The sequence below is a fragment of the Mytilus galloprovincialis genome, chromosome 4 (assembly GCF_965363235.1).
Source record: "Mytilus galloprovincialis chromosome 4, xbMytGall1.hap1.1, whole genome shotgun sequence".
In the NCBI taxonomy this organism is placed as follows: Eukaryota; Metazoa; Mollusca; class Bivalvia; order Mytilida; family Mytilidae; genus Mytilus; species Mytilus galloprovincialis.
The window spans coordinates 94,172,554-94,307,659 of NC_134841.1; the positions used below are offsets into that span (position 1 = coordinate 94,172,554).

At 32.0% G+C, this 135,106-nt stretch overlaps 6 protein-coding genes and 2 long non-coding RNA genes across 11 annotated transcripts; 4 read left to right on the forward strand and 4 right to left on the reverse strand.

The window, feature by feature from the left end:
* Positions 1-1,064: 1,064 nt before the first annotated feature.
* Positions 1,065-6,894, reverse strand: LOC143073434 (uncharacterized). 2 transcript variants are annotated; one of them, XM_076248982.1, is made up of 3 exons: positions 6,566-6,894; positions 1,885-2,570; positions 1,065-1,851 (listed from the first exon to the last, which is right to left on the reverse strand). In XM_076248982.1, the coding sequence occupies exons 1-3, from the start codon at positions 6,847-6,849 to the stop codon at positions 1,238-1,240; spliced, it is 1,584 nt and encodes a 527-aa protein (XP_076105097.1). In that variant the 5' UTR covers positions 6,850-6,894; the 3' UTR covers positions 1,065-1,237. The 2 variants fall into 2 exon arrangements, with proteins under 2 accessions (XP_076105097.1, XP_076105096.1); XM_076248981.1 differs by having other exon boundaries at positions 1,065-2,570.
* Positions 6,895-7,066: 172 nt separating this feature from the next.
* LOC143073435 (uncharacterized) lies at positions 7,067-19,303 on the forward strand. Its single transcript, XM_076248983.1, has 9 exons — positions 7,067-7,197; positions 9,766-9,917; positions 10,505-10,632; positions 11,351-11,449; positions 13,891-14,043; positions 14,747-14,856; positions 15,347-15,632; positions 17,157-17,229; positions 18,695-19,303. Exons 1-9 carry the CDS (start codon positions 7,103-7,105, stop codon positions 19,105-19,107), a joined length of 1,509 nt encoding a protein of 502 aa, XP_076105098.1. The 5' UTR covers positions 7,067-7,102; the 3' UTR covers positions 19,108-19,303.
* Positions 19,304-22,656: 3,353 nt separating this feature from the next.
* LOC143073436 (uncharacterized) lies at positions 22,657-30,893 on the reverse strand. Of its 2 annotated transcripts, none has more exons than XR_012977500.1 (2): positions 30,782-30,893; positions 22,657-24,973 (listed from the first exon to the last, which is right to left on the reverse strand). It is a non-coding gene; the product is annotated as an uncharacterized LOC143073436 (long non-coding RNA). The 2 variants fall into 2 exon arrangements; XR_012977501.1 differs by lacking the exon at positions 22,657-24,973 and adding an exon at positions 27,355-29,158 and having other exon boundaries at positions 30,782-30,887.
* Positions 30,894-44,151: 13,258 nt separating this feature from the next.
* On the reverse strand, positions 44,152-49,883 carry LOC143073437 (uncharacterized). Its single transcript, XR_012977502.1, has 2 exons — positions 49,789-49,883; positions 44,152-46,038 (listed from the first exon to the last, which is right to left on the reverse strand). It is a non-coding gene; the product is annotated as an uncharacterized LOC143073437 (long non-coding RNA).
* Positions 49,884-54,190: 4,307 nt separating this feature from the next.
* Positions 54,191-64,834, forward strand: LOC143070848 (programmed cell death protein 7-like). Its single transcript, XM_076244968.1, has 5 exons — positions 54,191-54,305; positions 54,795-54,907; positions 55,634-55,757; positions 58,331-58,418; positions 64,673-64,834. Exons 3-5 carry the CDS (start codon positions 55,637-55,639, stop codon positions 64,797-64,799), a joined length of 336 nt encoding a protein of 111 aa, XP_076101083.1. The 5' UTR covers positions 54,191-54,305; positions 54,795-54,907; positions 55,634-55,636; the 3' UTR covers positions 64,800-64,834.
* A 7,126-nt stretch (positions 64,835-71,960) lies between these two features.
* On the reverse strand, positions 71,961-91,268 carry LOC143073438 (uncharacterized). 2 transcript variants are annotated; one of them, XM_076248985.1, is made up of 9 exons: positions 89,935-91,267; positions 88,485-88,616; positions 87,957-88,043; positions 85,594-85,725; positions 85,075-85,213; positions 84,391-84,503; positions 83,542-83,665; positions 80,575-80,662; positions 71,961-72,122 (listed from the first exon to the last, which is right to left on the reverse strand). In XM_076248985.1, exons 1-9 carry the CDS (start codon positions 91,177-91,179, stop codon positions 71,996-71,998), a joined length of 2,187 nt encoding a protein of 728 aa, XP_076105100.1. In that variant the 5' UTR covers positions 91,180-91,267; the 3' UTR covers positions 71,961-71,995. The 2 variants fall into 2 exon arrangements, with proteins under 2 accessions (XP_076105100.1, XP_076105101.1); XM_076248986.1 differs by lacking the exons at positions 71,961-72,122; positions 80,575-80,662 and adding an exon at positions 80,701-80,807 and having other exon boundaries at positions 89,935-91,268.
* A 135-nt stretch (positions 91,269-91,403) lies between these two features.
* On the forward strand, positions 91,404-102,748 carry LOC143073439 (protein prenyltransferase alpha subunit repeat-containing protein 1-like). Its single transcript, XM_076248987.1, has 7 exons — positions 91,404-91,505; positions 96,205-96,374; positions 96,529-96,604; positions 98,513-98,617; positions 99,150-99,453; positions 100,082-100,308; positions 101,396-102,748. Exons 1-7 carry the CDS (start codon positions 91,435-91,437, stop codon positions 101,661-101,663), a joined length of 1,221 nt encoding a protein of 406 aa, XP_076105102.1. The 5' UTR covers positions 91,404-91,434; the 3' UTR covers positions 101,664-102,748.
* A 15,029-nt stretch (positions 102,749-117,777) lies between these two features.
* Positions 117,778-134,300, forward strand: LOC143070849 (crystal protein-like). The gene is made up of 5 exons (XM_076244969.1): positions 117,778-117,940; positions 124,746-124,866; positions 125,236-125,425; positions 132,370-132,488; positions 133,088-134,300. The coding sequence occupies exons 1-5, from the start codon at positions 117,798-117,800 to the stop codon at positions 134,075-134,077; spliced, it is 1,563 nt and encodes a 520-aa protein (XP_076101084.1). The 5' UTR covers positions 117,778-117,797; the 3' UTR covers positions 134,078-134,300.
* The last annotated feature ends 806 nt before the right edge of the window (positions 134,301-135,106 follow it).

Here is a 135,106-nt window from a genome sequence, read left to right on the forward strand (position 1 = left end):
ACAATATAAATCAATGCTCTGGGATGTTTACCATATTTACACCATAATCCTATTAATATTAATACATATATATGCTCTGAGGTGTAAATAATCTCTACACCATAATCCTAACAATGATGATCTATGCTCTAAGGTGTTAACCATCTCTTCATCATAATCATCACAATATTAATCTATGCTCTGAGGTGTTAACGATCTCTACATCATAATCTTAACAATAATAATCTTTGCTCTGAAGTATCAACTATCTTTACACCATAATCTTAACAATAATGTGAGGTGTTAACCATTTCTAAACCATAATCTTAACAATATCACTCTATGCTCGAAGGTGTTAACCATCTCTTCACCATAATCTTAATCTATGCCCTGATGTGTTAACCATAATCATAAGAATATCAATTTATGCTCTGCGATGTTAACCATCTTTACACCATCATTCTAACAACAGCAATCTATAATCTGAGGAGTTAACCATCTCTACATCATGATCTAAACAATATCAATCTTAATCTTACCTCCTATACATTTCTAGAAATTTAATTGGTTAAAAGCGTCCGCTTGGAGACAGTGTATATTTGATATTAGGTTAGTAGGGAGGCAGGGCTTGTTTTATACATGGTAAGTAGTGGAGTTACGTCCCTTTATATTCCATATTAGGTAAGAAGGGAGGCGGGACTTATTTCATACAAGGTTAGAAGTGGAGTCACGTCCCTAACATTCTTTTTCTGCCTGCACCAAGTCATTGGTTCATGTCTGTCATATTTGTTTTTCATTAGTTTCTTGTTCAGATTGATTTACATTTTTTCATGTTGGGGCCTTTTATACCCGACTATATGGTATGGAATTTTTTCATTGTTGAAGGCCTTAAAGGTGACCTATAAGGCTATAAACTTTTTAATCTTCATCCTTTGAACTCTGTTGTCTAATTGGCAATCCTACTACATCTCTTTACTTTTATATAAATCATGTTGTATGAATGGTTTCCAGCGGTACAATATGTACTACTTGAAAGAAGCTAAGATGGGAAATTGAGCCACCATGTAAATGAATTAAATAAGTAATACAATATATATATTTATCTCAGTTAATAGACAGCAGTCTACAAGGTCATGGGAAACAGCAGAAACAAGTACATGTTTTCATCATGCTTTTTGTGCCATGGAGAACTGTGAATTAAACAAAATAAAAAAATGAAACTTGTCTAATTCTATAGAATATTCATTCAGATTGTATTTTATGGGACTTTGTACAAAAAGTCTCCTTGTTCATCATAAACAGTTTTTCCTTTCTGGTAAAATGATGTTTGACGTCTCCTTGAAATTCTGCCTGGTAACATTTCCTCATTTGACTCAGTAAAAGCTCTGTTAGTATAAGGAACTTTTTCAGTCACAACTTTCCCAAAGGAATCTTGACTGTATTGTTCTAACTTTGGATTCCATTTTTGAAAACTTTTTTTACCATGGTAATTGTCAGCAAATTTCATATTTTCTTTCTGCAAATTTTTTAACTCTGAATTAACAGGTTCGGATTTATTGCTCTGTTGTAAACGTTCACCTGCAAATTTATTTTTTGGTTTTATATCAAAGTTAAAGTTGAACGACGAGTCATCTTTTGGTTGTTTATTAAATCTGTTCTGACGCTCTTTATATTCTGGCTTTGTATCAAAATTGAAATTTGAAAAACTATCATCAGTTTTTTGTTTTCTATACTTGTTGATCGTGTTAGTTTTCATGTTATTTTTTTCTTGAAATTCCTCAAACGAATCTGCAGCCCTATTCTGCCTTGCTCGACTCAGTTTATTGTTTTTATTGACAAATAAATCATCTTTAGAATTAGATATCAATCTAGGCTTCTGTTCTTTAGAATTAGATATCAATCTAGGCTTCTGTTCTTTCTTATAAGACTTTTTTTGATCTGACAAATTTAATTCAATATTGCCAGTTTGATTGACAACTTTCTCAACTTGTTCATTTTCTTGACCCTTCACTTCCATACTTTGTCTGTCTTCGGCATTGACTGGTTCAGGCAATAACACATATTTGTGATCTTGAATCTGGGTATCACCATCTACCACTCTATCATAATACATTAACATGGATGTGAAGGGTCCAATTTTTTTAGGAGGTTTCAATAGTTTACTCTCTGCAGCTATTGTTCTTCTGGTCACTACTTTTGTCAATGGTAGGTCTTTAATCCCAGCAGCACTTCCAATTTTTAAGATTTTGTCTTCCAATTCCTCTCTTTCTTCACTATCTATTGTTTCAGTGTCCACTGCTAACATTTTCTTAATATCATTAATATTCAAAAGGGCTTTATCATCATGCTTCCTAATCTCCCTTTCATCTGAAGGAATATATGTTGATTTTAAGATGCCAATGACTCCTTCCCTACTCACAGGGAAACTCTCAATGAGTTTGTCAACTGTCCACTCCTCTGGATACTCCTGGTTTAGATATCTCATTTGTTCTTTAGCTTGCCATGTTAGTACATTTTTCTCTGGAGTCTTTTTAAAGTATTTCCTTTCTATGATTTTTTTCTTCAGTTTATTCCTCTCCAATTTTTCTAATCTGTGGAATATAAAAATACTGCCTTGATATCATTTCTCTAAGTCTTACAAAAGATAAGACTGTCATGAAATTTTGTCTCATGAAGGGGAGGTTATCAACATATATCATGTTACATATTGATACCACTTAAGTGTATTATTTGAATGATAAGTATTATACATATACCACGCTTATTTAAACAATGAATCCACTGGATGAGTTTAAATATATTAATGAGTAAGGGGTGCAGGTTGATATGTTTTGTAACATCATTCAAAAGTGGCCAGGTGATTTTTTATCAATAAAAACCCAGTGGGAGAGTCGTTTCAGCCCGCTGCTTAGCTCGTGCACGAGAAAATCGATCCAGTTAGGAATACGGCACACCAGTCATGACAAAAAGTTCTTTTTCTGAATTGAGCGACTCAGGCTCTTCTTGTCAATGTATATTTGTACCTGAGGGAAACAATATTGTAATAATATTTGTTCTGCAGAAATTGTGTCATGGAATACTTTTTCCTTCTGTATTATATTTGTTCCACTGGTATTTGGAACTTATCTTATATGTTGATGAGTATAATAAATGTTCCTATATTATGCTGAAGTTTAGTTTACACCTGATTGATTATTATATAAATCAAAACAGATATTAAATGCTGATTATATTCTAAATCAAAACAGGGTTACTTTTTTTGTTTACAAGTCTAAAAGAATATAATAATATTTTTGGGTCGGAAAAAAGATATATAATATTTTTTTCAATCAGAATAACTATATATTACATAACATTTTTTCCATTTTTTTCATTTTAATGAGTGATATAAAATTGAGAATGGAAATGGGAAATGTGCCAAAGAGACAACAACCCGACCATAGAGCAGACAACAGCAGAAGGTCACCAACAGGTCTTCAATGTCTAGATGATAAAAGTCAAAATGTTATACCAGTCATAAGATAAAATTTCTACCATAATGTTTATTCCAAAGATAATTATTATGTAATAAAACATCCTATTGGAATTTGTGCTAAGTGATAAAAATTCTGAGGCATCAGTCCTTTTATTATGCTGATGGAATAAATATCCCATAACAATAATTCCAATTGGAACTTTTGTTACATAATAAATTATCTTTGGAACAAATATTATGACGAAACTTATACTCTGTGACACTCTAAGGCACATACAATTTGATTTTTTTGGGGCCTGTGAATTTTTAGAACAAAATATTCCGTTTCTTTTTTGCCATAAAATAAATCTTTAAAAAAAAGATTATCCCAACAAAATTGTATTGCAACAAAATTTTATTGCATTTATTAAATGCATTGGCAAAAATAATCCGGCTCAGGTAAAAACACTCAAGAATATTCATTTTTCTCTAAATCTATGGAAATTTATCCCTTCCCGAACCCATTGTATAAAAAAATATAATCAATGTGTGGTTGCCGGTGATCTCGAAAGATCATTGGATGATTTTAAGGGTCATAACCTTTTAAGCTAACTGAATCAATCAAAATATGCTAAGAGGTGTTAATGAAATGGACAATTCATGGAATGTGACAGGCACTCGAAGGGATTTTTGTTTAACAAAAAAGAAAATTTAGATTTTTTAATCATCAGAGAAACAGATTCTTACATAGTTACTCGTGCATTATTGGATTTATTCAATCTCGATTGTTAAATTATGAATTTTATAAAGTCCTCGCCGAGGCTCGGATTTTAAAATTGATAATTTAACTATCTTGATTGGATAAATCCGATAATCCACTTGTATCAATGTAAGACTCTATATTTCACATGGGCTTTGCTTGAGGGAAATATGATTTTTACGAGGGTCAGCAAATCTTCATATCTCCCATCAAGCAATAGGAAATGAATGTTTTATTCAACTCACGTCTATGCTTTGCTTACATAAAACATATGAACATAAAATATTACTTTGCTTTTTTTTCTTATCCACTTGTTTTTATAACTTATAATACACGACATTCGCTTTGATAAACAGGACAGATCAAAAGTTAATTTACTGTCAGTCTTTTTGTTCAACATCAAAATAAGTTTGAACACGATCATGATTTTTGCTATCACTATTTATACAAGCATTCTGTGAGTATTGCATAGCAATTTAAAGTCCCCTATCGGTTAAAAATTTATTGTAATGGAATGAAATTCTAACTTGATCTCTAACTTGTCATGGTGTTAACTACATGACATAACAAACAAACCTACAACTAAATTCTTCAAACAATTTTCTAAAGAAAAGGAAAAAATCCACAATGCCATTTATCTTAATAAAATGTCTTCTACAAATCTTTTAAAAAATAAGTTATTTTTCTTTGAACAGAAATCTAGTAATTAATAAGTACATGCATCAAAAATTTAATTTAAAGGAAAGGGCTTTGACTGAACAAGGAGAATAGCTAAACTCGTGAAAATCGAATTTGACCTATAACTTGTCATGGTGAAACAATACACCAAATATCAAATCAATATCTTCATGCATGAAAAAAAAAAAGTCTGGAAAACTGATTTGCCGGATAGACAGACAGATGGACAGAGTGCAAACTTAAGTCCCCTTCGACTTTGTAGGTAGGAGACAAAAAAAAAGAAGTTTGAAATGTTATATATACATAAACCACTCAACGTCGCATGATGCAGTCCTGACATTTTAGAAGGGAATATGATACTCAGAGGAGAATATGAAGATTTGTTCAATGACCTTGATGACACTTGGAATAGTCTCAACTAATCAAATATTTATTAAACTAGACAAAATTCTTCTGTCCCAATAATGCATATATTTCCTAATATATACATTTGCTTTTTATTGCTTTTCCTATTTTTGTCTTTAAAAAAAAATACTGTTTTGCAATAAGGAGACAGAAAGGTCGTTGATCAAAATAAAATTAGGAAATATATTCTCTTGTGTAGAGTTCTCTCATTGGCAATCATATTTTTTATATTATAGGGACAGAAGAATCTGGTCTATGATCAAACTATCAATATGTATAAACAGTGGAATAATATTCTAGGTTACACATGTAAACTATAAAATATTGTCTCCCATGAAATATTGTTAGAGCAACCTGAGACTACTATCATGACTATAACATGGTATCAGGTCCATTCGCCCTGATTGCATTGACCCTGTGGCTGTTCTCCCGGAGTTTGTTCGCCCTAAGAGTCTGTACACCCTAGGTTGGTTCGAAAATTCTCCCTTCTTTTATCAAAAAATATTCATATTAAGGGAATTAAAGTCAAATGAAAGTTATAAACTTATTCAAATAGTTATCATGGTTATATAGCGTAAACTCTATCAATTCATGAAAAAAACATGGAATAATTAAAAGTTAATGGCATGTTTTGGAGCATTTAAAATAGATCAATGACATAATATTAATTCTCACCAATAGTTGTCATCATGTTGTAATACTTGTCTTTGGTGGATTAATAATATAAACGTTTTGTTTTGATAAACTAGTCTTGCAATTTGAGTAAAAACAATGATGTACATATACATGATATACGAATTGTAAAACATAAAAATTAAAAGGAACCAACCCTTTTTAAAATGGCTGAATCTGCCCCTGGGCTTTGCTCATAATGACATTGTTAAAGGCCATATAATAACCTAAAGGTGTTAATTTCTGTGTAATTCTGGTATCATTGGCAATCATACCACATCTTTTTTTATATTTATAGGCTGGGTATTGATCTTTTTTTTTATGATGTTGTTCTGCAATTTTATTGTAGATCAATAGAATGGACCCTGGGCGAACAGGTATCAGGGCGAATGGACAATGATGGACCCTGGGCGAACGGGTATCAGTGCGAATGGACCCTGGGTGAACGGGTATCAGGGCGAATGGACCCTGGGCGAACAAGTATCAGTGCGAACAGGTACTAGGGAGAAAGTGTAAATGACCTCAAACGAACCTGGATTCTTATAACAGGAGCAACATAAAAATGTAATGGACTTTTCCTCTTCATGTAAATTTAATTTTTGGCACCCTATCTATACCTTTCTAAATCTCTCCTTATATCTGGATCCCTGAAATCTACATTGGTGATAAATTCTTCAAAATGTCTTCTGTCTGATCCTCCAACAAGATCATCAAGTGAGACATCCTCTGAAGGGTCTTCATCATCAACATCCAAAAACTCTTTGAACTCTGTGGCTGAAAGACTTGGTCTTTTTGAGTTTCCTCTGTTTCTAAGATGTCTCACACTAAATGACAAAAAGGATGGTCTATAAATAGCTGTCACTGCAGACTTTGTTGCTTTGCAGAGTGTTTGTAAAGTCATACTGAAATGACAGCATGTCAATGTTTATAATTTACAATAAAGTGCTAATTTAATGTATATGAATTTGTTTATATAATTATTATAAGTTGTGAACAGAAAAATATAAAAAAAGAACATATTTAAATCATTAAGAGATAATCATACTCATTTTAAAGAAATACATATCACAAAAATTATTATGAACTGATTAAATATGGAGATGATAATATGAAATCTGCACTTTACTACAACAATTGTTCACTTCCGGAATTTGATGCAGACTGAGATGGAAAATCAAACAGCTCTTAGTAACACTCCAATAATAAGTTCTTGTCCGATTCCAGAATATGTTCTTGACGACCTATGTAGGTCAGTCAGCAAGCTAGATTTTTCCAAGAGAAAAAATAGAAATCACATTCTTATTATTCGGTGAACATGGTGAAAAGCTTATGTCCATGTTTGCATTCCAAAAAAAATAATGATTAAATAAACACAGGCACTTGTTTCTATCCATGGGAAGATTAACTATCCATTCATTAGAAGTATATATGGAAAGTCGACCTTCCCATGGAGTGATAAACGTGCCTGTGCTATATATACTTAAATTGGCAGATCCAAATCATTGTTGATATTAAGATTCAGGATGTTATGCAATAGTTCTCAGAAAATATTCATGTACAGTTAACTAAGCATATATACCAAAACAGAGTACAAAATACATTGTATGTAAGGTTGAATTTGACCCTGTCCTGTCTGATTGGTAATGTGGCCATGGGTAATAATTATAAGACACTTTGGCACCTTGTATTTAGTGCGAGATTACTCTGACGTTTAACAGCTGTTTTGCCAGACAAGCTGGGGCTATCCCATATCACAAAGTGGATATTGGCCTGTCCAAAATAGATGGGCTGCTTCGTCGCTTCTGGTGCCAACGGCTGTCCTTGGAATTGTATAAATCAGGTATCAATTTGTTCATTTTTCATTTATCTCTTCATTTATGTACATGTAAGTTTCACCTACATGTACCTGCCACCCTTTATTTTCTCATATTTAGACAGTTTTCACAGTGACCTATATTTATATAATTCCAAGGCCGTCCGTTGGCATCAGAAGGGACGGAGCAGCACATCTATTTTGGAAGGGCCAATATCCACTTTTTGATATGGGACAAGCTCTGACATCCCACGGCCCCAGATTGTCTGGCAAAACAGCCAATGGACGTCAGAGTAATCTCAGACTACTTGTTTTAAGAGAGAACGACACCATTTTGGCATCAGGACAAAAGTTTTGGGACCTAGTCAAATAAGATCCTACATTTGTAGTTTTTGATCTTTATATTTGTCTGCCATAATATTTACTTGACATCAAGTAAGTTCTTATAACTAGCTAGCAAGCTGTTAAATTAAGAGAAAACATGGAAAATGTTTAACGTTACAAAAAGAAAAGTGATTGTTGCATGACATAAATTATTCAAGTTGCAATTTCATGGGTCAAGTGTATCAGAGCTCTAAAAAGTGACAAGGTCTATTTAATGTGAAGAAGAAAATAATAAGAAAAATTGAGCAAGGATTATTACATTTTGTTAATGGTTAACAAAAATTGCCAGCTGCCTTTTTGTTTTGAGAACCTGGGAGCCAACTTTAGAGCCAGCTAGAGTCTTGATTCTCTGTCAAAATCGAAACCATGTTCAATTTGAATTTCTTATGCACTCCAATCATATAAAATGATACACTAAGGTAGTTATGCACATGTTGCATATATGGTTTATATGCATGGACATCATTGTACATGAACAAAACATGTCATGATGTATACTTTTATTTTTCTTTGTCAGTATTTCATTGTACAGATTAAAACAAAGCATCTGTATTTCCACAAAACAGCATATTGTATGAGTTTATTTAAAAGTTTAAATGTCTCCAAATAGTGTCTAATTAATGAGACTTATACATGTTATATAAAATCTGATTTAACATTATGGAAAGAAAAAAAAAAAATAGATAGCAATATTGAAATCCTTACTCAAAATATGGCACTCTGTGGTTAACATGGTTAAAGTTTCAAAAAGCTATAATAAATTTCTTAAACTATTCTGGATTTGTACCAAACTTGGACAGATTCGAAGCTTGTTTATGATCAAAAGCTGGTACAAAAAATATATCTAATAGGAAATTTTGTAAAAATTTATTTCCTGTTTTCCATTTATCATGTTTATATAATACTTATAAATGGACTTAGTTTTCTTCCAGTTAAACATTATATAGTCTACAATTGAAGTTTTTAAAACATTTATTAAATTCATTAATTACAATTCATAATCTATAGATTTGTTTGCATATTGTATTCATTTTTTTCAAGCACAACTTTTTTCATACATTTCAAACGTTTTATTTCATTAATTGAAAATCTTTAATGCACATTCCCCTATCACACTGATAATATAGACAACAGCAAAAGTAGGTGAGACACAGGGGTCCACGGAACCCTACACATTTTTATTGTTAATCATGCCTACTGGTCAGAATCACTAGAATAGATACTGATGTAGTATCTTCATACATAGATTTATTTATGTACACCTTAGGCCAAATAAAAATATATGTGTGGTTCCAGTAACCCTACCGTCCCTACTTTTTCGGCTTAAAAATAGCCTACCCTAAAGATTTTATTGTCATTTTTCATTAAGCACTGTTAAAGTCAGAATGTTGCTTCCATAGACTCAATGTAAAAAAAAAATCCCTACCTACCTACCCTAACTTTTTTTCAGATGTAACTGGAACCACACATACTTTTTTATTTGGCTTTATGTACGTATAGAGAGTGAATACAATCAATCAATAACTGATGATTTAGACAAAGATGTTTACAAAAATAATCATTATATACATGATATATATTTCTTGTTATAAAATAATCATAATTTTTCTTTTTTTTCAGTCGTTTCATCATCAACATACCAGAAGAAGAAAGACAGGATTTGATTCGTATTTTCTTCCAGATTGAGTTAGCTCATTGGTTTTACTTAGACTTCTACTGTGCTGAGAATTCTGAACTTAAAACTTGTGGAATCAAAGATTTCTCATCTCAAGATATCCTTATACTAAGTTTCAGAAAATAACATCTTAAACTAGAAACAAGTCCGATTATAGTGTACATGTATATTGTATATGTAATAGTATATGAAATATTCATTTAAAAAAAAAAGAACAGTGAAAAACAAATACCTTGAAGATTTGTTAGGAGAATTTTTTGAAAACCACAAAATCTTATAAACACAACAATACAATTTTTCCTGAATCCATTAAAATTGGTTTATTGAAAATAAAAGAATCAGAAGTAGTTGGCTAATTGCTAATTTAGTGAATTAGCAAGAGCAAAGGTACAACTGTTACAAATATGACATTGAGGTCTGTCAAAAAGTCTGCTGTAAAAATATATACATAATACATGTAATAAGGCCTGCATATCCGTGATATTTGTACAATGGTATCTTTACAAGGAAAAAAGTTAATCTTACAAAAACTTTATACTTGATAATTTTAAACATTCAAACACACTAATTAATACAGAACAACTCAGTTACACAATTTAGATATGAAATTTTTATTAACTTTCTATAAACATTTATATTAAAGTGTAAATTGTGATGCTTTATATCTTCTTTAACTACCTGCACTATTTAATCACTGTCCTTTTTTGAGTGGACATGCTGGAGAAGTGGATAAGATTTTGGAGAACTGGAAATCCTACAAAATGAGTGTGCCAACCTATGGAGCCATTATCTTAGATCCAGAAATAAAGCATGTAAGTATCACATAGTCACATAGTATACAAATTATTATCCTAGAAGATGAGTGTGTTAACTTATGGAGCCATGATCTTGGCAAGAGTTACTGAGTTTAGAGCTTTCAAGTACTTTGTAGGAAGCTACTCAGTGGTTGAGGTGTCAGCTGTTGGTCATAGAATGTGCTCGTAATGTTTGTCAGAACTTTTCAGACAGTTACTTGGAGATAGAGTTGTTGGTTGCTCATAGAACTTATTCGATAATTGAGTTTGTCAGAACTTTGCAGAAAGTTACTCAGAGATAAAGTTGTCAGTCATATATAGAACTCACTCATTACATATAATAGAGTTTGTCAAGATCTTTTCAAAAATTTACTCAGAGATGAACTTGTCAACTATTCATCATGCTCATAAAACTTAATCAGTAATAGAGTTTGTCAAAAACTTTTCAGAAAATTACTCAACAATAAAGGGGTCAGTCATTCATTAAAACTTATTCAGTAATACAATTGGTCAGTTACTCACTAAAATGTAGCCATGATGATAACTTCGCTTTGTGTTTGCATTAGAAATATATAAATACAGTCCACAAGCAAATACTTGTTCAACTTCATTATTTGTTCATTCAAATCTCTGTGCATCTATACACTACATCTTTACAAAGTTGACAACTAATCAGTATTAAGAACTAGTATTTAATATGTGTATTATCTCTCAGAAACAATTTTACTTTTTTTAGGTTTTATTAGTACAAGGATTTTGGACCAAATCAAGTTGGGGATTTCCTAAAGGGAAAGTAAATGAGAATGAACCACCATATGATTGTGCTTGTAGAGAGGTATGTATCAATACCTAAAGCCAAGGTAATCAAGAATGACCACCATACGATTGGGCTTGTAGGGAGGTATGTATAACTCCCTAAAGCCAAGGTAAACAAGAATGAACCACCATATGATTGTGCTTGTAGAGAGGTATGTATCAATACCTAAAGACCAGGTAAACAAGAATGAACCACCATATGATTGTGCTTGTAGAGAGGTATGTATCAATACCTAAAGACCAGGTAAACAAGAATGAACCACCATATGATTGTGCTTGTAGAGAGGTATGTAAAAATACCTGAAGCCAAGGTAATCAAGAAGGACAACCATATGATTGGGCTTGTAGGGAGGTATGTAAAACTCCCTAAAGGTTGCACTTCTGTGCCACTTTAACTATGAAATTTAATTAAAAAAAAACAGAAAGTTGATCTGTACTACTATTTTATTCAAAGGTCAAAACAGAGGGCTGTGCATTACATTTTCAACATTTTTGAAATTCTAAATTAAAATTCTGTACTACCCCTATCTACATTTTGGGCCTTCCTCAGAATTCAATTGTCACCGCTACCATGTGTTTTCATACTAATAACATTTCCAAGTGATGTGTCTGTGAGATAAACATAAAGATCAAATTTGGGAACCAGTATGTAAACAAAAGAAAATATCTATGAATATTATATATACCCTTAAAAGAGGCATGGCCTGTGAAACAGCTGTATTTACATAATGCAACCTATAGACAATTGCAAGGTAAACAAGAATGAACCACCATATGATAGGAGCGTTCCAAATTATTTGTTTCAATCTGGAGAATCATCTGAAAATCAGATATAAGAAACATTGGTAAAACAAATTATATGTGAACACATAAATTACAAAAGACATTTAAATATATATACCAGGTTAAATATAGATACTATTGTAGCAAATTTACCTTACGATATCGGGATATGGGTATTTAGTCGGATCTTAACACGTACTTGTGAATTGTTTAAAACCGGTTTTAACGAAGAAATGTCGAAATGTTCAGAACTTAATTAAATCTGTTTTGGGGTAAGATGGTGCAAGCATACGATTTTTATTGCGTCTTACACTTTGAGAAGCCAATAATCTTTAGCTACTTTATTTAGATATTGTGTAAAAACGTTAATTATGAGCTATGAAAGTCAAGTGGCTCAAGCATTTTACTGAGGAAGTTTTAAAAAAATGCAAAAAAATATTTTAACAGTGGGTTAGATTTCATTAGTCTTTACTATCTATAGATTAACAACTTTTGGTTATATTTATAATTTAGAATCATCATTGAAGGTGGAGCGCGATTGCACAGTTAATTAATTATATTGATGTGCCATTTGTATGCAAGACATTCCGTTGTATTATGTGCCAATTCGAAAAAGTTATGCGAGTATTGTCTCCCTTTAACAGGTTCATTATTTTATAATTAAGTTTAGGTTTCTGATATAAATTTGAATAGTTACAAAATGTATCAATTCAATATATTTCAGTTTTTGTTATTGGTGTATCAAAAACATTGTTGTACGAATATAATTTCATAAATTTGAAACGTTTAAAATGATTACATACCAATATAAAGAACCGTCCATCATTTTTTAAAAAGACTAGGATTGAAATTTGTATTATTTATCTTCCCTTCATGATAGATTGATTGGGAAATGAACCAGAGTTATCTAAAGGTAATCACAGAGAGGGACTAGCAAGCAATTTTTAATTGTAGCTTATTTAACGTTAAAACAACTTCCCACTATAAACAAATGTTACTTTATACAAATATAAGGACCTTGTTAGCTAAATCTACAAATTTTATTAGATATTATGAATTTTTATTACAATAGATTAATATGCTAACTATTGTAGTCTGGGGTAGTCTACAGCAAATGTAATTTATTATAACAAACAATGATTTGGACAAAATACAAAAACATACAATAAAATAAAATAAAATAGAGTTGTCCAGTTTTTGTGATGATATGAATGAAACTTTTCAAAACTTTAAACTAAGCATGTAATAGCTATATCCATTCTGGTACACATGTACATATGGCATGCAGCTGTGAAATACTTTCTACATATAATCAACTGTGGTTCTGTAATATTCAGGGGATTGTTGATACAAATCAGTCATCAATAGATATAAAAAGGTGTGGTATGAGTGCCAATGAGACAACTCTCCATCCATGTCACAATTTATAAAAGTTAACCATTATAGGTCAAAGTACAATCTTGAAAATTCTTCAACACAGAGCCGTGTCTCATACTGAACAGCAAGCTATAAAGGGACTTAAAAAATACTATTGTAAAACCATTAAAACAGGAAACACAATAGTCTAATCTATATAAAAATTACGATCAACAAGAAACACTTATGAACCACATCAACAAATGACTGAACATCAGGTTCCAAAGCCTGAAGATTTATTTATTTATTTTTGATTTTCAGGTGTTAGAGGAAACAGGGTTTGACATCACCAAATTGATAGACAGAAATGAATATTTAGAAAATCATTTCAACGATCAGCTGACCAGACTATATATAGTACCAGGAGTTCCCCTTGATACCAAATTTAAACCAAAGACCAGGAAGGAAATAAAGGTGAGTGTAGTTTACTCTAGAACCTATTTTTGTGATTAAGTTTCGTAATTGTCTTACGCCAGTTAGTCACAAGCTTTTACCTTTTGCCCTTTTCTTGTCCATGTTTTAAATCTTCCATTTATAGAAAATTAACATGAGGGGATATTTTCTCAATTTTATCTGAATTCCAAAATTTTCAAAAAAGCCTCTTGTGGAAATTTCCTATTTTACAGTTAAAGTAGAGTTTGCAGTGGTTCTCTTTAGAAGTTGTAAACAAAGGCAACAGTAGTATGCCCCTGTTCAATAGTCATAAATCAATTTAACTGGGTCACAAAACTTGGTCACAAACCAAACCTAGAGAAACACATCAACTATACAAGGAAAACAACAGAACACTGAAGTGCTACAAAAACAAATGCCAACATACATAAAAACGAACTATTTGATTACAACTGCAATATTCCTGATTTGGTACAGGACATTTTAAGAAACTCCCACTTATATGGCAATATTAAAAATACTGCAAATATGAAGTCATTGTAAACAATGTAAACATTGAACATATTAGTATTTAAGGCTTTACAGTGAATTTGTAGACATTGAATGGGTTGACATTTCAGACTTTCAGTGGTTCTTAAAAGAATTCGTTAACATTGAACATGTTTATTTTTCAGAGTTTCCACTGTTTCCCTATATACTAACATTGAACATGTTTATATTTCAGAGTTTACAGTGGTTCCCTATGGATGCATTACCTGCACATAAAAGAGATATGACACCAAAGATGTTAAACATGACACCAAATAATTTCTTTATGGTTATTCCTTTTGTAAAGTAAGTTTTGGTAGCTTTATAGTTGGATATTCTTGTGGTCTTTTATTAACATACAATTGAATATAAGAGACCAAAAATATTGAAGACTGTGTCTTATGAACATGATAAAAAGATATAAATTTTGAATTAATAAAATCAAAAAAACTTTATAAAAACTGAATATTTCAGCCACTTTCATGCTTGAAGAAATTTTTTAAGACATATATATATTTATAGTGGTTGAATTACGATGTATATGAAATAAATGACGAATGTATAATCTCTTGCATTTCATTTATAATGTAATTAATCATTTGGATCTGACATTTAGTTGTACTTGAACTTGTTATTTTTGTAAAGCTAGATCTGATTGAAAGGAAAATGAACAGCATTTTGTAAAACCCTAAGAAAGAGAGAACACATTTTTGATGTGATACTTTATATAAAGTCCTAATTGTTTGCATAACTTATTTCAATGATTTTTGTATTTTGTTTAATTTCCCTCCCTCAGAAATATAAGAAAATGGATCAGAAATAAAGTGTACCCACAAGAAACAGATTCAGATCCACAAGGCCATATCAATCTACAAAAACAGATGAAAAACAAAGAAAGAGAGAATAAAAAACTTAAACTACAGCAGTATTTTGCTCAGCAGTGCCAACAGGAATACCAAGAATTATATCCTCTGAAAGAGGGTCCACAGAACAGTACAAGATCAGTATCTCCTAGGAAAGACACATTTTATAAATCTAGACAACAACTGTCACCTGTTCAACAAAAAACACCTAAACTATTGGTTAGTATATAGCGTAACATCTATAAACACTATATTACTTAAGATTGTTAACAGGAAGGACAGAATAAGCCACCTATTCAACAGAAAACAACTGAATTATAAGTAAGAATATGGAGATATATCTTCTCAAAAATAGTATGAGGAAAGATAAATTTGATTAATCTAGACAGTAAGGGTCACCTGGTCAACTAAAACACCATAAATTAATGGGAAGTATATACTAGAGTTATATTGCTAAAAGATGGTGAACAGGTGAAGATAAATTTTATAAATCCAGAGAGCAAGGGTCGCCTTTTCAACTGAAAACACCTTAACAATTGGTTAGTATATTAAATTATATTTGGGAAGTATATAATAGAGTTATATCCCCTAAAAGATTGTCAGCATAAAAGATAAATTCTTTAAATTTAGAGAGATAACCTTTTTACAGATAACCTTTTCAACAGAAAAATTATAAATTATTGGTTTTAATAGTATATGGTGTTATATCCACAAAAAGTGGATTTTTGAGACTCATTTCAGTCATTGTAGCAATGAATAGAACAGTTGTTTTGGACACCTTTTAGTGCCTATAGTGTAAATTCTATTCTATGGAACCATGAATAAATAGAAAACCACTGAATGATGTTTGGGACCTATGTTAGTCCCTGTAGTGTGGTTCTTGACTAAAAAACCATCAATAAATAGAGCATTGTTGATTCATGGGAAACCTTTTATCCCTGTTGTGTAGTTGTATGAAATAGAACCCTTAATCATGTTAATGTAAAAAACATCATTTTAATTTTAATTTTAAAGGAGATGGTTATACTGTTTTGCCCCCTTCTCCATTTGTCCCATGTAATTTTGTCCCATTTTTCTCAAGAACCATAGATCAGAGATTCCTGAAATTGTAAACAAGCTATACAGTATGATAATTTTCAGATTCATCTTGTATCATCTTCATATTCAATAAATACTTATTTATTTCGAAAATATTATGGCCTTGTATGAGATTTTCAATGCAATTTTTTAGGTAAAAAAAATTCAGAATTCTGTTATCATGCTTATATTTGAAGCAATTTTTCCATTGTTAACTGAGGTCATAATAATTCAGTGGTATTATTTGTAAACAGTAGCTCACAATTCTTCTTGTTAAGTCCATCTAGTGTACCGTAGTTCTATACTACGAAATCCTTATTGAATTGAACATTATTGATTCATGGGACACCTTTTAGTCTATATATTGTAAATTGTATACTATGGATCCTCAAGAGAAGACCATTGCTTTTGGGGTGTCATTTAAGCCCCTGTACTTGTGTAAATTAAATCTGTGGAACCCTCAATAAATACAACAGCCCTATGACTGCAGATCGTTGAAAATACCTGTTACACAAGTTACTTAAAATTATGTAGAATGCTAATATATTGGTAAGGATTTTAAAGACCAAAGTTACAGCACAAACATTTGTTTGCATCAAGTGTTTACAGAAACAAGGTCATGGAATCCACTTCATGAGAGATTATAAAATAAAACATTTTTTCCAGAACCGAGATGGTACAATATCAGGAGGAGGAGGTACACCAAGAAGAAGTTTAGCAAGTCAGTTTGATAATCAGGGTAACTATTATCTTTATTTCTATAATGCTTGAAAAGAAATGTGAATAAAAAACAGCATTGACTTTTGAGTGTATGAAAGAAAATTTGGCTATATATACACAAGGCACTATATTACATAAAGTTTAATTGCTTGTCTGTTCGTGAATATTGTAACGATTTCACCCCTTAAACTGAGTGGTTAAGTTTGATTGAATGAGGAGGCTCGATCGAACATAATTTGCATGGATCCTTTGAGTTGATTTGCCATAATAGTCTATAATGATTTCATCTCTGCTAAAATGAAAGTAGATTTCCAGAAAACCTCTCTCATATCGTATTTATAGAAAGTTGAATTAGTGGAAAGAAAGCTGACGGGATTTTCCTATAAGTTGAAGGTCGTCTTCTTCTTCTTCAAAACAAACAATTACCATGTGTAAGAAGGTTTAGTTTTCTTAAAAACATTCAAAACCTTCACACTAAATTATAAGGACATCAAGACAGCTGAATTCCGACTGCTCTTGCAGGCAGTGAGAATAAATCTAAAGTTCGTTTCGTCAGCCTTCTATTTATAATTTTCCGGTCAATGGATCGACCAATCAAAAGGTTTGTTATGTTCACAGGCAATCTCATGTCACAGACCGCCAATACACAAATAAATATGCTTCTCTTGTAAATAAACTATGGCACTGCTGGGATTTAGATGATTACGGCTAAAACACTAGTTATTACATAAAGAAAACAAATAAGCAAATAAGGTAAACACATTACCACTTCATGTATCATAAAAATACATGCCAACCAACCATGAATATTCTGTACAAGGTGACATTCCATCGTAAAAATAGCGATGCGAAAACGTAAACAAAAACAGCTGATTCGTAAAATTACTACTATAGACTATGTATGGACAGCACGAGTTCCATTAATTTAATAATACAATCACTAAATCGTAAAAATATTTATGACATGTGACCATTTTCTTGCACTTTAAACCTGTGCTGTCAACTTTCTGACCATAAAGTCTTGCTATATAAGATGAGACACTCTTATTCACTAATAATTTAATATCTATTTGTATTTGTTTATATATACTACCTTTATCTATAAGGGTTGTATTTGGTACATGGATATAATTTAAGGTTAAAGGGAGTAACACCTACATAAGATCTTAGTTCTTTGTAAAGACCAGTAGATAATTACTTTATATTCGGACGAACTGAATGAGGGAGAAGATGAACAAATACAGATTATCCCAGATTGTTTAATACTATTGAAGCAACTAAGAATGTTTGTTACATTTTCTACACCTGCTTTTAAAATAATTTAAAAACAAATATCTGTTATTCTGGTTCATGCAAAATAAAGATGAACAAATATATGACGGCACAATATTCCTGAAAATGGGTGAATTTACTGGATTAAACAATAATAAAAAAAAGTATTTACCAGGTTTGTTTTGAAGTGTAATTTTGAGTTATATTTACAGGTTCAACTTCCAAAGAAAGACCAGACTATAGACAGCCACAAGAAAAATCTGACTTTTTTAACAGAATGTCAGGGAATCCCGAAACTCCTTTAGAAGCTCAGGACAGAACAGAATTCTCAAATCGTCCTACAAAAGATAATCAAAAACGTTACGACAGAGCTAACCAGAATAGACCAACATATAACAAACAATTATATGAAAAGACGGGGAATCCGTTACAGGATAGACAGAGACAAGCCCACAATAGTCCCAGGGTGAAACCTCATCATACAGATAAAAATAGATCTACTTTTACAAAACCTTATGTTCAAGATAAGAAATTTGTCCCTATAACTGACCCAGATGGGCTTGGTTCAGAATCATGGCTGAACTTTAAACTTGATATTGATGCCGTTATGTCTTGTTTAGCATGATGTGAAGTAATATTTGAGTTAGCCATTCTATGTGGATGAATTCTTGTGGTAAACTTCATATTGATGGAGTTAATGTGTCAAGCTAAGTAGTATTTGTAGTTTTTGTAACTCATAATGTGATGAAATGTAAAGTGCTCGTTATTATACTGTTACTGTAGTAAAAATATAAAATACACACAATTGTTAATATCATTGATGAACTGTTGCTATTCATTTTTTGAGAATTTTAACGCATCTTAAGTAATATTTGGAAAAGGTTACACAAAACAATTGACAAGTGTTTACAATACTTGCTAAGCACCAAAACCGTAGACTCATATGGAAGACATTCAGTTTGCCTCAACCAATGTTATGAAACTTATACACATTGGTTTTTTTTACCACAAACATAGACATAGTTTGAATTTGGGTACTAAGCATCACTTGACCACTTGTGTTATGTGACTTATGTCCCTTTATAATGTATCCAGTTTAATGCTGTAGTCCTTTAAAGTAAATAAAATGTTCAGCATACTCATGGATGATCCTGTCTATACGATTTTTTGACCCACTGAAATCTGTTTTTATGTCAATAACAGTTTTTTCGTTTAGTTTAATATTCCAAGAGCTGAAAATAAGGTTTATTTATTGAATGCAATATTAATTTCCCTTGGAAAGTAATTCAAAATACATTTGTGTTATGATGTGGTCACTACATGCATGGTTAGATTTGTTTTTAGAATCGCACACAGTGTTCTCCCCAGAAATTTTGGATAGCATCACATTTGATGTAAAAAAATTAACTGGATTTTTTTCAATGTCATTTGTAGCGTCGCAGTGAAAAATCGTTTCCATCTTTGAAATTCCGTTATGCAAAACATAGATTTTGAATTGTTTTATAATTTTGTGATTGCATTTTTTTCCATGTCAAAATTGACAAGTGCAGACCACGTGGTATTAGTCATGGCACAAGTGTCAGCTTGGGGTATTCACTCCAAACAGTTATCCCCCAAAGGGCAATTAACACCTATTTAATCACTTTTAATTGCCTCTATTGTCCGACTTGAAGGGACTACAATTAAAGGTGATAATTTTTATAATGATAAGAGGTAATTAGATGAAAGTTCAAAATTATGGACATGGATTTACGATATTGAAACAAGAAAAATAGCATCTTCAAAATAATTATAGCATCACGGGGAAAAATATAGCGTCACGCAACGCTAAAACGTCCTGGGGAGAACACTGACATATTATGGCATGAACAAATTGAGCATGCCTAATGAATTTATATATTAATTTTAGATGACTGTGTAAAATGATCTTACAAATTACTGCTATTTCCCTTTTATAATTCTCTAGAAAGCAACTGTGGGTTATAATATTTGAAGACATCTAGTTTACTATATGTACATTTCATGCTTTTGCAAATATTTGATATTGGAGATGTAACATAAGAAACAAGTGCTGGTTATATCATATTTTTTAAATGAATAAAGATCAAAATAAATAAAACCTGAAAAATAACCTTAAAAAAAAAAAGTTTATTTTATCATGTCTACATGTACTTCTTTCACATTCCAGTTGAGCTATATTGGTTTGTACATTTAATCCTTGAACTTAGTTTAAAGTTCATTTTAACTATTGTAGCATACATTTTACCTGTATTGACTGAGGCACTTAAAAAAAAACTCTAATCATCGCTGATTATTTACTTAAAATGTGTTGTCTTTAATTGCTTACATTCACATCATATGAACCTTGGTGCCAAGTTGGTGGATAGTTGTCTCATTGGCAATCATACCACATCTCCTTATTTTGATAACACAACAAAAGTCAAAAGAAGAACATGATAAGCTAAGATTATCAGAGCACCTATTGAACTGCTTCTGCTTCGTAGTGTCCAAATTTTTGGTGTAGTTTTTTTAAACTGTTGGTTGTGTTTGTAATTTTTAACATGGTTTTTAAAAGTACCAATTTTACCTATTTCATTCTTTTTTTTTTTGGTTTTCCTTGTATTCAAGGTGACTGTAATTGGACAATTACTTTAGTTTAAGTGAATCCATCTCTATGCAATTTTACCTGAAGGTTCAATACAAAAAAAAGGAAGGTAAGGATTGATTTTGGGGTTATGGTACCAACTGTTTAAAAAGTAGTAAAAATAAGAAAAAAATGGGGGGGGGGGGTAAAAAAGTTTGGGAGGGATATTTTTTTTTATATATTTTTTTTGTTTTTTTTGGGGGGGGGGGGGTGTTGAGTCATACATTTTTTCTTCAATATTAATATTTTTCAAAATACAAATTCAAAGAAAAAATAGTTCACTGCACATTGCTAGTAAACAAAAATGTTTTGTGCCATTGTTAAAAATTTATTACAAATAAAATTGAAATGATTAAACAAATATATATCCTCCAACTAAGTACATGAGCAGAATCAGACATTTTCAAAAGTGGTTCCAATCATAATGTCCCCATTAAAAAGCATTGTTCATAACACAAAAAAAACAGGAGGGGTTCAAACTCCCTCCCACAATTCCTGTCAAATATATTGTCAGTTAATCAATTTTCAAGATGACTCTATTATTTTCTATTAGGTTAACATATGAATGTCTCTTGGTAACCAATATAAATACGGTTTTATCAACATTTAGTGAATTTGTCATATTATTTCCACTTAAAGATGTCGTCAGTTGGGGATGTATGTGGTGTTAGGGGCGAATACTTTTGAACATGAATGACCATCACAGACCATTTGTTTCTATCCTCGGGTAGGTCTATCCAAATAAATAGATTTATATGGATAGTCGACTTCCTATAGATAGACCCAAGTGCCTGTGATGATGGTAGAATAACAAATAACATGGCAACCAAATTTGTATGAAAATTGGTCAGAATAGTAGACATAAATCTGTGCCATAAAAAAAAGATGGCGATCGCTCAAGGTCTGGAAGGAGGTGCTTAAATGGACAGATATGAATACTACAAGCTGAAAATGAAAAATCTGTGTTTTTTTACGTTGTGTTGCTTTCTAACTCCTAATTATTGGCGATATATCTGATCGCCCGTAATTTATATTAACTTCACGAACAAAAAACAAAACCCTTCTCGCCAAGAGATTGTCCGAAATTTCAATACTTATTTCATGTGTGCAATTTTTACCATGTTTGAGTTCGATTTTCTTATACACAATATTTTAGTGATCATACAGAACCCATTGCAAATAAATGCATGACAAGCAACCAATCAAAAATTCTCAATCCGAATCCATGCAACAGTTTCGGCAATTTTAGATATATATAGTGATAGTATATCTAATATTTTAAATTTTTATCAAATTGTACTGCTTTTGTACGAAAACAAACTCATCACAGATACCAGGATAAAAATTTTGTATATACGCCAGGCGCGCTTTTCGTCTACAAAAGACTCATCAGTGACGCTCAAATCCCCAAAAAGAGTTAAAAAAAAAACAAATAAAGTACGCAGTTGAAGAGCACTGAGGACCAACATTCCTGAAAGTTTTACCAAATACAACTATGGTAATCTATTCCTGAGGTATTTAAAAAAATCATTAGTTTTGTAAACATTTAATTTATAAATATGACCATATCAATGATAATTTATGTCAGCATAGAAGTGCCGACTACTGTGCTGGTGATACCCTCGGGAAATTAAAACTCCACCAGCAGCGGCATCGACCTAGTGGTTGTAAACAAACTCATTACAGATACCAGGACAAAAATTTTGTATATTCGCCAGACACGCGTTTCGTCTACAAAAGACTCCTCAGTAACGCTCGAATCCAAAAAAAAAGTAAAAAAGGCCAATAAAGTACGAAGTTGAAGAGCACTGAGGACCAAAATTCCTGAAAGTTTTGCCAAATACAGCTAAGATAATCTATTCCCGAGGTAGAAAAGCCTTAGTATTTAAAAAAATCAAAAGTTTTGTAAACAGTTAATTTATAAATATGACCATATCAATGATAATTCATGTCAGCACAAAAGTGCGGACTACTGTGCTGGTGATACCCTCGGAGAATTAAAACTCCACCAGCATTGACATAGACCCAGTGGTTGAAAACAAACTCATCACAGATACCAGGATGAAAAAAAATGTATTTACGCCAGACGCAATACTTTACTATGTTATGTTGTTTGTACAGTTCTGCTATCTAGTATGTAAATTGAATAGTTGCTTAACCTATCGATTTACAAAATATCATAAAGCAAAACTGTTCCATGAGAACCTACAACTGTTAATGAGTTCGTAATCGCATTGAAGTGAAGCCCCCACGGTGATATAGTATCCTTGATTTGCAACTCTCTACAACGTTGTCCATCTGGAGAAAGCAAAGCAATAGAGTTTGCATAATATAGTGCAACAAATACTATGCCGTTATTATCAACAGCGATGCCACGTGCCCTGCCGAGTTTTGGATCAAGTTTGTGTTCCCATAACTTCTCTCCTTTAATTGTAAAACACCTGACAAAATAATTGGATGTTTGATAAATTTTCTCATTGTTTATTGCTAGATATGACCAATGACCAAGCTCCTTCTGTATAACAAGATCAGTTACTTTTCCGTTCGATAAAAGTACCTCCTGAATTCCTTTAAATAAAACATTACAAAGCAATTTTCCATTGCTGTATCGTATTCCGTAACAATTTCTTATATCGACTTTTCTCTCGATCACCGTATAATTGATGTTAAAGATTTCTATCGCGTTTTCTGTAGATACAGCGACTGTACTGTCGTCAACAAAGGTTATATCGTTATAACAATTCGAACCTTTCTTAATCACATCAAATGTTCCGTTGGTGTTCAACATACCAAGTCTACAACTAGAAGTGTCTGACGACACCATTAATCCATTCGGTGAGACCGCAAAGCCTCGAAAGCGCAACTGTTGTTTGTTGGGAAAGGGAAATTTGGATTTTAAAGAAAATCTTATAATTTCTATCACCTTTGGGGGATTTGATACAGTAGATAAACTATGAGCTTGTTTCTCCAAGGCTGTTTTTAAAATGATTGGTGATCGAAATGTCTCTATAGACACATTTCCAACGACTTTAACCGTGGTCAATATATCTGATATATTTTCACTTATGCTACATTTTACGGATTTTTTGTTCAGACTTCCGTCTTCAAACAACGACTTTAAATATTTTCTTTCAGTCTCTGCTTCCGTCTTAAGTTGTTTACTGCCAAAAAAGATCTGGAGGTCAGACGCATATTCTTTTATAGCTGACATGTTAGTTTGCAAACTTTCTACGAGCTCTCTTTTTTCTGTAAGTTGCGACATTAATGTTTCCACCTTTGTCTTGATTACTTTTTCAGCTGCATTGAATTCTAGCAAAATATGTTCTTCTAATAAATCTAAGTGGGAATTAATTCGTTCACGTATTTGTTTAATTTCAGCATGAAACAGTTTTCTTTCAAATTCAATGGCGGTCAGATTTTGTTCTCGATCTTTCATTATTCTGTCAAAATTAGACATCATAACCTTAAGACTTTGGTCTATGCTTTCCAGCAGAGCTGATGCTTTGGATTTTTTTACGTACTCTTGTAAAGACTTAAGTCCACAACAATTCTTATGGTATGCGGAAATACAAACCGAGCAACAAATTTTGTCATGATGTGGACAGTAGTTCTGATATTTTAATTTATGTTCCTTGCAATATGATGTTATTTTCAAGATTGCTGACGGTAACTTAAGATAATTTTCAATAGATATAATCTTGTGGTTTCGAGTTCCTTTTGACAAACTATGGTGTTTTTGACATTCTGAACACAAACCGTCTTCACATTCGGGACACCAATTGATGGCAGATTTTGTAATATGTTGAGCTTCACATATTTCACAGACCACTCCACTAGAAGTTGCCATCTGAAATATTTCAAAATTAAAACTTTATGAGACAAAAACTACATATTTTATTACCCGATATTTCAGTGCTTGTCGTTAGTTGGTTTCTTTACGTTTATTGTTTAGTTATAAATCCGGCTTATTGGTTTGTTTGTTTGAATTGCTACTTATTTGCCATGACGATGCCTTTAGCCGACTTTGGTATGGTAGCCCTTACGATGAAACATATTTGCGTACCTTCTCTTTATGTGAAAATATATTGACCCTCCATTTTATTTTATACTATATAAAAAAATTAAAAATGCATTTACGTTTGATAACTATATAATGATTTAGGGTATGTATGATTTTCATATCATATATAAATAAGCTATTCTGGATCTTAAATTATTAATGGTCAATATTACTAAACTACACCACTTAATTTGAAAGTTCACCTTTCAAATAAGTTCCTAAATGAACCCCGGAATTTTGTCTCCTGATTTGTATATAAGTATAATATGGGTAATTTTTTCTTAAATAATTATATAAATATAGGTACTGAACTTCATTCAATGTTATATTAAAATGGGAACAGTTTTGATGCAAGAAAGGCACACCCTAGTATAAAAATATCGAAGTATCATTTAGAATCAATGGGGGTCTATCCCCTACATGAGGACAGACCTAATTGTTCTTTTGTATTTGTTTTCCTTTTTTTCTTCTAAACATATTTTGACAATCTATCACTAGATAAGGAATCTGATGTTCAGTAGTTGTCGTTTGTTGATGTGGTTCATAAGTGTTTCTCGTTTCTTGTTTTTTATATAGTGCTAAAACCGTAATGGTTTTCCCGTTTGAAAGGTTTTACACTAGTCATATTTGGGGCCCTTTATAGCTTGCTGTTCGGTGTGAGCCAATGCTCAGTGAAGACCCGTACCTTGACCTATAACGGTTTACTTTTAAGAATTGTGACTTGGATGGAGAGTTGTCTCATTGGCACGCATACCACATCTTCTAATATCTATATTCAAGAAGAGGGTTGAGCTCTCATAGTATTTTAGTAACACCAACTCAATTTATCTGTAATGATCTTAATTAAGTTTGTACATCAGTTTCGCAATTTGTTTACAATTCACAATGGGTCTTTAAAATCTAACAAGTGATACAGATATGTGAAATGTCCATAGTCCAATTACAGGTTGCGACAACTAAAGTTGACAAAATTTATTTACTTTTTGAATATCTAATCTAGCAGTATCGTATTTCTATTATATAATTTAATCTCAACTTTAAGATATACATTTTAGAGGAAAACATATTATTTCAAATTGATTAAACAGTGAGATTCATACTGCAGGAGGGAAGTTTACTAATTTATTTTATGTAGTCTTTTACCCTAATTGCCTGGAAGTATAGTTCAACAATAAAAGCTACAAACAAAAAAACCAAACCCAATCACCAAAAAAAGAAAAGAAAAGCTGAACAACCCCAACAATTATTGTGTCCGTCCCCAGGCAAGAAAATTATCGGTGGTCGTCTTAACAATGTGGATGCAAATATCAAATATTGTTATCTACGTTAAATTACTTTACAACATGTGAAGACTTGGTGCTATTTAAAGTAACACTCATGTTACAAACACTTGATATTATAAAAGACCTCATATTTGCTTCCTTATGCGTTTAAACGTTCTTCTGGTAAATTAAGTCCCTCTTTTATGTCTTTGACCATTTTAAGATGTCGAGCTGTTTTTAATTGTCTCTATGGCGATCATTTGAAGATTTTTTACTTTGTATTAGCAACTGCATACAACAATTTATGTTTTTAATATAGTCTTCCTATGAAACTAGAAGCGCACTTCCTTACAGGATATTGCAGTTTAGGAAAGAAAGGATTATCTTTCAGTCATTTATATTCGAGGTATAGAATTAAAACAAAATAACCATATTGTCATACTAGTATAGGGTTTCCCGACCTTGACCATATTTCATGGACCCGTGAAAGTGTTATCTCTAGTACATTAAGCATAATCGTTATGTGATACTATATTGCTTTTTTTTCTGTAAACAAATTACACTTGTCAACGGCTTTGTACTTACCCGAAAAACATGACGAGTGTCATATTCAGAACATGATCTACATACCTTTCCGGTGCACATGAGATAACCCCGCTTTCTAGTGGGGTTTGTGTTGCTCACTCTGATGTTGTCTTTGATGTGTTTTGCTAACTGTTGTATGTCTTTTGGTCTTTTTCTATTTATTTTGCCAAGGCATTGTCAGTTTATTTCCACTTGTGTGTTTGAGCATTCTTTTTGGTATCTTTCGCCTCTATTCTTAACAACGTGGGAGTTAAATTCCCCGGAGAGCATGAGTTTCTAACTAAGCAAATTATTCAAAGTCAAAATTCTATGAAAGGTAGAAACAATAACATATATTTATTTTAATGTACAGTGAAAAACAAGCCTCACGTATATGAACACAAATAATTATATGAACTTTGAATAAGTGGAAATAAAGTTGTCCATTTAATTGACGTACAAGATATAATAAAATACAATTATTCCGTCCATACTGACAACTGCTAGTGAATTCGTAATAGGGTTGAAATGAAGGCTCCACGGTTCATTAATATACTTAATTCTCAACTGTCTACAGTGTTGTCCATCTGGAGAAAGCAATGTAATGTAGTTTGTATTATAACAAATTATATACACATTACCGCGTTTGTCAACTGATATGCCATGCGCTAGTTTGCCTGATGATTTAAAGCTGAATTCCCATAACTTATCTCCTTTCATTGAATAACACCTGACAAAATTACTATCATCCGCTTGATAAATTTTTTCATCGTGTATTGTTATATTTGACCGATGGGCAAGACTGTTATGTTTAACCACATCAGTAATAACTCCGTTTGATAGATGTAACTCACGAATTCCGACATGTAAAACATTACAAAGCAACTTTCCATTGTAGTACTGTAATCCCTCACATCGTCCGTAAATATTGTGCACTCTTACAACCACTTTCTGGTCAATGTTAATGATGTGTACCTTGGTATCTGTAGATGCAGCAATTGTAGTGTTATCAATAAAAGTTACATCGCAGTACGACAACGAGGATTTCTTTATTTTTAGTAAACCAAAGTTTCGATTTCCGTTTGAGATATGGAGTTTACCAGTAAAATCCGAGCACACTATTGTACCACTTGCTGAGATCGAGAAGTAACGAATATAAAATGGTTGTTTTGGCGATACAAACGATTTAGTTTTCAGAGATAATGTATTATAATCTTTTAACGTTGACCGATGTTGGGCAGGAAATAAAGTCTGAGCTTCTTTTTCCTTTTCAGTCTTCATAACGATTGATGGTTGAGATGTCTCTATGTATACTGATCCAAAGGTAGCTATACCAGTTAACTCGGCGATTATTTTATTATTGATTCTGCATTCAAGGCTGTGTTGCTGAAGACTATTGTCATCAAATAACGAATGTAATTTTTTTTTCTCTTTCTCTATCTTTCCCTGAAGTGATTTAGTAAACAGGAAGATTTGAAGGTCGGACGCATATTCTTTAATTGCTGTAGTGTCCAAATGCCAGGTTTGTACTTTCTTTATTTTTTTAGGAAGTTCTAAAGTTAAAGTTTCCAACTTTGATTTTACTTCTTGTTCAGATGTATCTAGTTCTAGTATAATCTGTTGCTCTAGTGAGTCTAAATGGGAACTAACCTTTTTACGGATTAGTTTTATTTTGGCGTGAATCTGTTTTCTTTGGATTTTAATGGTAGCCAGATTTTGCTTTCTATCTTCTAATATGTTATCATAATCAAACCTCAAATTCTTCACACTTTGTTCAATGTTTTCGAGCCATGCTGATGCTTTTGAAGTTTTTGCGACCTCTTGCAAAGACATAAGTCCACAGCAACTCTCGTGGTGTGTAGAAATACAAACTGGACAACATACAGTGTCATGATGTGGACAGTAGTTTTGATATTCTAAATTATGTTCATTGCAATATGTAGTTATTTTCGAGATAGCTGACGGCAATTTTAAATAATTTTCCATAGAGATAATCTTATGTTTTCTAGTTCCCTTTGAGAGACTGTGGTGCTTTTGACAGTCGGAACACAGACCTTCTTTACATTCTGGACACCAATAGTTGGCAGATTTAGTAATAAGTTGAGCATCACATATTTCACAAACCGCCCCAATGAAAGTCGCCATACTGAAATAATTTATATAGAATTTTACCAAACAAGCTTTTATTGTTAGATGAGAAAAGCTCACTTAGCCCTCTAGTCCAGGTGAGCTAAAAAAGCAAAACGGACGAAAAGCAAAAGTGTCAGACAAAAATCAAAATTATCGGACAAAAAGCAAAGGCGGACAAACAGCAAAAGCGGACAAACATCAAAAGCGGACAAATAGCAAATTGCGAAAAAAAAGCACTGTAACAATCGTGTGCCGTATGTTCAACTGCGTTCATTTGCGTACTCTGTATTTTTTTTGCAATTAACCCCGTCCGTGACTACTTATTAGTGGTTGAAATTATTTATACTAACTCATCAACTTTTACTTTTGGGCCTTTTCAATTTCAATGGTCATAGCATGTGTATATGTTTAAAATCAAGGGCCAGTGGAGTCTTGCATATTTGTTTTTTCTCGACTTTTTTTTTACCTTACTTAAATTTAACACGACTATTTCTTTATTGTTATAACTGCTATAACAAAAGACAGTTTCGCTGTTACATTTGTGTAGAATATATCTGTTACTTGCACTGCCATTTCATTTCCGTTTATTCCTTAATATGTAAGAAAATTGATGATACTTATTTTGTAAGGGCGTCATATATGTTCCGAAAATAACTTTGATCAGGTACACTCGTGACCAAAAAATCTTTTAAAGATCAAGAACATTTCGTTTAACTGTCACAACCTATTATCGGTTATAACATTTTGCAAGCTTATATGTACATCAAAGTACATCATATTTTGATTTGTGTTACGTATTGCATCAGCAGACAAAAGATAGTCTGTACGGTAACAAAAACAATCACGATAGGGAACACATATCCTGCTGTATCTGCCGTATTGATAACCAGTAACAGAAAATGAAAATTAAATATGATGAATTTTGTGCGTTCGGATCGCTTTTCTGGATTTACTTAACTTTCACCAGGAACGTTGGAACTAAAACATTTGAAAATCAGGAATGTGGAAGAATATAGAAACATTAGTTGCTATATGAAGTCACATTTTATTATTGTGTGTCTGAAAAAAGAATGAAAAACAGTATCTGGTTAGCGGAGCAAAGGAGGGCTGGCGACCTTTAAATTTTCTGTTGCCAAGTGCAGAGTTTTGGAGTTTAATACAACATCTTGTATTTGTTTGCCGCTTGTTGGAATAAAACATTTCAGCCCTATATATCAGAAAAGGGTTTCATAAAGTTACCGATAAAATCATCAACACGGTAGAGATCGTGTAAATAAAAGGAATCTTACTATGTTTTTTTTAATTTTTATCTTTCTCTCCGATTCGTGACGTTCGTACAAAATTTTCGATGGCGATGATAAATAGTTATATCAACAAAAAAAATGTGGAACGAAACGAAACAAATAAACAGCAAACTAAAGAAATTTGTTTTGATTTCATTGTTTTAAAGTTGAAAACAGGATTGCTATTTATTCCGCTATGTGTGTTATTCTCGGTTATGGTCAATTGATAATTTTTATCTGAAAAACGTCTTATCTGTTATGCATATTCATAAGATCTTAAACTATCTCCTTCCATATCCTCCAAGATTCGTTATATAATTTAAGATTAATCGTGATTTTTGCGATTTTATACATACCTTTGAGAGCAATTTTCATGTTCAATTGGTTAAATCTTGATTGTCTCTTACAAGAGATAAAGGAGGTGAAAATACAAGGTCCAAAGGAAACTAGCGACACCTAGTTGTAAAATTCTAACATGTTATCAAATACGTAATCTAGCACTGATATCTTTTGTTTTAAAAACAAAAAGTGAAGGTTAAAAAACTGTATGTATGGATATTATAAGAATGCACTGGTTCAGTAATATAAAAACGGGAGTTGAAGACAAAAATGATAATGCATAAATGTTACAATAAAATATAACGTTCAGGGAGGTTGCACAATGACATTTTTATGGTAGTCTATTCAACAACTTTAAGAAAATGTATGTATCAACTTTACTAAATACTATTTCTAGGCATATCAATAAATACTAAAATACTATATATAGCCGATAGCCCAGCAATACTGGTGGACCCCATATTTTATTAATATAAATATAATAGATATATATATATACACAATATACATGAAGCATAAGTATCAATGCACTATAAATAAACTTTCATAAGGAATTCTTTAGAAAAAACGAGTAAATTGTGTTCAAAAATATGGGCTCTGTCATAAACGATCCCGCCGGCCAGGAAAAACCAACAAAAACGAGTTACCTCGGTTCAAACTCCATTTAAACTGCAGTCAAAAGACTACATTTTAAATAAAGTGGAAAATTTTGGAAACCTGTGTCCAAACCCAAATGCTCGGAAGACCGTCTCGAGAGGTACACTTGGACTGTGTATAACTGAATAAATATACTATATGGAATAAATAATAAATCAAGTTACTATATAAATCCCTACTAAATACAAATTAGAATAACAATTCAATAGAAAATGAAATTTATTTCACTGTTGTCCAGTCTGATGCTTGGCTAGAAGTGACCAACAAGGGAAAATATTCCCGCTAAATATCAGTATCACGTGATACATGTATGTATATACGTGTACATAAGAAGTACCCGTATCAATAGTATTCACTAGTACCGTTATTACAATAATTTCCCACTATACTATCGAACCGTTGGAAATTATAAGTATCAACTTTACTAAATACTATTTCTAGGCATATCAATAAATACTAAAATACTATATATAGCCGATAGCCCAGCAATACTAGAACCACAAAGAAAGGGCGGGCAAAGTTCAGTTCACAACCCAAGTGTTTTTGAAACTGACATTCTCTTATCAAATGTATCATCTATGTACCCGTCCTTACTTGTGTCGGACTTCAACCTCCCGTGTCTCTTAATGCACCTTTCGTTCACATCAGACTGGGCAGCAGCGGTAGCACCGCCTGAACGAAGAGAATGTAAACCTAAATTAAGATTAGGGGCGACAATTCTAATTCTTTTTACAATATTCTCTTTAGCTGATGTGTAACTCATCTTCTTATTCTTATGTATCAATTTTGCTATACCCTTAGATCTAAATATAGGTCTAAAAACAAATAAATCAGATTTCTCATCTAGACTAGCTAACTTAATATATCTATTGTACATATTGAATGGACAAGCTAAAGTGCTACCTTTTGAAATCAAAATTTTATTACCCTGTCGGTATTGATCAGTTTTACTACGTGAAATGTGTATCTCTAAATAATCATCGAAAACTGTGATATCTTTACATTTTAAAGAGCTAAGCTCATCGTAACGCAAAAAACCTGAATAACCTATCAAAATCATGGTCAAATCACGAACTATCAATAAATCTTCTGAACTTTCGTACAATGAACATAAATCAATAAGAATAGTATTGTTAATCGGATCCTTTTTGACTACTGGTCTACCGTTCAAACGTTTTACAGATTCAGTCAGTGATTTAACATACGAATTGTTAGTAGGATCATTGAAACCATTAAGCTCATGGGCCCATTTGATAGAATATACAGCGGAGTCTATTACACTGGGAGAACAATGTTTGTCAATAAGATATGTCAAATAAAGTGCAACATGAACTGGGTTAGCAGGTAATTCTGACATGTTGTGTTCATTAATAAAGGTTTTCCATCGTTTGAAACCATAAAAGTACTTTTTACTGGTATTTTCGGCTTTGGATTCCACAATAAAGCTGGACATCTTGTTGGCTAAATTCCTAAGTTTGTTGTCCGGGGATATACCACTGTTGTCTATGGCAGCCTGGACGTTTTCTTCCAATCTTAAGCCTGCAAATAATATTGATTACATTAAAATTCTAGTTTGATTGCTAACATATGAAATCTCAGAATACGTTCACCAAATACGCCATTTTTACCACAACCTTTAACGATTGAGTGCTCTTTTGGTAAAAACTTTGTACCTTTAATAAATTTGGTGAGGTTGTTAGATGCGAAAAGCAACGGCCAGAATGGAGCTGATTTCCATTCCGGTATAACAAGCGTGCTGTTGGCTTTGTCGTTTTCTACTTTACGTACGACCATGGAAATGAGTGATGGTGGTGGAACTAACCAATTTGTTTCTGTGTTCCAGTTTTGACTAAATGCGTCAACTGCTTCAGTACCGGGATACCATATTTTAGAGTTAAATCGTTCACACTGTGTATTATAGTGTGTGGCGAATCTGTCTATTGTATATGGACCCCATAAGCTATTGATTTCATCAAATATATCAGAATGAATAGCCCAATCATCGTGATCAGTGTGTCTACTGAGCTTGTCTGCGTGTGTGTTGTTCTCTCTCGGAACCCATTGTGTAATAATGTTTATATTGCTATCAACACAAGTTTGTTTAATGTCGATAGCTATATCTTGTAATTTCTGTTTCTTACTTCCTACTTTCAATATGTGAGGTACGTTCTGATTGTCTGTATAAATTTTGACGGTTTTGTCACTAAATGTATTATCAAAAGTTTGTACAAACCTATTGACGCATTCTAATTCGCGCCATGTGGAACTTTCGTTCCTTTCTCGTAATGTCCAGTTACCGGACATTTCCTTGCAAAAAAGTTTTGCATTCAAATCTGAGGTTAAATAACCACCAAAGCCTACATCTGAGGCGTCACAAAACATTTCTATATCAACAATATCAAGCTGATCGACTTTACAAATGTCGACTCCAGCATCATTGAGGTTTTGCAATGAAATAGACCAAAAATGTATTTCATTAATTGCCTTTTTGCAAATTTTGACTGGTGCATCCCAACTTGCTCTACCCATGATACAATCATAAAGGTATCTAGTGTTCAATCTAACTAAGTCACCAATGACTATCTGCATAGATATCAACTGACCTACAATGCTAGCTAAAAATCTAGATCCAAAAAATTCTACCCCTTCGTTTGTTTCTTCTATTAAAAATCTAATCTTTTTCTCAGTTTTCATAATTCTATCTTCATTAACAAATATTTTACCTATATTTGTATCCCAAGTATACCCTAGCCATTTTAATCTCTGGCTTGGTAACCAAAAACACTTCTCATGTGCTATCAAAAATCCTAAATTTTCTAGTTTAAATTTAACTATTTGACTGCTCTCAATGCATCTTTCAAAATTGCTATCTCCACCCAACCCATCGTCTAGAAACATTATTATCCTTTTGCCTTCTGATCGCAAATGCTTAACTACTTCTCTAAGTACTTTTGTAAATATATACCCTGCAGTTGATATACCGAAAGGAAGAACATTGAAAACGAAATATCTCGTATTCCCATCAAAATTCCAAGCAAAGCCTAAGAAAGTTCTGTGTATATCTGAGATTTCCAAATGATGATAAGCAGATCGAATATCGAAACTAAATAAATAATCTCCTTTTTGAAAGAGATCTCTTGCTATCTTAGTATCCTCGTACTTGTACCTAAATTTAAACAGATGTGGATTCAAATGCCTACAATCTAGTACTAATCTTGGTTTATTTTTATTAAATGCTACTGTTAGTGGATTTACTACAGTTGGTTTAGAATAAACCTCAGAAATGCACCTTTTTTGAAGAAGTTTGTAAATCTCTTCAACAACAAATTCTGCATTGTTTAAAGATGATCTATTATTTTTCATATGTTTAACCTCTGGTTCCGTTTTTAACGGTAACTTATACCCGTTTTCAATAACATCAATAATATGTGTGCTAGTAGTAATAGCTTTCCATTCATGTAATTTTGACCTCAATTTACCTACAGGTGAGACAGGTATATCAACTTCTAGTAAAAAGTGACCACCAATAACACTTGGTTTCGATTGAGTAATTTCTATCGTATGTTTATCTTCTGCTTTGTTTACATTTGAACTGAATGAATTTTCAGCTTGACCAATATAACATTTGTTCATATTATTATACAAATTAATACATTCAAAATTTGTAAATATACTTATCTTATCTTTCTTTTCAGGACAATCATTTGCCCAATGGCCCCTGTTGCCACAATTGAAACATCTCCCTGTTCTCCAAGTAGGGGTTGGATCTCTCTCTTTGGTGGAATAGGGCACTTTCCTGACCGTCTTCGTTGACTTCTTTATCTTATCTGACTTGTTCCTACGTTCAGCTCTATTTTGCGCTCTTATCATCTTCTTTTCATCTTCGGAGTCGTCGGCAATTGGATTAGTTGTGTACTCCTTCACGACTCTCCAACCCAATTCGGATGAATCAGCGAGTTTAATGAGTTTCTGTCTGTCTCTTACAATTGTCATACCTTCAACAATCTTGTCTCTAGCTTGATGAATAGAATCTACGGATAAATCTGGTCCGTCTAACTGTGCTTTTGCTTCCGTTAACTTCGTCAGGACTTTAACCTCATGCTTGTACTGGTTTTCGTTCCCTTTCCGTTGGAAAGTATAGTTCTCCGACAAAGTCTCTTCAATCTTGGACATCTGGGATTGACTGATATCTCGCTGAGATTGCTGGATATTTCCCTGGAATGTGGATAGTCTGTTATCTATCAAAGCTGTGATTTGGTTAAGGGTATCTTGTTGTGAAGCAGATACTGCGTTTTGTACTTCTTGGACAATTACTTGCTTTACGGAATTATCTAAACCGGGGTCCGTCATATTTCACTGTTGTCCAGTCTGATGCTTGGCTAGAAGTGACCAACAAGGGAAAATATTCCCGCTAAATATCAGTATCACGTGATACATGTATGTATATACGTGTACATAAGAAGTACCCGTATCAATAGTATTCACTAGTACCGTTATTACAATAATTTCCCACTATACTATCGAACCGTTGGAAATTATAAGTCTTTTTACCTAGGATTTGCCCCCCCCCCCCACCCCCCGAAAAAAACAGCAACAAACCAAACCAAATTCATAACCTTCTAAACATACATGAAAAAAGCAAAAATAGCAAAACAATACAAATAAACGAACAAATAAAACAACAAATGTAGAAAAAACAAACAAACAAAAAACAACAACAGATACTGATATACCAATCTGAGATACCGGACTAAATAATGATTTTTGAAAGACCGCGCTGACCCTTCCCGAGTACCTGATCTCCGTGTTTTGGTTAGGTTCGTGTTGGCGGTGGTTTGTATTAGTTGTTTGTCTTTTTGTTGTTTTTCATTTTGGTCATTATGCCGTCTTTGGTCCGAGACCACAATTATTTCGTAGTGCATTTCTTTTAGAACATAAATGAAACTTTTACAGTGTGTTCTACTACTTTTGGGACAAATTATATCGAAATTATAGAAAACTTCATCGGCTCTAACTCAAAATATGGACAATTTTATGTTAAGGACGCGTCTTGAAATCTTTTGACAGCTTCCGAAGTGCTAATTTTAAACCTTTTTCAGCTGGACCAAATCACTACTTATATAATAGTTCTTGAAAAACTGGTCATCATCGTGATATATTGACTGCCCACAGGATAGTGGTATTGACTAAGATAGTGATAATGACTGAGCCGAAGAACTATTATGTTTATTTCATTGAGAAACCATGTTTTGGAAAATTCTTATAAATTCAAAATGCCTACAGCGAACTCGAGTAGTTGTACGATTTCTATGGCAAAGAGTGAAGACCAGTCGTAGTAATACTGCCATATATTTTAGTGCAATTTTTCAGTATATAAATACTTAATCAAATTATCTTTAATTTTATAATTAACGAAAACATATAATAAACAATTCAACAACTTAAATATAATATTAAAAACAGGAACATGCTTTATAAAAGGTACATCTCTCTAAACAGAGAACCACGCCCCACCGGTCATTAACAGAAAAATCACGCCCTGGCGGTCATTATCAGACGAAAACCACGCCCCAACGGTCATTATCAGACGGAAACCACGCCCCAACGGTCATTATCAGACGACACCACACCCCACCGATCCTTATCATGTAAAAGTTCGTTAACGACCGGTTTTCTGGTCCGTTTTTTTCTGTTAATGACTGATGGAATTTATTACTGAAGAATAATGAATGTCATGTGACCCCTTTTCTTATTCTCAACCGATATGAAATAATTTCCTTAAAAATTCTGGACCCAAGTTTCTTTACAGTGTAATTTCACCCCTCTTCTTGCAATCTGAGGCATTAAACATGGAGAAATAAATTTGGAAGGGGTATAAAAATTAATGGCAAGTAACCCACTGTCAACACTAGGGACTATATTTGTGAACAACGAAAAACGAAAATCAAGGGACGACAATTGTGGTCTCGGACCCTTTATATGACGCATGTCTTTGGTATTTTCCCCTTGAATGGTATCTTCTCTCTCTATTTGTTTAATTGTGGTGGCTTCTTGACTTCTTGTCATTGTTATGTTATGTAAGCCTCAGTGGACGTGATTTTTCTAACTATAACTAATGCAAGAGCATTCGAATCTTATTTTACTTAATGAGAACTACCATTATATAAAGTAGAAATATGTCGTGTCCCTTCGTTGTAATTTTTAATGCACTTTTCAAACCAAGGACTGACTCTTTATTGAAAACACACAGTCTAGAAGACATTATATGTCTAATATAACTTAAATAATATCTAACTATGGAATCAACGAAATTAATAAATAAATATATAAATATATATATATGTTTCAAATGAAAAATTATCCAAAAGACAAACCCTAATTCTGAAAAAAACATCTGAAACGATTGAGTATGTATATAAACGAAGCTCTTAAATTTCGGGAGGGTAATGTTGACCGAGTACTTGTACATCCAAACAACAAATAGACACTAAGTACATATCTGAGAGTACTCGCAGTTACTGGCACATATTCAAAGATAATAATAACTAATATATAAATTGCATTTTCTTATGTAGAAAATGGTGGATTGAACCTGGTTTTATGGCTTTCTAAACCTCAAAGACTATTCCTGTCACATTAATTTTAAATTAATTAAATCATTTTTAAAGTTGATTTTTTTGTTTTTTGTCGAGCCAAATATATATAAGCGAGCCTACATTCCATCGTCGTCTTCGGTGGCGTCCACAAATATTTACAGAAGCTTGATTACGATCATAAGATAGTATCCAAAAAGGAAATGTGTAGAAAAATATAAAATATTACTTATAAATGAACTTGTTTCTTCCAGTTAACACTACATACACTATACCGTTAAAGTTTTTAAAACATTTATAAGATTCATAAACCATCCTGGATTTTTACCAAACTTGGACAGAAGCTTCTAACAATCAAAAGATAGTATCTGGAGGAAATGTTTGACCTTTATAATTTTATAATTACATGCATGCATTTTTATTATTTAATTGATGGATGAATCATCAATCAATGCAAACATTATCTTGTTTATCATTTGTTCATTCAATTAATTTATGTTTCAACTCTTTTATGAATCTATAAAATTGCATACTGTATTCAGTTTTAACAAGCATAACTTTTTTTCACATATTCAAACGTTTTATTTCTTTAACTGCAAATTTATTATGTGCATTCCCCTATCACACTGAAAACAGAAACAACAGCAAAAGTAGGCGAGACACCGGGTTCCGTGGAACCCTAACGAAAGAGGGGCGAAAGATAACAGAGGGACAGTCAAACTCATAGATCGAAAATAAACCGACAACGACATCTCTTAAAAAGAAAAAGACAAACAGACAAACGAAATTACACAAGACACAACAAAGAAAACTAAAGACTAAGCAACACGAACCCCACCAAAACTGGGGGTGATCTCAGTGTTCTCCGGAAGGGGTAATCAGATCCTGCTCCACATTTGGCACCCGTCGTGTTGCTTATGTTATTACAAACCCAGCAAATAGTGTAATTGGGTAGGTCACATTCGTGAAAAGGGAAGGGGATTGTATTTACGACATAATAAACATACCCAATATCATCTGTGAAACGGTTATTCCATAACGGTCAACCAACTGGTGATGGCGTCCGTAAAATTTACGAAGGGATGATTTCAACTGAACCATTTGGAACTCTTGGTTTAATAGCTTGCTTGTGAGCAGCAACCCTCTATCAAGTAAAATCATGATAGGAAATGCAAGCCCGGGAATATCGTATCAATTGAAAGATATATACTCTGTATACAGGCGCTGCTGGAATGTTGCTACATAGAAATAAAAAGTTCACAATTGGGAAGCTGAAATCATACATCTCTTTTGTCGTAAAGTTTTGTTTTCGGTCGATCCTTATTGTCAATTTACAGATTTAAGTCAAGATATGAGGCAGATTAGCTTATCTGTTGCATCCTTTATTTCTAGTTCGATGCGTTCAACATAGTCATCCAATTTTGAATTATTTAGTGAGAGAACATCATCTATATAGCAGAAAGTAAAGTTAAAGGATATTGCTTACTTCCTATCTTTCTTCCTAAGAATTTCCAGTACGAAGTCAGCCTCTTAATAATATAGGAACAAATCGACAAGAAGAGGGGCACAATTGGTTCTAAATAGAAAGCCGACAGTCTGTTGAAAAACACGTCCTCCAAACGTAACAAATACGTTGTCAATCAAGAAATCAAGCATCTTGAACATGTCAGTTTCAGAGAAATTTTTGTTTGAATCAAAGTGTTCTTTACAAAGTAGGATTTATCCCTCCCTAAGACAAGATACATGTATCTTCATTGGCCATTTTTTTATGAAACAAAGCAATAAAGGCAACAGTAGTATACCGCTGCTCGATATTCATAAATCGATTGAGAAGAAAACAAATCCTGTTTACAAGCTAAAACTGAGGGAAACACATCAAATATAAGAGGAGAACTACGACACAACAGAAACACAAAATTTAAATGTAACACATAACCAACTCTTTCAATTTGTCTTTTAGTTAGTAATTGGAAATACTTGTTAAAAGTCAAATGTTTTAATACTATTGCAAGACGAACGAATCTTAGATTGTATGTTTTTGAGTATCCACATCTGCTACTAAAGAACGAATTGTTTTGTAAGATTGAGTGATATCGCTTAAACTTTCAAATATGAATCGCACAACTAAAACAATGTCAAAAACAAGAGGTAAAAACACTAGACAAAAAACTATCCAATGCAGGTTAATCGCAAAGATTCTGGAAAAATATGTTTATGAATTGAATTAAACAGTTATGGATTATCAAGACTTGAAAAGGCCTGATACATGACATGTTTTTTTTATTATGTTAGATTGTTGCTAGTCGATGTAAAGATAGTATCTCCTTGACGTCATACTGATAACTGTTCAAGATACTTTTAGAAAGTCATATCTTTGTTGTTATTAATAAACGCATCAGTAGTATACCGGTGTCAAAATGTCATAAATCGATTGAGAAAATGTCTTCAACATTAACCACTTTGAAGTATTTTTCTCAATAAGCTGTTCCGAGGACATATATTTTCGACAAACATAGTCCATTGTGTGAACAGTGTTTAACTTTTTTTCCTGTACTGTCTTAAACTATTTCTTTATATTATATGCATAAAATATGATGGAGGATGATGAATTTTTAGGTAAAGAAGTTATTTGGTAGTAGTAGGTACACTACAATGTGAAAATAATTTTGAGATAGAGTATGTGCGATTATTTTTAAAATATTTATCAACTGACTGTTAAATATAAATTCGAGGTTAATTGTTTTAGCCAATGCAGCGGAACGAGGATATATAACAGGACTAATACAGAAACAGTCAGTTCATAATACTTTTATTAAATTTTAAGATCTTCGATTAAAAAAAACGTGAAAAAGATACAGGAATTCCTAATTGAAATTGTCTTTTCGCAGTCACAATACACATTTGTCAACTTTGATGTTATTTCTGATTTCTCGTCCAAGTACTAAATCTTAAAGAATAAATCAGACAGTCATCACTGTTGCACATGATGATTTATCCGTATCGTGGCTGATTTATTCATTTCATTTAATAATTGAATGTATTGACTAAATGAAATGCACTAAGAAATAACTGTGTTCTTAGACCAGCTTGATTGGTTTAATATAAAGGAATTTTGGAGAAAAGACAACATACAATGCATCAATGAAAACGATTTAACCAAGTCTGAGCATTATAAAAAGCTCTATCCTACTTTAAGGTAATATGTGTGCATGTGGTTATTGATTTAGTATTGGAAATGTGGTATTTTTAGATATTGATTGATATAAAATTGATATCTAAAACTTTGAATATCAATTTTTCACTTGATTTGTTGAAACATTTATAATAGACACGACTCCGTATGTGTGCCTACCCGGAGGTGAGATTAGATTGGTAAAAGTTATACAATTCAGAAAATGCATCGGGTTTGTGTTGCTTAGTCTTTATTTTTCGATGTTGTGTCTTGTGTACTATTATTTGTCTGTTTGTCTTTTTTTCTTTTTTAGCCATGTCTTAGCTTTGACAGTTTATTGTCGATCTATGAGTTTCACTGTCCCTTTGCTATCTTAAATTCGCCCCTCCACTCTGTGTTTTTGTTAGATGTATTTCTATGTGTATCCATCTGATGAGTTAAGCATTTTTCAACTGATTTTTATAGTTCGTTCTTAATTTGAATTGTTAGAACACTGCCCCAGGTTGGAGGAGGGTTAGGATCCCGATAACATGTTTAACCCCGCCACATTATGTATGTATGTGCCTTTCCCAAGCCAGGAGCCTGTAATTCAGTGGTTGTCGTTTTTTGATGTGTAACATAATTGTTTTTCGATCATGTTTTTGTACATAAATTAGGCCGTTAAGTTTATCGTTTCAATTGTTTTACATTTGAAATTTCGGGGCCTTTTAAAGCTAACTGTGCGGAATGGGCTGTTCTCATTGGAAGGCCGTGCGGTGACCTATAGTTGTTAATTTCCTTGTCAAATAGTCAATATATGTCAGGAATATGACAGTTCTTGTCCATTTGTTTTTGATGAGTATTGTCATTTGATTTTGCCATGTGATTATGGACTTTCCGATTGGATTTTCCTCTGAGTTCAGTATTTTTGTGATTTTACTTTTTGGACATGCTTTGATACTATATCTACCCTTGAATTTTTACTAGATAACATTTTTGTTCGCTTTGGAGATTCCGTATATCGTCAGGTTATCGGAATTCCAATGGGAACTAATTGTGCACCACTTATTGTGGACCGGTTTTTGTATTGATATGAGTTACAATTTATGACACAAATCAGCAAAGACACATCGAAACAACATCTGATACAAAAAATCAATAATACTTTTAGATATTTGGATGATATATATTGGCTCTCAATGATGACGACTTCAGTATGTATACTAAAGAAATTTATCCTGTTGAACTTACTTTAAATAAAGCTAATACTAACAATGACCACTGCCCTTTTCTCGATCTTGATTTCTATATCATTAACGGAAAGCTTAATACTAAAATTTATGATAAAAGAGATGAATTTTCATTTCCTATCGTTAATTATTCATTTTTAGACGGTGACATTCCCTTGTTACCATCTTACGGTGTTTATATATCTCAACTTGTACGATTCGCTCGTGTATGTAACAACATTTTAGATTTTAACGAGAGAAATTTATGTATTACTGAAAAATTATTACACCAGGGTTTTCGATATCACAAACTAGTCAAAACATTTACTAAATTTTTTCATCGGTACAAGGACATCATTCGTAAATATAACTCAAAAGTCAGACTTTTTATACGTTCAGGTATTTCACATCCAATCTTTTATGGTGAAAATTTTGTATAAAGCACAAAAATTTCAGTATTCACCTCAGAAGCTAACAAAACCTTTAAATAGACTTGTTGGAAGGGATAGTGGCTCTGAACTAGCTTTCAGATAACTGTGAGTACTCTCAGATCTGTTCCTAGTGTCTTTTTGTTGTCGGGATGTTCAAGTACCCGGCCACGTCAACTTTTTGTCCATCTGATGAGTTAAGCCTTTTTCAACTGATTTTTATAGTTCGTTCCTATGTTGTACTGTTATACCACTGTCCCAGGTTAGGGGGAGGGTTGGGATCCAGCTAACATGTTTAACCCCGCCACATGATTTATGTATGTGCCTGTCCCAAGTCAGGAGCCTGTAATTCAGAGGTTGTCGTTAGTTTATATGTTACATATTTGTTTTTCGTAAAAAAATTTATACAAAGAAGGCCGTTAGTTTTTCTCGTTTGAATTGTTTTACATTGTCATACCGGTGCCTTTTATAGCTGACTATGCGGTATGGGCTTTGCTCATTGTCGAAGGCCATACGGTGACCTATAGTTGTTAATGTCTGTGTCATTTTGGTCTCTTGTGGATAGTTGTCTCATTGGCAATCGTACCACATCTTCTTTTTTATATATAGTTACGATACTGTTGACAGGTCATTAAAGATTGCATATTTTGGCTTTAATATTGATTCACTTATAGGGTCTTTGCATCGGAACTAAACACATTTATTTGAAAGCCAGTTGTTGGCATGGCACGGGTTGTGTTCTTTTAATATATGTTATGATGGTATGATACTAAACACCTTACCGGAGGGATTGTGCCTGATATTCATATGATGAAGACATAACTTTTCAAACAGTTTAATTGAAGTCTGGAGCTGGCATGTCAGTTAACTGTTAGTAGTCTGTTGTTATTTTATGTATTATTGTCATTTTGTTTATTTTCTTTTATTACATCTTTTGACATCACATTCGGACTTCTCTTGAACTGAATTTTAATGTGCGTCTTGTTATTCATTTACTTTTCTATATTGGCTAGAGGTATAGGGGGAGGGTTGAGATCTCATAAACATGTTTAACCCCGCCGCATTTTTGCGCCTGTCTCTGGCCTTTGTTAGTCTTGTAACATTTTTAATTTTAGTTTCTTGTGTATAATTTGGAGTTTAGTATAGCGTTCATTATCTCTCTACTAGTATATATATTTATTTAGGGGCCAGCTGAAAGACGCCTCCGGGTGCGGGAATTTCTCCCTGCATTGAATATCTATTGGTGACGTTCTGCTGTTGTTTGTTCTATGGTCTGGTTGTTGTCTCTTTGACACATTCCCCATTTCCATTCTCAATTTTATTAGTCTCTTGTGGATAAAATGACATATTGGCAATCATACCACATCTTCTTTTTTTATATTTATAAGACTTTTGGTATGCAGGCCTTATTGCATTTTAAACGTGTAACTGCTCAACATTTTACTGCGATGTATTTCAGACATGATAATCAACCGTCTATTAAATAACCAAAAAAAGAAGATGTAGTATGACTACTAATTGTTGTCCATTTAATTGGTGTACAGAATATCATAAAACAAAACGGTTCCGTTCAACCCGGCAACTGTAAGTGAATTTGTCAGCCCATTGATATGAAGCCTCCGTGTTTCCGCCATTTCCTTGATTTTTAATTCACGGCTACGTTGTCCATCTGGTGAAAGTAGTAAAATGCAGTTTGCATTGAATAAAACATACACATTGCCGCTATTGTCAACAGTTATGTCACGTACAATTCCTCCGATAGTTTCAGAATTGAATTCCCATAACTTCTCTCCTTTCATTGTGTAACACATGAAAAACACATCAGACGATGTTTGATAGATTTTATCTTTGTGTATTGTTATATATGACAACAAGGCTGGATCCCTCTGTCTAACGAGATGAGTAATATTTCCGTTAGATAACTGTATCTGCTGAATTCCTTTAGATAAAACATGGCAAATCAATGTTCCATTGTAGGTACAAATTCCCTTACATGTTCCACTTGTACGAAAAACTCTCTCTGTCACCTTCGAATCGATTTTAATTATTTCTATCCTTTCTTCGATAGACGCAGCTACTGTTCTGTCATCAATAAAGGCGACATCGTTGCAGGAAGTTGGATATGTCTTGATTAAATCAAAAGTTGCATTGGTGTAGAAGATAACGAGTTTTCCATAATAGGTCGACAACCCCATTAATCCACTCGATGAAACAGTAAACCCACGAAGGCCATACAGATCAGCAGAAAAGGGAAATTTGGATTTAAGAGAAATACTTATATTATCTATTGACTTCAATGGATGTGGTATAGCAGATGCATTTTGAGCGTATTTAGCTTTGTCTGTTTTCAAAACGATACATGACTTTGATGTCTCTGTATCGACTGATCCATACCCTGTAATGGTGGTGAATATATCTGAAATCTTTTTACTCATGCTACATTTAAGGTTGGTTTGGTGGAAACTCCCATCATCAATTAACGACTGGAAGACTTTTTCCTCTCTCTGAACATCCTCCTCTAGTGATTTAATTCCAATGAAGGTTTGTAGGTCGGACGCATATTTTTTAACGGATGATATGCTAGTTTGTAAAGTTTCCACTGTGTTTATTTTTTCCGACAGTTTGGACATTACATTTTCTATCTTTGATTTTATTTTGTGCTCAGTTGCGTTTAAATCTACGATAATCTGCTCTTCTAGAGAATCTAAATAAGAAGTAATCTTTTCTCGTAGTTGTTTTATTTCAGTGTAAAAACACTTTCTCTGATTTTCTACTTTAGCCAGATTTCGTTTTCTGTCTTTCATTATATTATCATAGTTAGACCTCATATCACTCAGAATCTGTTCAATGTTTTCAATCGAAGCCGATGCTTTGAATTTTTTAACAATCTCTTGTAAAGACTTTAGTCCACAGCAATTTTTGTGGTATTCTGAAATACAAACCGAGCAACAGATTGTATCGTGTTGTGGACAGTAGTTCTGATATTTAAAATTGTGTTCATTGCAATATGTGGCTATTTTCGAGATTGATGACGGCAACCTTAGATAATTTTCAATAGAGATGATTTCGTGGTTTCGAGTGCCTTTTGACAAACTATGGTGTTTTTGACATTCTGAACATAGACCTTCTTCACATTCGGGACACCAATAGATGGCAGATTTTGTAATATGTTGAGCTTCACATATTTCACAAACCACTCCAGTTGAAGTAGCCATTCTGAAATATTCCAACATTAAAACTATCAAATAAACATTTGTTATTAGTTTAGTTCATTTTGCCCTTTGTACATTTAGTATTTGTATATATGTCTGTATTATTTGCAATTGTGCAGTACTCAAAGAATATTATTTCTGATCTGTACCATATATTACATGGTCTCGTTTTATTTGTTGTATATATTTCTATTTTTACTCAATCATCATAATCATTTTACTATGGTGAGGTTATAGATTTTAATGAAATATGCCTGTTAATATGTGGAGTGGAAAAATAAGGCCACAGTAGTAACCAGAAAAGAGCTTCGGACGCAAGAAATTATTAAACTTGTTGTTTTCAATTTTATACTGGTATTCAAATCAGGTATTTCGATTAGAGAGGAACAAATCAAGGTACCAACAAACAAAACTGAAGGAATCGCATGGACTTCAAAGGTGCCGAGTGAGTCGACTAGGTCAGCGTCTATACAAAATATGTATCTACCACATACAGTCAATCCTGCTTAAGAGACCACAACTTCCCGTCTAATCAAGTTGCTTGAATTTGTCTTCTAATTCTCATAGAAAATGCATTTTACATGCATGTATTAAGTAACTATGAATAAATGACCACAGTGGTAGGGTGTCATTGTGTCGTAATTGAGATATAAATACAAAAATTGTCATTGGTTTGTTTGAAATAAAATTCTGTGTTTCAAATCAAATGAAATAGTTTGTTTTTAGTTTTTAGTTTTTAGTTTTCACATTGAATTTTTAAAATCCTGTTATAAAAATCTTTTGATCTAAAAAATGAGTTTGACAAATGCAAGGTTTTTGTCATTTAAATAAAGAGTAACAAGTATGGTTCTTGGTACGATATATTGTAATCATTTATCATCCATGCAACTACTTTGTACCCAAAAAAGTAAGTTCTATGAAACCGCGTGCACATGGTGGTAAATTTGGTGATGATATTTAAAACTCCTTCTTCTTAAATTGATCTATTTCGTCATGAGTGATTGATTGATCGATTTTTGGTTGCTTTATGTCCAGAGGCAAATATTTCATGCATGTTCAGGACGATGTAAACCGTGATATTGTCTGAAGAGAATGTGCCATCTATATATATATACAATGTATGATCAAAAATGGATTACTCGATTTTCTGTACCAAGTCAGAACGATTGCAGTTGTTTTCTAATAGTTCGTTTCTATGTATGTTGCATTGTCGTTTGTTTTCTGTTGTTTCGTTGTTTTCCTCTTATATTTGATGTGTTTCCCTCGGTTTTAGTTTGTTTTTCTCTCAATCGATTTATCACTTTTGAACAGCGGCATATATAGTAAAATCAAAAGAATATTAAAGCCCCATTAAACTCCGAGGAAAATTCAAAAATACTACTGTTGAACCTGTACTTAAAAAAACATGTGTTAACTTAGATATAGTCTATGGAAAGGTGTATACTAATATGAAATAAAGCGTTCTAGGCAACCCCTCGCTCTAATTATACCTTTTAATAGACGAACCTAGACATGTATATATATATATATACAGAATTAGGGGAAAATGATTGGTCTAGCGCGCACATTGCAAGGTGATTTGTGACGATATCTCAGTAACATGAGTGCGAATCCCGACCAGGGAAAGACACAAATTTCCTTCCACAAATTGATAGATCTAACAACGTTAGCCTTTTCTTTAGACGAATTACATATAGAAAATGTGTTTTCAGTCTTGGGATCCGATGGATAACATGTGTCGTATAGTTGCTAATGAACTAAACGTACTTATATATGTAGGACTCTAAAGTGCGATGGGGACGCTAAAAAACGCGATGGTCACGTTAAAGTGTGATGGTTTGATACGCTAAAGTGCGATGGCATGCGCTATTTAATGAAACATGCTAAAGTGCGGTGCCGCAATACTCTAAAGTGCGTTTTTCCGCGAAAGTATGGATATGTGCAACGTTAAGGGCATACGATACAGTTACAGGAGAGGTAATGACGTTGCTAACGTAAAATGTTATTTTCGCGACGTCAAACTGTGACATATCGGGAAAAGATGCATTTTCGACTGATTTTTATCTTTCAAACTGATTTAATCTAAAAACGAGTGCATGGACCCCTATTTTTTAAAACGACATTTTGTTTCATTTTGCAGGGAGATTATGTCGACCAAATTTTATAAAACTGTAAATAGCGCAAAATCCACACAAATTTAAACAAATTAAAAATTGCATAAAAGTATGGCCAACGCGGCTTAAATGAAAAATTGAAAGCACTTTGAATGCATAACGCAACGTGCTATAGCCCCTCCCACAGTACACAAAAGAAGCGACGTCACTGAAACCTATTGTTCGACGTCAAGAAAAAAAAAAATCGGCCGAAAATCGGCCCGTGGCAGTCAACGTAGTATATACAAATCGGCCTAAAATCGGCCCATGGCACAGAAAACGTTAAATAGCACTATGACGCTGCAAGCCATTTGTACAAACAAAAATGAACATGCCGGCAAACGAGAATGTGTGTGCAGATGAAGGTTTTTTACTAGACAAGAAAAGAGAAACAAATGATCCCAAATCGGAACATTATTGGTCTGTGCTAGCAGAGTTTGTATGCGGAGGAGTCATTTCCCCAAAAAATCATCCTCTGTAAAAGAAATGCAAACCTTTGACCCAGCTGTGTCGGCGGGAAAAACCGAATTTCTGTCAGGATACTGGGGGAAAATTAATTCTCATAAACATACTCCAAATGTCCAAATTTATGTTTTTAATCCCATGTCATTTACTTGCATGAAATAAAAGCTAACTTTCTAGTTATAATTGCACTATTTAATAAAACATTTTTTTCAATATGGTTCATCATGTCTGTGAAAGAGACAGATAATCGTCAACAACTTTGAGACAGTAACCTAACGACCAGAGGTGTAGTATCATAATATGATTACCAATGAGACAAGTCTCTATCTAGGGCTAAATGTCATTAATGTAATTAACTATAGGTTATCGTATGAATAACCCCGCTGAAAGTACTCTATAACGACCAAAGGATATCTAAACGACCAGTGTAAAACAATTCAAACGAGAAAAATAACGGACTGATTTATATACAATATACTGAAAAAATAAACAAATAAGAAGATGTGGTGTAATTGTCAATGAAACAACTATCCACCAAAGACCAAATGTCATTGATGTATGCACCTAATAACACTATGACTTCAACGTGGATCCTTGGCTTACGTCGAATAGCAAGCTATATATGATCACTAAATGACTAGTGTAAAACAAGTCAAAAGAGAAAGACAAGACAACGGCATGATTTATAAACAAAACCATTGCCTGAACTTCATTCCCGTTACACAATCGCAGGTTTAGCGTGTTCAACCAACACACTTTAGCGTGTCATATATCATCACACTTCAGCGTGTCATACCATCGTACTTAAAAAAAAAAAACAAAACCATCGCACTTTAGCGTCTGACACCATCGCACTTTAGCATGACCATCGCACTTTAGAGTACCATCGCGCTTTAGAGTCCTACATATATATAAAAAATTGTAACTTGCATTAACGGATTTCTGTTTTAGCTTGGTATTTTATTCTTCGTAATGTTTCATAGATTATCCGATAAGTGTCTAGTAGTTGATGAACATTAACATGATACTGGAAGATCTTCGTAACGGATATTGGTTAATCAATATAAATAAACTCCTATATTTATTCTTAATAATTTATAAATGTGTCGTCGTAGTTTGTGTGAGTGTATCCTTACCTATATCGAGTTTTTTTTTTAATTCACAACTGGTTTGTTATAATACACTCTAACATCTTACAAGTGACACAGGGAAGTGAAAAGTCCAAAGTCACATCACATATAGCGACACCTGGTTGAAAAATGTGTTTACATATTGAATATTTAATCTAGCATTTTAACTTTTTTTTATTATTATTTATAAGATTAAGAAACATACATATATTTGATGCAGAATGAGCCTACTTTATTCGGTTTAAATTGAAAGTATTCTAGTATAATTCAATGATAAAGAAAAAATTAGAGGGAAAATGAATGAACCTTTCTAAAAGTGTACACGTTCTTATTTTTTTTTATTTGGTCTTCAATTTTATTACGAACCCGGGATAACATGTCACAAACTGCGACCTTACAGGGATCAGCTCACGAAGAAAGAATGGTCGTCATCCGTCTTCAAATGATGGAATAAAAAAAGAAAATAAAACATATAAGATAGTTTAGAACAAGCAATTATACATTTGACCTAAAAAAATTCTACTCAGGTCTTCAAGCTTCGACTAGGATGAATAAAGACAATAGAAGTATACAGGTGTCAAAAAGTCATAAATCGATTGAGAGAAAATAAATCCGGGTAACAAAGTAAAACAGAGGCAAACACATAAACTATTAGAGGAAAACACAGGAACAACAGAAACACTAGTACTGAAGTGCAACAAAAACAAACAACAACAAACATACAAACGAACTATTTAATAACGACTGCCATATTCCTGACTTGGTACAGTACACTTTAAGAATAAATGGTGGGTTGAACCTGAATGAACCGCAGAATAACAACGAACATCTTCCATGAACAACAGACACAACAGGGCATCAGAAACCGACTTATTTTTGTAACTAATAGATAATCTTAAAACGCATACAATTATTTTCACAATTCTAGTGTAAACAGTTATCAAATAATGATTGTATTGAAAGGCTATTTTTAATAAACGCTGTGACAACGTCAAATTCATTTGGATTGACAAATTCTATATCCATGATTTTGATTTGATTTTTGATCTTTTAACGCCACTTTCAAGTACCGCTTTTGTGGTACTTCGTGGAGGCTAGTTTTTATTGGTGGAGGAAGCCTGAGTGCCTACGGGGCACCGAACGGGACTTACACTTTTTGTAATCAAAATCAATTTTTTGTACATAAAATTCAATTCTGTCATAACAAAATCATTTTTGTCTTACAAAACTATGTGATACAGACTTGTTTTATGAGAACTTCAATTTTGAAGTGACAAATAAAATTGAGAATGGAAATGGGGAATGTGCCAAGAAGACAACAACCCGACCATAGAAAAAAAAAACAACAGCAGAAGGTAACCAACAGGTCTTCAATGTAGCGAGAAATTCCCGCACCCGGAGGCGTCCTTTAGCTGGCCCCTAAACAAATATATACTAGTTCAGTGATAATGAACGCCATACTAATTTCCAAAATGTACACAAGAAACTAAAATTAAAATAATACAAGACTAACAAAGGCCAGAGGCTCCTGACTTGGGACAGGCGCAAAAATGCGGCGGGGTTAAACATGTTTGTGAGATCTCAACCCTTCCCCTATACCTCTAGCCAATGTAGAAAAGTAAACGTATAACAATACGCACATTAAAATTCAGTTCAAGAGAAGTCCGAGTCAGATGTCAGAAGATGTAACCAAAGAAAATAAACAAAATGACAATAATACATAAATTACAACAGACTACTAGCAGTTAACTGACATGCCAGCTCCAGACTTCAATTAAGCTGACTGAAAGATTATGATTTCATCATATGAACATCAGGCACAATCCTTCCCGTTAGGGGTTTAGTATCATACCATCATAACATATATGAGAAGAACATAACCCGTGCCATGCCAACAACTGGTTTTTGAATAAATGTGTTTAGTTCCGATGCAAAGACCCTATAAGTGAATCAATATTAACGCCAAAATATGCAATCTTTAATGACCTGACAATAGTATCGTAACTATATCCCTTCTTAATAAGTCTATTCAAAGGTTTTGTTAGTTTTTGAGGTGAATACTGACACCTTTGTGCTTTATAAAGAATATTTCCATAAAAAATTGGATGTGAAATACCTGAACGTATAAGAAGTCTGCATGTTGAGCTATATTTACGAATGATGTCCTTATACCGATGATAAAATTTAGTAAATGTTTTGACTAGTTTGTGATATCGAAAACCCTGGTGTAATAATTTTTCAGTAATACATAAATTTCTCTCGTTAAAATCTAAAACATTGTTACATACACGAGCGAATCGTACAAGTTGAGATATATAAACACCGTAAGATGGTGACAAGGGAACGTCGCCATCTAAAAATGGATAATTAACGATAGGAAATGAAAAATCATCTCTTTTATCATAAATTTTAGTATTCAACTTTCCGTTAGTGATATAGATATCAAGATCGAGGAAAGGGCAGTGGTCATTGTTAGTACTAGCTTTATTCAAAGTAAGTTCAACAGGATAAATTTCTTTAATATACATACTGAAGTCGTCATTATTGAGAGCCAAAATATCATCTAAATAGCTAAAAGTATTATTAAATTTGTTTATCAGATGTTGTTTCGATGGGTCTTTGCTTATTTTTGTCATAAATTGTAACTCATAGCAATACAAAAACAGATCCGCAATAAGTGGTGCACATTTAGTCCCCATTGGAATTCCGATAATCTGACTATATACGGAATCCCCAAAGCAAACAAAAATGTTATCTAGTAAAAATTCAAGGGCATATATAGTATCAAAGCATGTCCAATTGACATAGTTTTTTTTTGTTTATTGCTTCTAAAAAATGACCTAAAAGAGTTTGAACATATATATTCACATTCTGACTTTTTAAATGCCCATTTGGTTAGGTGTGTGAATTTTTTCTTAATGAGAATGTGAAGAAATGTGGTATACAGGGTAGAAAAATCAAAACTTTGAATAGATTCAAAATCACCAATATATGCATGCAATTTATCAAGTACTTCCAACGAGTTCTTGACACTCCAAAAGTAATTAATTTCACTATTTTCGAAGGCCTTATTTGAACAATTTATTATCAGGTTTTTAACTGTACCAAGTAGACAATTTAGTAGTGGAACAATGGCTTGAAGACGAAATAAATCTATATTTGTAAGGTGTTTTGTGTAGCTTCGGAAGCCAATACATAGTTGGGACTTTCATTGTATTTGGCTCTGCTTGTAAAGCGGTAGCTAAAAGTTTATGTTTGTTACAGATGTCGTTTTCTGAAAATGGAGTCAGTTTGAATGTTGGTGAATTGGTGATTTCTTTTTTCAGAACCTCAATGTAAAATTTACGTCAAATAATAATAATATTATTAGCAGATTTATCGGCCGGGACAAAAACAAATTTCTTGGCTAGTTCTTTTAGTTTATGTTTGATACGAGAAATAGGTTTTTTGTGGTTATTGTTAACAGTAAAATGTTCTTTAAAATGTTGAATACGTATATCAACTATCTTCATTACTGAATTAAAAAAAGAGTCCAAAGATTTTTTGTCAGCTTTTTCCCGTTTTATCCATTTTATACAGTAAGTATGGAGTGAGTCGTGGATGATATAACGACACTCATTCCAATTAATAATTGACGGGGACGATTTTTAGGTCCTTTACTGAGGAATGATTTTAACTCTCGGTCTTGAAGTTAAGATGATGTTAAGATCTCCTGTTATAACATGGGAAATGGGTCCATAAATATATTCGGAGGTACTACAATTACATGAAGTAGGTGTATTTTCACTGATATTAACATCTTTACACAATTGACTATAATTAAATACAAATTTTCGGGTAGATTTCTTGTAAATATAACAAATAAGAGGTAGCTCAGTATTGTCAAAATATCCAGGAATTTGTTCTTTAACAGAATGGTCGTTAAATATACCGGCAATATTTACAAAATCAAAATCTTTATTGGCATACTTTATTTTAATAAAATGTTTTTTATGATCTTCAGGGCGATCAATTTTGGGAAATAGTTTAGAATAACAATATGCCATAATAATTTGAACAATTTCATACTTAGGACTGCTATATGAAATTGTGTTGCAATCCTCCAAAATTTTATTTAACTTATTAACCGGTAATGAACAGAGTTTTGTTAACAGATAATGTCTGCCGTTGTTTTTTGAAATAGAAATTAGGTCCGTAAAATTCATTTTTGTCATGACAAAATTCATTTTTGTAGACAAAATTCATTTTTGTAGACAAAATTCATTTTTGTAGACAGAATTCATTTTTGTAGACAAAATTCATTTTTTTCATGACAAAATCAAATAGTTATATTTGCATACAAAATTGACTTTTGTTTCCTGATATGGAAATTAAAACACAAAAGTCAATTTTGTGAGACAAAATTGCAGACAAAGTTCTGGGTGAAATAAGAAAGAAAACACAAGATATTACAAGAGCCACAGATTTACTGAAAAATCTGACTAAACTCAGAAAATTGAGGAAAGATAGATTATTACAGCAAGGTTTGTTACAAAAATGCTTCTCTTTACTCCTTACTTAGTAGAAATAATACCTGTATGATCTTATATAAAATAAAAATAAAACAGTTTTTGTTTTAAACAGGTTATTTATGAGTGTCATTCACCAAATTCTGTGAATAATTGATCTTATTTTGATACAAATATTCTCTTCAAGACCTTATCAGGTGAAAAAAGGGAGCTACAGTGACTCATAGTTTTAACACTCATTAAAAATATACACTATTGGAAATACCAGAGACCTACTAAAAGAATTTTTTTTTTTAATTTCTGTAATAATGACTGCATGATTTTGAAAGTTGAATTACACCAGAATTTTTCCACACTCATAATGGGGAGGGTATATTTTCTCTGATAAGATTTTGTTCATAGCAGGATGGGAACGTTTTCTTAGATTAGATTTTTTCCCAGTCTGTTATAATTAAGTGTAAGTTTCTTTTCTTTTGATTTAAACTAAATATTTTACTATTTAAGGAGTAAACACCAAACCTGAGAGTGATGCAGATTTTGAGGATAAAGTTCAAGATTGTCTGGATGTTGTGAAAACACAAAAGAAAGTTTACACTGCTGAAAATAAAGCACTACAGGTTAGTAATGTCCCTATCAGTTAAATCATCTCATGGAGTTGACATTAATCTTACTGCCTTTAATTCATCCAAAACTATTTTTGGAAGCAACAAAAACAATTGATAAAATCATATATGTATAAATATGGGGATACTTAAATAAGGGTTATCTTTCCACTTGGTATGTATGATATATATGAGAATGTACTTACTTGGTGGCAAATCCATTAAATACTTGAGAATAGTGTATAATAGGGAGAAAGTTTATAATAAGATATTTCATCTTGAAATTTCATTCATCCATCTTGTGGCAATATAGAAGAAACATTATTGCACTAAGATTTATTCTCGATCAAGTATAAATTGTTACATATTCCTTAATTATCTCCAACTTCAATTCCCAAAATATCTCTATAAAAAACTAATGTAAAATTTGGGTATGTGGTATGATTGGTAATTAGACGTCTGTCCACCAGAGTCCTAATGTTTTGGATTTAAAGAAGTTCTCTATTGATAGTTCTCATGTATATAAAGCCAAGGAAATGCCTTTCTTAAAATAATTATTAAAGTTCAACCATCAATTCTGAAGTAGTAGATATATGCTGGACTTTCAATTGGTATTTTAATTAAAGTCATCCATATAGTTCACAATTACCTTCAACATAAAAGTCCAGAGCTTCAAGTTAAAAACGCAGTAGTTGTCATGTAGCTTAATCAGAGTCACCATGTCAAATTTATTGTTAATAGGTGATGTTGGATATAGAACAGGAAGAAAACAAGGAGAAAGAAAGAGAGAAATTACAACAGATTTTACGTAGTCTTGAAATAAAAAGACAAAAGAAAGATGATCAATTATTATTTGGTGAATCAGGTAAATAAAATTTATATTTGTAATAACTTATATGTTTTCATTTAAACAGACAAGAAAAATCCCAAGAACTTCATGTAGGTTTATATATTTATTACCAGAGATATAAAGAGTTTATATAGTTATTACCAGAGATATAAAGAGTTTATATAGTTATTACCAGAGATATAAAGAGTTTATATAGTTATTACCAGAGATATAAAGGGTTTATATATTTATTACCAGAGATATAAAGAGTTTATATATTTATTACCAGAGATATAAAGAGTTTATATATTTATTACCAGAGATATAAAGAGTTTATATATTTATTACCAGCGATATAAAGAGTTTATTACCAGAGATATAAAGAGTTTATATATTTATTACCAGAGATATAAAAGGTTTATATATTTATTACCAGAGATATAGAGTTTATATATTTATTACCAGAGATATAAAGAGTTTATATATTTATTACCAGAGATATAAAGAGTTTATTACCAGAGATATAAAGAGTTTATATATTTATTACCAGAGATATAAAGAGTTTATATATTTATTACCAGAGATATAAAGGGTTTATATATTTATTACCAGAGATATAAAAGGTTTATATATTTATTACCAGAGATATAAAGAGTTTATATATTTATTACCAGAGATATAAAGAGTTTATATATTTATTACCAGAGATATAAAGGGTTTATATATTTATTACCAGAGATTTAAAGGGTTTATATATTTATTACCAGAGATTTAAAGAGTTTATATATTTATTACCAGAGATATAAAGAGTTTATATATTTATTACCAGAGATATAAAGGGTTTATATATTTATTACCAGAGATATAAAGAGTTTATATATTTATTACCAGAGATGTAAAGGGTTTATATATTTATTACCAGAGATATAACAGGTTTATATATTTATTACCAGAGATATAAAGAGTTTATATATTTATTACCAGAGATATAAAAGGTTTATATATAAGAGTTTATATATTTATTACCAGAGATATAAAAAGTTTATATATTTATTACCAGAGATATAAAGAGTTTATATAGTTATTACCAGAGATATAAAGAGTTTATATAGTTATTACCAGAGATATAAAGGGTTTATATATTTATTACCAGAGATATAAAGGGTTTATATATTTATTACCAGAGATATAAAGGGTTTATATATTTATTACCAGAGATATAAAGAGTTTATATATTTATTACCAGAGATATAAAGAGTTTATATATTTATTACCAGAGATATAAAGAGTTTATATATTTATTACCAGAGATATAAAGGGTTTATATATTTATTACCAGAGATATAAAGGGTTTATATATTTATTACCAGAGATATAAAGAGTTTATATATTTATTACCAGAGATATAAAGAGTTTATATATTTATTACCAGAGATATAAAGAGTTTATATAGTTTGATATTTCACATTTAATAAAATCTTGTTATTTTGCAAATTGAAGTAAATTTTTTAAAGATGGATCTTAATAAAGTATTGTCAAATCAGGTAAAATTTTAAAATAATATACAGGACATAATTGTTTCCAAATAACAAATTTTACACATTTTTAAAGTCAACTGATAAAATTGTTCAACATAGTTCAGGATTAAATGGGTGTCTTGGCTTGATAGGGTGGGATATTGAAAAACCCATATAATATTCTAAATGTAATTACCTGTGGATAATAATTTTCCAAATAAGCAATGAATTTGAATAACCAATAAAACACATACTATTGTGAGATTCTGCATACAACAAATTACATGTGTTTATGGAAGTTATGGTTTCAATCAATTACCATTAATGAAAACACCCTTGAACATTATTTATTGATTGATTGATTGTTGGTTGCTTAACGTCCAGTGGCAAATATTTCATGCATATTCAGGACGAGAACAAGTTCACAATAAATACAATAGGTAGGTTGATACGATAGAGGCCATCTGGGATTATGGTCGGGGAAATTTGGACTGCCACTGGAAAATGAGGGTATCTTGGATAGGGACAGAAATTTTGCCTTACAACAGGCCACCTACGGACCCCTCAAAAGAGTTGTTGCAAGGGTTCTTACCGTGCAAAGAGCGTGTCGCTCTCTTTACACGAGGCATTGGATTTAACGTCCCCCTTCTGACCGGACGTGACTGCAAACTTGATACATCCCGCACAGCCAAACGGACGCCCCACTTCGGCAAGCGTTTTACTGCCGGTCGGAAGAAGACCAAGTGACCATATTTCTATACCCCAGTCACCCTTGAACAGTATTTAAGATAGAGACATGTTGCTTATAATTTCTATTTCATATTTTTTAAAATGGCTGCTAATATACATGTATTCCTATGATTTGTATTACCAGAGCCAGTAGATTTGAATGATCCAATGTTAATGTTAAGTCAGTATTATAACCAAGCTCTTGATTTTACTTCCAGAGCCAGAAGTTATGAATGATCCAATGTTTATGTTTAGTCAGTATTATGATCAAGCTCTTGATTTTATTTCCAGAGCCAGTAAACATGAATGATCCAATGTTTATGTTTAGTCAGTATTATAACCAAGCTCTTGATTTATTTCCAGAGCCAGTAGATATGAATGATCCAATGTATATGTTTAGTCAGTATTATGACCAAGCTCAAGTATCTGTTGATTCCCTACTCCAAATCAGGTCAGTATTGTGTGTTTAACTGATATGCCAATAAAGGGATTTGGTATGTTTGCTAATAAGAAAGTTTTGAATAAAAGACAAAGATGTGAAGAGTAACTGGTCATTCTGATCCCCTACAAAAACATATTTTTCCTTTGAAGCACGAAAGTTCGGTCTAAACAACATCCTTCAACTTGGCATAATTCGGAGATGCAGCTAATTGTTGTTCATGTCAATCCTAGGTAGTAAAATTTGAGAGGGTCTGGCAACTGAAGTTTTTATGTCAGACCAAAAAGCTGGCAAACATTTTTACCACTTTGACCATAAAAAAAACCATAATAACCAGAAAAGAAATTTTCTGCTTTGATTGTAAACAAAAATTAAAGGAGTAGGGACGGTAAAGGCCGATTTTGGCCTCAAATATCAGGTTCATCCGAAGAAAGATTTTGGACACTTTTTAAACACTTAAGTGTATATTTCAGTTGATTTAATTAGTTGATGTGAAAGATATTAACTGATTTAGTCATTAAAAACGCTCCGATTCAAGCTTAAATATGAGAAATCTATCAAATATGCAAAAAATGTATATTTTCAGATGGTTTTTGTCAAAAATTGCTAAAATTGTGACGATTTCAGTAATTTAGCATGACTTAATGATGTTAGTACCAGATTGAAGACCTGTTGGTGACCTTCTGCTGTTGTTTTTTTCTATGGTCGGGTTGTTGTCTCTTTGGCACATTCCCATTTCCATTCTCAATTTTATTTTTTACAGAGTTTGTCTTTAGTGCCGTGTGGAGGCAGTAGAGTGCCTCCCCGTGCTTCAGGTTTATGCTCTTATAATATACTAGATTATGGAGTGTGTGTCCGAGCGAGAACTGCTCTAGTTCATTACTTTAGGAATATTTATCAAAAAGTAGTATTTCAATATTCAGCCCCATTCTACTATTTAGTCAGCCATCAGTCCTACCCTGATATACCCTATCTTTTTCGGGTAATTAATACTGATAGCGTTTGACATTTTTAGCCGAACAGATTTATCAATTTTACATAACTTAAATTATTGTATGCTGGTTCATATTCTGGACGCCAGTCTTTGCTCCTTTATAACATGTATAATATAATTCACTAACAAAAAACAATTATGAAGCTTAGAAATGGAAAAATATTAAATACTAAACTTGTTCAAAGGGTATCTACACGTCTCAATCTTCAAAATCGGTTATCTAAAAATACTACCATCGCTAACATTTTTAACAATAAAAATCGTGGTTACCCTTCTATCGATAAGTGTCATGCCAAAAAATGACTTACATGTCCCCGTCTTTCCACCAACAATACGGTTAGGTCCACGTTTAATGGTCGCACATTTTCTTTGAATTTTGAAACTGATATAACTTGAAAACAAACAGTATTATTTATTTACTCACATGAAACAAACCGGGATGTGGTATTCAGTATGTAGGAGAAACTGGACGATATTTATCTAAACGCACTCAAGAACATCTGTATTGTTTTAAAAGACCCAATAAATTCAAAAGTATCATTTACCAACACCTTAAGAAGCACAACCATCCTTTTAAATATTTAGCAGTTCAACCTTTAGAAGTAGTAAATAAGCAGCCTGGTGAATCTCATTCAAAGTTTGTACGATCACGGACAATAATTGAATTAAATTGGATTAAAAAATTACAGACAGTCTACCCTCTCGTTCTTAATGATGATATCATGGGAATTGGTAATATATCTAGAACCGATTCCGTTAACATTTTGGATATAGTTTCTAAAACTGTTCATAAAAACCGTTCTCACGGTCGTAGGACAAATCGCAATCTAAGAAAATTTCGGACCAATCATACCAATATTTCGGACCTAATTTCTATTTCAAAAAACAACGGCAGACATTATCTGTTAACAAAACTCTGTTCATTACCGGTTAATAAGTTAAATAAAATTTTGGAGGATTGCAACACAATTTCATATAGCAGTCCTAATAGTTATCAAAAGTACCAGGATTATAATTTTATACGCCAGACGCGCGTTTCGTCTACATAAGACTCATCAGTGACGCTCAGATCAAAATAGTTAAAAAGCCAAACAAATACAAAGTAGAAGAGCATTGAGGACCCAAAATTCCAAAAAGTTGTGCCAAATACGGCTAAGGTAATCTACTCCTGGGGTAAGAAAATCCTTAGTTTTTCGAAAAATTCAAAGTTTTGTAAACAGAAAATTTATAAAAATGACCATATAATTGATATACATGTCAACACCGAAGTGCTGACTACTGGGCTGGTGATACCCTCGGGGACGAAACGTCCACCAGCAGTGGCATCGACCCAGTGGTGTAAATAGTTATCAAAAGTACCAGGATTATAATTTTATACGCCAGACGCGCGTTTCGTCTACATAAGACTCATCAGTGACGCTCAGATCAAAATAGTTAAAAAGCCAAACAAATACAAAGTATGAAATTGTTCAAATTATTATGGCATATTGTTATTCTAAACTATTTCCCAAAATTGATCGTCCTGAAGATCATAAAAAAACATTTTATTAAAATAAAGTATGTCAATAAAGGTTTTGATTTTGTAAATATTGCCGGTATATTTAACGACCATTCTGTTAAAGAACAAATTCCTGGATATTTTGACAATACTGAGCTACCTCTTATTTGTTATATTTACAAGAAATCTACCCGGAAATTTGTGTTTAATTATAGTCAACTGTGTAAAGATGTTAATATCAGTGAAAATACACCTACTTCATGTAATTGTAGTACCTCCGAATATATTTATGGACCCATTTCCCATGTTATAACAGGAGATCTTAACATCGTTCAAGACCGAGAGTTAAAATCATTCCTCAGTAAAGGACCTAAATATCGTCCCCCGTCAATTATTAATTGGAATGAGTGTCGTAATATCATCCAAGACTCACTCCATACTTACTGTATGAAATGGATAAAACGGGAAAAAGCTGACAAAAAATCTTTGGACTCTTTTTTTAATTCAGTAATGAAGATAGTTGATATACGTATTCAACATTTTAAAGAACATTTTACTGTTAACAATAACCACAAAAAACCTATTTCTCGTATCAAACATAAACTAAAAGAACTAGCCAAGAAATTTGTTTTTGTCCCGGCCGATAAAGCTGCTAATAATATTATTATTGTTTGACGTAAATTTTACATTGAGGTTCTGAAAAAAGAAATCACCAATTAACCAACATTCAAACTGACTCCATTTTCAGAAAACGACATCTGTAACAAACATAAACTTTTAGCTACCGCTTTACAAGCATAGCCAAATACAATGAAAGTCCCAACTATGTACTGGCTTCCGAAGCTACACAAAACACCTTACAAATATAGATTTATTTCGTCTTCAAGCCATTGTTCCACTACTAAATTGTCTATTCTTCTTACCAGCACACTTGGTACAATTAAAAACCTGATAATAAATTGTTCAAATAAGGCCTTCGAAAATAGTGGAATTAATTACTTTTGGAGTGTCAAGAACTCGTTGGAAGTACTTGATAAATTGCATGCTTATATTGGTGATTTTAAATCTGTTCAAAGTTTTGATTTTTCTACCCTGTATACCACATTGCCTCACATTCTCATTAAGAAAAAATTCACACACCTAATTAAATGGGCATTTAAAAAGTCAGAATGTGAATATATATGTTCAAACTCTTTTAGGTCATTTTTTAGTAGCAATAAACAAAAAAACTATGTCAATTGGACATGCTTTGATACTATATATGCCCTTGAATTTTTACTAGATAACATTTTTGTTCGCTTTGGGGATTCCGTATATCATCAGATTATCGGAATTCCAATGGGGACTAACTGTGCACCACTTATTGCGGACCTGTTTTTGTATTGCTATGAGTTACAATTTATGACAAAAATAAGCAAAGACCCATCGAAACAACATCTGATAAACAAATTTAATAATACTTTTAGATATTTGGATGATATTTTGGCTCTCAATAATGACGACTTCAGTATGTATATTAAAGAAATTTATCCTGTTGAACTTACTTTGAATAAAGCTAATACTAACAATGACCACTGCCCTTTCCTCGATCTTGATATCTATATCACTAACGGAAAGCTGAATACTAAAATTTATGATAAAAGAGATGATTTTTCATTTCCTATCGTTAATTATCCATTTTTAGATGGTGACGTTCCCTTGTCACCATCTTACGGTGTTTATATATCTCAACTTGTACGATTCGCTCGTGTATGTAACAATGTTTTAGATTTTAACGAGAGAAATTTATGTATTACTGAAAAATTATTACACCAGGGTTTTCGATATCACAAACTAGTCAAAACATTTACTAAATTTTATCATCGGTATAAGGACATCATTCGTAAATATAGCTCAACATGCAGACTTCTTATACGTTCAGGTATTTCACATCCAATTTTTTATGGAAATATTCTTTATAAAGCACAAAGGTGTCAGTATTCACCTCAAAAACTAACAAAACCTTTGAATAGACTTATTAAGAAGGGATATAATTACGATACTGTTGTCAGGTCATTAAAGATTGCATATTTTGGCGTTAATATTGATTCACTTATAGGGTCTTTGCATCGGAACTAAACACATTTATTCAAAAACCAGTTGTTGGCATGACACGGGTTATGTTCTTCTCATATATGTTATGATGGTATGATACTAAACCCCTAACGGGAAGGATTGTGCCTGATGTTCATATGATGAAATCATAATCTTTCAGTCAGTTTAATTGAAGTCTGGAGCTGGCATGTCAGTTAACTGCTAGTAGTCTGTTGTTATTTATGTATTATTGTCATTTTGTTTATTTTCTTTGGTTACATCTTCTGACATCAGACTCGGACTTCTCTTGAACTGAATTTTAATGTGCGTATTGTTATGCGTTTACTTTTCTACATTGGCTAGAGGTATAGGGGGAGGGTTGAGATCTCACAAACATGTTTAACCCAGCCGCATTTTTGCGCCTGTCCCAAGTCAGGAGCCTCTGGCCTTTGTTAGTCTTGTATTATTTTAATTTTAGTTTCTTGTGTACAATTTGGAAATTAGTATGGCGTTCATTATCACTGAACTAGTATATATTTGTTTAGGGGCCAGTTGAAGGACGCCTCTGGGTGCGGGAATTTCTCGCTACATTGAAGACCTGTTGGTTACCTTCTGCTGTTGTTTTTTTCTATGGTCAGGTTGTTGTCTCTTTGGCACATTCCCCATTTCCATTCTCAATTTTATTTTTATATGTGCATTGTATTGTCAAAAACAGCCCATATTTATGTAGCAGAAGCATTCTACTTTCCAATAAATAACTAAAACTTTACATTTTAACAATTTTGTAAAACTGCTATATTTTGGGGCCAAAAAGGGGTCTTACTGGACCTACTCCTTTCTGTTGATTCTATAATGATATTTGATTATCTTTACAAAGTCAAAAGAAATTGACTAATTGTTAAATATTTTTATTTCTATTGGTTATAAGCAAAATTTATGGAACTAATTCCCATTCTGTAGTTTATATTGTATCCTATTGGTAATGGTTGCTATTAGTTGATGGTTTATATAAAGTATCACAGCTTGATTATATGTAAACACAAGAAAGACATGTTGATTATCTTCAGATTTATATAACATGTGTAAATCGTTATAAAGGCAAAATGATTAAATTTATTATATTCATATATAAAAATAAGTAGAAAAGGTATGATTGTTAATCAGTTTCATTTACTTCAACTAGATTTTCATTTCAATAGTAAAATATGTTTAATTGCAATTTTTGTCTATAGTGGGTCTCATTGGGGTCTAAGCGTGACGCGGGATTGCCGATTTTTTGTAAGCGTGACACGTGAAAGTCAAATTATTGTGTCGTGAAAACGGGAAATGAGGTCTTACGGGACCCGGGAAATGACAAAAAAATAAGAATTGCTGACGTACATAATGTAAACAGGATACGGGAATCTGACAAAACAGTATGTGGGATCCGGGATCGGAACCCCCCAATGAGACCCCCCTATATGGCTTTAACAAATATGAAGCAAACACATTATATGTAGTCTTTAGATCAATGAAAGATTTAACCAAGAATTATCAAAAACATCCAGAATGCTAAACAGTTTGTTATGTTTATGGAAATACTTGTATATATAGTCTAATATAATGGATGTTGGTAGATAACTAAGGAAGTGTATATATTGTTGCCAACATTGATGTTACGTAATTCCTCCTATTAAACTGATTTTTTTTTAATATTTATAGATGTGATTGGGACAGATTCAGTGTACCTGAGGGAACACCAGGGGGCAATAGAATTCCTGATGGCTTTATTCTTCCTGAGAAACCATCCAGCGATATATGGACTTCAGCACTAAAGGATGAAACATAAAACCCAGCATTATCAATTAAAATCATTATAAAATTGTTATTGTTTATATTTTCTTGGAGTATTAAGAGACAACTTTTTTTGTGAGCAACATGATGAGTGCCACATGGAGCAGATACATTTTACAATTCCAGAGCACATAGTTTCTCTTAGTTTTTTAGGGGTTTTTTTTGGAGGGGGATTGTGTTGCTCAGTCTTTATAACATTTTTTGTCCATTTAAATTTTTACTTTGGCCTTTATGTTGTCTGTTTGTTTTGAACTCATGATTTGTGAATCACCCCTTAGTATCTTCCTTCTACAGTAAAATTAAGGATTTATTTAACAGATTTGCAAGATCACTTCTGAAATAAACCCATTTAAAAAGCAAACTCTTTCTGAAGACCATTTGTTCAACCATTAGGTTTGGTCATTGCTAGCATCACTAGTTATATTATAGAAAAAATCACAAAAATACTGAACTCCGAGAAGATTTCAAAACAGAAGGAACCTGAAGGCTTATCAAATGGCAAAATCAAATGATAAAGCACATCAAATGAATGGACAACAACTGTCATATTCCTGACTTAGTACAGGCATTTTCTAATGTAGAAAATTTTGGATTGAAACTGGTTTTATAGCACTAAACCTCTCACTTGTATGACAGTTTCGTCAAATTGACTGGTTATACCTAATGACAAATGACAAATTAAAGGTATTTTGATTTTTCCTTACTAGCAATTCCAGGATTTTGTGCATCTGATCATTTGACTTTGTGTATCCATACTATGAACAACCTGAATGTCTTTTTCAACAACTGTATGGATTTCAAACCAACTTCTTTATACAGTGTTAGCGTCATACATTGTTCTGCACTATGTGTTTTGGTCTGGTGTGATGCCTGTGATTTTTTGAGAAAGAAATATTTTGTTTCCTTATTTAGGGTTCCAGAGATCATATCTATTATAAATTAGATAGCAAAGAAATAAAAGATCAAGGATAAAGACAATTTATGGCCCTAAATTCTTGCAATGAAGACTGAAGTTTTGCATCATACTTACTAAAAGATATATTCATGCTCAACAGATGAAAACACGCAACAATATTGATTTTCAACTTTACAAAAATCATGCTGTATTCAAGGTTCAAGTAAGTGCATACAAAACACTTCTCACAGTTTTACATACGGAGTTATTTTAGTAAATAGTTCTAAAAAAAATATAGTATTAAATTGTGACTTGAAAACATGTCGTCTAAGAGGTTTTCATGAAGCAAGACTGAATTTCATTATTAAGTTTGTCAATTTTTGAAATGCACTTTTAAATTGTTAAAAAGGAAAATAACAGAGCAGAAAAATACATTTAAGGCTAAGATTCCCAATTCATCTACCTGGTATAATTACATATTACTTTCTAAGAGAAAACAAGATAAAAAAAAAAATCTAAGAAACGACTTTTTATCAATCTCAAGATTCAAAAGTTTTCACCACATAATTTCAGTAGAAAAATCATTGGAAAAAAGTATAATCACAAAATTACTGAAATCCGATGTCATATTCCTGAGTTTGTACAGGCATGCCTGTACCAAGTCAGGAATATGTCCATTTGATTAGGGACTTTCTGTTTTGAGTTTTCTTGGGAGTTCGGAATTCAGTTATTTAACTTTTAAGTTATAATTAATAAAAAAAAAAATGAATGGGTCATAAATTGACATTCTACATCGATCTTCAAAGACCTGTATGACATATATGTTGTTGTCCTGTTCAACTAAAGACGAAGAACTTGATCTCATTGACCTATATTGGATACCTAAATAACAAATAGCTTACAAAACCTCTGAGTTGTATGACAGTCGCATAAGATTCCATTATATTGACAACAATGCGTGTTCAAAGCAAACAGACACAATAGGCAAAAATGTTAAAAAAAATGTGGTACAGCAGTAATCCCTATCACTATAAAAACAAACATACATGTTAACAAAGAAAACAAAAAGGCATACAAACAAAGCTCACCAGCCAGCAAAAACGAAAGAAAATAATACTAAAAAGTTGAAAACAACACGTTTAATAATTCTATGCGTCCGAAGCGCTTTTCTTGATTTACCTTCATCAGGAACGCTCAAAGCCAAACATTACTATCAGAGACGTAAGATACCAAGGGGATAATCGAAAAATGTAGTGAAAATGACACAGTCATAACAAAAGTGACACAAACCACTTCATTTAAAACTAAAGACTGAGCTACATGAAAATTAAACGAATATAAAACATGACTGACATCAACCAACGATTATGCAAATCAGGCATTTGAAAAACAAATAGGAATGTAGGAGACACATAGTTAACTTGTGAGTGCTCTATCCTGCCCTTGCCAATCAATGACAACAGTAGTTTACAGCCTTCAAACTGTATTGACTTGAGCGCCCCTTATGAGTCTGATGTAGACGAAACTATTCTCTGACGTACAAAATTAGCAATTAATTAATTGTTATTGAAAAAAAACCACTTACTTCGTGATACCAAAGCGCTTTTACCTTTAGTAGGTAAGCACAAAAATTTCGAAAGCCAAGGATTCACAAATACCCGAATTCGTGAGGAGCTACTATATAAAGGATCTAAAAAGGATAGCCAAATTCATCTAAAATAAATGATAGGTTCAGTAAGACCTTTTTTTGGCCCCAAAATATAGCAGTTTTACAAAATTGTTAAAATGTTAACTTTTAGTTATTCATTAGAAAGTAGAATGCTTCTGCTACATAAATATGGGCTGTTTTTGACAATACAATGCACATATATCGGGTACTAACCTCATTAAGTCATGCTAAATTACTGAAATCGTCACAATTTTAGCATTTTAGGTAAATTTTAGACGGTTTTCGTCTTAAATGAAAGTGGCCGCATTTGTGTTCATTCTTAATATTGAAATGTAAGTTGTATTTGATGATAATACATAGCATATATAAAGTTTGAGGATGAACACGGATGCGTCCACTTTCACTTTTAACAAAAACCACATGAAAAGTGACATTTTTTGGCATATTTGATAGATTTGTCATATTTAAGCTATACTCGGAGCGTTTTTAATTGAGTAAATCAGTTAATATCTTTCACATAAGCTTATTGAATCAACTGAAATAGACACTCAAGGGTTTAAAAAGTGTCTAAAATTTTTCGTCAGATGAACTTGAAATTTGCCAAAACTCGGCCCTTACCGGACCTACTTCTTTGTTCGTGGACATTTGGAACCTTGTTTTAAAGCCGTTCTCCCTCATAACTTATTTGTGCACACACCTCTTTATGATTCCGTACATTTGTGATCATAGCGTTTGGAATTTATAGGACATATGGTTTGTTACCGATTCTTTAATTTAAAACGATTTCCAAAGCAAAAAAAGAAGAACTTTCATTCAACCCAAATCAAAGGTAAAGACATGATGAGGATTTTGAAAATAAATAACTCAGCCTTGATAATAACAAAAAGTAATACTTGAGAAAAGCATTTATAGAATTGCTTAAAAGACCTGCAGAGTTATTCATGCTCAATACATTGTAAGTCAGATTATTCATTTTCAAACTTCGACAGAACAAACCATTACTTTTTGTTATTATCAAGGCTGAGTTATTTATTTTCAAAATCCTCATCATGTCTTTACCTCTCATTTCATTGACAGTTGTGTGTATCTACTTTATTAGAAGCAATAGTAGTTTACCGCTGTTCAAATCCCACGTTATTAATTTACCTCTGCTCATAAACAATTAGTCCCTAAAGATATAACCAGCGCAGTAACGTATCCTTGCATATTATGATCTATTATCATGAAAATATCGATTTGGGTTGAATGAAAGTTCTTCTTTTTTTGCTTTGGAAATCGTTTTAAATTAAAGAATCGGTAACAAACCATATGTCCTATAAATTCCAAACGCTATGATCACAAATGTACGGAATCATAAAGAGGTGTGTGCACAAATAAGTTATGAGGGAGAACGGCTTTAAAACAAGGTTCCAAATGTCCACGAACAAAGGAGTAGGTCCGGTAAGGGCCGAGTTTTGGCAAATTTCAAGTTCATCTGACGAAAAATTTTAGACACTTTTTAAACCCTTGAGTGTCTATTTCAGTTGATTCAATAAGCTTATGTGAAAGATATTAACTGATTTACTCAATTAAAAACGCTCCGAGTATAGCTTAAATATGACAAATCTATCAAATATGCCAAAAAATGTCACTTTTCATGTGGTTTTTGTTAAAAGTGAAAGTGGACGCATCCGTGTTCATCCTCAAACTTTATATATGCTATGTATTATCATCAAATACAACTTACATTTCAATATTAAGAATGAACACAAATGCGGCCACTTTCATTTAAGACGAAAACCGTCTAAAATTTACCTAAAATGCTAAAATTGTGACGATTTCAGTAATTTAGCATGACTTAATGAGGTTAGTACCCGATATATGTGCATTGTATTGTCAAAAACAGCCCATATTTATGTAGCAGAAGCATTCTACTTTCTAATGAATAACTAAAAGTTAACATTTTAACAATTTTGTAAAACTGCTATATTTTGGGGCCAAAAAAAGGTCTTACTGAACCTATCATTTATTTTAGATGAATTTGGCTATCCTTTTTAGATCCTTTATATAGTAGCTCCTCACGAATTCGGGTATTTGTGAATCCTTGGCTTTCGAAATTTTTGTGCTTACCTACTAAAGGTAAAAGCGCTTTGGTATCACGAAGTAAGTGGTTTTTTTTCAATAACAATTAATTAATTGCTAATTTTGTACGTCAGAGAATAGTTTCGTCTACATCAGACTCATAAGGGGCGCTCAAGTCAATACAGTTTGAAGGCTGTAAACTACTGTTGTCATTGATTGGCAAGGGCAGGATAGAGCACTCACAAGTTAACTATGTGTCTCCTACATTCCTATTTGTTTTTCAAATGCCTGATTTGCATAATCGTTGGTTGATGTCAGTCATGTTTTATATTCGTTTAATTTTCATGTAGCTCAGTCTTTAGTTTTAAATGAAGTGGTTTGTGTCACTTTTGTTATGACTGTGTCATTTTCACTACATTTTTCGATTATCCCCTTGGTATCTTACGTCTCTGATAGTAATGTTTGGCTTTGAGCGTTCCTGATGAAGGTAAATCAAGAAAAGCGCTTCGGACGCATAGAATTATTAAACGTGTTGTTTTCAACTTTTTAGTATTATTTTCTTTCGTTTTTGCTGGCTGGTGAGCTTTGTTTGTATGCCTTTTTGTTTTCTTTGTTAACATGTATGTTTGTTTTTATAGTGATAGGGATTACTGCTGTACCACATTTTTTTTAACATTTTTGCCTATTGTGTCTGTTTGCTTTGAACACGCATTGTTGTCAATATAATGGAATCTTATGCGACTGTCATACAACTCAGAGGTTTTGTAAGCTATTTGTTATTTAGGTATCCAATATAGGTCAATGAGATCAAGTTCTTCGTCTTTAGTTGAACAGGACAACAACATATATGTCATACAGGTCTTTGAAGATCGATGTAGAATGTCAATTTATGACCCATTCATTTTTTTTTTTTATTAATTATAACTTAAAAGTTAAATAACTGAATTCCGAACTCCCAAGAAAACTCAAAACAGAAAGTCCCTAATCAAATGGACATATTCCTGACTTGGTACAGGCATGCCTGTACAAACTCAGGAATATGACATCGGATTTCAGTAATTTTGTGATTATACTTTTTTCCAATGATTTTTCTACTGAAATTATGTGGTGAAAACTTTTGAATCTTGAGATTGATAAAAAGTCGTTTCTTAGATTTTTTTTTTTATCTTGTTTTCTCTTAGAAAGTAATATGTAATTATACCAGGTAGATGAATTGGGAATCTTAGCCTTAAATGTATTTTTCTGCTCTGTTATTTTCCTTTTTAACAATTTAAAAGTGCATTTCAAAAATTGACAAACTTAATAATGAAATTCAGTCTTGCTTCATGAAAACCTCTTAGACGACATGTTTTCAAGTCACAATTTAATACTATATTTTTTTTAGAACTATTTACTAAAATAACTCCGTATGTAAAACTGTGAGAAGTGTTTTGTATGCACTTACTTGAACCTTGAATACAGCATGATTTTTGTAAAGTTGAAAATCAATATTGTTGCGTGTTTTCATCTGTTGAGCATGAATATATCTTTTAGTAAGTATGATGCAAAACTTCAGTCTTCATTGCAAGAATTTAGGGCCATAAATTGTCTTTATCCTTGATCTTTTATTTCTTTGCTATCTAATTTATAATAGATATGATCTCTGGAACCCTAAATAAGGAAACAAAATATTTCTTTCTCAAAAAATCACAGGCATCACACCAGACCAAAACACATAGTGCAGAACAATGTATGACGCTAACACTGTATAAAGAAGTTGGTTTGAAATCCATACAGTTGTTGAAAAAGACATTCAGGTTGTTCATAGTATGGATACACAAAGTCAAATGATCAGATGCACAAAATCCTGGAATTGCTAGTAAGGAAAAATCAAAATACCTTTAATTTGTCATTTGTCATTAGGTATAACCAGTCAATTTGACGAAACTGTCATACAAGTGAGAGGTTTAGTGCTATAAAACCAGTTTCAATCCAAAATTTTCTACATTAGAAAATGCCTGTACTAAGTCAGGAATATGACAGTTGTTGTCCATTCATTTGATGTGCTTTATCATTTGATTTTGCCATTTGATAAGCCTTCAGGTTCCTTCTGTTTTGAAATCTTCTTGGAGTTCAGTATTTTTGTGATTTTTTCTATAATATAACTAGTGATGCTAGCAATGACCAAACCTAATGGTTGAACAAATGGTCTTCAGAAAGAGTTTGCTTTTTAAATGGGTTTATTTCAGAAGTGATCTTGCAAATCTGTTAAATAAATCCTTAATTTTACTGTAGAAGGAAGATACTAAGGGGTGATTCACAAATCATGAGTTCAAAACAAACAGACAACATAAAGGCCAAAGTAAAAATTTAAATGGACAAAAAATGTTATAAAGACTGAGCAACACAATCCCCCTCCAAAAAAAACCCTAAAAAACTAAGAGAAACTATGTGCTCTGGAATTGTAAAATGTATCTGCTCCATGTGGCACTCATCATGTTGCTCACAAAAAAAGTTGTCTCTTAATACTCCAAGAAAATATAAACAATAACAATTTTATAATGATTTTAATTGATAATGCTGGGTTTTATGTTTCATCCTTTAGTGCTGAAGTCCATATATCGCTGGATGGTTTCTCAGGAAGAATAAAGCCATCAGGAATTCTATTGCCCCCTGGTGTTCCCTCAGGTACACTGAATCTGTCCCAATCACATCTATAAATATTAAAAAAAAAATCAGTTTAATAGGAGGAATTACGTAACATCAATGTTGGCAACAATATATACACTTCCTTAGTTATCTACCAACATCCATTATATTAGACTATATATACAAGTATTTCCATAAACATAACAAACTGTTTAGCATTCTGGATGTTTTTGATAATTCTTGGTTAAATCTTTCATTGATCTAAAGACTACATATAATGTGTTTGCTTCATATTTGTTAAAGCCATATAGGGGGGTCTCATTGGGGGGTTCCGATCCCGGATCCCACATACTGTTTTGTCAGATTCCCATATCCTGTTTACATTATGTACGTCAGCAATTCTTATTTTTTTGTCATTTCCCGGGTCCCGTAAGACCTCATTTCCCGTTTTCACGACACAATAATTTGACTTTCACGTGTCACGCTTACAAAAAATCGGCAATCCCGCGTCACGCTTAGACCCCAATGAGACCCACTATAGACAAAAATTGCAATTAAACATATTTTACTATTGAAATGAAAATCTAGTTGAAGTAAATGAAACTGATTAACAATCATACCTTTTCTACTTATTTTTATATATGAATATAATAAATTTAATCATTTTGCCTTTATAACGATTTACACATGTTATATAAATCTGAAGATAATCAACATGTCTTTCTTGTGTTTACATATAATCAAGCTGTGATACTTTATATAAACCATCAACTAATAGCAACCATTACCAATAGGATACAATATAAACTACAGAATGGGAATTAGTTCCATAAATTTTGCTTATAACCAATAGAAATAAAAATATTTAACAATTAGTCAATTTCTTTTGACTTTGTAAAGATAATCAAATATCATTATAGAATCAACAGAAAGGAGTAGGTCCAGTAAGACCCCTTTTTGGCCCCAAAATATAGCAGTTTTACAAAATTGTTAAAATGTAAAGTTTTAGTTATTTATTGGAAAGTAGAATGCTTCTGCTACATAAATATGGGCTGTTTTTGACAATACAATGCACATATAAAAATAAAATTGAGAATGGAAATGGGGAATGTGCCAAAGAGACAACAACCTGACCATAGAAAAAAACAACAGCAGAAGGTAACCAACAGGTCTTCAATGTAGCGAGAAATTCCCGCACCCAGAGGCGTCCTTCAACTGGCCCCTAAACAAATATATACTAGTTCAGTGATAATGAACGCCATACTAATTTCCAAATTGTACACAAGAAACTAAAATTAAAAATATAAATCAATTGCTTTAAAAAAGCAATTGTAGGGGGTCTTTCCCCCTTTAAAATTAATTGAATTGGGGGTGGGGGGTGTTTGTTTGTTTGTTTGTTTGTTTCTGTATGGGGTCTATATTATTGTTACCGGAGAAGTTTCATGTTTAGTTTGGAAAGTTTTTCTTTTATTTTAGGTACAGCGCGCGCGCCACATCACGTGACACGGGTTTATAATAACGAAAAGATAGTCTTTTTATTCCTTTTTAGGTGGGGACTTTGAACAGACAACATGTATAGAGACGGAATGCACACAATGTAATTTCTTTTGTCATTGTAGGAAATTGACATTTTGATGGCAGTTCACAAACAGTGCATGATTTGGATTTATTTGATCCGGTGTAACTTTAAAACACATTTATTGATTATTTTCTGATAATGTACATTTTTCAGCACCTGTTTGTAACACAGATTAGTATTTCAATCTCGGAGCGGACATTTTATTGTAGGCTTTTACTGAAATTTACGGACCTAGCAAGCAATTTTTACGGCATTGCAATTTTTTTTCTCTAGGAAAAGCTTTGAGAGATATCTGCACCAAATTTTTTTACAAACTTTTAGTACATGTATGCCCTGCTGACTGCAAATTTTGAGGTCGATTGTATTTGTAGTTTCAGAGTAAATGTGGATTTTTTTTTCAGAAGTGACGCAAGAACAATATTAAATTTCAATTTTTCATGAAACATGATTGATTGATCATGAAACATGATTGATTGATCATGATCATGATTGATTGATCATGATCATGATCATGATCGATTGATTGATTTATTGATTAGTTGGTTGGTTGGTAAAACACGTTGGATAGGGCCAATTCAAACAGCGAAAAAGAAACAAAAAAGATCTTGGACCCTATATTAAACACACGAGACGGAAACATGATTGATTGATTGGTTGGTTGGTTGGTTGGTTGGTTGGTTGGTTGGTTAAACACGTTGGATAGGGCCAATTGAAACCGCGAAAAAGAAACAAAAAAGATCTTGGACCCTATATTAAACACACGAGACGAGACGGAAACTTGATTGATTGATCATGATTGATTGATTGATTGATTAATTGATTGATTGATTGGTTGGTTGGTTGGTTGGTTGGTTGGTTGGTTAGTTGGTTGGTTGGTTGGTTGGTTGGTTGGTTTGGTTGGTTGGTTAAACACGTTGGATAGGGCCAATTGAAACAGCGAAAAAGAAACAAAGAAGATCTTGGACCCTATATTAAACACACGAGACGAGACGGAAACATGATTGATTGATCATGATTGATTGATTGATTGATTGATTGATTGATTGATTGATTGATTGATTGATTGATTGATTGATTGATTGATTGATTGGTTGGTTGGTTGGTTGGTTGGTTGGTTAAACACGTTGGATAGGGCCAATTGAAACAGCGAAAAAGAAACAAAGAAGATCTTGGACCCTATATTAAACACACGAGACGAGACGGAAACATGATTGATTGATCATGATTGATTGATTGATTGATTGATTGATTGATTGATTGATTGATTGATTGATTGATTGATTGATTGGTTGGTTGGTTGGTTGGTTGGTTGGTTGGTTGGTTGGTTGGTTAAACACGTTGGAAAGGGTCAATTGAAACAGCGAAAAAGAAACAAAGGAGATCTTGAACCCTATATTAAACACATGAGACGGAAACATGATTGATTGATTGATTAATCATGATCATGATTGGTTGATTAATCATGATCATGATTTGTTGATTGATCATTATTGATTGATCATGATTGGTTGGTTGGTTGGTTGGTTGGTTGGTTGGTTGGTTGGCAAACACACATAAAATTCTTCAAGTCGTGCCCCAAATCACATATGTACATGACCTTGACCTTTGACCTTGTGACCTTTGTCACGGTCATTGCTTCACAATGTCATTGCAAAAGACCCTATGGGTCAAGGACCTTTTGTTTAAGTGTTTTGCCTAATAATGGCTTTTTATAAACCATCAATGGGGGTTATGTCCCTTACATAATGGTAAAACCAATACAGTCATAATGTAACAAAGTTGCCCCTTGAAGTACTGAACATTTTTCACTGCTTAAATTTTCTGTATCTATAACCATTCAAGAATTATAGGGAAATCAAAGACATATGAAAATCTAAAATATGACCTTGACCTTTGACCTTGACCTAATTTTCTAAGTTAGGACCCAGGGGACTCAAATAAAAACATTCCAGGGTTATACGGTTAACGGTTTATGAGTTAAAAAAACATACCGACAAATTTATTCCGTAAAGGTACATAACTCCTATAAAATTTCATCGAATCGCTTCGATCCAAATTAGCCAAAAATTCCTGAGGATGTAACGAACAATTTGTAAAAAGAATTTTGTCGCTTTCTTATTTTGTTACGAAGGAGATGCACACACATGACAAACAGTGAATAGGGAGATAACTCTTACAAAGAAAATGGTTCGGCTTAGCAGGGTGAAATTTAAAAGCGCATAACCTATACGATACAATATGAAAAAAATCTAAGCGACATATTGCGAAACAAACATTTATCGCAAGAACAAAATTTGGCGGAAGAAAAAAAAAAAAAAAATAATAATAATAATAATAATAATCAGAACAAATACAATAGGCTTTCCACAGAAAAGTGGAAAGACCTAATAATACAAGACTAACAAAGGCCAGAGGCTCCTGACTTGGGACAGGCGCAAAAATGCGGCTGGGTTAAACATGTTTGTGAGATCTCAACCCTCCCCCTATACCTCTAGCCAATGTAGAAAAGTAAACGCATAACAATACGCACATTAAAATTCAGTTCAAGAGAAGTCCGAGTCTGATGTCAGAAGATGTAACCAAAGAAAATAAACAAAATGACAATAATACATAAATAACAACAGACTACTAGCAGTTAACTGACATGCCAGCTCCAGACTTCAATTAAACTGACTGAAAGATTATGATTTCATCATATGAACATCAGGCACAATCCTTCCCGTTAGGGGTTTAGTATCATACCATCATAACATATATGAGAAGAACATAACCCGTGTCATGCCAACAACTGGTTTTTGAATAAATGTGTTTAGTTCCGATGCAAAGACCCTATAAGTGAATCAATATTAACGCCAAAATATGCAATCTTTAATGACCTGACAACAGTATCGTAATTATATCCCTTCTTAATAAGTCTATTCAAAGGTTTTGTTAGTTTTTGAGGTGAATACTGACACCTTTGTGCTTTATAAAGAATATTTCCATAAAAAATTGGATGTGAAATACCTGAACGTATAAGAAGTCTGCATGTTGAGCTATATTTACGAATGATGTCCTTATACCGATGATAAAATTTAGTAAATGTTTTGACTAGTTTGTGATATCGAAAACCCTGGTGTAATAATTTTTCAGTAATACATAAATTTCTCTCGTTAAAATCTAAAACATTGTTACATACACGAGCGAATCGTACAAGTTGAGATATATAAACACCGTAAGATGGTGACAAGGGAACGTCACCATCTAAAAATGGATAATTAACGATAGGAAATGAAAAATCATCTCTTTTATCATAAATTTTAGTATTCAGCTTTCCGTTAGTGATATAGATATCAAGATCGAGGAAAGGGCAGTGGTCATTGTTAGTATTAGCTTTATTCAAAGTAAGTTCAACAGGATAAATTTCTTTAATATACATACTGAAGTCGTCATTATTGAGAGCCAAAATATCATCCAAATATCTAAAAGTATTATTAAATTTGTTTATCAGATGTTGTTTCGATGGGTCTTTGCTTATTTTTGTCATAAATTGTAACTCATAGCAATACAAAAACAGGTCCGCAATAAGTGGTGCACAGTTAGTCCCCATTGGAATTCCGATAATCTGATGATATACGGAATCCCCAAAGCGAACAAAAATGTTATCTAGTAAAAATTCAAGGGCATATATAGTATCAAAGCATGTCCAATTGACATAGTTTTTTTGTTTATTGCTACTAAAAAATGACCTAAAAGAGTTTGAACATATATATTCACATTCTGACTTTTTAAATGCCCATTTAATTAGGTGTGTGAATTTTTTCTTAATGAGAATGTGAGGCAATGTGGTATACAGGGTAGAAAAATCAAAACTTTGAACAGATTTAAAATCACCAATATAAGCATGCAATTTATCAAGTACTTCCAACGAGTTCTTGACACTCCAAAAGTAATTAATTCCACTATTTTCGAAGGCCTTATTTGAACAATTTATTATCAGGTTTTTAATTGTACCAAGTGTGCTGGTAAGAAGAATAGACAATTTAGTAGTGGAACAATGGCTTGAAGACGAAATAAATCTATATTTGTAAGGTGTTTTGTGTAGCTTCGGAAGCCAGTACATAGTTGGGACTTTCATTGTATTTGGCTCTGCTTGTAAAGCGGTAGCTAAAAGTTTATGTTTGTTACAGATGTCGTTTTCTGAAAATGGAGTCAGTTTGAATGTTGGTTAATTGGTGATTTCTTTTTTCAGAACCTCAATGTAAAATTTACGTCAAACAATAATAATATTATTAGCAGCTTTATCGGCCGGGACAAAAACAAATTTCTTGGCTAGTTCTTTTAGTTTATGTTTGATACGAGAAATAGGTTTTTTGTGGTTATTGTTAACAGTAAAATGTTCTTTAAAATGTTGAATACGTATATCAACTATCTTCATTACTGAATTAAAAAAAGAGTCCAAAGATTTTTTGTCAGCTTTTTCCCGTTTTATCCATTTCATACAGTAAGTATGGAGTGAGTCTTGGATGATATTACGACACTCATTCCAATTAATAATTGACGGGGGACGATATTTAGGTCCTTTACTGAGGAATGATTTTAACTCTCGGTCTTGAACGATGTTAAGATCTCCTGTTATAACATGGGAAATGGGTCCATAAATATATTCGGAGGTACTACAATTACATGAAGTAGGTGTATTTTCACTGATATTAACATCTTTACACAGTTGACTATAATTAAACACAAATTTCCGGGTAGATTTCTTGTAAATATAACAAATAAGAGGTAGCTCAGTATTGTCAAAATATCCAGGAATTTGTTCTTTAACAGAATGGTCGTTAAATATACCGGCAATATTTACAAAATCAAAACCTTTATTGACATACTTTATTTTAATAAAATGTTTTTTATGATCTTCAGGGCGATCAATTTTGGGAAATAGTTTAGAATAACAATATGCCATAATAATTTGAACAATTTCATACTTAGGACTGCTATATGAAATTGTGTTGCAATCCTCCAAAATTTTATTTAACTTATTAACCGGTAATGAACAGAGTTTTGTTAACAGATAATGTCTGCCGTTGTTTTTTGAAATAGAAATTAGGTCCGAAATATTGGTATGATTGGTCCGAAATTTTCTTAGATTGCGATTTGTCCTACGACCGTGAGAACGGTTTTTATGAACAGTTTTAGAAACTATATCCAAAATGTTAACGGAATCGGTTCTAGATATATTACCAATTCCCATGATATCATCATTAAGAACGAGAGGGTAGACTGTCTGTAATTTTTTAATCCAATTTAATTCAATTATTGTCCGTGATCGTACAAACTTTGAATGAGATTCACCAGGCTGCTTATTTACTACTTCTAAAGGTTGAACTGCTAAATATTTAAAAGGATGGTTGTGCTTCTTAAGGTGTTGGTAAATGATACTTTTGAATTTATTGGGTCTTTTAAAACAATACAGATGTTCTTGAGTGCGTTTAGATAAATATCGTCCAGTTTCTCCTACATACTGAATACCACATCCCGGTTTGTTTCATGTGAGTAAATAAATAATACTGTTTGTTTTCAAGTTATATCAGTTTCAAAATTCAAAGAAAATGTGCGACCATTAAACGTGGACCTAACCGTATTGTTGGTGGAAAGACGGGGACATGTAAGTCATTTTTTGGCATGACACTTATCGATAGAAGGGTAACCACGATTTTTATTGTTAAAAATGTTAGCGATGGTAGTATTTTTAGATAACCGATTTTGAAGATTGAGACGTGTAGATACCCTTTGAACAAGTTTAGTATTTAATATTTTTCCATTTCTAAGCTTCATAATTGTTTTTTGTTAGTGAATTATATTATACATGTTATAAAGGAGCAAAGACTGGCGTCCAGAATATGAACCAGCATACAATAATTTAAGTTATGTAAAATTGATAAATCTGTTCGGCTAAAAATGTCAAACGCTATCAGTATTAATTACCCGAAAAAGATAGGGTATATCAGGGTAGGACTGATGGCTGACTAAATAGTAGAATGGGGCTGAATATTGAAATACTACTTTTTGATAAATATTCCTAAAGTAATGAACTAGAGCAGTTCTCGCTCGGACACACACTCCATAATCTAGTATATTATAAGAGCATAAACCTGAAGCACGGGGAGGCACTCTACTGCCTCCACACGGCACTAAAGACAAACTCTGTAAAAAATAAAATTGAGAATGGAAATGGGAATGTGCCAAAGAGACAACAACCCGACCATAGAAAAAAACAACAGCAGAAGGTCACCAACAGGTCTTCAATCTGGTACTAACATCATTAAGTCATGCTAAATTACTGAAATCGTCACAATTTTAGCAATTTTTGACAAAAACCATCTGAAAATATACATTTTTTTGCATATTTGATAGATTTCTCATATTTAAGCTTGAATCGGAGCGTTTTTAATAACTAAATCAGTTAATATCTTTCACATCAACTAATTAAATCAACTGAAATATACACTTAAGTGTTTAAAAAGTGTCCAAAATCTTTCTTCGGATGAACCTGATATTTGAGGCCAAAATCGGCCTTTACCGTCCCTACTCCTTTAATTTTTGTTTACAGTCAAAGCAGAAAATTTCTTTTCTGGTTATTATGGTTTTTTTTATGGTCAAAGTGGTAAAAATGTTTGCCAGCTTTTTGGTCTGACATAAAAACTTCAGTTGCCAGACCCTCTCAAATTTTACTACCTAGGATTGACATGAACAACAATTAGCTGCATCTCCGAATTATGCCAAGTTGAAGGATGTTGTTTAGACCGAACTTTCGTGCTTCAAAGGAAAAATATGTTTTTGTAGGGGATCAGAATGACCAGTTACTCTTCACATCTTTGTCTTTTATTCAAAACTTTCTTATTAGCAAACATACCAAATCCCTTTATTGGCATATCAGTTAAACACACAATACTGACCTGATTTGGAGTAGGGAATCAACAGATACTTGAGCTTGGTCATAATACTGACTAAACATATACATTGGATCATTCATATCTACTGGCTCTGGAAATAAATCAAGAGCTTGGTTATAATACTGACTAAACATAAACATTGGATCATTCATGTTTACTGGCTCTGGAAATAAAATCAAGAGCTTGATCATAATACTGACTAAACATAAACATTGGATCATTCATAACTTCTGGCTCTGGAAGTAAAATCAAGAGCTTGGTTATAATACTGACTTAACATTAACATTGGATCATTCAAATCTACTGGCTCTGGTAATACAAATCATAGGAATACATGTATATTAGCAGCCATTTTAAAAAATATGAAATAGAAATTATAAGCAACATGTCTCTATCTTAAATACTGTTCAAGGGTGACTGGGGTATAGAAATATGGTCACTTGGTCTTCTTCCGACCGGCAGTAAAACGCTTGCCGAAGTGGGGCGTCCCTTTGGCTGTGCGGGATGTATCAAGTTTGCAGTCACGTCCGGTCAGAAGGGGGACGTTAAATCCAATGCCTCATGTAAAGAGAGCGACACGCTCTTTGCACGGTAAGAACCCTTGCAACAACTCTTTTGAGGGGTCCGTAGGTGGCCTGTTGTAAGGCAAAATTTCTGTCCCTATCCAAGATACCCTCATTTTCCAGTGGCAGTCCAAATTTCCCCGACCATAATCCCAGATGGCCTCTATCGTATCAACCTACCTATTGTATTTATTGTGAACTTGTTCTCGTCCTGAATATGCATGAAATATTTGCCACTGGACGTTAAGCAACCAACAATCAATCAATCAATAAATAATGTTCAAGGGTGTTTTCATTAATGGTAATTGATTGAAACCATAACTTCCATAAACACATGTAATTTGTTGTATGCAGAATCTCACAATAGTATGTGTTTTATTGGTTATTCAAATTCATTGTTTATTTGGAAAATTATTATCCACAGGTAATTACATTTAGAATATTATATGGGTTTTTCAATATCCCACCCTATCAAGCCAAGACACCCATTTAATCCTGAACTATGTTGAACAATTTTATCAGTTGACTTTAAAAATGTGTAAAATTTGTTATTTGGAAACAATTATGTCCTGTATATTATTTTAAAATTTTACCTGATTTGACAATACTTTATTAAGATCCATCTTTAAAAAATTTACTTCAATTTGCAAAATAACAAGATTTTATTAAATGTGAAATATCAAACTATATAAACTCTTTATATCTCTGGTAATAAATATATAAACTCTTTATATCTCTGGTAATAAATATATAAACTCTTTATATCTCTGGTAATAAACATATAAACCCTTTATATCTCTGGTAATAAATATATAAACCCTTTATATCTCTGGTAATAAATATATAAACTCTTTATATCTCTGGTAATAAATATATAAACTCTTTATATCTCTGGTAATAAATATATAAACCCTTTATATCTCTGGTAATAAATATATAAACTCTTTATATCTCTGGTAATAAATATATAAACGCTTTATATCTCTGGTAATAACTATATAAACTCTTTATATCTCTGGTAATAAATATATAAACTCTTTATATCTCTGGTAATAAATATATAAACTTTTTATATCTCTGGTAATAAATATATAAACTCTTATATATAAACCTTTTATATCTCTGGTAATAAATATATAAACTCTTTATATCTCTGGTAATAAATATATAAACCTTTTATATCTCTGGTAATAAATATATAAACCCTTTACATCTCTGGTAATAAATATATAAACTCTTTATATCTCTGGTAATAAATATATAAACCCTTTATATCTCTGGTAATAAATATATAAACTCTTTATATCTCTGGTAATAAATATATAAACTCTTTAAATCTCTGGTAATAAATATATAAACCCTTTATATCTCTGGTAATAAATATATAAACCCTTTATATCTCTGGTAATAAATATATAAACTCTTTATATCTCTGGTAATAAATATATAAACTCTTTATACTCTGGTAATAAATATATAAACTCTTTATATCTCTGGTAATAAATATATAAACCCTTTATATCTCTGGTAATAAATATATAAACTCTTTATATCTCTGGTAATAAATATATAAACTCTTTATATCTCTGGTAATAAATATATAAACCTTTTATATCTCTGGTAATAAATATATAAACCCTTTATATCTCTGGTAATAAATATATAAACTCTTTATATCTCTGGTATATAAACTCTTTATATCTCTGGTAATAAATATATAAACTCTTTATATCTCTGGTAATAAATATATAAACCTTTTATATCTCTGGTAATAAATATATAAACCCTTTATATCTCTGGTAATAAATATATAAACTCTTTATATCTCTGGTAATAAATATATAAACTCTTTATATCTCTGGTAATAAACTCTTTATATCTCTGGTAATAAATATATAAACTCTTTATATCTCTGGTAATAAATATATAAACTCTATATCTCTGGTAATAAATATATAAACCTTTTATATCTCTGGTAATAAATATATAAACTCTTTATATCTCTGGTAATAAACTCTTTATATCTCTGGTAATAAATATATAAACTCTTTATATCTCTGGTAATAAATATATAAACTCTTTATATCTCTGGTAATAAATATATAAACCCTTTATATCTCTGGTAAGTAATAAATATATAAACTCTTTATATCTCTGGTAATAAATATATAAACTCTTTATATCTCTGGTAATAAATATATAAACCCTTTATATCTCTGGTAATAACTATATAAACTCTTTATATCTCTGGTAATAACTATATAAACTCTTTATATCTCTGGTAATAACTATATAAACTCTTTATATCTCTGGTAATAAATATATAAACCTACATGAAGTTCTTGGGATTTTTCTTGTCTGTTTAAATGAAAACATATAAGTTATTACAAATATAAATTTTATTTACCTGATTCACCAAATAATAATTGATCATCTTTCTTTTGTCTTTTTATTTCAAGACTACGTAAAATCTGTTGTAATTTCTCTCTTTCTTTCTCCTTGTTTTCTTCCTGTTCTATATCCAACATCACCTATTAACAATAAATTTGACATGGTGACTCTGATTAAGCTACATGACAACTACTGCGTTTTTAACTTGAAGCTCTGGACTTTTATGTTGAAGGTAATTGTGAACTATATGGATAACTTTAATTAAAATACCAATTGAAAGTCCAGCATATATCTACTACTTCAGAATTGATGGTTGAACTTTTATATTTATTTTAAGAAAGGCATTTCCTTGGATTTATATACATGAGAACTATCAATAGAGAACTTCTTTAAATCCCCAGCATTAGGACTCTGGTAGACAGTTGTCTAATTACCCATCATACCACATACCCTTGTTTTACATTTGTTTTCTATAAAGATATTTTGGGAATTGAAGTTGGAGATAATTAAGGAATATGTTATAATTAATACTTGATCGAGAATAAATACTAGTGCAATAATATTTCTCCTATATTGCCACAAGATGTATGAATGAAATTTCAAGATGAATGATCTCATTAATTATAAACTATTTTCCTTTTAATACACTATTCCCAAATATTTAATGGATTTGTCACCAAGTCCATTCTCATATATCATACATACCAAGTGGAAAGATGAACATTATTTAAGTCACCTCATATTTATACCAATATGACTTTATCAATTGTTTTTGTTGCTTTAAAATATAATGTAAGATGAATTAAAGGCAGTAAGATTAATGTCAACTCCATGAGATGATTCCACTAATAGGGACATCACTAACCTGTAGTGCTTTATTTTCAGCAGTATAAACTTTCTTTTGTGTTTTCACAACATCCAGACAATCTTGAACTTTATCCTCAAAATCTGCATCACTCTCCGGTTTGGTGTTTACTCCTTAAATGGTCAAATATTTAGTTTAAATCAAAAGAAGAGAAACTTACACTTAATTATACCAGACTGGGAATAAATCTAATCTAAGAAAACATTCCCATCCTGCTATGAACAAAATCTTATCAGAGAAAATATACCCACCCCATTATGAGTGTGGAAAAAAATCTGGTGTAATTTAAACTTTCAAAATCATACAGCCATTATTATAGAAATAAAAAAAATGTTCGTTTAGTAGGTCTCTGATATTTCCAATAAGGTATCTTTTTAATGAGTGTTAACACTATGAGTCACTGTAGCTCCCTTTTTTTCACCCGGTAAGATCTTGAAGAGAATCTTTGTATCATTTTCACCTGATAAGATCTTGAAGAGAATCTTTGTATCATTTTCACCTGATAAGATCTTGAAGAGAATCTTTGTATCAATATAAGATCAATTATTTACAGAATTTGGTCAATGACACTCATAAATAACCTGTTTAATTAAAAAAAAACTAATTTATTTTAATTTTATACAAGATCATACAGGTATTATTTCTACTAAGTAAGGAGTAAAGAGAAGCATTTTTGTAACAAACCTTGCTGTAATAATCTATCTTTCCTCAATTTTCTGAGTTTAGTCAGATTTTTCAGTAAATCTGTGGCTCTTGTAATATCTTGCGTTTTCTTTCTTATTTCACCCAGAACTTTGTCTGCAATCTGCTTCAACTCTTTTTGCTGTATAATACACCAAAACGGAAATATATAAATAGGGCTTCTCAATTCATGTAAATAATAACCACATAAAACAGGCATTCTGCTATCAGTATAAAATCAAGGTCATACATAAATTTTAATGTGTTAAAAATTATTTTCTAGATTAAGCTTCAACGGGAATGCACAAAGTTAAAAGTTCTTTCTTAAAAGTTTTCAGTCGATATAAGCATATAAAATGTATTAATTATCTTGGTTATTTAACATGTTTAATACATTTTGTCATCCATAAAAAATGAACAGATCTAATTTTTATGTTGGAAAAATTATCATGAAATTCTTTCTTTGTAAAGCTTTAACGTTTTTTTCACATCACAGCCCATAGATACATTAACAAACACTACCTGTCTTTTGTTACCGTATTTATCATGGACTTTCTTTAACCTCCCATCTATTTCCTTGTGTAATTGTTCTCTCTGTTCTAATTCTCTCTGTCTGGATAAAAATTTCTCTTCTCTTTGTTTCTTAATCCTCTCCTAAAATGAAAGTTCATTCAATTATAAGCAAACAAAAATTCTAGTGAGAAAAATAAAATGTTGGTCATTTTGCTTTTCTTGATGTGTTGTTGTTCATGGAGAATTACCCAAATCATATTTCAATTTTGAGATTAATATTAGCTGTTTGTTAGAATAAATTTGTACATGCATATGGTATTTTACTAAAATCTTTCAAAATAAATTAATGTTTATAACAATTAATATTCTGTTTATCTTTTAGATTGTTTTGTATTTGTTAGCTGTTGTTTTTTTTTTTTTTATTAATTTTGTAATATCTGTCAGAAGATATATGATAGTCCAGTTGTCAATATATATTTGTTCCACGTAACAGAAGTTCCTATCCAACATACTTTTTTGTATAAACAATGCAATAAAATTTGTTCATTTGCTCTTTATACTGTAATATTTGTTCCAGTGGCAATAATATTACAGAATATTTTTTTGACTTTCATTATTACAGAACTTCTATTTCATGTCAAAGGTGCTGGTGGTGAGATTCAGTGTGATTTATAGTGTTATCCTGTCTTAAATTATTTGTAAAAAACAAACTACACCAAACTGAGAAAATTGAACTACAAAATTGAATTTTAACTGGCTTGAAATATCTTTTTTCAATACCCCTGATTATTAGTATCTCCATAATCAGAAATTTTTTGTCATTTACAAATTTAAATTTAATTGATGGAATGCTAATAATTTTAATCTAGCGATATATATATATATTTAGTGTATTGCAACCCATGGACAGACCTAAACTTAAGTGACATAGTTTTAGTGTTAAGGTATTCAAAATCTTTACTCTGTTGTGTAATGTAAAATTATGATATGTTTGTTGTACAACTTCATCTCTGTTCATGATATCACCAGTTTCTAGACTCTTTGAATATAATCATATCTATGTGTTCCTGTACTGTGATAATTTTTTTCTTTCAAAATTTAGACTTTTAGAATGCTGACATCATGTTATCCATAAAAAAAAAAGTTCAAAAAAATACTTTAACTAAACTATGAAAAACATCCAAATAATAACTATGATAAAACAAGGGTCATGGACGTCTGAACTGATATCAATTCAACTGCAAACAAAGTAATTTGCAGTTAAAAGATTTGTTGAATCAGATCATAGAGAGAATGAAATGTCAACAGTAATTGAAGCTGAAAGGATATAATACAGTGATGCAAAAGGATATTTGTATAAACAGGCTAATAGTATTCTTTTTGTCCAGCTAGAATGTTCACATACTGAAAATAATACAAAAAATAAAGTTATTTCCAAATTTCATTTAATTTTTTTATATGATGTTGTGTTCATAGTATTCATCTAATTATTTTACATTCCATAATCATTTTACAAACAATACACAAGGCGTTAAAACTTTTTACCATTCATTATCCTAACATTATCAAATTAACCAATTTTTGGATGAACCAAATTACTGGACCTGACTTCATTTGTTTGTCAACTCTTCTTGTACAAACACCGCTTATTCATACATTTAACTTTAGTTTTTTTATGTACAAATGTATAAAGTAAGTTTTCTTTATACATTTAGTTAATGAAAACTATCTTCATACATGTTATATGTGTCAGTACAGTACAGTTAATACAGCTATTTGAGTCCCCAAAGTAGCTAATAAAGGCTTAAGATAAGGCCAAAATAAAAGAAAAAACATTGGCCTTTTCAGGTTTTCCTAAAATGTTTTGAATAAATTTACCTTGCCGACCCTAAACACACGATCTCATCTACTTATTCAAGTCAAAAAAAGATCAATAACAAATGAATGTGTTTCTACTTATACACGCACTGTACATGTATTATAATTTAAACCTGAAACTAACCTTCTTTTTGATGAACCTTATAATTGATACTTTTGAAATAAATTGAAAATCACAACTTCATAAGGGAACTAAATAAACTGGGATAATTTGATTCCAAAAGGACATGAAAGATCAAAGCTCAAAACCATATCATCTATCAGCTACAAAATTTCTGACAAAGAGAATGATAACATTATATTACATGTATTGTAATACAAAGGGAGGAGGATTCTTATGGTTGAGGAGTCTTTTAATAGAAGGTTGGTGTTAATGGTACATGAATAACTAAAGCCTTTTATTATTTTCATAACCATTTGATATTTCAGGAAAATTCTGAGCTGTTAAAAGTTTGTAACAATTTGACATATCAAAATAATAGCTTTCAACAAACCCTTTTTTGCATCCTCTTCTTAACTTTCATTCTTAAATCCAGAACATCTACTGTGGACAAATATTTCCTTATGGCATCCATTTCATCCTGTACAAATGGAGACATTTCAAAATCATTTTCAAAAATAAAATAAAGATATTATTGGTATTCAAGTGATGAAATTTCAATGAATCATTTCAATCATGTCAATATGTATGTAATGTCTGTACAGATCCATACACATGTACATTGTAGGTACGAGTGTATTGGTAATATATAAATATCATTCACAGTATACATTGTATATATGTAAATTTATCTAAATGAATTCCATCTTTTTCAAGTTTCAATTACTTACACAAAGCATTAAAAAATCAGCAAACAAACAATTCTTTATATGCATGATACAGATGTATGTTTAACATACATGACCACATCCCATACAAAATAAATTTCCATTACAACTAACAACATGGAACATCTGGATTCTACTTATAGTTTAAATATTTCTCTTCCATGATACAATGTATCTTTTTAATTCTTGCATACCTTCAATTTATTTGTTGTTCTCATTTCTTCCTCAATCTGATGTTGATCACATGATTTTAAAATCTTGATCTGTTTTTGAAGGGATGCCATCAGAAACATCATTCTTTTTGTTTTTTCTTGGACATCATATACCTGAAACATATCATGAAAATTGAAGAAGATCTGTATATTTAAAGCAATCTTGCATTAAACCCTACAAAATTTCAACTGAAATATACTTTTTGCATAAAGAATTAAAAGTTTTTCCAACTTTCCTTCCAACATGCACATTTAAATGTTTTGCATACAATGTTTGTACATTGTAAAGACAAAATGTTTGAGACTTTACTTTGTAACTACTACTGCTTCCCTTAGTTGGTATCTCAAGGAAAACAGACTTGCTGTAACCCTAGCCTGGTCCCTTACATACATTTGTATAACCAACATGACCAATCAATAAGTGTACACATGTATATCTTAACACCTGTAGATGGTTCAATCATGTCCAGTTTTATTTACATTAACTTAACAATTTTTTAGGGGAAAAGATCCTTAGCTTTGACTTGTTTGATGGTCTCAACCTGTGTGATATATTCAATAGTCCAACAAAAAGGTAAATTAATGTCTGTTAAGGGTTAAAACTTTACTTGCAACTTTGAAACCTACACGTATAATACGTTGTGGCCTGACCCATAGAGTCTTGTACTTTGAACAAAATTGAGGTTGCTGTCTAATTGATGTGTACCCTACATTATGTAGCTACAAGTACAGAGTCATGAAGTACAATGTCATGAATGAAACTTTTTTTTAACATTTATGACATTATAACAATACAGTTCAATAATTCAATTGATTGAATCTTGTTTGTCTATCATTGGAATGTTGCAATACGTATTTTAGAATTGTACTTCAGCGTATTTTCACTAGATCATTTATGACACTGCTCATCTATATATATTGATATATAGATTGAGTATTGCTAGCCGGTAAACAGACAGAGAGTCACAGGACATAAAGTCACAAATTTGATAGGTCAAAAAGTCACATATAATTCTTCAACAATTGTTTGAATATACATGTATAAGAGAAAGATCCAGAAATATTTTCTTTTTACTACATATATTAATTTGTTAGATAAGGAAATTGGTCACAGGTTTTGATAAATGAAAATTCATCGCATTTTAATCATGCAAAGAATATATTTCTTAGCACCATGAAGACATTTACGTACCAAGCAACTTTGACATTTTGTTTTCATAACAATTATTTGATCATTATTGATATTTATTGAAAACATTTTAATTAGAAAGTTGCTTTTTATATAATAGTTCAAGAAAAAACAAAATATTCGTTTTTAAATTTGTGTTTTCTTGTTCAAAGAAATATAGTCTCAAAACTGAATTGTGACTTTTTGTCCGTGACTTTTTGTCCTGTGACTTTCTGTCCAACATTTTTGCTAGCCAATTCTTACATTAACTGGTGTTTTGACACATTCTTTTTTCTGAACCTTCCAATCATCAGATTTTACTCCTTTTCTATCAAGCCATGAATTTATCCACTCTGTATCTTTTTCTTTCCCTGGCAGTACAGTTGCATGTTCTGTCTGAATTAATTCTTCTTTAAGTTGAAACGGCTGCTGGTGGTGCTGCTGAATTTGCTGATTCATAACTGGCTTGAGTGGAGGAGGATGAGAATTTGGAGGAAACTGATTTGAACCTGAGTAGGGTTCTGGTTGAAAATTAGGTGGTGGAAATGGATTAGGAAATGATCTGTTCATTGGTGGTGGCATTCCAACATGTCCAAGCTGCTGATTATTTCTGAATTGCATATCATTTTGTAAAAATGAATTGGGAGGAGGTGGACAATTTGGGATCATCATTTGAACAGGTTGAACTGATTCAGGAACACTAACATGACTAAGTCCTTGGTACTCCAGCGGTTTTGTAAATTGGTGAATTTGAGGATTTGTATGATCTTGTTGTCTATTGGCAAATGGTTTTCCAGTTTGTGTGAAACTCATAGAACCCAGCAGTTCAGAACTTTGTTGGGGTGATATTATGTTTGGCCTGTGCACCAGTGTATTGCTATCCTCCTGATCAGGAATAACATCAAGACCTGGAATTTGCATATTCTGTGAATTGAAAGTTGGTTTTGACTGTATTCCTTCTTGTGCAACTTTTGCAAAGAAGCTTCCACTACCTTTACTATCAAGAATTTCATTCTTCTGATCAGTCATTGACATGTTGAAAGGTTTTTGATCGTTCATCAACATGTTGAAAGGTGGAGCCTGGTGATACCCATCACTTGATGTTTGAGTTGTAATTCTCGAGTCAGAACTGTATGTGACCATGCCAGACCTATTGAGATTTGGATCTCTCATAGTAGTGTTTTGCTCCCAGCTTGAATGTTGTGACAAGTCTTGTAGGCTGCCTTGGGTTTGTTTTTGGTTGTATATTGGAAATGAAGAAGGCCCTTGTGGTCTACTACTTTGAACATTGCGATTATCAACTCTTTCCTCAAATGAGCGCTGATTTTGCCCGTGTTCATTATTTTGAAAATTGGACCTGATTGTTGTGTTTTGAAACCTTTTGGGTTGGTTATTCGTGTACTGTCCTGGTGTTCGTGGACGAAAATTATGTCTCTGGTTTTGACCCCGTGAAACAAATCGAGGATTTGCAGGTTGAAAGTTCTTTCTGTTGTTATTTCGACCGTACATCTTTCTTATCCGTTTCTAATTCAAATTTTCATATTTTTTTGTGATTTTCATGTGCGCTGACATCTTTAATCTCAAATGTTCGTGACTTGCTTTTTATTGTTAATTGCAGCAATAAATTCTTTTATTGTCCAAAAGAGATTCAGAATAGACAAAAAGATTTTAATTTGGCGGTCAATATATATAATAATAATAAAAAGAATAGTAATATCTTATCATTTTTGTGCGACATCACGTGATCATAACAAAAAATCCAAAATGTCGTCTGACAGCAGAGGTTGTCGCCTACTTTCAGACTTAAACAGCGTATTTCGCAAAGACCCTGAGATGTAATTTAAAACTGTAAATTTAGTCCCCATCTCGAACAGTTTGACATTTCAAAAGGCGATGTAATTTTATGTAGAATGCTTGAATTGAACCGAACTCTTCATAAAAACAAATGTAAACAAAGACCCCATGTCTTGTCTTGTGAGACGTTTCGGCCACATATCCAGTTCTGACTAGGTCGTTTCGGTCACACTGTATCAAAATTGTTCTTAACATATATATACAATTATATTGTACAGTCGTTTTTATTTTCCTTGATTCAATTATTGATATGATTGTATACACCTTATCGCTTATCCCAGCTGACCCACAAGAAAGGACAATATATTAGATCTTATGATCACAAATTTACCAAACCAGGTTCCACAAATTGAAATCATGCCGGGAATCGCAGATCATGACATTGTCTTCATGGAATTCAAAATAACACCATCTAAGCTAAAACAAACACCAAGAAATGTGCCGATTTACAACAAGGCAAACTGGGAAACAATAAAAAAGAAGTTATTAACTTACAACATACTATACAGGAAAAGGTTAATACACATACTATTGATGAACTGTGGCTAGAATTCAAAACAAAACTTAATGAACTAGTCAGTCTGCATATTCCACACAAAAAAACTAACTACAAAAAATAAAACCCCATTTGAAACAAGAAAATTAATGAAAAAGAGAGACAGACTCTATAAAAAGATGAAAAAGTCTGGAAATGACAACATGAGAAACAAGTACATGTATAAGCAAATTCAACATCAGGTACAAAAACAACTCAGACAATCATACTGGCAATACATAGAAAATGTTAATATTGTAACACCAAAACCAGATGAAAATAAATTTTCCAACATGAAAAAATTTTGGTCTTATATAAAAAGCAAAAAAAACTGACTACAGTGGAATAACATCACTTAAGCAGAATGGGAGACTTATAACTGACAGCAAACAAAAATCTGATGCACTCAACAGGCAGTTTCAATCAGGTTTCTCAGAACAAAACAAAATCACTGCTACTGAATTTGAAAACAATCAATACATGCAACAGAAAACAGCTTACCCTACCATGCCCGACATAAATATAACCATCCAAGGTATCTCAAAACCACTTCTAAATTTAAATCCATCCAAGGCAAGTGGACCAGACGAACTTAAGCCACGTCTCCTTAGGGAGTTAGCACATGAAATTTCACCAATACTATGCCTTATATACCAAAAATCATTAGACACTGGCGAAGTCCTTACTGACTGGCGTACTGCACATGTTTCACCCATCTACAAGAAAGGTTCCAAATATAATCCAGAGAATTATAGATCTATTTTTTTGACATGCATATGTTGTAAAATTACGGAACATGTTGTAGTTAGCGCAATCATGACACATGGAGACAAACATAACATCCTGTATCCCCTACAACACAGCTTTCGAAAAAACAGATCTTGTGAAACTCAACTTTTGGATTTTGTTTGGTTCTGGAACTTGTAGATGATGTCACTAAAAATATGGAAAACTCAAAACAAACAGATGTACTTATAATGGACTTCTCCAAAGCTTTTGATAAACATGACAAAGTCAGCCATAACTTGTTAACACACAAATTAAATAACTATGGGATACAGGGGAAAACAAATCCATGGATACAGGGCTTCTTATCATGTCGTACCCAAGCAGTTATCCTAGAGGATGAGACTTCAGGCTATTTCCCAGTAAAGTCTGGAGTGCCTCAAGGATCTGTTCTGGGCCCCAAGTCTGTTTTTATTTTACGTTAACGACATACCAGTTGGGCTAAATTCCACCATACGCCTATTTGCAGACAACACTATTGCATATCTGGTAATAAAATCAAACAGTGATTGTGAAACCCTTCAAAAAGACCTCAACACACTAGGCATTTGGGAAAAAACATAGAAAATGGCTTTCTATCCTGACAAGTGTAATGTCATGTCCATCAGCCGAAATAAAAATCCATTCGTATATAATTACACTTTACATGGCCACGTTGATAAGGCAAAATACCTAGGTGTGACAATTCAATCAGACTTAAAATGTCACATAAACAACATCTGCAATAAAGCCAACAACACACTAGGTTTTCTTCAAAGGAATCTTAACATCAGTTCCACCTCAGTAAAGGAACAGGCATATAAATCTTTAGTCAGACCATCACTAGAAAATGTCTGTTAAGTTTGGGACCCTTACTTTAATGAGGATATTAACAAAATAGAAAAAGTACGAAGAAGGGCTGCTAGATACGACACAGAAACACCTCAAGCGTTAGTGACATGATAGATCATTTAAAATGGAGAGACCGCGCACACAGAAGAACAGATGCACGTCTTGTCATGTTCTATAAAATTTCATATCATCTCATTGCAATCACAAAAACAGACAGACTAATTCAACCGCTCAGACAGTCCAGAAACATGCACACACTCTCATACCAAATTCCATCCTGCAGAACACAAATAAGACAACAATAATTTTTTCCACGCACAATTAAAATCTGGAACAGCCTTCCCCTGAGTATTGTGATGAGCGACTCTATAGAGTCGTTCAAAGTAGCCGTCTCAACCTACACCTACAGTCAGTAAATTCATCATGTGTAAATAGTTTTATCTTAACATTAACTTAAAAATAATAAATTAAAAATATGCACTACCACTATGTAAAAATTTTTGTTTTGTTTATTATCACAAATTTATATTTCACTGTATATATATATGTCTTCTCAAAGCAATGTGCAGTACAAGTGACGTAAACTTCAACATGTTGAAGGCAGTCATTATATAGTATACCGTAAGTAGAAGTAGAAGACCCCAAAATCAGTCCAGCTCCAACTATAAACATATTAACACTTTTGGTATTTAGCTGAATCTTGCCTCCGAATGACCTTAGATCTACTCCGAAACACCTTTTGACGTCAAGCAACAATCACTTTTAAATTGTGACGTCAAATATTTTAAATTATGTTGTCAGAGTTTACGGGAACCTGTGTGATTTTACGTAATGTCGTCTAAGATCATGCAAAAAATTGGATCCAATCATTTTTATCTAACAGAACTTAAACAGTCCTTCTCGAACATCTGAAAAAAATACAGTTACATCAGGGGTTCCTCATAGCACTGTACTAGGACCAATACTCTTTCATATTTAACTAACCTGACTACCTTAAACACAGCAAAATAAAACTCTTTGCAGACGACAGCATTATCTATCGGCCTATTACCTGCCAAAGCGATTGTCTTAAGCTTCAAGAAGACATAGAAGCAGCTATAAAATGGGAGCAAGACTGGCTCATGTCATTCCACCATGACAAATGTAATATCTTAAGAGTCTCAACAAAGAAAAAACAAATACATTTTTATTACAACATGCACGGTCATATCCTAGAACAAGTACAATCAGCTAAATATCTAGGCATTACAATCTCTTCAGATCTCAAATGGAACAAATATATACAACAATCAGCAGCAAAAGCAAATCAATATTTATCATTCGTCAGACGCAATCTAAAAATTAGTTCAAATTAGTAAAGGAAAGAGCATATCAAACAATACATGTAGTAAGACCTAAACTAGAATACTGCTGTACAGTTCAGGATCCACACACTTCAGAAAATACTATACAGACTGGAGCAAATGCAAGGAAGAGCTGCACGATATACTTGCAACAGATTTCACAACACGAGCAGTGTATCTGAAATGCTTCAAAACCTTAACTGGCAAACCCTACAAGAACAAAGGCCAAAAATCAGACTTCAAATGTTCCACAAAGTAATAAATAATGAAATTACAATACCATCTCGGGATATTCTCATAAAAAGCCAGTCCAAAACTAGAACTACCCATCAACAAACATGCAGACAACTCCAATGCAACAAAGACAGTTTTAAATTCTCATTCTTCAGCCAAACAATCAAAGATTGGAATAAATTACCACTTGAATTTTCAAACAAAACTTCTACAGACAATTTTAAGGATGCATGAAGTACTCCTCAAAACATTTCCTCACTTAAACTAAACGTGCCTACTGTTATCTTAATAAATAAAAATTTATATAAAAAAATATAAAAATTAAAAAGTTAAATAAAATTGTAAAGTTCAATAAATAAAAGAAAAATTGAAATAAACTTTAAAAGCAACCTCACTCAGGCAAAATGTTGATGGTTTTATGTACCTAAAGAAGAAGAAGGTTCATCACTACATGACAGAAATGGCTGTATTTACACTAGGAAATTACTCTTGAGTAAAGACGATACTGTGTAACTTGAAAAGTTTTAAATCCTGGCAGCACCTAGATATATACAAGTTGTCTTCATTTGATATTTTAAAAGAATAAAAACTTTTGTGGATTTAGCTATTCATTTTCTTTCCTTGAGATGTTGAACTTCAAAGGGAAAAGCCAAGAAAGTTGCTTCGGATACATATCCAGGATTTTGAAAAAGGGGAGGGGGGCAAACTTTTTTAACTAGACAACTTTAAGACAGATTGATGCTTAAAAGAGTAGAATATTAAAGGAAGACCAAAGCCTGTCACTTCATATATATATACCTTTCCATTAAGTTATTGAAAATTAACACTGAGTGACTCAGTATCATGAATGATTAGGTCTGGATAAACCTTCATTAGAACACCAAATGTGGAAGCCATGCATGTATATTATATAATATATTCCAAACATTTACATTTTGAATTATTTTACAGTGATGAGTATGACTTCTTACCAGTTCTGGAACCCAAACACAACCGAAGTCCACTAATTCTACAAGACCATAAACTTGGACTTGAGATGTGGAGTGTCAAAATTCTTCATCATTATGCCTACAATACACTGATGACATGGAGGATGAAAGAAGTTAATGCCAAATTCTTAGGTAAAACTACTCAGTTTTTGCAAGTAGAAAATCCAACATTATATCAAATCAGAATAAAAGTCAATGCCAAATGCATTCTTTACATGCATGTCTTGATATCACTTTCTTTGGTTTCACGCATAAATGAATGTGTATATTATATTATGTTTTATAGGTCAATTGGATTTAATATGTTTAACTAGAGCTATAGTGTTGGTCAATCCAGATTGTTCTACTGCATGGAACATCAGGTATGGTTTAAAAATAACATTAAATTAATTAAGCAATTAAATATAATCATTTTATATATATTTCTTTAAATTTCAAATTCCTTCATACATTTGTATATATAAATACAGTCAGGATTCTAATTCGTCAAAATTATCTCACCATGACGCCAGTTCATTTTCACAATCGTAGAAACAGAAGCCATTGTAGGGATGAACTGCTGCTAATTTTGCTCTTGAAAACCGATAAAGGAGTAGGTCCGGTAAGGGCCTATTTTGGCCTCAAATTTCAGGTTTATCTAACGAAATATTTTGGACAATTTTTAAACACTTTAGTGTCTATTTCAATTGATTCAATTAGTTTATGTGAAATATTTTAACCTATTAAGTCATTAAAAACGCTCTGATTCAAGCTTACATATGAAAAATCTATCAAATATGCAAAAAATCGTCACTTTTCAGATGGTTTTTGTCAAAAATGAAAGTGGCTGCATCCGTGTTCATCCTCAACCTTTGTTTATGTTATGAATTTTAACTTAAAATGCGAAAATTGTGAAGATTTCAATAATTTAGCATGACTTAATTATAGTAGTACCTGATATATGTGCATTGGATTGTCAAAAAACAGCCCAATGATCTTGTCTGCATTGATTCAACTTGAAACTATTATCTGAACGGTTGTCAGGTGGAATTTACGAAAATTCTTAAACATTTAAAAAAATTCTAATTAAAGATTTTATGAAAGGGCAGACTAAAAATTTTCAGTGGTTGAAAATTATAAACCCTAGTTATCACACACACACAATTAAAATGTTTGAAGATATGCATTTTCATCATCCAACTTAAAAGGATGTCATCAATTACTTTTAGTAAAAAAAAAAAAGTTATTCGAACACACCTTCTCTGTTTTTGCTGATTCATTCATATTAAATCTCAATAACCAGATCAATATGGCCTAAAATAAAATATTGTTTGTTTCTCCAATCCCGACTGACCTTGCAAAAATGGTCCTACTCATAAAATTTTATTGTCAAAACTAAGTCAAATATTATTTTATTCATTTGTGATTTTCAGGGTTGCTGGATCATCCAATAATATTCAAGCTTTTTGGAAAAATAAAATTATTTCCCTACCTACCTACCCACACCTGGCTTGGCAGGGTCGGGATTTGGGAAACAAACAATATATTAATTTAGGCCTTATAGATAGGTATTTCACTTGACCCATATATAACATCTTTTCGTACTGTGATTTTTTTATGTTATAAAGGCAAGCTGTTGCTTTGATATAAAAAAAAATGATAGAATCTGAAGCGAGATGATATATCAAATACTCTTGCTTTGTACGTTTTAAAGACAAAATATACACCTCAAACACGAGTAATAGATAAATTGAAAACTTATGCATATTGTGTTTTTAAAATAAAACACTCTGTAATTAAGAAGAAAATTGTCATTTTATTTGTTTCTATTAACTTATAAAATTTTTGTTACTATAGTAAACATTACAGTAAGCATTTAACGCCTTCTCTAAGAAAGAGCTTCAATTCTTTTGTTCTATTTCAAATGGGTTTCCGCCTGGATAACTAAGACGAGACCTCCATTAATGCACTTTGATTTTGTTGTCTACAAATAATGTCCTCAGAATGGAGTGTATTATCAAATTTTTTCCATACAATTAATATTTTACATGTCAAGGACTTTTACAGCTAACCATACGGTATCGGTTATTCTCGTTGTTGAAGGTGGAAAGATTGCCTATAATTGCTTTTATCCATTTCATATGATTTTTGGTGGATAGATGTCTTATTTGCAATCATATCACACATCTTTTTTTTAATATATTTATTAAAATGAACGAACTCATTATTATCTATCGGGTGAGAAAAGTTATACCAGTATTATGAATGGAAGCTTTACTTTTGTATTACAGAAAAGAATTAATAGAGAGTGGTGACCTATCAGTTGCTGATGATTTGAAACTTGGAGCATTGGTACTAGGAAAACACCCCAAAAGTCCAGAAACTTTCAGTCACAGGTAAAAAAAAACATCCTAAAAACCATTAACCTGTCACAAGTAACGATAACATCCAAAAAGATCAGAAAACTTCAGTCACAGATAACAATATCAATTTAAAAATGTAAATAATATTTTTTAAAGTTTTTCCATTGAGCTGTTTTAAATTAAAAACTTTCATTTAGTGAAAAGTAAAAACATTAATCTGCAGGAAGTATCTTTCCAAATAAATGAATTTTCATGAGTTATCTCCCCTCTCACAATGCAGCTTTTTCAAGAAATTTTTATAAAAGAAGGGCAAAATTTAAATTAACTGATTAAGAAAGGGGGTGCAGATCACACACATTGTATGACTTTGTTATTTGAAAAAATTCTGAAAGAAAACAAAAAATTAAACAGAACGTCAACAGTATCCCAAACTGGTAAAGCCAAAAGAATGTTCATGAAATTAAATTGTAAATAAAAAAAACCTTTGTGGTATAAATAGTTAAAATATAATACAATTTGTTTGTAAATGATTGTGTAGATGACCTTTTGTGATTTCTGTTTACAGGAAATGGTTGTTTACGACCTTAGTAGATTCATGCCTAGCCAACAGCAGTGGGAGTACTGTTAGTAATAGTAGTGTTAATATGTACAATAATTTCGTTAATATGGACGCTATAGATGTCAACTTAGATCCCAATGTACAGAATGGATTTAATGTTGAGCCTTCATCAAAGCAACCAGACTTTCAGGAGCATGCATTTAAAGAACTCAGAAACTGTCAAAAAGCTAGTGACAAATACCCATCAAATTATAATGCTTGGAGTCATAGGATATGGGTTGTTAAACATTGCTTAAATTGTTCACTACAGGTAAGATACTGTTTTCTATTGTGTATATTTTGATAAGAGATTCTAACATGATACATATCACTTTGGATCCTGTGAATCAAAGGAAAACAATTTATAGCATGACATATATAAACATATGTGTAAAAAAAACACCAATTCATTGCACAAAATGCATGAACCGATATCAATGGGTTGAAAGAACACAAGTCATTGAATTTTTAAATACACAAACCTATGTTGTTCTTCATTTAACCAAAATACCAACACCTTACACTTGAAACGTTCTCTTATAATTTGATTTTGGATGTAATGCGTCTTCTGATTGGCTGAGGTCATTTTGTTTATCAGCTCAGACATAATTTTGTCATGTGAAAATGACATATCACCGTTTTTTCATGATTTACTCCGTTCTGGAATTAAGAATTAAATTATAAGAAATAACTGTAACATTTTTTCTGCCAACCGGTATTCAAAATAACACAAAAAATGTGGTGCACACTTAAGAATAACCTTCTATGCAGGTTATTCATTGTGCACCACATTTTTGATGTTATTTCTTCATAGACAGAAAAAATATTACAGTCATTCCTTAAATAGATAAAATGAAAATAATTTGTAATTATCAAATATTTTTTCTTTTATTTTACAGGTTTTATTTGGTGAGCTACATACGACAGAGAACTGGGTATCTAAACATATTTCTGACCATAGTGGCTTTCATTATAGACAATTTTTATTGACAAGTTTACAGAAACAGTCTATAGATCTGAAAGAACAATTTTCTGTCTGTTATAAAAATTTAATACAGAAAGAACTTGCTACAACTATAGATCTGATCAAATGTTACGAGGGACATGAGGCTCTCTGGTATCATAGGTAGGTTTGTTGAAAAAATATAAATATAAATCTAAAATATATAACACCAGCTAACTTTAACATTCAACAACATCTGAATAATTCTTCAAAACAAAATCGAAAAAAAAGTACAATTTATTTGTGTGCAGTGGTTTCAGAATTAATTTATGAATATTTTAATGTTGAATGGTAAGACAAGACAAATCTTGTACTTGCTCATTTAGAGCATGTTAAAAAATAAGAAGTTAAAATGATGACAACAAAATTCACAGAATTGCATGCAAACACTAACTTCTAGAGTGGAAATGTTTGCCTTCTTTTCTATATCCTTGATACTGTGGATTCATTTACTTTGTTGGAACCAATTTTTGTGGAATAAGAAAAAAAAATGTATTTTCATTGCTATTTAATTTCAAAGAAAATACGTACTTTGTTGAAAATTTAAAGGAGTAGGTTCAGTAAGACCCCTTTTTGGCCCCAAAATATAGCAGTTTTACAAAATTGTGAAAACTTAATCTTTTAGCTATTTATTGGAAAGTAGAATGCTTCTGCTACATAAATATGGACTGTTTTTGACAATACAATGCACATATATCGGGTACTAGCATCATGAAGTCATGCTAAATTACTGAAATCTTCACAATTTTAGAATTTTAGTAAGATTTTAGACGGTTTCCATCTTAAATGAAAGTGGCTGCATTTGTGTTCATTCATAATATTGAAATGTAAGTTGTATTTGATGATAATACATAACATATATAAAGGTTGAGGATGAACACGGATGTGGCCACTTTCATTTTTGACAAAAACCATCTGAAAAGTGACGTTTTTTGGCATATTTAATAGATTTTTCCTATTTAAGCTGAAATCGGCGTGTTTTTAATGACTAAATCAGTTAAAATCTGTCACTTAAACTAATCAAATCAATTGAAATAGACACTTAAGTGTTTAAAAAGTGTCTAAAATCTTTCGTTAGATGAACCTGAAATTTGAGTCCAAAATCGGCCCTTACCGGACCTACTCCTTTGTTCACTTTTACCCACAAAAAATTGTATCCAACAAATAATAGTTTCTTGCCTCATTACTGGATTTTGATCCTTTTTTTCAGGAGATACATATTCCAGAATCTTTGTCAGAGTTACTCAGCGGGTACCTTATTGGAATTATTTCATCCACAACATGAATATGAAGATGATATTGTGTTGAACATTAGCCAAAAGAAAACAAAACTGGAAAATGAGAGACAAGTACTTCTTCTTAAAGAAATAGACACGGTTACAAAAAGTGATTTAACCAGTAAAGATAAATTTCATAAAACTTTGGCACAGAAATACATTGACTGGATACAAAAATTTTCAAGGTCATTGGAGAGCTAATACCAGTTGTAAAGATCGTTGGAAAGCTTGTTACAGAACTGAATACAAACTGGATAAAAAGATTACTGTTGATTGATTCATTTTTGTGTTATCAATGATAGATTTTGTAATTTAAATATAAAAACTGTGGGTAACTGACCTTGTTTTTTCGTTTAAATACATTGATATTAAAGAAATCACAGTTATTTCATTTTGCTTATATCATGTATATAGGGGAACTTCAATTTTACATAATAAGGAAAGTTTGAAGGATAGAATCGGTTAATATTCAATGAGAACATTGCACCTCATAGATGCTTTGAAATAACAAGAGAGGGTCACTTGCTTGATATTATTAAAAATTTAATTAATTAATTAATTAAAAAAAACAAAACAAAACAAAACACAAATTGTCCTATCAAATTCAATAAAGTTATCTCCCCTTGAGGCATCATCAATAATTTTGGCTTATGACATCAATCTGTTCTCACCCTTATCAAATGAAAAAATGATCTCAGTCTAGTAGCATTAGACTGGAAATGATCCCATAGAAATATCAATGAACCATAAAAAAAAAAGCAATAAAGATTCCGTACCTATGCCTAAATGTCTTGGTATGGCTTGGATCATTTACACAATGTAAGGATGAACTTTTATGTTGTAGAACTGACTGAAAGTGTTGAACTGTTGTGCTGACTCTGTCTGTCCCACAAAATTTTGTATCAAAATAAAAACATTTGGTGTCCAAATCAAAAAGTAATTGTTACGTGATGTCAGAAGGTTATTCTGAACTAGTTTGATGGTCAGTCAGATCAAGTTCACCTAAATACCCAAAAATTGTAAATACATCCAATGTAGTACATTGTATATGCATAAATGAGTATTGAATGCATAGGCGGATCCAGGGGGGCCCTGGGGGCCACCCCCCCCTTTTCGTTGGAAAAATTTGGGTGATTATATAGGGAATCATTGAAGAATGACTGGAGCGGGCCCCCCTTAGGTCAGTCAGCGGGCCCCCCCTTAGGAAAAGTTCTGGATCCGCCACTGGACTGCTATCCTTAGAGTATACTTATTCACCAGTAATACTGTCTAGCAAATTTGTGTATATTTTTACTGTTCTGGCCTCATTTGGTAGGCAGATACTTTTATAAAATTTCTCAAACAGTTAACTTAAACAATAAAAATGTATTGCTGAACATAAAAGATATCTGGGTATTTTTAGCTGCTAAATTAGTATGTAGACACATGGTTGGATGGAAGCTGTTGTTACTTATTGTAATATTGTGTAAGAATATTTCTGAACATGTATTTATTTTTGTTATCAGTCATTATTATTATCATACATGTATAATATTCAGGGATAACATTGAATTTAGTCATGTGATTTTTGATTTATGCATTATACTTTTCATTTTGTGAAGGAACGGGGAAGTAAATTGAAGAATCTAGTTTTGATTTCAGATTTAGTTATATGAATTCATAGTTTCTTTGATATACAGTTAAGTTTAAAAAATTAATATTTATAATACTTTTCTGTATGGTTGTGATTTTGAATTTTGACCAATTGTGTTATTGAGTTGATAAATTTAATTTTACTTATAAAAGTTGAGAAAAAATATACAAAATATTTATTTAAAACAAAATTGAATTGACTTATAGTCTTGTAATTATTTGTATGCAAATAGATCTATTTATTCAACTGATGTTATGTCTAAATTCACTATACTGCAGAACACATTTATAATATAATATGCATGGATAAATTTCATTTAAAGCAACAAATGTTTATTTCCCTTATGTAAAATTAGGGCATATGTTTTAAAGTGGTACATGAAACATTGTTCATGACACATTTTGTTTTTGCAGAGTAGTATATATTTACATCTTACTAGTAGCAAGAATCTCAGCGTACAATGTGATTTTCCACTTTCATGTTTAGCAATTGCCCCAAGCTTGAGGGTATTTTTTTTTAATACAGAATATATGAACACTTATTCAAAACACAATAATTAGACAGATGCCATCTCATTATTTATATCAAGTTTATTATTGTGTTGTTATATAACTTTTGGTTAATAGAAAATATTGGTTTTCATTGATAATAATTCTTTGCCCTGACATTTCAGAGCATATCCAATAAAAATGCATAACATTTGTAGTTTAATTCCCAAAATGTAGAAAAGTGTGATTAATTCATGTTATACGCCCAAACATGTACTATAGAAACAAGTACACAGTTAAAATCTTCACAATATATAATTATTACCTTCGCTGTATGGGGCAAAACTATTTTTTGTCCTCAATGCTCTTCAACTTGTACTTTATTTGGCCTTTTTAACCTTTTTTTGATTCAAGCGTCACTGATGAATCTTTTGTAGACGAAACACATGTCTGGCGCAAATACAAAATTTCAATTCTGGTATCTATGATGACTTTATTTGCGTATGATTTATTATAAATCATGTAAAATGTCATTTCATAACTAAATATGTTACATTATATAATGTATGTACAAGAAAGCCTGATCTTACTATCATATATGAATGCAACCTCCACAATTTAGTATTCATATTTCATGGATGTATATATATCCTTACTTATAATGGTTTTCTTTTACAAATTGTGACTTGGATAGAGATTTGTCTCAAACCACATCTTCTTACATCTACTTATAAACTTTTTCTCAGGTAAATGGTAATTGTTTTTACATCCTTCATACAGTGATTTGCTTGTAAGATTAGACAAAGCTACACAAAATAGAAGATGATTTTTTTTTCACAATAATCTTTTAAAATAGTATTTAAATTCATTTGCACATGAAAAATCCAATGAAATATATGTTATATGAGGAGACAACCCAATAAAACAATAAAAGCACTGTGTTGCAGCATCATGTCATTGTCACCAAAGTGATTAACCCAAGAATGTTAACTCACATTTAATGACATTTAAATTCTGAAAACTTCAGCCAGACCCTCATATTAAGTATAAATTATATATATGATAATATATAATTATATATATGATAATATATAATTACTGCTAAATGAGGATTTTTAATGATTTTATTATTCCTAAAATAACAACGAATGTGCACATTTAAATTTTGATAGCATTTGACTTTATGCAGCATTTTCAGAAATGATGATAATTTATTTTTCATTTTTCTAATTTTCTTTAACATTTATAGTTATAAAACACCCAGTACTACTTATTGGGAAGTTGTATATATAATTTCAGGATAATTTATTAATGTTCCATAAACAAATATTTACCTACCACAACTTCTCCTGATTTTATATTCAAACAATCATCTTCCTGTTGACCTGTAGATATTTTGATTTTGGGGATAGGGTTTGTGTTGTTGGGTTACTGATTCATTGCCATGACACTACATCTCCTTTATTGATATTTTATTGCCTAAATTAGCAGTTGACTAGTGCAATGTACTTGTTTATGTATGTGATTGTTCCCCAAATTTCAAATAATAAAAGGTTCTTTTTATTTGCATAATTTAAAAACATTTATAGGTATTTACTTTTAGCGCATTACATAAATGATTGAATGGTACAAATTAAAATACAATATGCATTTGTTTTTATAAACCCTATTTAATTTAATACGTCAATTGTTGAATAAAATTATTTATTGAAATATGTTGAATGCTTAGTTATTACGCCTTATAAAAGTATAGCAACAAAGAATTGGATAAAGACAGCCATTTGACAAGTAGCTATAGTGATGACAATACATTTTACTTTGCAGTGGAAAGGATTTCATGCTTTAAATTAGATATATGTGTTTATCACTTCTAAAAATATATGAGAAATATAGATTAAGTATAATGCAACAATATATTATACGAACAGTGTTTCTATTTTTCTTCTTATAAGGTTCTTGAAGGTAAAAAATTCCAACAAGATCAGAATCACTTATTGTTGAACTTTAGCATCATGCCTTCATAGTCATATATTACCACTTCACATGGCTTTTAGAGAATATGTCAGAATAATTGTGTCTTTAAATGATTATTTATGAACGAATGAATGAACATGTGTCCACCAGAGAACATATGACACAAAACATAAAGTACTATAAGTAACTTTACAACCTTCAACAATGAGTATAACCCATACCATACAGTCAGCTATGTAAGGCCCCAAGTAAAACAATTCAAAAGAAAATACTAAACGCCTGATTTATGTACAAAATAATGAACGAAAAAAACAAATTTGATAAACAGCAACAAAAAACAACCACTAAATCACAGGCTCCTGACTTGGGACAGGCATATACAAGATGTTGTAGGGGTTATACTTGTTTGAAGGTGTGCTAAAAAATAAAAGCACAAAATACTGATCTCTAAGGAAAATTAAAAAACCGAAAGTCTTTTATCAAATGATAAATTACATCAAACGAATGGAAAACAACTGTCATATTTTGGACTTGGTACAGGCATTTTCAAATGTACAACATTAGACTATCAACATCTGTTGTAAAGGCTGAACTCATCAGATTGATACAAATCAGAAACACATCTAACAAAAATATGATGTGGCAAGGTACTTATACATCCCCACAATTAAAAGACACTGAATCCAGAATTGAGAATACTCACAAGTTAGTTCAATTTCCAATAACAACTATTAAAAAAATCATGCGCCTTATACTAAAATACAATTCAGAACACATCCAACTTCCAGTTTAGTGTTAAGATGTCAATAACAGCCAGATAAAAACATGACCTTGTGCAATGCATAGATACAGGAATCGACATATTTTAGAGCCATGAATGTGTTTAAATCATAATGTATGTACTGGCATTGTCCCTCGTGCGATCCATGTAGTCATATTCACTTGTATCCTTTTACTAGCATTTAACTAGCAGAGGTTGTATAACATTCGGAGTATATTTCCCTATTATCATATGCTAAGTTACGTTTTATTCACTTGCATAAAATATTAGTTGGAATATTCCATTGCAGTGAGAGCGTTGTTTCATTCCAGATATCATTTAAAATGTCTAAGGTAAATAACTGCACTGCATGTCCATTAACTGTCATTTGTAATAGAGGTCGGTCATTTAAAAACGTATCAACCGTATCGTATACGTTGACGTATCCGCATAGATCTGCAGATTTATCAAAAAATATTATGTGATCCCGAGCTTAAGAACACTTTACTTTACAATTAAACATTCACTTTCAAAATTTGCAATAGTGGTGTTTTGTAAAAATAATAATAAGGGGGTTTATCAACTACTTTTACATGCCCAAAAAGAGGAGCCTATGTAGGGCAGGTACACGAATATCGCACACAATCCTTTTATAATCTAGTTAAGAAATATTTCAAGATCTTACATGAATAAACACACACAAAAAATGAAATGTACTACTTATATATACATGTAAGGAACTTTGAATATTGTTCATTTGCGATGTTATCATAAAACGAAATAGAAACACGAGTTGCCTCCAGATGTCATATAAATACATGCACTTTAAATAAAACAGTACTGAGTACCACTCTATTTATCAAAGAACAATTTTGGTTATACGTGAGCACAAGTTAGCACACAAATAAACGATTTTACCGTATGCACTCATATCATGCCTGTAAGCTGTTCCGGAATATCTTTAAAAGTTAGATTACATGTTCCTCAAAAACTCGATATTTCCTAATTGTTTTGTGAATTTTTGTATTAGAAATTAATCAGTTTCTCATTTGCATTATTGAAAGTACATAAAATTAAAGCTCAAAATCACATACTGTTTTTTGATAAATCTGCTGATGCAGATACGTCAACGAAAACGATACGGTCGATACGTCTTAAAATGACCGACCTCTAATACGTGTATATACTTAGAATAGGCACAAACTGTCAACTTAATGTTCATTGATTTGACTTAAATTCTCATGTTTCATTTAACATACTTAAACGTATATAAATTACAAAAAAACTCTAAAATAAACAGTTAACAATGCATGGACTCGATAATATGTATCAATATCACAGTGATCAATATTTCGTATGTATTTTTGTTTCAACGTCATCTCAATAATCATCGAGATGAGATTGACCTCCGAAGAATGCAAAGGATCAAATAACCTCATATAAACATAAGTATAAACATGTTCTAATAGTGAAGACGTATAATTTGGCTGTTCAAGGTCTGTTCGATTTCATATTGTAGGTTGAAAAACACTTTTGTCATCGTGTTTTCCTGTGTAAGAATGATTTTTATTTGTGGATCGAATCAGTCACCAAAATGAATTCTTTGTTTCACATTCTATGTTGATATTCTTATCCTTTTAATAGCTGAATACATGCGTAACCCATCTCCAGCAAATTGGTTACAATAAAATAAAAACGTCTGAAAGAGGTCGAATTTTTTTCTTGCAAGTGAATGACTCATCAGTGATGTTACTTATATTCGTTTGACAAAATTAAACTAAATGGCTGCTAAAAGTAAATAAGTATTTTACTTTATCACTTTCATTAATGATTGAACAAAGAAAAACACATTTTTTGTATATCTCGTTGCTAGTGCTAATTTAAAACTACTAAAGTTTCAAACAAAGCAACAAAGTTTTTATTTCAGTGCTGAAAAGGCATCTAAATGCTTGTTTGGTATCGTTTGATTTTTCTGTCTCATTGACATACACATTAATTCCCCTTTATTGATATTGTCATAGTAAATTCTGTGTTAATATCGTGAATTGAATTCATGTAATCTATAAACAAACTGACATGTCAAAAATAATAAAAAATGACATGGATTTTAACAGTTTCTGCATGAATGTCTGACAAGAATTTACTAATTTCATTTCTTATAACTTGTTTCAACTCTCTTTGATGATTGACATATGTGTAGTAACGTACACCAAATAAACACGCACGGACAGTTAATACACAGACAAATTCACATCAATGTTAGAATTGCTTATTTTATTGACAATTGAACATAAAGGATAGGATGACTGACTACATGTTACCGACTTTAATAAACTTGATGATTTAATCAAACATGATTTTGTTAAGGCGCTTTTTGTTGACTCTCATTCCCCAACGGTACAATCCACCCAATACTGACATCTAAATGATACATTTGATTGTATTTTTTTTCAGTTAAATAGTTACGTGATTGTACTAGTTATCAAAGGTACCAGGCTTATAATTGAATACGGCAGACGCGCGTTTCGTCTTCATAAGACTCATCAGTGACGCTTCGATCAAATATTTAGAAAGTCAAACAAGTACAAAGTTGTAAGCATTGAGGACCCAAAATGTCTAAAATTACTACAGCTCAGTACACAAGTAAACGTGATCTTGGATGATTTCGACTATTCTGTTTAGTCTTTTTTTAATTCGACTCGTCAAAGGAGCTAAGTCGCTATTCATCACTTGGCGTCCATTAACCATAATCGGGCATGATAACAAACATGGCCGACATTGTTTAAAATCTGTATCTCTATTATTACATCAAAAGTACCAATTCTGACTTTAATTCGACGAGAGAGAGAGAGTGCTTTTTGACGGAGTATGAGAGCTGTTAACTGACTTAACGCACAATATATCTCCCAGTTAGTTACAATGAAACAAACTCTTAACGAGAATGAGTTTTTAAATTGCCCAGTGTTACAGTTTGTTGTATCAGGTATTCTTAACCGATTTGTTTACTTTATTAGTGTTCTCAAATTCTACAAAGCATTTCGGCTTGATAATCCTTTTGGTTTTGCTTTTAACCAAAAAACGTCAGGTTATATAGTTGAGACCAAACCCTGAACCACTTTTTATTTTACCGAAATGCTTTGGCTTATTCTCTTGAATGTTCGAGATGTAAGTGTTTAACCAGTCACTGGACAGTGATCCAGTATTTGTATTGACTTTTGGTATATTATAGTCTTTGTGCTAGTTGTTGGAGAACCTGTTGAAGATTCTGTTTGGAATACCGTCTGGTCCTGATGCTTTTGATGAATTAAGTTGTCTAAGCAGTATTTCAACACCTTCATGTTTTATTTCAAGGGGTGGGATTGAGTTCTTATTGTATTTTGATGTTTACGGCAGTGTTTTGTCGTTGTCTCTAGTTAATACTGATTTGAATTGTTGCATCAGTAGTTTTTGTCTTGTTGTTTTCCAGTTTGTCCATTAAGGTGTTGTTGATGCATTGCTATTCAGCCATTATAACTTGTTGTTTGAATTCTTTTTGGAAATATTTGTAGTTTGACCAGTTTTTTTTGTTCTCTTTGCTTGTTTGTATAGCCTATCTATCGAATTGAACATATTCCTAATTTTGTTATTTAACCAGAGTAAGCTTGTTTAAGAGCGGACGAGTTTTGACGGTATGTTTTTGTCCAAATTTGTATAGAGTTTTTTTCCCTTATGAGTCTTGTACTGTTACATCAATGATTTTGATTTATAGTATAGTCAGTTCTTTATGGAGATTTTCTCATTTTCCTTTTTGAGTATATGTAGCATTAACTTGGCCGTTTACTCTGGTTTTGTGTCACAGTCTGTTTTGATCATGTCGTGGTCAGATATTCCTGAAGCGTTTATGTTTTGTTAAGTGAAGGGTTGGTGGTTACACTATTTCTAGGAGGTTTTCACCTTTAGTTGGTGTTTCATGTATCTGAGTTATTGAGTGTGATATTAGGACTTCTATTAGTGTGTTTTGTATTTCCCTGTCTTGTGCGTTATTGTTTACTGATATGATGTTTCAATCAATATCTGGACAGTTAAAGTCTCCAGTAAGTATGAAATTATTGTCTTTATCGGAGATCTGTTCCAGTTATTAATCAAGTTCTTTGATACCATCCATATATATGTGTAGCATGTAGAATAAGACCATAGAGTCAATTCCTTTTGGTCTTTCAGTTGTACTGTGTACCCATGAACTTCTGGATAATTTTAAATCTTGGTCTTTTTCTGAATAAACTCATCATAGATACCAGGATTAAAATTATTTATTTTCGCCAGACGCGCGTTTCGTCTACAAAAGACTCATCAGTGACGCTCAAATCATGAAATGATAAAAAGGCCAAATAGAGTACGAAGTTGAAGAACATTGAGGACCAAAAATTCCTAAAAGTTTTGCCAAACACAGCTAAGGTAATCTTTTCCTGAGGTAGGAAAGCCTTAGTTTTGTTAACAGTTAATTTATAATTATAAACATATAACTGATACTTCAAGTCAACACAGAAGTGCTGACTACTGGGATGTTGATACCCTCGGGGAAATTAGTTCTTACAAAACTTTAGATTTTTAACCCTGTATACCACCATTCCCCATGTAGAAATATAATGTTTTTGAAAATACTTTGAATAACAAAATTATTTTATATTTCTTTTCTGTGTGATGTTTTCATTTTCTGACGTAAAACACGCAAAGCAATGAATGTAGTTTTTAATAGATGCTTTTTTTGCCTTTTTTGTTAACTATTTGTTTGTTTTCAGATTATGACACAGTGTTGACTGCTGTACCCATATTTTGACTAGTTTATCTGTTATGTCTGTGTTGTTTACACATCGTTGTAAATATAATGGAATTTGATGCGACTGTCATACACGTGAGAGGTTTAGCGCTATACAAACAGGTTCAATCGATCATTTTCTACATTTGAAAAAACCTATACCAAGTCATGAATATGAAAGTTGTTGCCCATCCGTTTGATGTGCTTTATCATTTGATTTTGCCATTTGATTAGGGACTTTCCGTTTTGAATTTTCCTCGGAGTTCAGTATTTTTGTGATTTTACTTTTTAGTTGATTTAGAACATTAATTTTTAAGTCGTTGCACAATCAGTACGTTGCAATTGTTTACCTACACTTTTCTACATTTGCACGTGATCATGTTATAGTTGATTTATGATAGGATGAAGCCAGGTAACACTGCAACCAATGAAAATCACTATATCGTGGATCCGAAGTTCTCTCTTAATCCACCAAGGGTGGATAGGAGGAGAATGAATCATAACTCTTGGCTAGGAAAAAGCGGTAGCTTTGTGTACAAGGACAGAAACTCCTCCGCTTGGTGTATCCAGGTCGCACTAAATGTTTAAAATTGTGTTGTTTTCATGACTTTTGTATGTGTGTATTATATTTTGTTATCAAGTCGATTTAAAAAGGTCAACAGATCTTTTGTTTATGTAGTTCGACTCTAAATACAACTTTGAATATGGAATCATGATTAGCATAACCATTGTACATTTGAGGTCTCTGATAGATCATTATCTGTGGAACATAGTTCTGTGCATGATGTGTGGTGCCAGATGCTGCAGTCATGGCTCGTAGCATACTCCTTCGCAGGTCCATGTCACCGGATGTTTGCTTTGATGTTTAGTGCTTTGCTCAGGATTTATTTTTATATCCGCTGGGAGGTAGGAGGATCAATATTAACATTGAGTGATCTTTATTTGGTTCAGTTGGTAATTTTATGTGTTAACTGTTGATGTTATCAGTTTAGCTCGGAAGAGCCAGTGCCCACTGAAACATAGACAGTTACTTTAATATTAGTCCCAACAATGTGTTTGTGCTTGGTTAGTGATTTTCTTTAACCGGGTTTTAGCCAACAAATTATCTTAGTGGATTATGTCTGAGCATAATTTTAATTTGTAGTGTGTTCTGGTGGCTTTAATTCTGTTGTCCTCTTTTTTATATGTTGATTTTATCTGAAGGACGTTTGAGAATTTGGTGAATGGCTGATTATGCTGTCATTGATTTCCATGACATTAATTAAGTTAGATGATTTTCTGCTAGTACATTCCCTTGTCTAAATATTCTTCTGGTGATTTATGTTCTCTATTACATTTCCAGTGGTAGTTGGAATAGCCTGTTTTTTTTATGAGGGTTATTGTCCTATTGCTTTGTTAATTGAGTGGTCTATTGTGTCATTACTGTGTGTGTAGGTTGATATATATTCCTTGTTGTATGATGTTAGGTCACAAATGCCTCTAAATAGCTCTTATTTCTGAGGTTTTTGTTGTAAATTTGATTTTAGTCTGAGTCAGTGACAACTCTACAACAGATTAATCCATCGGATCACCAGCAATGATGGTGATACATGGCTGTGTACATTATGTATATACAACTCGTCTAAACATCAACCCAACAATGTTAGATCTGTAAATTTGCTTTCGCAAATTTTTTGTTTTTCCCTCGCCGGGATTCGAACCCATGCTACTGAGATATCGTGAAACAAAATCGCCTGAGCTGTAGCCGTCCCGCTAGACCACACGACCACCTGGGCTTCACAATAATAAAGCTTTCGGTGACCGTGTGTTACCTTTCCTCGTCAGTTTTATTTTAGCGTTGTACTACAGTACATGATATATAAGGCATGGAGATGTTATTGTTACAGATCAGCTCAATTATCTATAGTAAAGGATCCTACAAATTAATGCAAGATACAGTCACAGAAAATAATTATATTTATAAGTACGTCTGAGTCAGTGACAACTCTACAACAGATTTATCCATCGATCATATTATATATTATACCGGTCTGTAAATTTTGCTCCACTTCTACACCTCATCTTTTTTCTTTTTTAAATGTGTGATATTTTATGGTATGTCTGTAGCCAATTTCCTTAACTGCCTGAATAGAATACAGGTATACCAACTTCGGAAACATTCTTACAATAACTCTTATCTCAAAGTACGCTCAGTTGGCAAACATTCTACATACGACACAGAGACCTCCAATTATTCAGATAATCCTTGCGTTAGTTTTAATGCTTCAAATTAAATTTCAGCATTTGTAGATCCCATTATGTACATGTTATCATAATCGTTAATCCGAAAACATTATTGAATTGAATCCAAGTAAAAGGAAAAGTATTTCCTTACTAAGAATTCAAGAATCTCCTCAGACACATTTCATTTCATAAACGCATCGATTCCATATACAGAATTTAACGGATTCTTTTATTCTTTTCACATCAATTGTCATTTCAAATTTTCATTTTAAATTAAATTTTAACAGCTTGTGTCAGATTTCAAAAGGTGACACAAAAAATTATTTGATAACAATCACATCTATTAATTAGATGCAGATTATAAATTGTAATACTTTTTAATTTGCGACTTAACCTACAAAAATCTATCGCGACGACTCCAAGAAATACAGGTCATCATAAACTTACTGAAGAAGTACATTTTTATTAAATTTTCATCTTAAAAAGTGCAAATTAGATGTCTGCTTTAATTTCTATGATTATGATTTTGATCTTTTACCATTACTGCAATTCAGCTATACAGTTTTGTGCCGTCACTGATGTATATCTCTTACATATATTTGTATTCACTTATCCTTGAAATGAGTCTTTGAACTTACTTAGCATTTTTCATTTTTTCTTTGTGGACTTGTTTTTAGCCTTAATCTAATTCATATTTGACACTGTCTACTAGATTGATAAGAAAATTTAGAAGGGATATTTTAAGATGATTGTGACTAAATGTCCAAGAATACGGCGAATGTAGAGCAAAAAGTAGTCGGTTCAGTAAGACTCCCTTTTGGACTGAAAATAAAGTCGTTTTACAAAATTGGAAAGGAGAATACTTCTGTTACATAAGTATGGGCTGTTTTTGACAATCCAATGCACAAGTATCGGGTACTAGCACCATTAAGTCATGCAAATTACTTAAATCTTCACAATTTTATCATTTGAATTAATTTTTAGACGGTTTCCGTCTTAAATGTATGTGGCAGCATTTCATTATATTTAAATATAAGTTGGATCTGATGATAATACATAAAATATATAAAGGTTGAGGATGAACAGGCTTGCAGTAATCTTCATTTTTGACAACAAAACATATGAAAAGTGACATATTTAGGCAGATTTGATAGATTTTTTATATTTAAGCTTGAATTTGATCGTCTTTAATGACAAAATCAGTTCAAATCTTCCCATAAATTAATTGAATATACTTAAGTAGACACTGAAATGTTTAAAAAGTGTCCAAAATCTTTCATCAGATGAACCTGAAAATTTGGGTCCAAAATTGGTCCTTACTGGACCTACTCCTTTAACCACAATAATTATTTTGTTCATTTATAAATACGCAGCTTTACCAAGGAGATGGACAATTCTTAAAGTTGGAAAAATATAAATTTAATCAAAAAGTGAATACATGTGCAGTTATTTTCAATAAAGAATACTTTTGTCAATGGAATCAATTACGATCTCAACCCGAAAAGCGACCAAGCCCTTCGATTATGAAATAAAAGCGAGTAAAATAGATAATTTTACAATTTTTTGTCATTGCATCAATCCAACCATGTACTAAAAGTTTCCTTGGTACGTTAAAACAAATTATATCTAATTTAATCGTGATCTATTCGACTATTTTTGTCAAGCCTGCGACTTTTGTCGCAGAGAGCTCGACATAGGGATATTGATCTGGCGGCGGCGTTAGCTAACTTCTTAAAAGCTTTATATTTTAGAAGGTGGAAGATCTGGATGCTTTATAATTTGTGTATAGATGCCCCATGTTACGATGTTTCTGTCAGTCACATGTCCAATGTTCCTGACCTCATTTTCACGGTTCAGTGACTACTTGAGAAAAAATTAAGAATTTTTGTAATACTAAATTCTCTCTTGTTATAAGTAAGAGGACAACTATATTTGGTAAGTGATATCATTATGGTTTATTGATCACTGATTAGTTTTCTTGGTTAATGTTAAGTTTATGTGATAGTTGTAATAAAGCTTTATATTGAGGACTATCAACATAATATCAATGATTAGTAAAGAAGGCAAGACATTTCTGCGTGTGCACTCTTGTTTATAAATTTTTGTATATAAAAGAAGATGTGGTATGATTGCAAATGAGACAACTGTCAGACCAAAATGACACAGACATTAACAACTATAGGTCACTGTACGGCCTTCAACAATGAGCAAAGCCCGTACCGCAAAGTCAGCTATAAAAGGCCCCGATACGACAATGTAAAAAAATTCAAACGAGAAAACTAACGGCATTTTTATTTTCCTCTCAGTTGGAAGACAGATATCCGCAAGATATCAAACAGATATATCAGTGTAATTTTAACGCACTCAAAATGACCGAGTTACTATCACTTATTCATTAAAAATGATATATAATTAGGCAAAAAAAAAAAAAAAAAACAACCCAAAAACAACAACAAAAAACATAATAACTATTAAACAAGTTTTGATTGATTATGTTTATTTGTTAAAATGTTTACTTAACAGGAACAATAACAAGAATACCACCCACATAATAATATAAAGAGTCTAAATGAGAATCAACGTAATGACGTTTTGTTATTTGTCAAAGTTAACGGAAAAAAAAACACCTCGAAGAACTTGAAATGTGAGGCGGCCTGGAAAATGTAATATTGATCTGCTTAGGTGATATTATTCTGCACACTTCTGAAGTCCAATGAGGTTGCACGTCGTAACTACAATCCCATTCCCTTTCATGAATGTGACCTACCGAATTAGACTATTTACCGGACTTTTAATAACATGAGCAATACGACGGGTGACAAATGTGGAGCAGGATCTGCTTACCCTTTCGGAGCACATGAGATCACCTCTAGTTTTTTGTGGGGTTCGTGTTTCTTATTCTTTAGTTATCTATGTTGTTTCATGTGTACTATTGTTTGTGTTTGTCTTTTTCATTTTTAGCCATGGCGTTTTCAGTTTATTTTCGATTTATGAGTTTGACTGTACCTCTGGTATCTTTCGTCCCTCTTTTGCAATAGTTAAATTCAGATGTGTATATTATAAGAGAACTGCAGCGAAGTATCTTACAAGTAATCTAACTTTTTGAATATATGTAGTACGATAGATACTATTTAATGAGTTTTTCGTTTTTTTATGGTTAGTTTAAACAATATTTTATATCAAAAAGTGCACAAAATATAATTATACAATATGAAATACAGGGATTCGGAAACAAGAAAAACTTATATAAATCCGTCTCCCTTTATGGTTACTATTGGTTATCAATATGACGAACATTGGGCCATCTTGAATACCTTACGTTTAGTATACATAACAGAAACAATAATGTGTTTGTCAGAAAAATCAATTTTCATCTTTTTTGTTGAAGCTGATCTTCTGATATATTTTTATGTCGTGCTATTTACTCACTGGTGCACTGCACCTATCACAAGGTTTAAATGACTTAAGCTGTTCAAAGTTCTATTTTGGCAGATTGTTTTCCTGTTAGTAATGGTGTGAATTTTTCTGTTATACATTAATATATATTATTGAGTCCCCGGCCACTCCACCTTAATAGAATAGACGTAAGAAGACAGGGAGGGGACTATAATGCTTGATACCTTGAAATGATTATATCTGAAATACTGTAAAAAATATTTTTCGAAAGCTAACAATATTTTCTACTATAAAGGTTGAAGTATGGGAAATAGGAAATTCAAAAGCGAGATAACTCGAAGGTTTGCAGTTTCAGCTTATTTTGTAAATTTTTTTCAACGAACTGACGCTTTTAGAACAATGAACCATTGTATAAAGTGAACCCATTAAAAACAAAAAACAAAATGTGTATTCATATGAATTTATTTTTAATCTAAAATTTGTAATTTAGGCTGATAATTTAATGATGTATTTTCCTGCGCGTCATAATCCGGGTACTATTCCTGACCACCTGATTCCACTACTGTTATTTGTAAAGGAAATTAAGGAAATTCGAAATGTCCAAAGTTAATGTTTTTAGTGCTGTATGTTCATGTTTATCCGAATGTCTTTTCATTTAGTATATGAATTCCTTTTTACCATTTTTAACAATAATTATTTTTTACTTGTTTTGGACTGACATTTTCTCCCTCACGAAAAAATAACACCAATAAAATTTTATTCGTAAACTAATATTGAGAAACTGTTAAGTGAAGTTGTACAAAAACTGATCTAAATTCGATTCGTTTTCTTTAACATCAAGAGAAGAGTATTTCAAAAACAAATGAATAACTAATTTGAATATTTTCTATATCGTACCAAATGACTTGTTGTCACTGGTTAAAAATGATGAATAAAATGACAAATCACGTATATTTGATCTTTAAAAATCTTGTAGAATTAGAAAATATTTGTTATACGAATCTAATAACCTCAAACTATCACTGCAGGGCGTTAGGAAACGTCGATGAACAAATTAGTGTGTATAATGGAAATTGTGATATTTTGTATTATTTCTATTCAGTTTTCTTGTGCAGTATATGTCCAGACACAATACGGATGGGTACGGGGAGTACGATCTAGTGATGCGATATCTTTTTACGGAATTCCATATGCACAACAACCTAGACGGTAAGATTAATTAAGACTCAATTAAATAATCAAAAGTTTCAAACTATATATGTTGTTTTATTTTACGAACCATGTTTTATTATTTTCATTTGATTTGTTTCAAATAAATCTTTTCAAATTTCGTTTAAAAATCCTGATTTTTCTTTCTTTCGATGTATTTATATGTTTAAACATATTGATATTTTCGCGATCTTATAATTACAGCTCTTTGGTACTCTTATCAGCGTTTCAAAACATCTTTCTTGTTTAACCGGCTTGGACATTCGAATGTTTTAACGAAGTATTATCCTCTTCGAGACTCACAATTTTTAGTTTCTGCTCGGGAAAAACGATTAACCGATAAGTATTTCGTCATTTGACAATACCCTTCTTATATAATATAACTTTATTACAATTTGATGGAAAATAATCTTGTAAATATACCGTTTCCAAAAAAAAAAAAAAAAAAAAAAAAACCCTTAAAAAGTAAAAGCACGGAAATACTGAATTCCGAGGAAAATTTAAAACGGAATGTCCCTAATCAAATGACAAAATCAAAAGCTCAAATACATCAAACTGTCATATTCCTGGCTTGGTACAGGCATTTTCTTCTATAGAATGGTGGATTGAACCTGGTTTATACCTAGCTAAACCTCTCACTTGTATGACAGTCGCATCAAAATCTATTATATTGACAACGATGCGTGAACAAAACAAACAGACATAATAGGTATAAATGTCAAAAATAGGGGTACAGCAGTCAACATTATGTTATAATCTTAATCATCATAAAATCAACAAATATGCAACAAAGAAGCACAAAAAGGTTTTACAACCTTTATCTGATATATAACTTTCACCTGAAATGACAATTATTTATATGTATGGTTGATATGGAGTTTATATATATATATATATATATATATATATATATATATATATATATATATATATCCAAATTGATACGATATTCCAGGGCTTGTATTTCATATCATGATTTCCTTGATACGAAATGTCATTGCTAAACATCTAACAAATATGCGAGATGATTAAACTATTGAAAGCGTTAAGCAGAATTTAACTTCAACAGATGATTAGGTAACTACATTAAAGGTTTTTTTTGCTACATATGACAAAGGTTTCAGGCAATTTGAAATAGGTTTTGGTATTTTGAAATGTTCCAATAAAAGAAAATATATTATAAAAATTGTCAATAATATGGAAATATTTATGCTTACTAGGTAGTTTTTCGGACACCAATTTGTGTAAACATTTAATGTGTAGGCCCTAACCATGTTCCATCATAGTACATAATTGTAGTATTGCTGAAAGTTGTTTTTTAATGTGACCACAAATGGATGTATAATTGCTTCCATGTCGTACTCTTACTTAAAAAATAATATAAAAGCCCTGAATCTTTTGATCATTTAACGTATGTGCAATGTCTAAATCTTCTATTCGCTATATAACTACCTTTAAAATGAAATGTTAAGAATGACGAATACAAATGTAAACAATATAGGAGATATGGTATGATTTCCAATTGGACAACTATCCATCAGAGTCAAACTTACGTGAATTTACTCAAACATGCGACTTCAACAATGAACATAACCTATACCGGATTATTAGCTTTTATAGCCCCGAAATGACAAAATGTGAATTAACTCAAACAAACAATGGCTTATTTAAAACAAAACAATCAAAGAAACACAAATATGGTAGACAGCAACCAACAACAACCACTGAATTACAGGCTCCTAATGTTTTCTGCATATTATCGATCTGATTTGTTCTTATGTTGGGCTGTTACACTTCTTTGTTAGGTGAGGATTGAGTGCCTACAGACATGTTTAACCCCGCCCATATTATGTATGTGTCTTTCCAAAGTTTGTAGTTCAGTGGCTAGTTGTTAGTTCATATCAGTTATATTTGTTTTTCGTAAATTGTTTTGTTATAATTTAGCCCATTAGTTTTCTCAATTGAATTGTTTCAAATATTTCATGTCGGGGTGTTTGTCAATTGATAGTAGAAATAGGAATAGGTTTTAATAAATGTCACAATCAAATGAATGGTTGGTACCTTTATGGAACTTGTTTTTCCAATAAAAAGTAAAATCACAAAAATACTGAAACAGAAAGTAACTAATCAAATGGCAAAATCAAAAGGTCAAACACATCAAACGAACGGACAACATTTGTCATATACCTTACTTGCCACAGGCATTTTTTTAAGTAGAAAATGGTTGATTAAACCTGGTTTATAGCTAGCTAAACCTCTCACTGAAAATCGCATAATATTGTTAATGATGTGTGACCAAAACAAACTGACTTAATAGGTAAAAAAATGTAAAAAAATAAGGGTTCAACAGTCAGGATTGTTTTATTTTCTTTTAAAAATCATTTAAAAAAAAACAAACAAATATTTAAACAAACATAGACACAATAAAACAAGGACTGGACGTATAAGTACAGCAAAAACGAAAGACAAGAATACAAAAATTATCATAGAACAATAGCAGAATGACGGGATGTATAAGTACAGAGCCACGTCAATTGCATGAATACTGCCAAAAGCAGACTAAACAGTAAAAGTAAATTCATAAAGACATATTAATGAATACTATAACAAGTTTTTTAAGATGACAAACAACGTCAGTACCCAGAATCTATGCTTCAAGACCATCGTGTATTATTTTTGAAGTTGATACGGGATATTTATCAACAAGATCTTGATACCTTCCGATGAATTTTTTATTTGAAAAAGGACGAGACGTTCTTTGAAATACCTTTGGTAAATGGACTGTCTGTTCAGACACAGATGACGTTTTACAAAGTCTGAGTAGTTGCTGCATATTCTTGAATACCGAATAAGTTGGGACAGGTATATCCCATATGCAGGTGAAGTTGGTATATTGGTACTTAGGTGGGGGAAATTGATAATTTCTAAATCAAAATCGTTTCGTTTGTCAAAACTTCTGGTATTGAGAGATGATCGTGTATGTCAAATTCGAGGTATAAGTCTAAGAATTAGTCGGAGGAAGCCGTGTCTATTGTTTCTTTAATTTTTAGTTCTGGGGATATATTAATAGAACTCAATAAGAAAAGTTTGGATTGTTAATGGAAAGAACCTCATCAGTATATCTGAATGTCTAACTACATGACATGGCTTCTTTGATCTTCTTGTTTTTGACAAGTATCTAAACTCCGATGATTCATATGAAAATAAGAAAAGGTCGGCAAGGAGAGGGGCACAGATCGTTTCCATAGGAATGCCAACATTTGTTGAAAAAATCTTCCTCCAAATTCAAAAAATATGTTGTCAATAAGAAACTTCAGCATACTTATCACTTGTTCTTCTGTGAGTGCTGGTGTCTGTACTATTCATGCAAGACCAACATGCAAGGTGTGGTACAATACATGTTTTAATATTGATGGATATTTACTTAAATGACGTATATCTAATAACATGCAAAATACCGAGAACGAGCCGAATCTGACACCCTCATGTATTAACACCTGCTTGATTCTTATAAAAAAATAGTACATTTAGGAAAACTCCAATTAAAATTCAGTCATTGATTAGCTTGTCGAACATATATATATAAAAGTAGTTATTATGCATAAAAAATTGATAGAAATACCATCAATTTAACAATCATTGTCAAATGTTAATTACTTGTAAATTATTTACATGGGATGTAGATTTTCGATAATGAAGACTTGTAATACAAAATATAGGAACTGGTTATAACTATACTTTAATGTTAAGAAAATACTTGTTAGGAGAGGTCTTTGGGTTATAAGCAAAAAATAAACTTGCACAGAAACATATAGACAATCACTCAGTGTACATTGGTATACCACTTTATTAATGAATTTACTATAAGATCAGCGCACTGTTTTGTTTGTCTTTCTGTTATGGTTTTTGTTGTGGTTCCTGCCGATTTGAAGAGTATAGTGTTTGTTTGCTGGTTTGTATAGTTTGATCTTGTGCTGCGCAATTACACGGTTAATCCAGGTTTTCTAAGGGAGGATTCAGCGTTCGAAAACATTTGTAACTCCCCTAAATAAACCAAGTATAGATATTAGAATTGAAATTATGTAATTGCGCTAGACAAGCGTTACGTGTACAAAAGACTAACCAGATATGCTCGAATAAAAAAAAAACGTTTAAAAAAAAAAGTTAAAGAGCATTGAGGACCAAAAATTACAATTGGTTTTTTTTTTCAAATACAGACAAGGTCATATATTCATGAGGTAGAAAATCCTTAGTTTTTAAAAATTAAAAAAAAAAAAATGTAAATAGTTTAAATTTGCACTGAGTCGATGCCACTGCTGGTGGCCGTTTTGTCCCCGAGGGTATCACCAGCCTAGTAGTCAGCACTTTGGTGTTGACATGAATATCAATTATATTGTCATTTTTATAAAATTTCTGTTAACAAAACTTTGAATTTTTCGAAAAACTAAGGATTTTCTTATCCCAGGAATAGATTACCTTAGCCGTATTTGGCACAACTTTTAGGAATTTAGGGTCCTTAATGCTGTTCAACTTTGTACTATATGACTATTTTGGTCTGAGCGTCACTGATGAGTCTTATGTAGACGAAACGCGCGTCTGGCGTATTAAATTATAATCCTGGTACCTTTGATAACGTTTTATAATGACAATATTAATAATAATTCATGTCAACACAGAAGTGATGACTACTGGGCTAGTGACACCCTTGGGGAATTAACAGTGGCATCGACCCAGTGGTTGTAAATAAACTCATCAAAGATACCATGATTGCAATTTAGTAATTGCGCCAGTGTCGCTTGAGTAAAAAGGTAAAGAAAAAGTTAAAATGTTAACACACTTCATGTGCCCTTTCATGTTAAGAGTTGTTTGCTGTTTGTAATATTTGTTTCTTGTTTATTCTATGCTGGAACAGCTTATATTTCAAAAGGGTACGACTTGATAAATGTTAATATATCAGCAATTTGGTTTGAAAATTAACATTTCATATCAAAATCTTCCCATAATATATGATCAAATTAAGTATGTTCAAATGATTTGTACTTCTAATCATAATCTTTTGGTTTAATATGAACTAAACGGTTTACGTGTAAATCAATCCTTATTTTTTTGTATATTCTAAGAAGTCTTATTCCGTTTTTAGTATGCCAAGTCTTGACAAGAGAAATCATACAAGCGACATTATAATATGCATCATATCTGACATTTAACTCAATGTCATACATAAGAATACATCAGGCTATAACTTAAATGTACGATGAAACAAAATTTGTTTTACCAACAACAGGATAGTACATTCTAAAGTCAGCCTTCGAATGAAAATATCATATTAGGAACTAAGATTAATATCAAATAGATATAGGAAGACGTGGTATGAGTGCCAATGAGGATTGTTTAATATTTGAGAATTTAGAAAATGTAAGCAAATATGAAGCTTATCAAATATTCAAGCTACAAATAAAAAAAAAAGTAGATATACATCATTAGTTGTAAAATTGCGGAAACAAATACACTATGTGTCTCCAAATGGTCATCATTGAATAAGTGATTAACTGTCCAATATCTTACTTTGGAAAGAAACTTTGTAATTGAAACAGTGTGTTGAATCAGATTTATATGGACAAAAAAGTATCGACCTAAATGCCAGTTATTTTATGTCCTATCATGTAAATGTTCCAAATTGAAAAGACTGCATTTTCATACACCCCACATAGTCAAAAAAGTAAACCCTTTTTATACGTCTCTCCTCTATTAAAAGGTATATTTTACTACAGACAGCTTTACATACTCCAACATGTTTTACTATTTAAATATGTATTGTAAGAAAAAAATATCTTATTTCAGAATATAATTATTGTACATATTGTTAAGTTTATTTGAGTATATTTTTTTTATAAAGACAAGGCGGTACAACAATGTAATCATTTAATGCCAAAAGAATACATTTAAATTTCAATCTAAATGACATTGAGTATGAGTAATATTTCTTATTAGAATATGACATAATCATTTTCACTGAAGTTTTTCAGAAGTTTCTCATTTGAAACTGCTCTACCAATTTCAATCAAACTTGGCCTGAAGGATGCAGGTATCTAGTATAAAGTTTGTGTTCCGGGTAGCCAACAGACATGGCCATAATGGCCAAAATAAAAAAAATTACAAAGGGGATACAACTTATATCTTGAAAACTTAAAATAAATAATAAAAAAATTGACAAATATATAATAGATAATCAACAATAAGCGAAAATTATTCCCTATAGAAAGCTACCACAGGCCCGACACGACACAGCAATTGATTACAGAACGTATTAACCATCGACATGACCGGATGTATTTACAAAACAAAACCGAAAAAACAATTATGATAGATAGACCTATCACAACTATACAACAACAGTTGTACAGGGTCATGATTGTGAACGTTACATATTTAATGTGGCGGGTTAAAACATGTTTATGGCCTTACTACGTTCCTCGAACCTTGGTCAGTGGTGTTACAACACACTATAAAACAAACTGTATAAATCAATTAAAAGAGACTGGACTCATTAGTTCGACACAAAGCACACACACACATAATAAAAACTAACAAACAGAAATAGCATAATCATATATCCCAAATGGAAAGGTTGTGTTTAAATTTCAGTCTTAATGACATGGAGTATGAGCATCATTTCGTATTCAACTGTGACAGACTCAAATTCACAGAACCCAAGATGAGGATTACAAAATTGCGATTCTTTTATAAGATGATATATTTTGCTACAGTTAATATCAATTTGATGAAATTTGTTTTGCTCTTGTAGATGGGAGCATGCTATCCACCCTATTCCGTGGGGCGGAGTTCTAAATGCTACCAAACCACGACCAATGTGTATACAACCACCATGTGGCAGATTAGATCCTCCAGGGATGTGTCAAGAAAATGTAAGTATTAGTCACGTCAGATCTTAAAGTTCGTATATTTTACAATAACAAATAAATAAAAAGTCAAAAACAGACACAGAATATACATTTAAAAACGAAAAGCACCAATGAAATACATTTATACATATATATATAAAATTAATTGTCTGACGTAGTTGTTTGTTTTTGTTTTTCATCTTATACATGTTACAGTTGATGTGTTTCCCTCAGTTTTGGTTTGTGACCCTGATTGTTTTCCGTTAGATCGATTTTTGACTATTGCACAGGGGTATATTACTATTGCCTTTATTGTATATAATTTATAGAAAACAAACTTGCTTCTCTTTTACATTAAACATTTTCAAAAGAATCACTCCATATTTTCTTCAGATGTCAGAAAACTGTCATTTTGTGAATGTATTCGTGCCTTTGAATGCCAGACAAGGAAATAGAAAGACGGTGATGGTATTTATACATGGGGGAGATTTTCAGGCTATGTCTGGTGGTGCTCCTGCATTTAATGGTGAACATTTTGTCAACAAAGGAGATGTTATATTGGTAACGTTTAATTACAGATTAGGTTAGTATATTATTCTTTTTACTGTATTTTGATGCATTTCAAAACATTTTGTATCAACAGACAACATGAGATAATATATTACAGTTTCATCTGCACTCAGCATGGCAGAAGATCTATTAGCTCCATCCGTCCGCCGAAATTTTGATCCACATTTCAACCAAACTTGGCCTGGACGATTCGTAGGTTATTTAGTATAAAGTTTGTGTTCCGGTTAGTCAACAACCATGGTCGCCATGGCCAAAAGTAGGGGTGATGCATTAAGTGTCTTATATCTTAACAACTATAAAAAAAGTTGAGAAGCTCTACCATCTCCTTTTTTACTCCAATTATCAGATGTTTTCGTAATCAGTTTTGCGATTTAAAAAGTAAAATGTTACTGCATTAAATAACGATTTTGGACTTAACTTAGTGATGTTGCCTATTATCTGAAAATAACACTATAATTGATAAGTCACCGTACAACCTTCACCAAATCAGAAAGACTTATCACGCATACAAAGCTACAAACGACCCCAAACGAAAAAACAAATCTAACAAGAAAACAAATAAAATTGCCTGATTTATGTGCACCCCCCCCCAAAAAAAAACCAAACCCGAACAACAACTACGATGGACAGACCAACTACAACTGCAACCGCAGTACCACAGGATCACGACTCGGATCAGACACATACTAGTACATATAATGTGCATGGGTTAAACATGTTTTCGACCTCGTGTCACTTCCCGAACCTTATATAGTCGCATAACACCTTGCATATTGCGTTGGCTAGTTTTCTTTTAAACATATTATATTAATCATCTTATTCCATTCCTATGTAAAATTACTACTATATTGTTTTATGAACACAGTGATAAAAAAATCTTAAGAATTCAGGATTAATTACAAAAAGAAATATCCTCATACAATTGTTCAGAGAAATAGGTAACGTTTTTACAAAACAAGTAATAATTTGTCAATCAAAATGTAATACATTGCTAATTAATGTATCTTATTCATATTTGTTGTTATAACATTTTTAGGTCATAAATTACACGAAACTATATTTTTTTGTAATTACTTGCATGTACTGATCAACTAAGTATGACAACATTAAGTACATGTTAAGAAATATTGTAATGATATATTTGAAAAGGATAGGCTACATTATATGTAGATCTTACCTCATGAAAAGCTCTGATTCCTAACCAGCTCTGGCTATACTCTTTTGTACTACTAGTAGTATGTTTAGGTTTATCCTTCATTTTCTTAATAAGCTTTTGAAACATGGAACAAGACTTGTAATATATTGTGACTTTGTCTTTGGTTAACATGTCACTATATCTTATTCAAAGGCAATGAGACAAGAAACACGATTTGTAATACATGGTGACTGTTGTGTGCGAGATGCGTCACCATACTCTCCATAAAATACATTAATTCAAAATACATTTTTAGTTATAAGATTCGATTAAACAAGAAAGTATCGATGGATCAAAATGCTCCATTCAAACTATAATAACTCCATGTTCAGATAACACAGAAATCTGTGTCAAAACTCAAATTAAGCCTATCATAGGGAACATAAGTATTAAGCTGAGATGTTGTGATTCTGATACGAAATAGATGAATGCCCAAACATAGGAACGAACAAACGGCCACACAAAACGGGATAAAAAAAGTAAGATATTTTATTTTGTAACGGCCAGTAAAGATGTGCATTTTGTACCGATTTTAATACCGACAGTGTTGAAATTTCATCACCCAAACTAAACAACTTTGTTGTTGATTAAAAAGTCCAGCATATGAGTATAATCTTCAATGTATTTGTGAAGTACAAAGAGGTTTGACAGTCCTGGTGTAGAAATCTATTAAATGGGAGACACCTTGTGATCTATGTAGAACTAATAAGTGTGAGAGTCCAGACGTGAAAACAAAAATGTATAACAGATCGTGTTACACGATCAAAGAGGTGTGAGACTGAACGATAATGTGGAAGTGCACGAACATCCCGAACAGTGTGACAAATGTAGAACAAAGTGTAGTGAGAATCCAGATTCCAGAATCCATAATCCAGATTTCATTTGCTATCTAAAAAACAAAGAGACGAGAGAGTCCTCATGTTGAAATACAATTTTACGAGACGTATATTTGACATGCATAGAAGTGAGAGATATTCTAGTCATGGGTTATACAGCTGTGGAGTACAAAGATTCGAACGTTACATGTGATACACATTGATACATCTGTATAACCATAGATGTATACACCTATAGATCTATGGCTTTATACATCGATGGTAGAACGAAGAGTTGAGACAATGCTGATGTGGAAATCCGTGCAAAACAAAAATACGCGAGAGTCACGAGAAATACAAATAAATTAGAGATAAACTAACGTATATAGAGCAAAGAGATATAAGAGTTTTCAAGCAAAAATACAATAAAATGAAAGATGACATCTACAGATCGAAGAGGTGTGTAATGTTGATTTTATTTAGAGAACACTGTTATATCAGTTAAACAATCCTGATGTTCAAATACAATTACATAGAAGATACACTGCAGAATGTGTAGAGAAAATGTTTTAGAGTTCATAAGACAGATACAATGCTGCATAGATACAGCAAAGAAACATACACTTGAGAAACAATGTGACATCTCATACCATACCGGTCTTATAATTTATGACGCCGTACCCGCGTGCTGTCTACATAAGACTCGATAATTGCACACAAGTTAAAACTTGAATATCAATTTTACTAAAAGGTTAAAAAAAAAACAACAATAATCCAAAAATTTCACAAAAATATCTGCTAAATATGATTAAAGCAATCTAGACATGGGTAGACAAACCTTTGTGTTTCGGGTAATTCAACATTTAGGAACAGTAAATGACAGAAAATTAACAAATCAATGATTCATATCAATACAACTTCTACTAACTGCTGGTCTGGTTTTACCCTCGGAAGCGAAACGTCCACCAACAGTGCCATCGGCCCAGTGTCAATAAAACTCATCAAAGACAACAGGCTTATTTTAAACGCCAGATTCATCAGCCTGAATGAAAACAGTTGGAAGACCAAACCAAAAAGAAATTTGAAGAGCAATGGAAACAGATAATTCCAAAATTACAGCAAAGTTTTGCCAAATACGGCAATAAGAACAAAAAGGTGTGCGCTAACTCAATTACATTAAAAATGAGATGAAATAGACAAAATTAAAAGGTTTGAACAAATGCAATAACAAAACAGATACACTGACATATATAGAACAACAAGGAATGATAGTCGTGATGTGGATAATGACATTAGAGATATACATCTATAGAACAGAGAGATGTGAGATAATGACATTAGAGATATACACCTATAGAACAGAGAGATGTGAGATAATGACATTAGAGATATACACCTATAGAACAGAGAGGTGTGATATAATGGCATTAGAGATATACACCTATAGAACAGAGAGGTGTGAGATAATGACATTAGAGATATACACCTATAGAACAGAGAGGTGTGAGATAATGACATTAGAGATATACACCTATAGAACAGAGGTGTGAGATAATGACATTAGAGATATACACCTATAGAACAGAGAGGTGTGAGATAATGGCATTAGAGATATACACCTATAGAACAGAGAGGTTTGAGATAATGACATTAGAGATATACACCTATAGAACAGAGAGGTGTGAGATAATGGCATTAGAGATATACACCTATAGAACAGAGAGGTTTGAGATAATGACATTAGAGATATACACCTATAGAACAGAGAGGTGTGAGATAATGACATTAGAGATATACACCTATAGAACAGAGAGGTGTGAGATAATGACATTAGAGATATACACCTATAAAACAGAGAGGTGTGAGATAATGACATTAGAAATATACACCTATAGAACAGAGAGGTGTGAGATAATGACATTAGAAATATACACCTATAGAACAGAGAGGTGTGAGATAATGACATTAGAAATATACAGCTATATAACAGAGAGGTGTGAGATAATGACATTACAGATATACACCTATAGAACAGAGAGGTGTGAGATAATGACATTAGAGATATACACCTATAGAACAGAGAGGTGTGAGATAATGACATTAGAGATATACACCTATAGAACAGAGAGGTGTGAGATAATGACATTAGAGATATACACCTATAAAACAGAGAGGTGTGAGATAATGACATTAGAAATATACACCTATAGAACAGAGAGGTGTGAGATAATGACATTAGAGATATACACCTATAGAACAGAGAGGTGTGAGATAATGGCATTAGAGATATACACCTATAGAACAGAGAGGTGTGAGATAATGACATTAGAAATATACACCTATAGAACAAAGAGGTGTGAGATAATGACATTAGAGATATACACCTATAGAACAGAGAGGTGTGAGATAATGGCATTAGAGACATACAACTATAGAACAGAGAGGTGTGAGATAATGACATTAGAAATATACACCTATAGAACAGAGAGGTGTGAGATAATGACATTAGAAATATACACCTATAGAACAGAGAGGTGTGAGATAATGACATTAGAGATATACACCTATAGAACAGATAGGTGTGAGATAATGGCATTAGAGATATACACCTATAGAACAGAGAGGTGTGAGATAATGACATTAGAGATATACACCTATAGAACAGAGAGGTGTGAGATAATGAAATTAGAAATATACACCTATAGACCAGAGAGGTGTGAGATAATGATATTAGAAATATACACCCATAGAACAGAGAGGTGTGAGATAATGGCATTAGAGATATACACCTATAGAACAGAGAGGTGTGAGATAATGACATTAGAGATATACACCTATAGAAAAGAGAGGTGTGAGATAATGGCATTAGAGATATACACCTATAGAACAGAGAGGTGTGAGATAATGACATTAGAGATATACACCTATAGAACAGAGAGGTGTGAGATAATGACATTAGAGATATACACCTATAGAACAGAGAGGTTTGAGATACAATTGTCGCACAGACATACTGTGTTATAAAGAGGTACGCGAGTACTGATTTGAAGATGTCATTACATGGAGAAACACTTACATACATCAAGAACAAGTGTTAGTGTGCTAATGAGGAAATTCAATGTTAAGAAAGATAGATAATTAGTGCCATACAAGAATTAGTGTGGAACATCTATCTTTGATAATATACAACTGTTAAATAAAGAACAATAAAGGGGATATAAAGTTGTAGTACTTAAATCGGAAGAATATTAAAGTGAAAGAAAAAAAACATTACATTCAGATTTACAACTTCAGACAAGTATATCCTTTAGATTTCATTAAATAGCTGTTTCATTTTATGAAGAAAGAAAAACCATTACATGTCATGGATGTTTTACAAAGAAAGTAAAATATCAAGCATTAACAGTTACAATAAAGGCAGGTTAATTGCAGTTAATGGGAAAACGTTTAAACATTTGTTTTTGAAGTATTGTTGGAAGGAGAAACGACTGTAAATTTCTGTCAATTATCTATAATAGACTTATGATACAGTGATGTTTATTGCGAAAGTGTCAAGTTCTTATAACTTTTAGTGTGTTTTTGTATTATAGAATGATGAACATTTGATAACCTAGTCTGAGAGTTGACAAATATCGCAAAACAAATATGGAGCATTTCTGCCATTGCTACATGAAACATAGGATTTGTAATTGTAATAGTTTCCAGTTCTTTTGCATTTATCTATAATTTTAGTACTCGGTCTGTGAGTTATAGAAATTGAAAATAGAAAGACAGAAGATACCAAAGAGTGAATCAAAATTCATAAGTCGATGAGAGAGAGAGAGACAGACAAAACAAAAAACAAAAAAATTAAAAATTTTATCGCAGTTCTACCATTGTAAACATAATAGACAACTTCTGAACTAGTAGTTAAAGATTATTCACAGATTGTTTTGTTGAAATAAAGCCATATCTGACTAGAATCAAGCACAGTCACTTTCTCTTACACTGATACATAATACATTCCATAAAAAAATCCTCTGAAAGGAAGACAACCAAAGTTTTTTTATATGGTTTATTTATATTTATGAAAATGAAAAATTGATAATTGATGTGTCTCTTTCTTCAACTTTCTCTATGCGATACATTTGTTGTACAGTTTTATTCATTAATTGATATGATGCATTGATTGGATGCACTTAATTTCTATACAAATAATGCATTGTACTTCTTAATTACCATTTATACTAGTTTATGGAATAAATATTAAAAAACAAGTTTTGAAAGTATACTTCTCTTGAGAGAATAATTCAGGGGTCTGATTTATTTGTAATTTATTTTGAAAGTCATTACGTTTATTACCTGTTAACCCAATGGGGTAAAATAAGACTCGTATAACCTCCTTGGTTAAACTAACAAAAATATTTCCATTATAGAATATTATATCAGTGAAGGATACATCAATAAAATACGCACCTCATAAAGCAATATCTCATAGAAGTGTGGCTTGTTTTTTTTTAAAGCACATGGCACATGGCTTAAACAATGTAAATGTTTTGATTTTACTTCTTTCCTTGATATGGTACATTTATCGTATTTACTTTTTTCACTATCACTATAAATAGGTTGAAAATAATTATTTAACTCATGTTACAAGTGAATAGGTTTTCACTTGCGCTAAAACGTGTGTCTCTAATCAATTAAAAAGGAATATTTCAAATGTGTTGCAGCCTTTTCTTATATATATACTTCTTATGGAGAGTCGTTGACTCCACTTACATATTTCAATCTTTAAGGATAATTTGTGTTTTGGGTATAAAGGAAATACCTCAAAGAGTATGTGTATCTAATAGAGTATTGATTCGAATCTATAGATACAGAGGATTCGATTCTATATAAGCCATATTTCTTTATAATAGAAGTGTCAGGATTTTTAGTTGAAAAAAATATGATTTTTCTTTTTAATAGGAGTTCTAGGATTTCTAGTTACGGAAGGAGTGACGGGTAACTATGGTATAACAGACCAGAGATTGGTGTTATTATGGGTACATAACAATATTGAAAGATTCGGAGGCGATAGACGAAATGTAGGTTATCTTTAAAAAAAAATAGTTAAAACACCAAAAAAAGTAAAATTAAATTGTTTGCCAAAGCAATCTTATCTCAAAGATAAAAAGACAAAAAAAAGTATAAAAAAACATATGCACGTGTTAGTCGTCTGGCATTTGCGTCAGTAAGTATAAATGGCAGCATTTAAAACTATATCCCTATAGAGTGTTTGCATAAATATTCATAAAGTGTAAATTAGTTTACAAAAAAAATGCAAAGATTTCTACGTCTAATCCTGAAATGGCAAATGAGAGAAAAAAACCCATGTTGAACGATGAGAAAATTGCATAGATTCGGAGGATAATGAACAGCAACGTGGGGAGATTTCAACCTCTTTCCTTAGTTTATATCTATATATTCCTGTTAATTTTAATCAGCTCGCCCCTCTTACTTGGATTATGTTTCCAAATTTACAATTTTTTTTAATTTTTATCGACGAATTATCATGTAAGCCATCAAATATATAGGCTACTATATTGTTTGGATGTTGTTAAGTTGTTCTTCTGATTCATTCAATTATATAAACTAGTTACAACTGACGACAAGCAATCAGAACTATACTGTTTTATCATTTCAGGTCACTCTCTTTGGACAAGGCGCTGGCGCAGTTTCTGTCGCAATACATATGACATCACCAAAATCTTTAGGACTCTTTCGAAATGCAATCCTTCAAAGTCTACCTTTTAGTTTACGTCTTAAAACTGTAGATCAAGCCAGGTTACAAGGACAAAATTTCACTTTAAAAGCAGGTTGTTCAGATTTAGAATGTTTACGAAAAAAATCACCATGGGATATCTTAGATGCTCAAAGTAAAACGAGTTTACCATTTGGAACCGTGTTACAACGATTACGGCAGTGGGGTCCACATGTAGATGGAAACGATGTATCAGGTGATATACAAGCTGGCTTCCGGTTTGGGCGAGTACATGATATACCCCTTCTAATAGGGACAACAACTGCAGATGGTGCCGACATAGTCTTTAAAACATATCTCGAGCCATTGAATAGTGCAGCTTTTCGCACAATTTTAGCACGTCTAAATCCCACTCATGCTAGACTATGGTATAACTTATACACTCCACGAGCAAATGATGATTCTAGGCGAGAGTTAACGCAGTTTATCACAGATTTTGTTTATACATGCCCAACAAGAAGTTTTGCTTCTGACATGACTCGAATAAATAATACCTGGGTATATGCTTTCGGTCGGAATATGGATTTTTTAAATGGAAGTAGGAATTCTCCACATTGCGCGATCAGTGCATGTCATGGTTCAGAACTTGCCTATTTATTCCAGAATATCAAGGATTTAGGGTATAATTTTACTATGCCTGACATGCAACTGTCAGACGAAACCTTAATTTACTGGACAAATTTTGCTAAGCTGAATAATCCTAACGGTAATTTAGACACAACCGACCCAGGAATGTTTAACTGGTACCAATATACCGGTAGGCCGCCAGTTATTCGAGCGGTACTTGGAATAGGACACCCACAGTCTTCTATCCAAACTGATTACAGGGGGACAATCTGTAATATGTTTGATAACAATAACTTTAGAGCTTGATGCTGATATGTATTTAGTTTTTATGTAGTTTACACGTATTTATTTATAGTAATGAAATAAACACTCGACAATCAGTATTATGATGCTTATATATATCTTCATAGGTAATGTTTGAGAAACACTGCTTCGTTAGCTTCTAACTAAATAAAAAAGCGTGAATCACTCCATGCTGGATGTAATCATCATTTCGAGGCATGTGGTGTCGCTATAGGATTTGACGGCAGTTTTTAGCGTTTCTTGTTTTTTTCAATTGTAACTGAGACTTAAACATATAGTAGTCTCAGATTGGAACCAAAATATGAGAGTCAACACACTGTTCGCAACAATAAACTAATGCCTTTACAAAATATCAGGCTTTAAATAATTTGGGGAGTTTTTGATGTTGGTTGCCTTTAAGTGGGACAAATAGAAAGAAAGTCGACATACTATATAATATAACTATTTACTCAGGTCTAAACAATATTTTAAGCTTTCAATAATCTATGCATGGAGTTTTTGGGGTTGGTTGCTTTTGAGTGGTATCAAAAAAGGAAAAGTGAACCTTAGATTCATAAAATTCATATATATATATAGTACAATTTTATTATTCATTAATTTGAAATTTAAGGTTTTTACTAAGCGCAGATCATCACATTTAGTATCAATAATTAAGATCAAGCTTTATATAAGAGAGCACAAGACACTCGCCGCAGATAAATGTTTAGCTCTATACATTCAAGTTTTCTAACAAGGGTGTATAATTATGCGAAATCCGCAATCAATCCAAAATCAGCCAACATTCAAATAAGATCTCTGTTAACCCTGAACACATATTACTATACCTTCGACGTAAATAAATGTAAAAATAAACCATAACAATCAAAACAGATGCCTGTTTATCGAAACAGTCTACGGACAAGGACCTTCCCAAGACCATCTTAGGACATGTAGTTCAAACGTGTCGCAACTTTTATAGGATTTCTTCTAGGGTATAGACACCAGTGATGGTTCGTTTTGATTAGGATATTATAGTGAAATGTAAAGTATTGT

Excerpts from the sequence above, each read along its gene's own strand:
- LOC143073434 (XM_076248981.1), bottom strand. The coding sequence starts at position 6,849 with ATGACTTTACAAACACTCTGCAAAGCAACAAAGTCTGCAGTGACAGCT. Across the intron at positions 2,571-6,565 it reads ATAAGGAGAGATTTAGAAAG|ATTAGAAAAATTGGAGAGGA; the intron begins GTATAGATAGGG and ends TATATTCCACAG.
- LOC143073435 (XM_076248983.1), top strand. The coding sequence starts at position 7,103 with ATGCAGACTGAGATGGAAAATCAAACAGCTCTTAGTAACACTCCAATA. Across the intron at positions 11,450-13,890 it reads ATGATTGTGCTTGTAGAGAG|GTGTTAGAGGAAACAGGGTT; the intron begins GTATGTATCAAT and ends TTTGATTTTCAG. Across the intron at positions 15,633-17,156 it reads AAAAAACACCTAAACTATTG|AACCGAGATGGTACAATATC; the intron begins GTTAGTATATAG and ends CATTTTTTCCAG.
- LOC143070848 (XM_076244968.1), top strand. The coding sequence starts at position 55,637 with ATGTTGGATATAGAACAGGAAGAAAACAAGGAGAAAGAAAGAGAGAAA. Across the intron at positions 55,758-58,330 it reads ATTATTATTTGGTGAATCAG|AGCCAGTAGATATGAATGAT; the intron begins GTAAATAAAATT and ends ATTTATTTCCAG. Across the intron at positions 58,419-64,672 it reads GATTCCCTACTCCAAATCAG|ATGTGATTGGGACAGATTCA; the intron begins GTCAGTATTGTG and ends TAATATTTATAG.
- LOC143073438 (XM_076248985.1), bottom strand. The coding sequence starts at position 91,179 with ATGTACGGTCGAAATAACAACAGAAAGAACTTTCAACCTGCAAATCCT. Across the intron at positions 88,617-89,934 it reads GTGTCAAAACACCAGTTAAT|GTATATGATGTCCAAGAAAA; the intron begins GTAAGAATTGGC and ends GATATGTTTCAG. Across the intron at positions 83,666-84,390 it reads CTGAAAATAAAGCACTACAG|GTGATGTTGGATATAGAACA; the intron begins GTTAGTGATGTC and ends TATTGTTAATAG.
- LOC143073439 (XM_076248987.1), top strand. The coding sequence starts at position 91,435 with ATGTCGTCTGACAGCAGAGGTTGTCGCCTACTTTCAGACTTAAACAGC. Across the intron at positions 96,375-96,528 it reads AGTTAATGCCAAATTCTTAG|GTCAATTGGATTTAATATGT; the intron begins GTAAAACTACTC and ends TATGTTTTATAG. Across the intron at positions 99,454-100,081 it reads GCTTAAATTGTTCACTACAG|GTTTTATTTGGTGAGCTACA; the intron begins GTAAGATACTGT and ends TTTATTTTACAG.
- LOC143070849 (XM_076244969.1), top strand. The coding sequence starts at position 117,798 with ATGGAAATTGTGATATTTTGTATTATTTCTATTCAGTTTTCTTGTGCA. Across the intron at positions 117,941-124,745 it reads TATGCACAACAACCTAGACG|ATGGGAGCATGCTATCCACC; the intron begins GTAAGATTAATT and ends TTGCTCTTGTAG. Across the intron at positions 124,867-125,235 it reads CAGGGATGTGTCAAGAAAAT|ATGTCAGAAAACTGTCATTT; the intron begins GTAAGTATTAGT and ends TATTTTCTTCAG.